At 46.1% G+C, this 144,179-nt stretch overlaps 1 protein-coding gene across 1 annotated transcript; it reads right to left on the minus strand.

The window, feature by feature from the left end:
- Positions 1-19,192: 19,192 nt before the first annotated feature.
- Positions 19,193-93,019, minus strand: UBA5 (ubiquitin like modifier activating enzyme 5). Its single transcript, XM_085630688.1, has 12 exons — positions 92,717-93,019; positions 83,747-83,792; positions 83,562-83,651; positions 67,474-67,583; positions 54,381-54,467; positions 53,374-53,458; positions 52,109-52,213; positions 34,255-34,382; positions 29,295-29,430; positions 27,861-27,936; positions 26,487-26,593; positions 19,193-19,704 (listed from the first exon to the last, which is right to left on the minus strand). Exons 1-12 carry the CDS (start codon positions 92,896-92,898, stop codon positions 19,621-19,623), a joined length of 1,236 nt encoding a protein of 411 aa, XP_085486814.1. The 5' UTR covers positions 92,899-93,019; the 3' UTR covers positions 19,193-19,620.
- Between the last annotated feature and the right edge of the window lie 51,160 nt (positions 93,020-144,179).

Here is a 144,179-nt window from a genome sequence, read left to right on the forward strand (position 1 = left end):
TTAGGAACGGCATACCTCTTTCGATTTTAACACATGGAGAGAAACATTGCCTTTCAGCTGGAAATGGTATAGTCCAAAGCTCTGTTTTTAATATAGAATCAGGGCCTTCGGTGGTCTTATCACTGAAAATACAAGATTTGAAAAAAATATTATTGTCTATGGGTGCTCGTAGAAGACAATTTCTATGGACTGGAATCTAGAGAATGCTAAAGGGATTCTGGTATTTTACTGACCACTGCTGGTCGTTTTCTATCAAGACCGTTAAATAGAGGCAGTTGAACAGAAAGAAAAGTTCCTAAGCGGAAGGAGACAAGTCCTAGAGCTGATCTCCAGAGCCCACAAAGTACATACACATATAAGTATATACTAAAGTATGTACAAGAGGTCTCGAATGCTCAACCTAATAAAAGCCTTCTTAGGGTCATGTCAGTGAAGCAGTTCCTCGTCTTTAGAGGGGTGTGGTAGAGTATAGAAGGCTGGAAGTGTAATGGAGTGCTCTAGGGGGAAGGGTGTGACTACCTTTGGCAGAAAAGCAGGTTTTCATTCGAAGGACTAACTTGTCTGTACAGAACGCAGTAGAAGTTCATTGGACACATAGTGTTTAGAGTTCACTCACTCACCTTGCAGATCTGATTGGAACAAGGAATACCATCTTGATGATTAACAGGCGTAAGGAACGATTGCATAAGCTTGAATGGTGTGCACATTAGATAAGTGAGCACCAAATTAGGGCCCACTGTGGCATCACAATAGGGATTGGTGGAAACGTGTGTACCAGTCCATTAAAAAATCACATCATAGCAGGTGATTTGAAGAGGGATGGTCGATTCAGTAGATGTAAGAAGGCAAAACGTGCCAACAAGTAACCTTTAACTGTGGCTACAGCAAGGCCTTTCTGAGCCGATGAAGGGCAAAACAAAATGATGTCCGACAAACGTGCTTGCAACGGTTGAACCCGACGTAGAAGGGACCAATCAACAAGTTTCTCCCAGCGTCCAGAACATACTGACTTAGTGGAAAAGTGCCTATCTGCCTGAATGGTACCAATAACTTTGGTAGGAAGATCGAAAGCCACCAGCTGTCACTGCTTAATCATCAGGCATGGAGGTGGGGGTTGTGCAGGCTCAGGTGCAAGACCCTGCTGCACTGCAGTAATAGAAGATTCCCCAGAAATGCCAGCCAGATTGGAGGACAAATGCTCATGGCCAGAAGTTTGAGGTACCTCACTCTACTTGCCCAGTCTAGATTCACTAGGATGACTTGGGTCCAGTCTTGCCTGATCTTTTTCAGCACTCTGAGCAGAAGAGAGAGGGTCAGAAAGGCATACAGGAGTTCAGAACCCCCAGTGCAGGTGAAAGGTGTCTCCCAGGGAGGATGGCCTGGAAACTTCAAAGCACAAACATTTGGACACTGTGCCTTCTTAGGTTGAGCCAGGGATCTCCCCATTGCTGGAAGATGCCCTGTGCCATCTCAGGGTGTAAATGCCTTTTGTGATCCTCTAGGTACCGGTGACTGACTTTGTTCTGGCTATTAAAGATCGTGCCAGGCACTATTGAGAATCCCTGAGTGTCAGGCACTTCCAGAGGCACAGAGCCTCCTGGCACAGGACCCACAACCCCATTCCATCCTTTTTGTTGCAATACCACATGGCAGTTGTATTGTCTATGAGAAACTGCACCGGTTTCTCCTTGATGGTGGGAAGGAACACATGTAATGCCATTTGGTGATAAGATGTAATAAAATAGGAAGTGGCGTAAATCCCTATACTTCCTTCTTTGTTTGGTTATTTAATTAAATTACATGGCCATGGCACATCCAAAGCATGAAATTCAGGGAAAACTAGCTTTATTTTAGCACTTGGGATTGGGTTAAATGCTCCATAGGAGAAAAAATCCTCGAGTGACAGACCGCCCAACGCAGACAGCAGTGCAATAGTGATCGGCTTGTGCTATTGCACATTCATTCATTTTTAGACACACCTGCACCTATCAAAGAATTAAAACAATATTTAATTGCAGGAAAGAAGTCTTATACTTAATGTCAGTACTTAGTGTGTACCCATCATGTGTGTCAAATTGTCGCTAGGAGAAAAATTGCTTCTCAATTAGGAAGACACACAGGTGTTAACCGATTTAGGACAAGGTGAACATTATTACACACCAGGTAATAGCTGCTCTGTCACAGAAAAACAATTTTGTGAAAGACAATAAAATACACATATCAGCTGGTAGTCCAATATAATCATACGAATGATGATGTTAGACATATCTACATTCGCCGAGCACACAATAAAATTGCTAGTTGCAAGAGAACATAATCATGTTTACAACAGAGGGGGCACGGAAAGTACCTGGTCTGCTGCATGTACAAAGTGTACATTTACCCGATCAGGTAGAGTAAAAGGAACTCAACTAATTGTTCGATAAATCGAAAGACTTGGTGCTCACCAGTTGGTAGTACAATAAAATCCTACCATTCCACACAGAAAAATTGTCCGAATAATAAATTCTCTCGAACTCCGTGTGTGATAGCTGTTCCACCTAACGGGTTATTACATTCGGCTGGTTTTTGGAAGTGTTGTGTACAGTTTGTCATCAACTACCTCCATTGTTGGGTCCAAAAATTATATTTCTCAAGAATCAAGTATTTTTATTGGTAATTTAGCTTTTTCATTTTGCGGTGGGATTCTTTTGTGGATTCACATGCTGTGCACAGATTATAAAACGGTATAATCCCCACCCCCCTCAATAGGGAGGTTGGATTGAAGCATGTGTGAATTTGCAAAAAGATGAACATTCTATCCCACATGTTCTCGGCTGGCCTATATGTCCAATGCAGTAGTGTCTTGTGAAAGTGTGGATTTATGACCAGATAGCTGCCATGCAGATGTCATATATGGATATGTCGGCTGTGAATGCTAATGTGCTCCCTCCTGGATTAGGCACAACAAATCTCTATCAATATTACATTGCAACACGGCTTCTGATAATCAACTAATGGTTCACAGGGGGTGGTTGGACTCAGCATATCAGCTAGTGCTTGACGAGTTGGGGTTCCCACGTGTTCAGGCGATGCTTTATGGATCACCCGTCCCTAACGCCATCCCAACGATTACCAGAACGGTTCTCCTGGCCTGGCGGGCAGCACTCCAATACATCTTCAGGAAGCCAAGCTTACACTCCAGACCCCATTGTGGCAAGATACTTGGGTTGGGGATGTGGCAGCCCTAGAGGGGTTTTAAAAATGGGACCTCATTGGCATCCCCCAACTGGGAGATGTGTGGAGATGGGGGCAAGTTCGTACCTTCCAAGATCTACAAGATATATACTCCCTCAATAGTACACAATTTTACAAGTACCTGCAACTTCGCCATGCTCTCAACCACAGTCATCCCAGTAAGCACTACACTACCAGAGCTTAGCCCTCTTGAAGCTAAACTCCTTATGGGATCCCTGGGGAGAGGAGTCTCCCAGATACACAGATCCTTATTAAAAAAAACCTCAACCAATACTCTGGACCCCTGTACTCCCGATGGGAGGGAGGGATGGGCCCCCTGATGGATGAGGATTGGCGGGAGGACCTTATGGTCCCCAGAGTAATCACTGTCTCAGCGAGATTGCACTTAATCCAGTTTTACTATCTTCAATGTGCATACCTTACTCCTAGTAGACTTCATCAAACAGCCTGTTGGGCTAAGGATGCACAAGAGGGGCCTAGATGTGGAAGATGGTCTGCGATGTAATATAATGTAATAGATTTAGTGAAAGATGACCTATAGGGAAAGGATGTCATAGATTCATGTGATGACGGAGTGTACATTTTGTTGAAACCCAATAAAATTGAGTAACCAAAAAAAATGTGCTCACTTCTTCACAGTTGAGTGTGATCTTGGTTTTGTCTCCGGTGACTCCCCCGCCTGGTTTTAAAACCTTTGGATTGTTTGCACTCTCCATTTTGCAATAGTGCCTTTTGGGACTGGTAAACACTTATTAGCAGGTGTGCATGGCAGAAGAAACGGTTTCCCTTTCCTGCACTGGTTCATTTCCTGCAAGCAATACACCACATCCCTCCTAGTGTGTGAAGTGCTCTCAGTTGTTGGACGAAAGCGGTCTGCTGTATCACTTGGTTAACATGGAAAAGACTTTGGGTAAGAAATGGGACTAACTACCACTCAATTAGGCATTTCTCTGTCCCCTTCCACAGGATGATGGCGGCTCCTTTGTGATGTTGGTCATCGTCCCTTATGGAGTACAGTACCACCTCTCCTGTGGTGGTTTTCATCCTGTTCACCTACTTTCACTGACCCCAGGAACTGTAGGTTGTAGCGCCTCATCTCAGATGTTACTTGAGCCAGCTTTCCGTACATTCCAGAATCAGATTCTGCTTTTGCACTTGGCACTCAGAACTTCTGTCATCCTGTCAGTAGTTTCCTTGCAGCTTTAACTATTGTCAATCATGCAGGTATCATGCAGAGACTCAGGAAGTCCTTTGTGCCCAGAAGATTTGCTGCAGTTTCGAAACAAATGCTTTTTTTATGGGTGCAAGGTTGTTAGCCTTATGCCCAACCAGGAAGACCAATGGATCGCGCTGCATCTTGTCTCTACACTTTTGACCTTTAAAGATTGGGCAACTCGGGCTAGAAAGAAAGCTCCTGCCAGCATAGCCCTCCAGTTCACATACATTCACTAAGCTCCTGCCAGAGTAACTCTCCAGGACACAGATCAGAATGATGAGTCAGTCAGTCTAAAAGACAAACACATCAACACCACCATTACCCAGTGCTATGCTCCAAAAAATGAAATGGGGGAAAAAGTTAAGGATTTTTTTTTATCAACTGATGCAAGCTAAGCTTGATGATGTGCCAAACCACCGCCTGAAGATTGTGATGGGAGACCTGAATGCTAAAGTGGGACACTACTACATAAATCAAGACAGAGCCATGGGAAAGGAAGGCTGTGTAACAATGAACAACAATGAAGAGACTGTTGAGATTTTCTGCCACGATGGTCTGGTCATAGGAGGGACTCTCTTACCCCACCTTGATATTCACAAACTAACTTGGAACTCACTCAATGGCAGAGACAGAAACCAGATTGACCACCAATGAGAAGGAGCACCTAAAGACGCTAAATGCAAGATGTCAGATTGAGGAGGGGAGCAGATGTCGGCAACAATCAACATCTAACGACTGCTCTTGTGAAACTGGAACTCAGAAAAACAAAGCAAAACATCAGAATAACAGCAGTTTGATGTGCCAAAATTACAGGAGCCCAAGACAAAGACATTTGTCTTACAAATCAAAAACAGGTTCCATATACTGGCAGCCACAGAAGATGGACCCGAGCCTGCTGCAGACGAAGTCATCATGAAATGGGAACACGTCTCTTCAATATACATGAAGAGCAGTTAAACATGCCTTGGGATAAAGACAATGAATGGGAAAGAATGGATAAGACAAGACACATGACAAGCTATTGAAGAAAAAAAAACAGAAGAAACTAATGAAGGCAAAATCTGAGAGGCTGCAGAAGAAGTAAAAGCAACAGTACATACAAACAAACAGAGCAGTCAAAAGAAAGACAAGAACAGACAAGCAAGGTACATGCATAACCTAGCCTGCCAAGCAGAGGATGCAGTCAATAGAGGAGAATGGGGAAGGTCTTGAAGATCAAGAAGATAGTCAGTAGTAAGTCTTGTGCAACTTACAAGACCCCTATCATGGTCAAGCAAGCTAGACTACTCACAACAGAGACCGAGCCGGAAGCGCATTGGGTAGAGCCCTTCAAAGTAGTCTTGAACAGACCAGTACCAACAATATGACTTGGATATGAACACCGTCCCACCACAGAAAGATGAAGTCATCACTGCCATCTGACCTCTCAAGCACTGAAAAGCTCCTGACCAAGTCAACCTGAATGCAGAAATGTTCAAGGCAGACCCTGAAACATCAGACAAGACCCTCCAGCCACTGGGTACAACATTTGGGTGAAAATAAAGTACTAGATGATTGCAGCAAAGGCATCATAGTGAAGATTCCAAAGAAGGTTGCATTAAAAACTGCACCAACTGGTATTTAATCACCCTTTTTCAATCCCAAGTGGTGAAAATCAGTAAGCATTTAACATGCCATAGACAAGCAGTTAAGAAAAGAACATGCTAGGTTCCGCAAGAGCAGAGGGTATGCTGACAAGATCCTTGCTCTACGCAACATCATACAGCAGCGCACGGAGTGGCAGAAACAACTATACATTAACTACATTGATTTTGAGAAAGCCTTTAACAGCATCCACAGTGACAGCTTCTGGCATATATTGAATGCCTATGGGATCCCAATCTGTAGGCTGCGGCACCCCGGTGCGCCGTCAGGGCTAACAAGGGGCGCTGTACACCAAGCATGGAGTTTGGGAGCCACTGTTGCTCTGATATAGAAATACACAGCAGTTTGTTGAGTGCATTTTTAAACAGAACCACTAGATGGCAATGTTACTTAAAGAACCGAGTTTCTTTCTGTTTGCGTGTATGTTCATCGCCCTTTTCAAAGCGTGCATAGGAGAAACACTTTTTAACCCCAAGTCGAAACACTCTTTTTTTTTTTTTTGGGAAAACCTTTATTCTTGAAAACATGGACACAGCTATTCAGCCGACATCCCGGAGGTTCGGCAGCTTTGAGAAAGCAGAACAAAGAAACGTCCACAGTGCATAGAGGAGAAGCAAAAAAGGTTCTATTTTAAATAAACACAAACTCACACAAAACCCCAGCAAGGCGAAGGACACTGAATACCACTGGTGATTGCCCCTCAAGGGAGAGCAGACCCCCCTCGTCTAACAGTCACAACACTGTGTTAAGAGGAAAAAGGGGGGAAAAGCAGAGGCCCAAAAAGTCAATTAACAATCAGATACATATACAAAAGCTGGAAAGAATGTTAAGGAGAGAGCTGTTTATCGGGGGGATCCAAATCAGGGGCAAGACATATGCCCCCCCTATACTGGTTCCACCTCCCCCAAATGGCGTGCCACTTCCGGGGGCGCCCTCTAGCACAATATACTGTCTTTTCCCTTAACATACTCCAGTCCATGTTTTCTTTCCACGCAGTCAATGTGGGGGGACCCGCTGAGCCCCACAGGCGCGCGATGTCTCGCTTAGCCACCATATTACCCAGGGTCACCCACTGGGTCTGTCCCTCATCGTGATCGGTAGGCCCCCAAACATTCAGGAGACAGCACCGCGCCTCCGGCTGCATAACAATGCCCGTCACCTCCCCCATCACCGTATGGACTCTCCTCCAGAATTCCATGATAACGCCACATTCCCAAATAATATGCATAAAGGTACCCACCATACCGCATCCCCTCCTACATAAACCCTCCTCAGAGAATCCCATATGAACCAGCCTAGGCCCCGTAACATAGGTTCTGTGGAGTATTTTGAGCTGCACCAGCCTCAGACGTGATGGGATCGCGACCTCCTTAGGAGAGGAGACCGCAGACTGCCAATCCTCGTCATCCAGTTCGAGCCCGTCCCTAGTCCACTGGTCCCTCAGCCCCAACAGCAGGTCCGCCCGAACATTTATCAATTTCTTATATATGAGAGAAATCGTACTCTCCGGCATATGGCCGTCGAGCATCCGATCCTCCAATGGAGAGGACTCAGGCACCTTCTCACCGTCTACGAGAACTGATCGCAGGGCATGACGCACTTGAACATAGCGGAAGAACTCGGATTTCCCCAACTCATACTCCTGCTGCAGCTCTTCAAAGGACTTCACCCTCCCCTTAATCAGCAAATCTCCAACCCTGGAGATTCCAATCAAGTCCCATTTATCAAAACCTTTCGTATGCCAGAGCCTCCCCAATTTTTCAGATTCAAACAACGGGGTAGCTAGGGTGAGCCTATCCTTCCAGCCCAACGAGTCAGTCGCCAACCTCCACACGCGCACCGCCACCCCAGTGGTCCCCGTGAGGGACGAGTCCAGCGCCCGAGAGTACAACGCTCTATGATAATTACCGCCGCGCAGCAACCATCGGTCCATGGCATAGCCGGGGCTTAGAGCCGGACCATAGAAACCATGATTAATCGCGCTCAACTGGGTGGCCCAATAATAGCGTCGAATGTCCGGAAGCGCAATACCCCCGTCGTACCACGGAAGCGTCAACTTAGCAATCGCTATGCGCAGCCTTCCATCCCACAACAACGATCGTTGGAGGCTTTCAACCTCCCGAAAGTAACTGGCCGGTACCCAATCAAGGGTATTCTGCAAGGCATAGAGGAACCGGGGGAGTGACATCATTTTAAACAAGGCGGCGCGCCCAACGAGGGAGAGCGGCAGCTTCCGCCAGCCCGCAACATCCCGCCGCAAGCGCGCCAGTGGGGGGAGCAGGTTTCTCTCATACCGCAGGGTGGAGTCAGTGGAGATAAAAATCCCCAGGTACACAAAGCCCTGCTGGGCGATCTGGATCGAACACGTTCGCGGGACAGGCGGAACCTCGCCGCTCAGAACATACAAATACGATTTACTCCAATTGATGACGAGACCCGAGTTCCTGCCAAAGGACGTCAGAACGTCACAAACCACTATAAGCGAGTTCTTAGGCGAGGCGAGATATAACAGGATGTCATCGGCATAGAGCGATATACGGTCCTCGTGCTCGGGCGACCACCTAAGTCCACGTATATCCGGATGCCAGCGTATCCACGCCGCCAGCGGCTCGAGGGCAAGGGCGAACAACAAAGGCGACAAGGGGCACCCCTGCCGAGTTCCCCTCCCAAGCTGGAACGGAGTCGACGCCCGCCCGTTTACCACAACACTCGCAAGGGGACCCTCATACAGCAACCTCACCCAGCTCAAAAAACCAGGGCCAAAGCCGAACTTGGCAAGCACTGCCCACAGATATGCCCATTCCACCGTATCAAAAGCCATCGTGGCATCGAGAGATGCCACAATAGCTGGTTCTCGGATCGTGCCCGCCCTGGCAATCACTCCATGAAGGCGCCGAAGGTTCAACGCAGTGTTACGGTGCGGGATAAAGCCGGATTGATCCGGATGGATCAAGTCTCCGAGCACCCTGACCAAGCGGCCTGCCAGAATTTTAGCCAGAATTTTCGGCTCAGCATTAAGGAGTGATATTGGCCGATAGGAGGAACACTTATCTCGGGGTTTACCCTCCTTGTGTATTACAACAATCGTCGCCAGTCTCTGGTCCAACGGAAGGGACCCACCCCCCCGCGCCTCCACAAACATGGCGCGCAGGTGAGGGGCAACCCTATCCGGGAACAGCTTATACAAGTCAATCGGCAAACCATTAGGGCCTGAGGCCTTACCCGAGTTCAGCGCACGGATGGCACCCGCCACCTCATCGACCGTTATGTCTCCATCGAGGTCGTCCCTATCTACGTCAGACAGGCAGGGCAGATCGATGTCCCGCAGGAGGTCAAGCGAGTCCTCGGTCGGCCTATCCGAAACGGAGGCATAAACCATACGGAAATAATCCGAAAAACACTGTACTATCCCCTCAGGGTCAACAACTACCTCTCCCCCCTCTCTCGTCAGTTCCGGCACCACTCTATTAACCCGTTCTTTTTTGTCCAGCCAAGCTAGGAGCTTCCCAGCCTTATCCCCAACATCATACAAGCGGCCCTGCTGTTCCCTACTGAGGGTCTTGGCGGCATTCGTCACCAGGTCCTTATATTCGGCTTGCTTCAGGCTCAGCTCATGCAGTGAGGCCTCTGTAACCTCCTCCTCCAGGGCCACCTCTAAAGCCGCGATCTCCTCCTCAACCTGCATAACCTCGCCATCTCTCCGCCGCTTGGCTGCCACTACCAAGGTGAGGGCCTCTCCCCTCAGCACGGTCTTAAATGCTTCCCACAACGACACGGCCGAGTCAACGGACCCCTGGTTGTCCTTAAAAAAGTGATCAACTGTCTTCAACAGCGCACTGCGCATCTTGGGGTCACGAAAGTACCAGGGGTTAATAGGAGCAACCCTGCCCCCTCCCTCGCGCCCGACATCCAGCCGGACCCACACTGGCGAATGATCCGATATGCCCCGCGCCATATGCCTGGCCTCAGATACCAATGAGGCATGCGCAGCCAGAGTGAGCAGGTAATCAATCCTAGAGAGGCTACCATGCGCCCCGGAGTGGAAGGTGTATTGGCTCTGTGTGGGGTGCCGGAGCCTCCAGCAGTCTACCAGGCCGAGTGTGTCTAGAAAGTCTGGAAGCCACTTCTGAGCCCCCCCGGTGTCCCTGGGCGGGTACCTATCCAGCAGCCCAGAGCCGACAGCATTGAAATCACCCCCCACCACTAGCATACCCTCCGGGAGGTCCAACAAGGCCCTACCCAGATCTGTAAACGTGGAGGCCTGCAGGGCTGGAGGGACATAGACCGAAACCAAAACCAAAGTTCTTCCTTCCCACCTCCCCGCCACCGCCACAAACCTCCCCCTATCATCAACAATGGTGGAGTTCACCTCAAACGGTAGTGAAGCTCTAACTAGGATGCCCACACCCCTGGATCCAGAGGAGAATCCCGAGTGAGCTATGAATTTGTAACCTTTCCTATTAAGAGCATGGCAAGTATTACCTATAAGGTGTGTCTCCTGCAGTAGGACGACATCCGGCAAAGACCGTTTCAAGAACTGCAGGACTATCCCCCGCTTAATGCGATCCCCCAAACCATTAACATTCCAGCTAAGAACATTTAAACCCCTACCCCCCATCCCCACACCACAAGAGACCCACCCCACACCCGAAGAGCCACCATGGAAAAATCCTGACAATGATTAGTGCGCCTTGCAAAAACAAACCCCCCAACAACAAACCCAAAATCCCAACTATCCCCCCCACCCTGCACCCCTGCTGCAGCTTACAAAGCCCCCCCAACTTGCAGTGTGCCTGTCGCCCTACCAAAACCCAAATCTACAAAAAGTACCCTGAGGGAGGAAAGAGCTCCCATCGTCCTCCCGCAACCCTCCGTATTGTACTGCAATCAGTTCAAGTCATCATCCGGAACCAAATCAAGTCAGTCCGGCTCCAAAGGCATCAACCCTGCCCATCCCGGCCACTGTCCCCGTCTGCGGCGGCATCCTCACCAGTCCGTCGTCGGGGCAAAGTGTCCAGCCATTCACCGGCCATAGCAGGCAACTCAAAGAAGAAAGTTCGGTCTTCATACACCACCCGTAATCTGGCAGGGAAAAGCATGGCATACTTCAGGTCCCTCTCCCGAAGCCGTCTCTTCACCCCCAGGAAGCTCTGCCTTTGCTTTTGCACCAGCTGGGTGAAGTCAGGATAGAAACTCACCGACGCGTTCTGAAAAGGGACCGGGCCCGTCACCCGAGATGCTTGCAGGATAGCATCCCGATCTCGAAGTGAAAGAGCCTGGCGACAATCGGTCTCGGTGGAGCTCCCACCTTGGGCCTCCCACCCGGCACTCTGTGAGCTCGCTCAACTGCGAAGAACTTCCCAAGGCCCTTAGGCTTCAGATGGTTAAGCACCAAGTCCTCCACGAGAAGGTCTACAGAAACCTCGTCCGAGGACTCCGGGACCCCGATAATGCGCACGTTGTTGCGCCTGGCCCGGCTCTCAAAGTCCTCGAGCCTACGGGCGGAGAGGTCACTCTCGGCCCGCAGCTTACGAACCTCAGTCTGAAGTTCCGAGACATCGTCAGCGAGGCCCGTGGTCTTGAGATCAAGGGTTTTTACCCGTTCATTAGTTTTGCCCAAGTCCGCGCGGATCAGGTTAACGTCCACCAAGATGGTATCCACTTTGTGCGCCAGGGCATCAAACTGTCTCCCAATCGAGGCCTGCATCCCTTCGAGCGCGCCCATGACGTCCTGCAACGAGAGCTCCGAGGCCGGGGGTGAGGCAGTCTTCTGTCCATCCAGCGACTGGCTCGATCCACCAGGCGACCCCTTCTGCTGGGCATACCGATCCATATTATTGGCTTGAGTATAGGCTCCCCGCCTGGTAGCCTTGGGTTTCAGCCGATCCACCTCTGCTTTACCCGACATGTCTGGCTCCAAGCAGTCCGGTGCAAAAAGACGGCCCTCTCTCAGGTAGAGGGAGCAGGAGAAGTCAGATCTGCAATAGCCAGACAGGGTAGGGCGCAGAGCGTCCAGAGGATAATAAAGCAGCCGAAAGCACTCCCGGGCCAAGACAGACAAAGGGCGAGAAAGTGAAAGGACGGGATCCTCCGTCCGACAGTTCACACCTCGCCTGGCCGCTGTTGTTCAATTAGAGGTCGGGCATCCTGCCAACGCCAGCCCCTGGCATCCCTCGGAGACAGGCCTCAATCTTCCGCCGTGCACAACTCCGGTTCCCGGTGGGCGATCCGAACTCGGGCGGCATCAATCGCCTCCATAACGAGTCATCTGCAAGATGCCGTGCATATAAAACAGGATTGAAGAAAGGATAGTCGACGGAGGGCGCGTGGGTCTCGGGAGCTCAAAGCTCACGCGGCCATCTTGGTCAGGCGCTAGGCTCCTCCCTCCGAAACACTCTTTAACCCCTAGGAGAAACACTCTTTAACCCCGAGGAGAAACACTCTTTCACCCCGAGGAGAAACACTCTTTAGCCCTAACTGTTGCACTAAGTTTTGGAGGCAATGAAAATATATCATCTTAAGATCCACTTTCAAGGCCTAAAATGTCTCTTCTTTAGTGAATTTAAATCGGTTTACTATCTGGCCCCGTAATAAATGGATGTCGAGGTGCCGATTGCATAGAGAGATGGTGGTGCTTACAAGTGAGGAGAGAGAGAGGGTGGGTGGTTGTGTGGTAGAGGGGGGCATGCAGGTGGTGCATACGGGACACAATGGGGGACCGATGGTGAAGAGGAAGGCGATGGCATCTGGGAGGTGGTTGAGGGTTTTGGATGCAGAGAGAGGCAGAGTGTGGGTGGCTGGCGGTGAGAGACTACAGATGAGAGCAGTGTGGAGGGAGAAGAGGAGGGATGGGGTTGGGAGACTCTGTTGCCCGTTCACAGATCCCAGTGATGTTTGGTTCACAATCGCATCTTTTTCTTCCTAGAGGAAGTTTGTTTGTTCACAGCATAATTGCTGTTACTCATTTAGCTGGTACGGTTGACAGGGATTGGCAGTGCCAATGGGTCTGACTTGTTTTGAGCGTGTTCATTTTTTGAGGGTGTCACTCATTTGGCAGTGGAGTGTCACTCACACACACAGGAATCTGGATGACTCTCTCTCTCGTTCTTTTTTCCTCCACGTAAAGAGCTTTCTTTGAGGGGTGGTTCCGGGGGCAGCAGTGATAAAGGACGCCACAGGGAATGGGAAACACTGGGAAAATTCCAGATACTTGTTTCAGGGGAGAAGGTGAGCATTTAAGGACGTCGGGTCGGGCAGGGTTAAGACAGGGACGGAGACGGCAAGTTTTGCCAGGGTGAGCCTTGGTAGGGCAACGGTGTTCAGTGATGCTTCACAGGTGGAAGGGGGTAGGGGGACATGGCTGCCTCGCTGATGCTGCACTGCATATTGATTGTAGTACCTTCATCCTGGCTGTCTCAGGAAGAAGGAAGGAGGCACTCCTGGGGCCTGCCTTCCATCCCCCACCCACCTAGGAAGATGTGGGACGGTGGGGAGCCGCGGCCAACAGCGAGTAGGTCGGGGGAGCCGCGGATCGGAAAAGTTGGGGAACCACTGTCTTAGCAGTTAGTTTTCAAGAAATTAATTGATAATTTTACTTGCAAGGTGGGAGATGGTGAGAACAGCTTTGAAGTCAAGACCAGTGTGAGACAGGGATGCATGATGTCAGAGTGGCTCTTCAATCTAGTCATCAACTGGGTGATTGGACGCACAAAAGAAGATCAAGCCAGAGGCATCAGATGGGCCTTATCCTCTACACTGGAGGACACTGACTATGCAGATGATCTCACCTTGCTCTCTCTCACACACATGCAGGAAAAGACGTCTCGCCTCAACATCTATGCACAGAAAGAGAGCCTAAGCATAACACAAAGAAATCAAGTCATCCCACTCAGCATCCCAAACCCGTCACCAATCAAGGTGGATTTAGAGGACTTAGCCATGAAGGAAGAGTTCACCTACCTAGGCAGTACTATCAGACATGATGGAGGGGAAGGCAGAGACATCAAGAGCAGACGAAACAAGGCCAGGGATGCCTTCAGGATGAGGATTCTGAACAATGTGTGGAGATCATTTCATTACAGCTCCAACACCGAGCTGACCCTTTACCTGAGCTGCATTCTTTTCATATTCTTGTATGGATCAGAATGTTGGCGGATGACAAAACAGCAACTTCACCAGACTGTCCGCCTTCGACACCAGAGAAGAATCTTATGCATGTTTTGCCTACAAACCAACTCAAACCAGGAATTGCTCACTAGATGCAAGCGAGAGAGCAGAAACACCTCCATTTTGAGAAAACAGATGGCAACACCACCAGAAGAGATTAATACTCCCATCACAAGAACAACTGGACCCCAGAAGGCAAACGGAGGAGACACACGCCAAAAACATACCTGGAGGCGAACTGTGGAAACAGATATGAAGACCCTGAAACTGGGAAGCTGAGACACTGAACAGAAACGTGCCCAAGATAGACCGAAGTGGAGGTCCTTTGTTGCTGCCGTACATGCCAGTCTGCACAACGAGCAGTAAGAACGTTTTGGAAGTTTGTCCTCATGACCACCATGTCCTTATATATTTCCAAGTATGGTTCCATAACTGTGAGAGCTTGTTATTCACATAATCTTTGCAGCAATGTAATAGTAACCTGATAGGCTGTCTTCATTTTCAGAAATTTGAGTCGGGCCTTATGCAGGGGCTCGAACGCTGTCTTTATAAATTGTGTTAGCACCAGGTTGAGGTTCCACATTGGAGTAGGTGCTGACTTTTGAGGTGCGATTCCCTTAACCCCTTCTAGGAACCTTTCAATGACTAGGGTTGTAAAGAAACATTTCTCTATAGTACCCCTGGTGTACACTGCTATAGCTGCTAGATGTACTTACATGTTCTTTCTGTGTAGAAGATGCGTTAGATATTAAAACTATGGTAGTGTCCCTTGTTCAATGTGCATTTTTTCTCTTTTATACAAATCAGGGATCTGATTCATTTCGCTGTGTAACATTTTTGTGCTGTTGCTCTCCTAGCCTCCTTAAGAATTTCCAGGTAACTCTGAGGTAGAACCAGGCTTCCAAAATCTAGGTATTCAGGAGCCATGCTACTAGACTGATGCTGGCTGGTTTGGGTGGCATATGTGCCCTACCTGCATAGTGAGTAGACCCTGATGTGCAAGTATTTGTATTACTCGGTCCTGCACCATCTCTTCCAAATCTGAGAACAATGTTTGTCTTGCCCACTGCAGGGCAATCAGCATCATTGTCATGGTCGTCTGTACTATCACTAGAGGTATCAATGGAATTGATTGAAAGGTATATTCAAATGTCCCTGACCAATTTAGCAACAAGGAATCTCCTCCAGACAGATGGCATGGGTACCTGGACATGAAGCCTTGGTATATTGAGTGTTTGTGTGTTGCAAATACATCTGTGTGCTCCACTCTAGGAAGATTGTAGAGTTTAGCTCCATTTAGGAGGAGACTCCTTGTTGTTCATTTGGTCTTTGTGCCTCTACAGTTTGTATGCCTAGTAGATGTATTGCTATCAGCGTTATCCTACTTTGTACAGAACATCTCCAGATCTCTTGAGCTAGTTTAGATAGTGTAAATGATCTTGATCCTCCTCGCTTGTTTAGGTAATACATTGTTGTAGTGTTGTCTGTTTTATTTGTATTGTATTTTATACCCAAAATATGTTTGTTTCTCTGGGAGTTGAAAACCTTTCTATTTAAATGCCGCGGACCCCTTAGGTGCAGATTGTCCATGTGTGTGCCCCATCCCATGTGGGCTGTATCTGTTGTGATGGTTGAAGAATGGCTGTTGGAGATGACGATTTCTCCATATTCAATAAGAACCCATGTCTGTGTAAGTTTTATATTGTTGCTTGTATACAGTCTTTGTATTCCTTTAGTGAGCTTGCTTTGACCAGCCAGTCGTCTAGGTAGCAGGTACATATGTATCCCCGGCCTTCTCAGATGAGATGAAACAATTGCAAGTAATTTTGTGAAAACTATCAGTGCTGATGTTATACCGAACAGCAGCACACTGAACTAATAATGTAAATTGTTTACAACAAACCGGAGGTATGTTTTGTGCCTGTTGTTCATCAGGATGTAAAGTAGGCACCCTTGAGGTCTAGGATATCCAGGTATTCCTCTTTCTTCTTACGTTAACTTCAAGTAAATTTGGTCATGTTGAATTTATGTTTTTACTGCTTTGGTCAGAAATCTGAGGTGTATGTTGGATCCTGTTTTGGGATGAAGAAGTACATAAAGTACAAACCTTGGTTTTGGAATATCCTTCTTGCAATTGTTCTTTTATCTCCTGATGTAAGAGTGTTAGTTATTGTTCGTTGTAAGCCCTTCTCCTTGGCTTTGAGATTTGGTGGGTTGTCATATAGTACTTTGCAGTATCCAGTATTGATTAGTTTAGCAACTATGTGTTGGGGGTTATTTTCCTGCACTTTTAGAGGTACACTCCTAGTCTGCCCGTACAGGTGTCCACTGTCAGCAGCATCTTTGTGCAGAGCCACTTTGTTGAAGAGGCTGCCCCTCTTGTGGTTTGGCCTTTCCCTCAAGCTCTGCCCCAAACAGGCTGTCTTGGGTACTGTTGTTGTTGTGCCGATGTATACTAGTGGTCTGGTTGATGCTGGTTTATCGACTGTGGGTTTGTTGGGGGACTGCCTGAAACCCCTCTCTGCCATAGGTTTTTTGCATACCCATCCTGAATGTGCCCCTTAATTGTAGAGTCCCCATTTATTTGGCTGTTTTGTTGTCCTCTTTCATTTGCTGCACTGACTTATCCACACAATTTCCAAATAGACTGTCCCCTGTAAATAGCATATTAATGATTGACACCTGGACTTCCTGATTTAAGCCGGAGACTCTCAGCTATGTGTGTCTTCTGAGCATGGAGCTGGTGCACATTTGCCTTGCCTGCTGGCCATTTCTACAGCTTCAATGGCTTATTTTAATCAGATGTTCAACATTGTATTCTCCTCTTGTATTAAGTATGGTCTTCCCCTCTTGTATTAAGGCTTTTGTCTTCCGCTTGTATTGGTCACGTCTTCCATTATTGGTGTCCAAACCTGTTCAGGAGGGCACCTGAATGGACTGTACAGGATTGTGTTGAGGCAGATCTTTCGATCTTCCTTTCAACAATCTCAATTCTCTTTCTCTCCTTCTCTGCTGGTGGGCCTGTGGGAGTAGGGGCATCGGTTATCTTCCTAGCCAAGAACACTACAGAGGAGAGAACCGGGCCATTCGTCTTGACATATGTTGAAACCGGAGTGGAGTGCTTTAATTTTTTCTATCCACTCTGGCTGACTTCTTTTATTGAGGCTGGATCTTTATCTTTGAAGGCTCCTCTTTCATGGGATGTGTTTACAGGGAGCAAAGGTAGGTAGAGGTTTCACCTCTGTGAAGGCCATCAAGATATCGAGTAGGACGAATGGCTGCCTGATTCTCCTGAAAAATGCACCCTGGCCTGGAGGTATCTGTTGCTCTTTTGATAACTGCATTGTACAATGGGATGTCATCTAAAGGTGATGCTTTTGATGGGTACAAGTCTATATACCCTCATTTGGCAAGTTCACTTCCAGGTCTTACCAACCCTCTTCTACATCACTTTCCAATTTCACTAATTGTTCATTGTTCCTCTACTCACATAACTGATCTTGTTTTTCCTGAGATTCAGTAGTTGTGGGTGAGTCTAGATCCACCAGTTTATCTTTCACTGCTTTCCTGTGGTCTGACAGGGATAAGGGAGTCATTTAACTCTTTCTGAAGTAATGCTGCCATTTCGGCTTCGTGTCACCACTTCTTTTCGAGCACATTTTGTTTGGCTTTGAGCATCAAAGGAGCCATTCTCTTTGGGGTCAAACTTCTCTTTCTATCAACTCTTTATCCTTCTCTAGTTCCCCTTTCAGAGGGAAGTTGGGTCTTCAAGGTTTGCCCATAGGGGTGTCTTTATAATTCAACCCTAGGAGTTCTTCTGACTTGCATCTCCCTTCAGCAGCTGGTTGTTTGGGCATCGTTAGTGTGTTTGCAAACTTTGAATCTGAATGTTTCAGCTTTGTACCTTAACATCCATGGGCCATTACAAATGTCCTTTTGGTGTGATGTGCCCTTTGACAAATGTTTTAAAATGTTTTCTTGCTTTCAAGATCGACATAGGTTTCCTCAATGTCAGCCCCTTATGTTAGTGTCACCTTGGTCTCCTCCTCGCGCAATAGTTACAGCTTCTTAAAGGACACTGACTTAGTCTGTAAGAGCACAGTGATGTAGATGTGCCCACCTCTGCTTCTCCCTCACCATAAAGGTTCTTTGTTGGAATTCTTCGCAAGCCTTATTTATGGTCCTTGGGTACAGAGGTTACAAGTCTTTCTGTTGTCCTCTTGGGCAAGTGTGGGGGGGCACTTAGGGAAAAACCTAAAGGGGGTCTTTCCTATGTCTCAGAGTACCAACCACTCTTGACTGTACATTTATGCCCAATGTAGCAGAAGCCTCAATGCCAATCTTGTGTTTCAATGGTGTTTTTCAATGTCGCTAGCCATCCGTTGTCAAATTCAAATTGGCACTCCTCTCATGCTCTTTCAACGACTTCGACATTCTCTCCGAAGTGCCGTGTCCCACTTCCGAAGCAAACAATGGAAAAAAAGAACCTGGAGATGAAGACCATGCACAGAGCTTTCATGGGCATGCATCTGGCGTTTTGAGGGATGGACACACCCATCAAATGATCAATAATGTCAAGATAAAAGAACAAAGAGAAAAAGAGTTCCAGACATAACCTTAAGATGGCAGAATAATCACAGCATGTGAACTCAGAAAAAAATCCACACAGCAAAAATGGAAAACAGTTTGGAAAAAAAGCAGTAAGAAAAAGAATAAAATAGAATAAAGATGGGCATAATACTTATAATGCAGTGTAGATAGGAAGGGCAAATGTGGGTCTCACCCAATTATAAGGCAAAGTGCTGGTGGAGAGGAGGGTCAGAAAGGGATGTGTGGGGTAATTAAGTAGTGAGGGAAGGTGGATAGAGTGTAACAGTGGTCCTCCAGTTCAAAAAGTAAAAAAAATATAAAAGGTAGGCTTGAAACAAATACTTTTAAATACATTCATTAATATTACATACACAGATTTTTAAACTGTTTGACATAAACAAGATGTAATTGACACTAATTGGTTCAAATTAATCACACAGGCGCCACAAGTGTATTATGAGGCGCTGGTCCAGTAATTTCTATATACAATTGTGTTCTTGTACTTTTCAGAGCAATCTATGAGTGTAAATTTCCACACAAAAAAAAAAATATATAAACTAGTACACCAAATGAAATGTGAAAGGTATTCCAGGGAGCAGGAGGCTGCTGTAGCAACCCACTCTCTCAGTACTAAAATGTCAAGTTGTGTAGCAGAGTTATTCATACTTGTATTTTTATCTTTCATCATTGAGTTTGATTGGCATCTCGTGTCGAGACTGTGCTGTAAACCCTATGAAGCCAATGAATGCATTATTGGATATTGATATCTAAATGTTCCTCATTTTGGCCATCAGTTCTTCAAGACTTTGCTCCGAATCGTCCACTGTTTCACCAGGAGCTGCGTCGCCTACCTATAGGAAAATAAAAAACACTTGCTTGATATCTTATACACGCATTGCAGTGGACTCTGCTGTTTACCATCAGGGAAGGGGACATTGTTAAGCAGTGTATGTCATGGGTGAGAGCTGTTAACATTTATTTCCACATGCATCTAGCACCTACAAATAGGAGTTTGAGGAGTACACAATTCTACCCAAGAAGGCTTCCAAACGGCTACGTTCAGCTGATGACTAGAGTCTAATGTTCATCTCATCCATGGTGCTGCGAAGGATGCTTGTACCGCTACAGGGAAAACAACTTCTGCATCACAGTATAGTATCACAGCAGTGTCAGACTCTAAGGGGCAACACTCATTTGAAAGATCCTTGCCATGCAGATGTTGATTTTCTGTAATTAAGAATGTGAAGAAATTATCCTAAACAATTTAACATCAAACATTCATTTAAAGCTGGCCCTACTAGCTGAACATATGGGTGGGTACATTTTTAAAATTGGGTTGAAATTCAGAGTGAATTTCACAAGAATATTGCTAAAACAGGTATAATTCTTTAGCAAAAAAATTGCTAGGGTAACTCAATGTCTTACAGTTTCTGGTTTTATTTTTGTAGATTATTGCAGATTATGCGAAGGCAGAGATGCAAAATCTGGGAACAGTCTAGGAGACAGTGCATCAAATCACTCCAGGCTACTAGCCCAACTTTAGTTCCCCAAGAAGATGTTTTTCTGCCTTGCTAAGGACACATTATTTACAAAAACCACTGCAAAACAAAACACTGCGAGGAGTATTTCCATGGAGTCAATATCTTGATATGAACTTTATGATCCAGTTTCTCTTTGATGTACGTAGCAACCGGCAATCACATTTCTTTTAGCACCCCACATGGCTTAGATGCACAAGTACAGAACAAACAAAACATGTGAAGTAGGAACTGGCTGAGCTGGCAGTAAATTAATAATTTAACATAGTATTTAAAATGTGAAATTGGTATATTGACCTCAAGGGAAGAGTGGCCACATAGTTGGCACACTGCTGGAAAAAAATATGAAAGATCCCCTAGTTTGGTATGTGGTTCCAGGGCACACCTAGGAGGACTTTTATAGGTAGTTAATTTTTTCTTCTTAAACAGACCCTAGTTTTCTAGACCGTAGACTTGTTAGAACCAAAATGGTGCCTCAGTCTGTAGCCTTTTGAATAAGGCAGCAAAGTCTGTGAACACACACATAGTCTGCGGTCTGGTTCCCAAGACACAGACTGTAGGTGCCATTTTATGTGTTTTGAGTACACAGCCTGGAAAATTAGTTTTAGGAATACCGGCCAGAGATTTAGATTTTATAAAACGTATTTTGGGTGGGCTCAAAGAGGGTTAAATCACACCCTGCCCAAAGTCCTGGGTGTTATGGTGAGCCGACTCTACTACCATATGTGGCCATTAACATTTTTGGGGGGTTTGCAGGGACTGTGCCCCAAGTCCTGTGATGGCAGACACAAAAGTAATTTTACTCTTGTGACTAGCCAGTCAGTGTTGTCAGATCCATAACCTATATTTTGAGCGCAGACCACAAATGGTCGATGGGAGCAAAACACTCCATCAATTAACAGGCAGGCCTATATTTTTTTTTTATGTTAGTTTAGATAGCACAAAAGGACCAATAGCCCGAAATATCCTGCCCTGCAGCTTTCACAAATGGTTATATCTCCAAAACTATTGAACAGATTTACATGAAACTGATGAAAGCACACTTTCTCAGTAAAGTTCTTTCTTGAAAGTTTGGCATTCCTCTCTTCAGTGATATTTGATGTATACACAAGCAAAATTTTCTAACATGAGCTAAAATCCGAAAAGACATCTTTTTTGACCTCACCCATTAACTTTTTTTATTCTCCAGTTTGGAACTACACAAAATTGTCATGCTGGACCTTAGCGGACTACACCAAGTAACTGCTAAACACAGTGCAGATCTGTCCATGGGGTCAAACGTTACAGCCTAATCAAAAAAAGGCCTTTTCAATAGAAAGGTAAACTGAACCATAACTACACAGTACAAAGAGGAGGCGAAACATGCTGATTGTGCCCTACATTTCATGTAGATCCATCAAATGGTGCCAAAGTTAGTGAATCCAAAATGTTTTTACCCCGCCTCTTCTTTATATTCCCTCCCCTATTGGATCAGCACAGACCTGAAATAACTGCAGTGAGAAGAGCATGCTTACTGCCTGCCATATGTATGCAGATAAATCAAGCAGCACTGAATTAAGCAATTGACAATGTTATTGTTCTCCCTTTTAACTTTGCAACGCTCCCCTTTTGTTGGATTGGCTTGCAATATGACATACCAAAAGAAAACCAATCCTTGTAAGTTTCTGCAAACTTTTGAGCCAATTTGCTACACCGTGTCAATGCTATTAGCAAGTGAATACTTTTTTGCTCCCTAATGTAAGTGCCTCATGAAGTATGTGTGTGAACTTAAAAATACTAAGTTTTACTACGAAAACGCTGAACATGCTCAGGCTCTGTCAGATTCAATGCAGGTACATCAACTGGTGGCAAAGTTATTTATTAGTAAATCAAAAATGTATTGTGTTCTCCCCTCCCCCCCACCATTTAACATTGCCCCACTATATTTTCAAGAAATCAGCACTGAATTGTGTGGATATTTGATGGGAGGTGCATTGAGATATTAAAGTACGTAGGCTGGCATATGATGTTGTCTGTGTGGATTTATGAGGGAGGAAGTTTTGGCATATGATTGAGAGGCATTGCCATTTGCTGTGGGTTGTGTCGGTATACGATGCTGGTTGAGGCATAAATGAAGGTATACATGTAGCATGTTGTTGGATGTGTATACGTATGATGGTGGCTGTGTTGATGTGTGATGTTGCCTGTGTTTTAGCATGTAGGTGGTGTCGAGATATGAGAATCTGTGTGCTGGTGCAGATCGGTTTCCATATGGTAGTAGGTTGTGTTGGCGTTATGATGTTAGTTTTATCAACCTACGATGGTGGGTGTGTTTGGATATGATACTAGCTATGTTGTTGTATGCGAATGGTAATGGTGGTGTCATGGCAGTGGGAACGGTTGAAGTGGTGGCATGGCAATGGTTGAAGTGGAGCAAAGGAGTTAGCTGTAGTGATATTGGTGGTAGTGATGGCATTAGTGCTAATGGGGATAATGGTGGTGGTAGTAATGGCAGTGGTTTTAATCGTGACACTAATGGTAATGGTTGTAATGTTAGTGTCATGGTCACATTAACAATTGTAGTGCCCTGGTAATGGTGGTGGAAATAGTGGTGTTGGTGGATGGTAACAGTGGTAGTAGCGGTATTTTTTGTGGTGGCAATCTGTTGGTAATGATGGTATTTCTAATTATGGTGGTGTTTATAGTTGTGCTGAAAAAGATGGTGGTGGTAATCGTGGTGGTTGTGATAAAGGTGGTGGAGAGATTAGTGTTAATGGTGATGGTAATGCCGAGATTGATGATAATGGTGAAGGTTGTGGTACTGGTGGTCATTGCAGTTGTAATGGTACTTGAGCTCCAGGTTTTATGCAAGTTTAGTGTAATTGAGGAATATTCCTGAAGATTTGCTCACCTATGTAATGCCCCAAACATTCTGTCAAAGTTCTAGAACATTTTCTCAAATTGAGTAAATGTTCTGGAACATTCAAATTAATATACATACTTTGAAATGCAAGAGCATTTTGGCTTATGTAAGACATTTGATTATTATTTGGGGTAGGTGACTACCTACCTCAAGGAACAATCACAATCCATGTCAGGGTGAACCTTCAAAGAAACTAAATTATCCTGAATTCCACCCCTGGTAGTTATGGCTCAAAGCAGACAGGCTTAATTAGGGCAATGTATAAAGTATTTATACAGTACCAAAACAATAATAAAACAAAATCTTATACGGACTTTGAAAAAATGAAGTAAAATTAAATAAACAAAATTACACCAAAATGACAAAAATACAAGAAATGGACCAGGGAAGCCAGAGATACGAACTTTTGAAGTATTAAATAGAAATAACGTTAAAAAACAGTAAAGCACCAATGATAGTCATTACTGATCTCCAGGCACACAGAAGTAAATTGAGGTCGTGGTTTCAAAAGAGTCTTTATTCCTTGATTATGTTGATAAGAGCCCCTTTTCCAACACGTGTTTTGTCTCAAGCTGTTGATGTCACAGCAGACTTCCTCAGGGCATGATTTTGGTCTCTCCAAACAAGTTCAGTCTTGTTGCCGATACTCACGGCGGACCGGATAAAGAAACGTCAATACATAACGACCGAAAATACTTCCACTACTTACTCTTTGCGAACTCAAGCACGACAATTACAGATAAAGTCTGAGGTGACGACCATTGAAAGTACTCGATAAGACCACAAGATTGAATTTGTTTGGAGAGAACTAAATCATGCCCCTTTTTGTATAATGTTTGGTATGCCCATGTGACAATAAATATATTGGGAGTACTGTTAACCCTGCCAAGAAATGGGTATTGGAACAAAGCCCGGCAATATCGAGCAATGATCACACATATCCAGTGACAAGACACTTTGCTGAAGTAAATCAAAGCAGAAATTATCTATTGTGATTCTTCTGTATTGATCAAATATCGATTATGGAACGAGGGAGTGATAGGATAAGATCCCTCAGACAACTGTAATCACTATACATAGTTGAGCTAAGGACCCGCACACCATGGGGTCTCAACAGTGAAGAGGAGTTATGGTCTCATATCGGCTAAAAGGAAAACAGGAAGGAACTCCAGAAGACACAAAGAAAGTTATGATAATGTAAAACAGAGGCTAAAATAGCTACACCAATTAAACCATTGGGGTCCACAGGGATGAATAAAATTCCGCAGTCCGATAAAGGCCATAGGGGAGAGGTAATTCGAATTAACGATTTTTTCATTTTCCTTTTCCTTTCACTTTCTTCTCCTCCTTTGATAATGAATTGAATTTTGTGAAAACAAAAAAAGTTTCTTATTTCCTTATTGATAACATTAATAGTGATTCTTTGCCTCCCTTTGTATCTGTATTATAGGTCGTCGTATAGCCGGAAGTAAGTCCATTCAGGGCATAATTAAATGTACAGGCTGTGATACAATGAATTGTGTCAATGAATTGAAAATTATGTTTAACTTCAAGATGTAATTAATACACAGGTTATCATCATATGTTGCGATCTGGAACAGATATAGTGATATTAATTGAGATGTATTGATGATTGTCAATCAATCAAAGAATGCTTTATTCGACAGTTTGTGTATCATAAAGGCGTTACAAATAAAAAATTCTAACAGGTCTAAAAAGTTTTAAAAACTTGAATAAAAACAACTTGTGCAAAAAAGCAAAATAGGCATCAGAATATCCCGACTAAATGCCAATAAATTGGTTCATGATAAAACAAACCTATAAATATAAGTTTCAGATGATCTCAATTAATCTCAGAGAAGCGTGCAAAGGCTTATTGGAACCCACACATAACTTTAGTCCGAATACTCGATCGGAAATGGAAGTGAGAAACAGTTTCATTTTTCAGCCGTAATGTATTGCAAACGGATACACCACATCAACCTTAAAAATGTTGCCATAGAAATAGCGTACCTGGGTGATAGGTCTGTATAGAGAATTCGGAGAGCAGTGCTGCATGATCTTTCTTTCTCTCGTTCATTTACCTATGGTAACTTTTACGTTCATAAATGTAATTTTATGCAATATGTTTATATAGGGGTCTCTGTTTTATGCAAATCTACTGAACGTCCTGAAGATGGCCTGACGGACTAACGCCACGACAGACTGAAACGTCGACTCCCTCATCTATTTCCAAAATATTTATTGTGTATTAGTAACTGTACTGTGTATCTTTAGACATGTTACTCTAACTATCTTGGAATAGATATTTACATTCATGAATTGTAGGCTGATTGGGACATTCCTCTACATAAAACATTTTGCATTTTTTGAAAAAAGATATTCCCATGTTTTTTTATATTATTTTCTCAATTGAGTGTTAACATTTTCTAATTTGACACATACTCTGATTGTTCACAGGTTCAGGATCAATTTGGATTGAACCACTAAGCAGTTGTGTGTATAGTACACTAAAGTAAGACATTTGAAACAAAATCCCTTGTAGGCACCCCTTACTTATCATTAACTTGACTGCCCAAGCCTCCAAGGGTATATTGGGTTTCCCCACGTCTTTATCCTGATTTTACAACTAGGCATCTTACAGCCAATATTCACGGCTTAATTCTTTCATAAAGGAGGAGTGGTCAACAGTAATTTGCTGTCTGGCCCTCCAAAATAAATACAATTTGAATAAATGACCATGTGGGTTAAGTGGGTAATGGAGGAGAGGGTGGGTGGTGAAGCAACATGGAGTGGGCAGGGAGGCTAGGAAAAAACAAAAAGCTGTGTTGGGGGATGAGGGAACAGGGAGGGAGAGAGAGAGTGAGGGAGAGAGAGATGGAGAGAGAGATAAAAAAAAAACACAGCAGAGCGTGGGTGGTTTAGCAGTGAAGTATTATCATTTGGATTAACAGGAAACCAAGATGGAGCTATGCTTATTCTGCAATTAGTGGGAACAAGTACACAGAGTTTAAAAAAACGTACTGAAAACGTACTGAATGCAATACATTTTGTTTTGTGGACATGGGGAGGATGCTAGGGAGGGCAGCCAATCTGAATATTTTTGTCATGTCAATGGAGCTTCGACATAAACTATACTTAAATGAATCATTGTCACTCAAAAAAGGCAAAATATGAGTCAAATATACAACACCTTATTTGGTACAGTGTATGCTACTGTTATTCCCTCTGGTAGATCAGGTACTGGCCCAGAAGCAGCTTTCAACTCCTCCTCCGAAACTTCAGACACCAACTCAATACCTATATAAAAAAAAAAAACATACAATACTTGTAAGCAGCAATTGCCACATAGTCTTACTGAAGATTTAAAATATCAACGAGTCAGTATCAGCAAACAAAATACAAAAGATAGAGCAAAATATATTCACAATTGCTGAAACTGCCAAGTCAGAATGGCCTTTACTAGAGACAGTGTGAAAACAAAATCAAAAATCTAACATGGCTACCCACTTGGCAAAGAAAACACCATTTCCTGTCCCCACTAACTATAAACTATATACAGAAAAAAACCTTCAAAACACCAACATCCCACAGAGAAAACAAAATCTTAAGCACTACATTATACTAACCCATTACCAATAACTGCTAGGGTGCAGGATTTAACCGAGCCAACTGTAGGTTTTAATTTAAGGGAATGATCTGCTTGTCTACCAAATAATTTAAGCCTCGAAGAATCCTACGCAACTTCACGTAAAATAAGACCCATAGGCCACAAAACAAGCATATTTGTGACTAACAAAACCTTCAGCCTAACATCAACAACACGTGATTTCCAAACATTTGATTTCTCCAAATTTGTTATAGATTATTTGGATAGACGTGCACATCTTGCGCCATACAGGGAGACACGGCTGGTCTGTATATTGAAGGTAACAAATCGCACGATCCCGACTCCAACGAGGCACGCAAATACCGCGTTCTCAATTTATCCCTTTCGACGACTTGAAGGAAGGTAGTCCTAACCGTGAGTAGCTAGTTAGGTTTTAAAAGTGACCAAGGGCAGGGTACACCTTAGCGAGTGTACACCCCCCGGATCACGTTCACTGGTCCTGACGAAAACCCGGTAATAGCAACTGATGGTTGAAACATGTAGACCTTTTTTCACTTTCGACTCACCTCAAGATACCATAGGTCAATTTAACCTATCATGGTATCTATATTTTTTTAGCATTGTCCAAATTGCCCTAGAATAAATTATTTGGATTGGGTTAAATTTGGCCAATTTTTAACCTAAATTCACTATTCACTTCACACAAAAACCAGCTCCACTGTAGTCAGGTGTCGCAGCACACCTGGATGGCACTCGGCTGTCCAGGTGGGACCCCGATGATGAAGCATGTCACCAACCAGGTTGGTGAGTGAGGGCTCTTCTTAAGAAAGACAATTTCTTTCCTGTGCTCTACGTTCCAATACCCCATAGACAGTTTTCTGTCGATTGGGAGTACTCCCTTGCTTTGTTTGATATCATCTTGTACCATACACAGTTATGTTGAGAGATGTTCCTTACCCCATTCATTGTCTTCATGTATGACATCATCTTCCTGCACTATCACCTCTTTTTTCGGCTGGGCCGCTTCTTTTGCCTGCAAATATAATGAGAACATAATGAAAAATACAAAAAATTACCTTTACAGAGATCATGATACTCCTAGTCCATCCTTCCCTTCTTCACAGCTAGTTGGTCGCAGCAAAAGAAATACGCTTTCTAAAGAGCCTGTTAATTAACTGTTTGTGTGTTGAAAGGCGCATATGGATTACTCTGTGTATCCTGCCATGAATCCCACCATGCATTGGTTCATTACCACCCATAATATTTTGATCCTCAAAGTACAAATCTGTATAACATCATATTTCCAAGGAAATGGTTTGGGGAGAGTTAAGAATGAAGGAAATCAAGGACAGACACTATCAGAATCATGATGAAGGTACCTTACTATTATCAGAAATCTACTTTAAAAATGTTGAGTGGAAAACGAGAAGATGCATGCCCCAGTTTTAAGCATATATGTTGCACATAACATCTGAGGAAAGAGATGTAAATTTCCTAGAAGATGCCTGAAGAGAATAGTGCTCACATAAAGCATTATATGTGGCATACATTTCGGACTCCAAATCTGTGCAAGTGGTAGGGGTCTACAAAAGACCACACTGAAAGCTAACTTTATACATGTAGTCTCTGGAAAGCCCTAAAGTGCCCTAATTTTATATGGATTTAGAATGAGGGGCATTATTTACCTGGCAATTGTGGGTTTTAGCACTTTCTTGACTAATAAAATCTAGGAACTGTTATGGAGAAAACATTATTTAATCTGTTTGCAGCTTGTACTTCTGTAGATTCATATGCATCCCCTTAAACCTCCCTCCCCCTTAAAATGTTTGGTCCACTTCAAATCTGAAGCAGTCGACTGGTGCAATGTCTTCCTATGTTGCATGTAAGTCAATGTGAACATTTCTCTTCTGTTGAGCTATAGCTCAAGAACTCAAAAAGTTTGAACGCAATGCAGAAAAAAAGCAATCTAAGGAGGGGTCTACATTTAGATTCATTGAGGGTTTTGGAGGAGGTATTACGAGTCACCTTGAAACCAAAAGCTCTACTTAAAAGAAAAACAACTCGCATTGTTCTCATCCAACACTAAATAGCAAGTTGATAGTATGTGATCTACAGTAGCACATAGTGCCAATACGAGAAAACTACTATCAGGAACAAATACCTATTAAGAATAGGATACCACTCGAGGGACACAAATTATCTACAAATATCAGTAGGCAAACAGATACAACCGTGTAAGAGAACAACACACAAACAGCTTTCCACACTTCATGCTTCCTTTTTAAAATGTATACCTTGACAAATTGGCAGAGAAGCGATTGCACACAATACTGTATCTTTCCCTATGGTTTATATGTGCTGTACTGAAGTAGATAAGGCATTTCTCTTAACCTTGTATTTTTCCTGCTGTTTTCTACAGTTTCTGTCGTCACAGCTTGGATTTGGCTTCATGATCATCGTAGGAAAGAAATCCTGCATTGCATTGTAGCCCAGGTAATAGCTTACAGTGCCAAACTTCAACAAATACCTATGAAAGAAAAGATGAAACATCCTTTACATTAAAGAGTACAGATGTTTATGCAAAACTTTTAGTATAAACTCAGAAGATACACTTCTCACACATATCTGAGTAAGAGGTGTATATAGTCCTGCATGTGACTATTTATAGGAACAATACCTATAAAATTCATATATACCACAGGTGACAACAAGGAACAATGTATGAAAAAAAACTCACAACAGAAACTGGGCATACCCATGCAATTAACTTATGTTCAGCAGAAGGCTGTGATAGAACAGTAAATTTCAATTTAATTTTAAAAATATACGCTCCCAATGAAGCGCTAAAAAACAAAAAAGAACAAAAAAAAGTCCCATCTATCACGACAGCAATGGAGGGATACAGCCCACCCAGTCTGAACATTATAGGACTAAAATGCTTTGGGCGGGTCAAGCACAAGGATTGGGAAGAAAGCCATTAAAGGCAAAGCAGGCACCCAAGATAGACTAAAAAATCCATCGAATCATGAGCAAGAGACTAACCCAAATCCCACTCCAAGTAGAAGTAAATGTGCTGGAAACTATCGGTCTCACCAATTACAACTCTTAGTAACTGAAACCTAAAAAGAAGTCAATCACACTGTAGAAAGGAGGGGCAGAAATAAAATGGAGTAAAAAAATATAGCAGCACTGTAAGAACATTAAAATGAGCTGCAAGCTCTCACATAAATGTTGCACCCAGAACTTTCAATACTACACAGGGGTACACCTAAAATGGAACTTCCTCCTGTTCCAGTCAGCGACTTGTTAATTGCTGTTCGAGCAACACACAGGAGAACATTAGACTAGTGCGTATGCTATTCTACCGCAATTTAAATGTCTTAATTAAGTCCTTTAGAACTAAAATGGTCTGCACACACATCAATTCACGGAAGTCCAAGTGATGCAGCCTCAGCTAATTGACTCCTTGGGGTCCACCACCTCATTACATAACTGCACTGTAGCTGAAGGATGCTGCGCAACTGGCACATCTTATCTATCCTGAACACGACAATCCTGGCATTAGAAACATATTAGTCAAAAATCAACTCCTTAGGAGCAAGGACTGAAATTCTGTACACAATGTATTTTGATGTGCATCACAAATAAGTTGTGTAGCAGCCAAACCATATTTTTATAAATGTGATATCATTAGTCTATTCACTTTGTTTTTTCCACATGCTTGTACGCCAGTGTATTGCACCACTGTAGATGTTTTTTGATACAATCTAACCTATTTATATACAACAGATTTCTTTAAAAGCATTACTATCCAATTCCATCAAGTTATATTGCCTGGGAATTCACTCCATTCTTCTCAAAAAGTAGCAACTACTTAAAAAAAACTCCACGTAAAAACATTAGCTTCCATAATGAATTAAAATTGTCTAAAAGAGTGTTAACTTAGTTTTTTCAATGCATTGGATTAATGGAAAAAAAAATCAAACTCAATCTAACATGGAAATTGTAGGCCTCATAATCCAATTTGTTTGCGACATGTGCTGGTAATGTTCTGTTTCATTTGGACACACGTGTATTCTCACTTCTCAACAATAATGTCTGGAATGTGTTTTCAGAGGCAAGTCAACACCCTTTCTAGAATATTAAAATGTTGTTTCAGGAGAATTGTACGTTTATTTATTTACTGAGTTTATATAGCGCTGGCTAGACCCGGATGTATCAGAGTGCTTTACATGGGTCAGAAACATTGTTTCAGAACATGGTTACAAAGTTACATCGGTTAACAGGAGCTTAGTTACAGGAATTACATGAGTACCAAAGCATAGCATAAACATGAGGAAAAAATAGGCAAGGGGAGAGAAGAATAGGGGAGAGAGGGAAGGAATAGGGGAGGTAGAGCAGAATAACGGAGGGGAGAGGAGGGCGAGAGTATAGGAGGCACAGCGGGGAGACGAGGAAAAACAAGGAAAAACAGTGTCCGGCGTTCGGCTGGGTAGTGACGGCCGAGGGGTGAACCAGAGCCAAACTCCTCTATAGTTGCGAGGGACAGCTCCACCGGTCAAAGGTTGCTCAGGCACCGCAGTACATACAGAAAAGTTATAGTTTCCGCCTAGGGGGGCATAATCCAGAAAGTTCCAATGAGCGCGCCGGTCACGGTGTACGGTGCTGTGCTCCCAGCGGTAATGGGGTAATAACCCAGACCTCCGTTGTGTGAGACTCCCTTGTCACTGTGGACTCTCTCAGAGTGGTCTCAGACGCCAGGGCATAAATGCTGGATCCCTTCCCAACAAGGGGAGAAGGAGTGCTTTGGAAAGAGGCCCACTCATGGTAGCCATTATTAGAAAATTGGTGTGTCAGATGTCCCCAGAGGCAACCATTTCGACCTAATTTCACTTACAATAGATCGGACTGGCTGGTTCGGCCATTTTGATTCTTAGTGAGGACCTCTTTGTTTCTGATCTAGGGGTATTGGTAGAAAGTCCTTTATTTGTTTCTGCTTCAGGGGTGTAGACATCTTTCTATTTTGCTTCAATAGACCGGACTAGCTGGTTCGGCCATTTTGATTCCTAGTAGAAAGCAGGAGCAAAATGAGACGCTGCTAAAGAATATTGGGTACAGAAATAGTTGTTAGGAGCATTCTTGCGCGCAGCCCTGCAGTGGAAGGTGAAAGCGCTCCTAGTGCTACTTGAGTGGAGTGTTCAAGGTTTCACCTAGCTTTCTTAGCATAATCAAATAATATATTGCAACATTTTTTTAGTAAAGTTGGCGTCTGTGAGAAGCTTCAGGCTGTAGAATAGAGACTTTTGAATTGTATTTTCTTGCAACGGTTTTGCAATAATTAATTCTGATTGCATTATTCTGTGGGAACCATAAACTACTGTATTGAATGAACGAAAGCCTTTGTTCAAAACCATATAAAAGTTCACTCTTTCTGGATGTGTTAAAGACCACTTTCTTACTGACATTAAGAGGCAAAATCATGCCAGATTGGTTTCCTATAATATACACTTCAGTTTGCCGATCTGAACTGTACGGAGTACTTTAATTGGTTCTGTATTCTAACGGGGCTTTGCACTTTGATCTATTGATTGACTATATTACTTGATTTCTGTATGACTTATAATCGGAAAATAAACCTTTAAGGTTTAAACCTTCACTCTCTATCATCCTTATAAACCCAAAGGGGTTGTATGTGTCCAATTTAAAATGGCCGTGTAGAGGGCTTTACAGAGAAAGTGCTCCAGCAGGAGCACCGATATCCGATAATGGATTAACAACGCTACCGGTCCATCACTCACGCAAGAGAACGAGGTGGAACAGGATGTCAAGAGTCAACAATTGTTTCCCCTCAATATGCATCCGGTCACTTCCAAGGGAAGAGGGAAATTAAACCAACTTTAAACTTCTCTATTTCACCGAGATTTCCCTCACATCAAAGTAAGTGCATCCTCAAAGTCGTATCTTCCCAACAATTTGTGAACCAAAGAAAATATCTTGCAAGCTAACAAGTCAGTGAAGGCCAGCAACAATATTAGAGGATCATTTTGCCAAATTACTTCCATTAGAAATTATACCCTAATGATGCCCTAAATATGACATCTTTGAAGCATTACAAGCCTGATTTTGTTACCTGTTTTCCAACACTGAGCCCAAGACTGATAAAAATGTGAAATCTGCAATTCTAAAAATGTAAGCCCCACACAAGTAGATGGTCCTTCTTCACCATTATCTTTCTTAGTATCCTTACCAGGAGGTGATCCTGAAGTGGATATTAGATTAATAGATCTCTTTCGCTTTAGGATAGGCCTTCCAGACAACCGGGTTCTGGATAACATTTTTATTTTGTTAATTAGTTTAATGAACTAATAATTTGCTGCTGGCCCTATAACAAAAGTACTTCAATTATCTTGAACACCTCGCCCAAATGGGACAATCCAGCTCTTAAGATTGGTTAAGTGTTGTTTTCCTAAACGCTGTTGAAAAATATTCTTAATCTGAGTTATGGTTATAGTTCGCTGCTTCTATTTGTATAATTGAGTAACAACTAGACTAATCACAGGGTGATTCCACCCTATACTCTTTCACGTCACTGAAATTCATCATACATTTGTTCTCCCTTCTCAATCTGGATCTACCAGGATGTCAGAAAGCGGTTCATTTGGTACTGGAGCATATCTTCTGCTAAACCTCGAGGGAGTGTATGATTTGCTCCTGAAAACAGAGGCATCTTTGGTTGTGAAACCTGAACAAATTGAATCGTGATCATACAACTTGATTATGAACAAAACACAGATGGTGACAATGATTATAGCAAAATTTTGTTTTTAATTTAATACAATTATTCCATCTACAACCTACAGAGGAAAATGTAATGCCCTGCTGCTACAACTGAACATCTGAAAGAAAACAATTTTGATATGTCACAGATACATAGCTTGTTATCGAGGTTCATGCGATGACATGGCAAAGTCTCGCTAAGAACATTTCCCTATTTAACAACCACAAGGGTTGGCTTGGTACCTTTTTATGGATATACTGTGTTGTATACAGGCCTATAGGGTTAACAGCTTGATGTAAAAGCCATGTCAATTGGTTTTTGATTCCCAATAACATGAAGGCAGCACAACTTGTTTAAGAGAAAACACCAGCATCTCTTAAATCACAAACATCCCCCACAAGTAGTAGCACAATTTGCTGGTTGCCACATAGTTGCTAGAGATAGCAAAACCTTTGTTTCAAGTACCTCTCAGAGTTGTAAAAATGTGCGCACCCTTGCAAGAAAAGGTATAATACACTAATAAACCCATTATAGGGCTCATCAACAATGTCTGTACACACAATGACTACTTACTTCAGAACGTTCTGAACAAGAATGCCTGCAACAACTCCCATGGTGGTTGGTAGACTGGCTGCACAAACTCCCTCCCGTTTTAATGTTTTCTCATCAATATTTGCAGCAACAACAAGAGGAGGCGCGCACTGGAACAAAAGAAAAGCACGTCACTAAAGGGTTACTTTTATGCGATTCAAAGAGTGAAATTACAGAATTTAATATAAAAATCTGAAACAATCTGCTTCACATACTACTGCTCAGATTGTTTTAGATACCAGAAGAAAATTTGATTATTCATAATAGAAAAATCAGAAAACAAAGGATAAATGCATTAATGAGAAGAAATATCAAAGGACTGTAATAGTATGGAGAGGTGTGGCTCACTGGTTAGAGGCGGCAGACCCGTAAGCAGAGAATCGGCCAGGGACCAGGGTTCAATTCCCGACGCGGCAGGGTCGTGGACCAGGGTCAAAATGGACTCGATAATTCTCGCCTCGGTACCTACTCTAACCAGGAACACACTCGTCAACTCTGGGCATTAAGCTTGCCTCATCTCCACAACGGCCCCCCACAGACGCCAGGGATGCCTGGTTTCACCTTGGAGATACCCAGAAAGGGACCATCTCACAGGGATAGCCAGGACGGGTTCCCCAGCTGTCTATAGTGCTGGGACACTTCCGAGTAGCTGTGCGCTGAATAAATTAAAAAATAACATAGTAGGAGAACCCAAAGCAGCTTCTGTAATGGCACAATCCATCTATTTTTCAAGTAGAAATGTCTTAAAAGCTCTGCTCGATTCACCATATTTGTGAAGGATCAGAAGCTGGAAATTTTGCAAAGTCCTAAAATTCCACAGCACTCGACACCAACCATTCCAACATATGGGGAGGTGATGGAAAAAGTTATTTACCTGCAACGGCTTGACACTACTCCAGATTCACATGCTGTGAATTATTCAGCCATCTAGCAGATGAAATTCTTTTTCCCTGCTGTGGTGACTAGTGACTCATAGTGTTTGTCTTTATTTATTCTGAGGCTTTACTTTTTTGTTTCTGGCCCTACTCCCCTTTACTGAGAATGTAACAGGTGGGGGTGTGCCAGGGGAGCGGCATCTGAATCCAGAATAGCTTCAAGCTGCAAAACGTTTGTTACATATAAATACCTTTGCTTTTGCATTATGTATCTTTTCTGGATTCACATGCTGTGCACCAATTACGTAGCAGTATTAGCTTTTTGCAGGATAGTATGATTAAGTGAACGAGTGGTGGCAAAGAGGTGTTTCAGAATCTTCTGGTCCACCTCTCTCTCCTGGTTTGCATGAATATGCACAAAATAATGCTTTGTTACGGTATGGACTGAAGACCATCTGACGGCCGTGCATTTGTCACTGATATAGACATTCTCCAGAAATGCTAGTTTAATTTATTTTTTCCTTGTGGAATGCACCTTTGGTTGGTTAGCTAGGGTTGTTGTTGCCAGGTTGTAACATGCTTGGATGGTCACCGCTATCCATCTGCAACACTCCCTTCAATTACTATGCTCAAGGAGGTTATTACAATTTAAAGACTGTCTGAAGAGTGAGATACATGAGCCTTCTTTTGTGCACCAGTTCAAAAAGATGTTTCATAAGATGTGCCAGTACCAGGCTGAGGTTCCACAAAGGCGCGAGGGTGATTTTCGTGGGGAAATTCTCTTTGCTCCTTCTACAAATGTTTAATTACTGGAGTACCAAAAAGGTTCCTCCCAATGGAGCCCCAGGAATGTGAGACTAAAGCAGAGAAGTGCACGTGGATAGAAGAATATGAGAGTTTTGTATTGAGTGTAGTGAGAAAAGTATTTAATAATTGTTGTGTCCACCATCAGGTTATCTACCAGGTTTACTTTTGTACAGCAGCTGTGTGTGGTAGGGCACATTGCTTCCCTTAACACTTCCACTTCTATGCCCTTAACTAGTAGGCTAAGAGGCACTGGAAACCGCTTATACGCTAAGGCTTACCGGCTCCTGATGACCCATTTTCTCCTCTTATAGGATTGAGAGGTTTTGAAAGGCTGGTATTTCTTTCACACTGATGGTTGCATTCCTATTAGGTCTGGGTATAAATGTATGTGTGCCCACTGTGGGGCTATTGCAATGTCATGCTTGATCACCACTGGTACCAGGTGGAACAATAGTCAAATATTTCTCAACAGTTATCAACAGTTAATACCCCTGGGATGGGTATTCAGGGTATCTGGATGCTAACCTTGGCGTTTTTTTGTGTTTGCCTGTGCTGTGAATACATCATACTGGTTGTGTGGTCTGTTTGGAATGAAATAATTTTTGCTTTTAGTGCAAGGAAAACTCTCTTATGTTCCAACACATTTATGTGTTTTACTCCGTCTTGCTGTGTGCACCTTCTACTCAGTTTTAAATTCTCTATTTGAGGACCCCTCCCTGTGTGGGATGCATCTGTGGCGATTGTCACTGTGGAGACTGGCTGCTTGGACAGCCTGCCTTTTGTTAAATTTTATAATACTCACCTCTGTATCTCTGTGACCACTAACTATGCAGCCACTCTTGTATGGCTCTTATAAGTAACCTAGTGAAAAGAATTGGGTAACTTCACAAAGCCATCATCACAAACATTTTCATCACTGTTCTCACCGTCAGGTTTGTGGCATCTGGAAAAATGAACTTGCTCAATCAGTGCTACGGCTCTTTTGGACTGAGAAGGCTTTGACCTTGTTCAAGTGTAGCTCTGTTCCTTAGAAGGTCTTTCTCTTCACCGAGTTGCAGAGAATTCCTCCACTCTAATGTGTACAATTTTTCCATTACCTGGTCAATGTTGCAATAAGCTTTCCTTTACCAGCCAGTCATCTAGATGTGGGTACTTCTATATTCCCTGGCTACACAAGTGTGGAAAATATGTATTGTCTCACTGGCTACACAAGTGTGCAAAATATGTATTGTGTCACAAGAACAACTCTCTCCACCCACAGGGACCAGGGTCTTGATACGTTATATGAACAGAGTCCACCGTGGAGCTCTTAGTAAGAAAATTGAAACCTTTTTGTATAAATCAGAGGAAACCCAAACTTAATGTATTATTCAAGCAGCCTAAGGGGAGGTTCTCATTTAGGTTGCAAAAAACAGACAGTGAGACTGGAAAGGCTTCTGTTTGTGGTGTGTATTTTCTGCCAATATAAATGCAAATAACAGTGAGACTCATAAAAAGTGCAGGCGACGCAGTGCTCAAGTGTGTGCATAAACATTAAAAGACATCATAAATCATCCTTGGTTCTTTTGTCAAGTTATATCAAACATGAATGTGCATACATGTAGGAAAGTGACACTTTTTGACATGCTCCCTCCCCCCCACCTTTTGCTTGGTCTCGGATGCAATTTTGACAGATGTGCACCGGGTTCCTGGTATCCAGGTCCCCAGTGCCAGGCCGCTTCCCCTAAACTTGTTCCTCAAATTGGCAATACCTTTAGCAGCTCCTGTAAGTCCTTAGTAAGTGGGACCCCAGGTACCTAGGGCAAGGAGGCTAAAGACGGTCCCCAAAGGCTGCAGCATCCATTGTGCCACCCTAAGGGATTCCTCAGCACCAACATGCAAACTGCCGTTGCAGGATGCACGTCTTGGTGCAGATAAAAGTGAAAACACAACATGGCACACGTCCCAGTGTGCCATGCCTGCCGACACTGCATGCAGTCTAGGTAAGCCACCATTACAGCAGGTCTTACAGTCCTAAGCCAGGGTGCACTATACTACATGTGTGGACATATCAGCATGAGCAGATATGCCACTGTGATGTCTAATTCAATTGCTAGATGTCACAAGTGAACAGGGAAGCCATTTTAAGTACATGTGCAGGACACTGATAAAACGAGTTCCCCAGCATATGTTGGCTTCACTGAAATTTATGTTTCAAGTGGTGGATTTATTAATACATGCACCCAGAGAGCACCTTAGAGCAGCCCTCTGAAAACCTACGAGCTTCTAGTGTGTTGGCTGATAGGTGTCGACCAGCCTGGCACCACATATGTTATGTTATTTACATTTGTTGAGTGCACATATCCGCCACATGGGACTCATGGCGCTGTTGCATGTTCAATTTAGGTGAATCATTCACGGCACACACGAGAGGAAACAATGTCTTCTGACCCAACCCTCTTGCAGGTGAAAGCCTACGCTCTGTGAGGGTAGAAACAAGGCCTGCTCTGGCTGGATGTGTTGTCACCTCCTTCAAGCAGAATGGCTAAGTAATCAGCATATTAGGACAGCAGGCTTCAAAGACCTCTGCTGCCTTTCATATGTGACCGCAGCCTCCCCAGATAGGGGAAATGCCAACCTCCTGCCTGGGCCCATTTGTCACCAAGTCAGATGGAAAGTTAGATATGCAGGGAGGCGTGGTGCACTACCAGGCCAGTCACACCCCTAAGGTGAGCTGCCCATTGTGCCCCACTTTAGGAAAATTCTGCCATCTTGGTGATGGCAAAATTAGGAACTCTGGGACACAGTTTTGCCCACTTCTGACAATCGTTGAAAGGTCTGTCAATAGAATGACCATAACGTCTGTGGAAGAATGAATCTCCTTTCTAGGACGCACTAATTATAAGTGCCATGTAAATCCATTAAATCCAATCTGGACTATCGGTATCTGAAACAATACATACATTCACCAATGTAAATCTGTATAGCAATACCACTTTGTATATAAAAATATCCAATAGGGAATGGTCTACAGTCCATGTGAGTAAAAGAGGACTGTGGTTATGCTTCATGCGATTAGGAAATATGGGTGCTGAACATTTTATATCTAATAACGGCCCAGTCAGTATCGTTGGAACAGGGCATGTTGCCATGTGTGTATGACTCCGCCTCTGTCTATTGTGAGTCAATGTGCAATTCCTCGTGTGTGTTTCAATGTGCGAGCAACGTGGTCGGGCAAGACGGATTTATATTGGTGAATATATATATTGTTGCAGATACTGATATAGTCCAGATTGGATTTAATGGACTTACATGGCACTTATAATTAGTGCAGCCTAGAAAGGAGATACATTCTACAACAGATGTTACGGTCATTCTATTGACAGATCTTCCAGCGGTTGTGCAGTGGATATACATTGATATTGTTTCACACATTCCCTTCTCTGGTGCACATTAGTGAGCCATTTAGTAACACACACAACAGATAATACAGAGACAGTAGTGTTTTCTGATGCAGACTGATGGTTGGTCTGATTTCTGTCTCTCAAAACATGCAGATATTGAGCCAGACGACTTGTTCTGAGGAGACCCTCCCATTTACAAAGGGTTGAAACGTCGACATAGATCGTCTTTAGTTCTTTGTTTATTTTTGATCCACATTATGCTAGGATGTATGCACATGCGTGTTTATATAACTTGACTTAGGAGTCACACTGTTGTTTGCATTTGTATTGAAGGAGAATACTCAACACAAACAGAAACCTTTCCAGTTTCATTATCTAGTTTTTGCGACCCAAATGAGAACTTTCCATTAGGCTGCCTAAATAATACATTTAGTGTGGGTTTCCCCCCCAATTTATACAAATAAGATTCCATTTTGTTACAAACAGACCCACAGTGGACTCTGTTCATGTAACGTACACAAGTGTGCAGCCACCACCATAAGATATTTTGTGAACTCTCTCAATGCAGACTTTATTCCGGACTCTAACAATTTTAACTGGTAATGAGCACTCCTTACCATATAATGAGCCATATAATGAGATACCGGTTGTTGCTCCTGATCATCGGGATATGGAAGTAGAAGTCATTCAGATCAATAGTCGTCATATAGTTTCCCTTCTGTAACAATGGCATCACTCCCTGAAGGTGGCCATTTTTTATTTCTTGGTCCTGACATTTTGCTTGGGAATCTCTATTGTTGGTCTTAAAGTCAGGTCTTGTTCTGGGATCAGTCTGCCCCCTACTGATGTTAAATGTTGGGGGCATCCTACATGAGATGCAAGATCATTATGAACTGGCTCTTGCCTAGTGCTCTGGCACAAAAGCGGTGTCTGTTCTGTGCAGTACGCTGTCACTATGGACTTCCTCCCTGATTGTCTGCCCAGACTGGTATGGCTTTATTGTTTCTGCAAACCAGGCTTCACCATTGGTCTTAAAAACAATTGTTAGAGCAGATGTTGCAGGAGATCTTGATCTCCTCTCATTGCTGGTGACCACATTTTCGGAGCAATGCATCTGAATTGCCAATATGCCACTGGGTAGCAGCTGCCCACTCCGTTTTTCAGCCTACTCCCTGCAGCCTTTTGCTCTGTCTGGTAGTGGATTCCGATACATTAGCCTTCTTTTTAGACATTATTAGCAAGTCCACTTGTGCGCTGGTCTGTGTACATTGGATCCTGACTTGAAGGCCTACATTTAATCACTCTTAGTGTGACTGCCTTCGAAGAAGCTGGTTCTTTAAAGACTTCTTTGTCCTGCTCTACATTCCTAGTGAGAATGGACAGGAACTGTCTCATCTTCTAAAAAAAAAAAAAAAAAACTCTTCCGAGATGATTAAAGCATCTTGTAGGAAACAAACCTCCAGCTGTTCTACCTACTTCTGCTCTTTTAACCACTTCGTTATACAATAAGAAGACATCTAGTGTGGAAATTTAGCTTGCAAACTGAACATTATCTGCGCCATCTTGTCTCTCCCCAGCGCGACACACAGGAAAGCGCACGGCAGCCATTTTAGGCACCCTGGTCTCTCCCTGCTCATTGCCGATCGCCAGCGCGTCCCCCTGGCGCTGCAAGCATCCCCCGCGCGCAGGCCACCCCCGCTCTCTCATACACGGGCCATAAACCCTCTCCTTCTGCGCGACCCTGCCATGGAACCACATCCCACGCCTGACCGACATCCCATACATGGTCATGCATCTCTTTGATAACCCCCTTCCTCTGCGCCCCATTGTCCGAACCGATCCCAGGCCATCACCTAGCCCTGCGGATGCAGTTTATTGCCCCTACTGTAAGGGAAACACCCCACATCAAAGGGATTACAGTAGATCAAAGCCCCTACCCCCTGAGACCCGGCCAGTCGCACACACCCCCGGGAATTGGCGGAATGTCCAGCTGTGTGATAGCCATCTCCTACTGTGGATGGGGTGGGGACTTCCACTGTAGATATGTGTGGGAACGAGCTCGAAGTGGGGATTCCGAGGATGTTCTTTCATGTTCCAAGACAATCTCAAGAATGTGCCATGTATGATAACTCTGCAATAAAGTCATAAACCTGTGTATAAGAGGCCAGGCCTCAGAGATGCAGTTAGAGCACCTCGTGACGATACCTTGCTGTCTGATCTGAGGTGTTCTGCTCCGACGGAATAAAACTTTGTTTCCTGCCTTCCAGTCTCCGGCGCCTGCCTCTTTATTGGTTTAACATCGAATGGTATAAGAGGCGATTACCGCCGGGCAATACTTGAAAGGTTATCGACTGAAACTGCCGCTACCGTTTAACAATTGGCGTCCCAAGCGTGGGGCCCATCAGCGACACGTGGATCCAGTGGGAGAGGTCCCGACGACAGAGTGAACAACTGCAACGATCGGGAGAGCTCCTGCCCGATAGACCCTCGTCTGGCAGCCGATCATCCGAACTTCACTGGTTCCGAGCAGACCTCTCTCGAGTGATCTACGGTCCTGACTGGGAACCATCAGGAGTGCCGCGGCAAATACGGAGAGTAGAGGACGATCGGGCGCTGGAGGCGGAAGACGAGAAACTGTCCACGCGGTCCAGGTAAGGTCGTGAAACACGACAAATTGCGAAATAATTGATTGATTGTTTGAAATACTAGTATTGCTTATTGATTGTTCTCTTTGAGATATTCGCTGTCTACAAACGGGGAGGAGTAGAAATACTCTCTCTCTCTCCCTTTGCAGATAGTGAAGGGTAGGTAACGCAGACTTTTGTCCCCGTTGTAACCCGTCGTGCCTATCTTTATCTCCCCACTGATTGATTGTCCGAACATTGATTGTTTTGAAGAATAGTGCTCTTTGAGATATTCTCTGTTTGCAAATAACGTAGAATAGAAATATTCGGTCTAGTCTTTGCAAATAGTGAAGGGTAGGTAACGCAGACTTTTGTCCCCGTTGTAACCCGTCGTGCCTATCTTTATCTCCCCATTGATTGATTGATTGTCCGAACACTAGTTGTTCGATATTGGTTCTTTGGAGGTATTCTCTGCTTACAAATAACGAGGAATAGAGATATTCTGTCTAGTCTTTGCAAGCAGTGAAAAGATAGGTAGTGCTGACTTTTGTCCCCGTTGAAACCCGTCATGCCTATCTTCTCCCCACTGATTGGTAGTTGGTTCTGCCCGGACCGCTTATTAGAGGTGGACCATCCGGCTCCACTGGAAGGCACCCCTAATAAGGACATGTTCACTAAATATGGACTAGTCGCCGTAGCACCCTCCCAATCGGTAGTGCAACACCCACAACCCCCAAACACAAGGGAAAGCAGTACAGGGGCCTCGGTCCTCACAGCCTCCGCGCCGGCCGAGCCTCTTGTACTGAACACAACGTCGGCAATAACGTTGGATGACCCTGAGATGAGAAAGAAAGATTCCACCAGAATGAATCGACTAACAAGGGATGAACGAGCAGAAATCGACAAGATAGTAGGGACACTGGTGGAGCGAAAGGAAAGTGAGGAGTATATAACAGACGTGTATAACTCATATGCCGACAGCCGCAGACGACACTTTGTCGTACGACTTTGTTATCACGCCCTGAATACATATGAGGATAGGTACCACGATAAAGGTCCCGAAGGCTTAGCGGCCCTATATAGGAAGGTAGACATTGGGGAAGAAGGAGAGGGCGATGTGACGAACCTCTTCACTCGTACACTCGAGGTCTATCGACACCTTAAAGAACACAGACAGGCCACCAAAGCAGAAACCCCCATAGCGACTAAGCCCCAGGAAGGAAGACTGATACCATGATGCCCATCAAAGAGGCCGCCCCCTACTGGGTCCCCCCACGAGGTCAGGGAACACATGACGACATCAACCACCAAGATGCGAAGGGAAGGGTTGTATATAATTGGGTCTACCAGCCATGGGACCGACAAGACATTTTGACCTTTAGAAAAACCCTACCCGACTTAAGAAAGAACCCGACTGCCTTCTACACCGAACTAGGTACAGCCTTAGGCTCAACAATAATGACTTTAGCAGATATCGACTTGTTCTTCGGATTATGTCTGCCGGCTGATGTGTGGAAGCAAATCCGGAAAGTTGACCACGCTGAGCCGTTCGGATATACCTGGGTACAACTCGATACCATAGATAAACAGCGAGAACCGGGACAGAAACCCCCGAAAGCCATATTGGAGCTCCCAGACAAGATTGTACAGAAATTGAAGACTCTAATCCCAGAAAGAAAGGTAGACTGGTCGAAAGTGACGGCTTGTCGCCAGAAACCCCAAGAGGATGTGTCTGAATACTTCTCTCGATTCGAGACTGTGTTTTCCGATTATAGTGGCCAGGACATGACCACTGCAACCGGACATCACCTCTTTGTCCAGAATTATGTGAAGGGTCTGTCACAAGAAGTCTCCCAGAAGCTACAGACCAGCGAGAGTAGTTGGGCAGCCTCCAAACCCGCAGCAATCCTCCAGATGGCCCAATACTACGAAAACCAAAGAAATGAGAACGATAGGGCGTCAGAGAGGAAGAAAAAGGAACTGAAGGAGAGGGTAATGATAGCACAGTTGCAAGGGGTGACCATAGGAAGGGAACCCCCGAAAGGGAATTACCAACCAACCGCCCCTAGAAAGCTACCCCCTAGAGACCATACCCCTGCACCCTACAACGGACGGAGAGACTTAGATGGGAACCAATGTGCGTTCTGTAGAGGGTTCGGACACTGGAAATCCCAGTGCCCGGTCCTTCTGGAATTGAACAAAAATAGGGACCCCAGAGACACAGCATATGACCCCAGAAATAGAGGACAGGGACGAGGGTACACGAACGACGCCATCAACGACAGGCCAGGCAGACCAAACACCTTTGATCGCCCCCGACAAAACCAGTGTCAGCAGTCCGACTACGAAAGCACCCATGACTTCGCATAGGACCGCCAGGGGCAAGGGAGGGATCCAGTCGAACTCCGTGTTGACCAGCAAGGTCCTTACGTCACTGCTAAGGTCTTGGGCACCAAGTCTCCATTCCTGGTAGATACTGGGGCGACACGTAGTGCGTTATCTAAACGACTGATTCCTAGGGCACCCTTGTCTGGCTCACATGTAACCTCAATAGGCTTCGATGGAACGCCCTCCACTAACCCCTTATCAGCACCAATCTCCTTTAACTTAGAAGATAACGCCACTGACACGACCTTTCTACTCTCCTCCAACACCCCCGATGCTATTATGGGACTTGATTTGCTAAAACATTTTCGAGCTACCATCAGATGCTCCCCAGACGGAGTTCGAGTCATCCTGCACGATAACCCAGATCTGTTCAGACCTTGTCACACACGGCGTATGCTCTCTATAACCGATGCTGACCTGTCCCTACTCGACACGTTACCTTCACATCAATGGGCTAAAACCGACTCAGATGTAGGGCGCATGGTGATCGACCCAGTACACATAACCGTCCGACCGGACGCAGTGCTCCCAAAGCTTCCACAGTATCGGATATCGCCCGAAGGCGAGAAGGCATTGGTGAAAATCATCGAGTCCCTAGTCGATGCAGGAGTGGTAGAAGAAGTAGTCAGTAATGTTTGCAACAGCCCTATCCTACCCATTGTAAAAAAGCAAGGCGAGGGAGACGAGAAAGCATACCGCTTTATTGTTGACTTACGAGAAGTTAACAAAGTAGTCATACCTCAGTACCCCGTGGTCTCAGACATCACCACCATCCTCACCCTGATTCCGTCCACTGCCACCACTTTTACCGTTATTGATCTCAAGAACGCATTCTTTTCCATCCCCATCCACCCAGACAGCCGCTACCTGTTCGGCTTCACTTTAAAAGCCCGTTCGTACAGATTCTGTAGGGCACCCCAAGGCTACACTGAGTCCCAGCATTTATAGCCAAGCCCTCAAGAGACAACTAGATGCAGTCCAGCTACCCGATGGAGTGGTGTTAATACAGTACGTCGATGACATTCTTTTGGCGGCCGACACCACTCCACTTGCAGTCACAGCCACCATTCACCTCCTCCACTTCCTCGCGGAAAACGGTCACAAGGTCTCCAGGAAGAAGTTGCAATTCTGCCAACCCCAAGTGACATATCTAGGCCACCTACTATCCAAAGACGGGAGGAAACTTACCCCTGACCGAATTCAGACCATCCTAGAAACCCCTGTTCCCAAAACTCAGAAGCAAGTGCGGTCTCTAGTAGGCCTCACCTCCTTTTGTCGACAATGGTTGCCAAACTTCAGTCTTATTGTAAAACCTCTGCTTTCCCTGCTGGCTAAAGATGTCCCCTTCCCCCTCCCCTGGACACCCGAATGCCAATCCTCCTTCAAAGAATTACGAGACGCCCTCTGCTCGGCCCCAGTCCTAGGAACCACAGACTACACTAAACCTTTCTCCCTCTACACCCACGAAAGGGAGGGATGTGCGTGGTCTGTCCTAACCCAGTCCATAGGCCCTAAACAACGCCCTTGTGCCTACTTCTCTGCCACTCTTGACCCTGTAGCTAGAGCTTTGCCCGCCTGCCTTCGAGCAGTAGCCGCCGCTGCTGTCTCTATCCGGCAAAGTGAGGGGATCGTGCTCTCGAACCCCCTCACAGTATTGGTACCCCATGCGGTTGACACCCTCCTGAACCAAACCAAGACCCAACACCTGACTAGCGCACGACTGACTGGTTACGAACTAACTCTGCTTGCACCCCACATCACATTGAAACGATGCACCACTCTGAATCCAGCTACTCTACTACCTCTCCCTGACGCTGACCCCAATGCGTCCCCTATACATGACTGCGTGACCCTCACCGACGTACAGACCAAGAGTAGGGTTGACCTCCGGGATACTGCCTTCCCGGACCCTAACGGAGAACTGTGGGTGGATGGCTCATGTATCAAGCTCCCCGATGGCACCACCTCAGCTGCATATGCAGTCACCACAGCCCGAACAGTTGTTGAGACAGCCCGCATCACACAGCGATCCGCACAGGCAGCGGAACTAATTGCTCTCACACAAGCATGCATCCTGGCAGCAGGGACAACCGCAAACATTTACACAGACAGTCAGTACGCCTTCGGGGTAGTTCACCACTTTGGGCTCTTATGGAAAGAGAGGGGATTCTTGACTTCCCATGGCACACCCATCCTGCATGGAGATCTAGTCTCTGCCCTGACCGAAGCAGTCCTCCTCCCCACACGACTGGCTGTGATCAAATGCCAGGCACACAAGAAGGTGACAGACATTATAGGACAGGGAAATGCACTAGCTGACATTACTGCCCGAACCACAGCCGAGAGTAGGTCCACGACCCATATGTACGTGACCAGGTCACAAACTGAGAAATGGAAGGATGCTAGGGAAACGATTAGGGATATCCAACTAGCCAGCACACCACACGAATTAACTGAATGGGCCCGGGTGGGATTGAAGGACGATGACGGTTGCTGGCGAACTAAAGACTCGAACAAATGGTTGCTACCCGACTCATACTTGATCCCCATGCTGACCATGGCACACTCCCCCGCACACATAGGGTCTGCCCCCATGATCGAACTCATCTCCAAAGTCTGGCACAACGACAAAATCCCAGACTCAGCCAAACGTCTGGTCCAACAATGCCTGGTATGCCTCCAACACAACCCTGGGAAAGGAACTGCTGTACCCCGGGGAGGGTTTGGGGTTCCCAATCACCCCTTTGAAGTCCTACAAATGGACTATGTCCAGTTAAAAAGCTGCCAAGGTTTTAAGTACGTACTTGTCGTTGTGTGTGCCTTCAGCAAGTGGGTGGAGGCCTACCCAACCCACGACAACACCGCTATGACTACCGCAAAGGTACTACTGAAAGAATTCTTCCCCAGATACGGCCTTTGTCGAATTTTGTGGAGCGATAATGGCCCCCACTTTGTAGCCGAGGTTATCCAACTCATCTTAAAGGGGCTGGGTGTGAAACAGAAATTCCACGCGGTCTTCCATCCCCAATCTGCAGGCTTGGTTGAGCGACATAATGCCACATTGAAGCTTAAGATAGCAAAAATAGTTGCCACCACAGGACTGAAATGGCCAGACGCTCTCCCGCTAGCATTGCTATCAATGCGTTCCACCCCACTAAACACCACTTAACCCCCTACGAGGTCGTTTTCGGGCGGCCCATGAACCTTTGGACTGCACCAAAGCCAACATCCATCCACGACGTCCCGGACGTCCTCATGTTTGACTATTTGTATAACCTAACTAAAACGTTGTCTGTTATCCATCAGCAGGTGCTGCAAGCCATTCCCGATGTTTCCAGGGGCCCCGGGCACGACATCCAACCCGGCGACTTTGTCTTAGTGCGTAACTTCCAGCGCACCAAGAGTCTGGAGCCCCGGTGGACGGGCCCCCTGCAAGTCCTGATCACCACCCGAACAGCTCTTCGAGTGGAGGGGAAACGCAATTGGCTGCATGCACACCACTGCAAGAAGGTATCACCGACCCTGACGACCACGGACAACATCACCGCCCAAGAAGAACTTCTGGACAAAGACCGACCATCCCTGAACCGCCGCCCAGATACGGAGACACTTGAGCTAGTGAAATATCCCGATCCCACCGTGCCATCCAAGGAAGGGTATAACTTGCGACGAAAGGAGAGAACTTCGGCTAAGCAGACCACAAACTAAGTGGAAATCTCAGAGCGGTAGCCTAGCCACCTCAAAGGCCACCAGGAGAGAAACTAAACAAAGTCTGTGGTTCTGCCCGCTACCGAGTCTCTTGAAGGTGATGGAAGCGCCCGACATGAAGATGATGGAAGCAACCGGACGTCCGAAGATCCACTACAAAAACCCAAAGACTGACAGAATGCACAGCTCAAAGACTATTACACTTTTCATTACCCTTCTCTTTTGCCTTCTCCTCATGGTCACCTTCTGGATCATGGAGGAGAGCACACCCGCTCATAAGACATTGCTGACCACCGTTCAACCTACCACCATGAAAGAACACCATCTGATCTCACTTTCACCCCAACTCCGAGAAAGGCGTAAGAAGTTCTGGAATAACTCTTTTGTGCAGTTGCTCCACCAACACAATCTTGCCGCCAACGCCACTAATTGCTGGATCTGTGGATTGCTACCACATGCCACTGGACACTCTATCCCTTTCATCCCTTCACCTTTTTCTGTCCATGGTTCCTGCCTCGCCTGGCTAATCCTCCTGCAGGAAAGCTACAGGGACAATGCCACTTCCGGCAAAACTGTGTCGCACTTCTACCATGGGTTCTGGCTGAACAAAACTGGAAAAACTTCTGCCCCCTTCTGCCCTCTGAGATCAAACACTTCCTTTCACATGGACATCCCTGCCAAAGAACGAGTTGAAATGCAAGTGTTCAACAACCCAGCCAGACCCACCTTCTCTTACCTCCGGAAACGGACGGCCGCCACCCTAACAGTGGCCCTATCCGTCATCAACATCACTGGATTTGTGTGCCTCGAAGGCCTGGGGGCGCAGCTGGTGGGCCACAGCTCCTGCCTCATCACCCGAACATTGGACTCAGTTGATCCACCCTCCTTTGTTGCCTCCCCGAATATGTACTTCGTCTGTGGTACTAAGGCCTACACCTGGCTTCCGAAAGGTTGGGGAGGCACCTGCTACATCGCCTTTGTCCTTCCTCCGACATATGTGGCTCCAGCAAACCATCACCGACAGAAACGTGCCAAAGACATTGTGCAAGCCGACTCCACCGGAGCACAGTTCATGGACGCAGTAAAAGGTCTTGTTCCACTCTGGGGTCCAATGGCAAACAGCCGTGCCATCCGCCACTTAACCCAGGCAGTCGAAACGGCGATGAACATTACGGCTGGCATCCTCGCCAACAACACCGCCGAGCTCCAGGCCGTCCGCCTAGTGGCTCTTCAGAACCGCCTCGTTCTAGATGTGGTTCTGGCTGATCGTGGAGGAGCATGCCGCATCATTGGGTCCAGCTGTTGTACCTACGTACCGGATAACTCACCCTCAGTCTACAAAGCAATTGAACACCTCCACAGACTTTCCGCAGAGGTTCATCAGGAGCAAGAAGAATGGTCACTGGGGAGTTGGTTTTGGGACACTATTAGAAGTTGGGGATGGAGGCTGTTTTCATTTATCCTAATACCAATTGTGATACTATGTGGATGCTGCTTGGGGATTCAGTGTCTGCCACCTTTATGTTCGCTTTTTATGAACTGCATCTGCCCTAAGACTTTGAACTTTGAAGCGGAACGAATGAAAGCTCTGTATGAGATGGAAGTTCGTAGTATTATGGGGATAGATCCGAACTAGACGAGCTGGCGAGACATGTTAAAAGGGAGGACTGTGGAAATTTAGCTTGCAAACTGAACATTATCTGCGCCATCTTGTCTCTCCCCAGCGCGACACACAGGAAAGCGCACGGCAGCCATTTTAGGCACCCTGGTCTCTCCCTGCTCATTGCCGATCGCCAGCGCGTCCCCCTGGCGCTGCAAGCATCCCCCGCGCGCCGGCCACCCCCGCTCTCTCATACACGGGCCATAAACCCTCTCCTTCTGCGCGACCCTGCCATGGAACCACATCCCACGCCTGACCGACATCCCATACATGGTCATGCATCTCTTTGATATCCCCCTTCCTCTGCGCCCCATTGTCCGAACCGATCCCAGGCCATCACCTAGCCCTGCGGATGCAGTTTATTGCCCCTACTGTAAGGGAAACACCCCACATCAAAGGGATTACAGTAGATCAAAGCCCCTACCCCCTGAGACCCGGCCGGTCGCACACACCCCCGGGAATTGGCGGAATGTCCAGCTGTGTGATAGCCATCTCCTACTGTGGATGGGGTGGGGACTTCCACTGTAGATATGTGTGGGAACGAGCTCGAAGTGGGGATTCCAAGGATGTTCTTTCATGTTCCAAGACAATCTCAAGAATGGGCCATGTATGATAACTCTGCAATAAAGTCATAAACCTGTGTATAAGAGGCCAGGCCTCAGAGATGCAGTTAGAGCACCTCGTGACGATACCTTGCTGTCTGATCTGATGTGTTCTGCTCCGACGGAATAAAACTTTGTTTCCTGCCTTCCAGTCTCCGGCGCCTGCCTCTTTATTGGTTTAACATCGAATGGTATAAGAGGCGATTACCGCCGGGCAATACTTGAAAGGTTATCGACTGAAACTGCCGCTACCGTTTAACACTAGGGTTCAGAGCTGTGATGGGCAGGAGTTTAGGTTTACCCTCCGTTTTTCTCTGGAGAAGAATCAGCCTCTACCTATGGTTGTTGGTCTTCCTCCAGTAAGAGTTGACCTCACTCCTCGTAAAGGTCCTCCTACTCTCGGGTTTCCATCTATTAGCGTTTCATCCCTAGGCCACTTTTCTCCTGTTTTTGAAGGTATTCTGCATGATTTTGAAGAGTCAGATGTTTTCGTTTGTAGCAATGATGACATTTTAGCCTCAGATCACTGCTTTTTCCTCCTGACGTCCAGCGATTGTTATTCAGCGTCATCCACCAAGCCATTCAACCTTTCTACCAGCATCAGTGGATCATTTCCTTGTATTCTTATCCTTACCTAGTATCTAGAGCTTCTTCCAGAGTTGAAACCTAGTGCAAAGGTTTGTCCCAATGGTGTATTTTGGTTATGCCCCCGGGGTCTCCATGATCTTCGCTACAGAGTCCACCTTTGAATGCCTAGCTGTGGACGGCTGTTTTGGTGTCTTTGAATTCAATGTTTTTGGCTCAAACCTGGTAAGACCATGAGTTATTGTACAAGTACACTTTTCGGCGTCAACAAATGCTCCTTTAGCGCCTTTGCCAGCAAGTCTCCAGTCTCCTAATCTACCTATGGCCTATCCTTTGCATCAAATTCTTGCTCTCCATGGGCCTCTTCTGCTTCCTACAATGTCCTTGCTGTCTGACAGCCCCAAGTCTTTCAGGGACACGTTTTACTTGGGACATGGCATACTGTGCCCAAAGTTGTTTATCGCAGACCTTTACAGTTCTTTCAAGGAAGGTCATGCAGCCTTCAATCTTATGAACCCTCGGGAGACACAGATTATAGGCCTTATAGATGTCAATTTGTGATGACAATTCAGACAAAACCTAAACAGGGTATTTGGCATGAATTACTGAATTCAGACGAGACCCCAGGATTAGACCTCATCCCAATTATGCATTCTCCGACCCCACGTAGTTGAAGCCTAACAGAAAAAACGTCTTGTTTAATTTATGGAGCAATTTCTTCAACATGTGTTTGATTTGTTGTCATTGTGAACTCCAAATCTCAGCGCGTCCATCTGTTTTACCTCAAGAAGCATCAACCCAGAGTCTTCGACACTGCTTCCGAACCGTGGGAAAAAGAATCTAAATATGACGAGCTTGCCTTTCAGCATTGTTGGCTTACATTCAACATAATAGAAGGCTGGCACTGCCCTACTTCTCATGCTGATAAAAAAAAAAAAAGGATAGGGACAGTTATGGACCCAACTACTACTTAGAAGAATAATGCACAGCATTTGACTCTAGAAAGGACTCATGCCGCACAAATACACGTTTCTATAAAATCCTATCTGCAACTTCAAATCAGGTCCCCTGTCCTCTGCCCTGATATCCCCAATGAAAAGCGCTTAGTGTGAAACACACCATAAGAGAAGCAGATACCCCTTAATAGAAGATGACAGCACACAATGAACATATTAAAAATGGACAACAGAACATAAATAAGTACCGCAAAACAGGCAGATTCTCCTGGTATAAGAAGCTGTATATGTCCGGAAACTGCATTTTCACTGACACCAGACTCCATCCATATTTGGCCAAGCTCATTACATGCCTAAAAGAAAATAAGGAAATGCAAATGAAACATATATGCAAGTAGACAGCCACCAATGGAAGAAAAAACAGTTTTAATGCAGTGGTCATTATTTCATAGGATTGTGGCATGGTTATTATAATTAGTACCTCTATTTACATACCTGTCACAGAACAGGCAGACTATATTTTCTTAAAATGAAACAAGCAGCTTAAAATCAAACAAGTAGGCTACATGACCTTCATTCGGGAAAGCAAAACAGTGCAAGAACTATTCTATAGAGGTCACTATTGCAGATAGTGCCACGACTACTACTATCATAATAAATTTGCAATAGAAATAAAGTTGGGTATTCTGTAATCGAAACGGTTGGATTCAAAATAAGAGGCAAACATGACAAAAACATTTTTTGAAGCTTACAGTAACTCAAATATATATTTATGTATATATTAAAAAATCTATACATCTATATATATATATATATGTTTTTTTTTTTCAAAAGGCACGCAGCTCAAAAAAATTATGAATGGTCCTAATTCTAAATACAAACATTATTCTGGGCAGTGTTCTTTAAACAATCACTTCTGTACCACCAATCTGTGATGTCTAGATAACATGCTGGCCCATGGAGAGACGCTAAATGTTCTTAAACTTATAATCAAGAAACATGTACTAATGTGGGGACTGTTCAGAAAAGGGGCTGTTTAAGGACTCACACTCTAATACTTTTCTATCTTTTTCTCAACACTGGGAAGCAAAATTCACATATGAAAATAATAAATGATCTGCTATTGAGGTAGTGAAACAAATGACCGAAATGAGGATGTGCGAAAGTGAGCAGCTCTTTTGTAACCTTTTGCCCTCCATATTAACAGAAGCTTAATAAATGTTGAAATAGTTATTTATTGTTGGCATTCATGTGACAAAGTATCTTTAAACTATTGCTTTAAACAATGGTTTTCCAATTTCATCAGGTACCCATCTCAATTCTTCAGTAATAAAAACAAAGTTAATGTATTAAATGTAAATAGTCTTCTGTTATTTAAATGAAGTTCTCATGAATTATTGACGCCTAAACAAAAGATGCAACCATGAATAATTAAAAAAGAAAGAACCAATGCATCAAAATTATTTATACACCCAGTAACTTTGCTTCATAACAATAAAGAACACATACTTACAGTATTAATTGCCATACGAGCTTCAAAGTTGTCGACGCAGCTTAGAACAAGGTCAACTGGCTTCCCTTCTTCATGACCACCATAGCTGAACCAACAAAAACAAAAATGTATTCCAAATATTTGATCATGGACTAAGCAATTACTAATCCATCAATAATGTAAGAAAACAAGGATGATGAACATCCTTCCACATGAAAAAGTTTCTGCAAGCTAGTGAAGTGTATTTAACAATTTCAACAGAATTTGCTTTTGTTACACAGAATGTAGAATTGGTGTAAAGTCATCACAATGGCTGGTTGCATTGTATTACATGCTTGACGTCTGTTGCAAGTGTGAGGGAACAACTGCATAGATGACATGGTAATTTACTAATATCTGAAACAGTGCTTCCAGATTGGCAACAGATGCAATGTGACACCCCATCAGCCTAGGAGGTGGGTTTATTTCAGCCCTAAAACAGATTGGGATTTGGACATCACATGTAAGACTAATACTTCAGGAATTAGATAACTAAGATCATAGCTCAGTTCAGCATTTATACTTCAGGTTCTGTATTTGAGGCAAAGTTAGTGACAAATACCACAGTGCAATAAATAGCCTTCACATCTTTCAAAAGAGACCTATTAATCTAAAACCTATTGTGTCTGTGTAATTAAATGTGCTACATGTTCAAAAGTAGTTTACCTGCATTTTGGCACTGCGGAGATAGTGGTGGACCTTGGTCATGAGCAGGTCCCCACAAAGCTATTTAAAACAAGTGATATCTGTGGACTACTCACACAAGTAAAGATAGTGGCAAAATCAGAAAGTGGGTGTGACCAGTAAACAAAAGGTACCAGAAGGAGTTTGATGATGGTCGAGTTTTTCAAAAGGAGTTCATTAAGCATACTGCAACCAAAATCCCAAAAGGTCAGACCAAAAGGGGTTTATTTTCAAAGAACATGCTGAACTGATGCTTTAACATTATTGAAGTGATTCAACTTGCATCTCAAATGCCAAAGTCTTACCTGATTCTGTCCATGAAATGTTGGAAATTGTCCATAGTCGTGATGTTGTAATTGTGCACTTCAAACTGGACATCAGGATTGATATTCCTTGGAAGAAAATGGCAACAAGCACATAGGTTACTATTTTGCCCACAGTTCAAAATCAAACCAAACACCATCTCCCCAACACTGCATCAATCTTTTCAAAGAGTTGAGTGCATCTTTGAAATATCGAGACATGCATGTATGTACACATCCCCTCCCTGTGGATGGTGATTCACCAAAACACCACAGGTAGATGCTGTGACATCCTAAACCCTGAGCCACCTGATCACATCATAGGGATGTACTTCGTCCTACCCTTAGAACTTCAACAGCTTGTGATTACAGCCATATTTACTTTATATTCCTGCAAGAGTAGTCATTAATTAATGTCCTTGTTCCTACTTTTACGTTATTTCTCAGATGTATATTTTGAATTAAAGGTATTTACAACCAAAGAGGAAAAGCTCACATATCCTAATTTGAGCCTTTATATAAAAACAAGATGCACCTACCACTATCACCTCAAAAAAGTAAGTCAAATATTTTTATTTAGAAACTGGTAAACAACTGAATTCGAAAAGAGAAAGTAAAGATAAAGTTGCACATGTCTGAGGAACAGCCACAATAAACCTCGTATCAGAAAAACACCTAGTTAAAAATCAATTGAAATCACTAAGCACCTCATATAAATTCACAAATCTAATGTCGTCAAGTCTTCATGTGTAGAATTATTTCAAACATGTTCAAATCCTCCCATCTTTCACCCTCAAGATATTGAAGGATGATCCATGACATGGTACAGTTCCAAGGCATTTCGTTCAACAGGAACTACTTCAGGGAAGAAGGTTCATTTAGCAAGACAACATAGTCAAGACTCCTGAGGCCTTGTTAACTATATGATAAGATTTCCCATGTCTTCTTTACTTACAGGATTCAATTTATGAAATTGTAGGTCTGTTAAACAACACAGAGTAACAATTGAACATACAGAGCTAAACAGTGTGTATAGTCAGGTAATTAAAAAAAAACATTTCAATATTGCATGCATCACCATGTTTTATATAACAAAGATTGGTTGTTGATAATTTTGAAATATTATATATTTTATCGAAATTACTTTTTTCATTTTGCAATCACCTGTGTCTATAGTGGGGTATCATTTGGGTAGCACTGCAAGTCTGATGCTGAACCTAACTGGGGTAAATGCTTGGAAGACATATGGGAATCCATAGTGTGTCTTTTTTTATGAAATTGGTAGCATTGTTTGAGTTGTTTCTATGCAGTTGTTCAGTTTGGGATTTAAAAAAAATATTTTATGGCTATAATAAACAACTTAATGGGATGGATACATTATTCGATTATTGTGACATTAATAAATATGATTTGGGGATGATCTTGATGAATGTTATATTTTTGATAAGCAAAGGTTGTCTTGCTCAATGAAGCTTCCTGCCCCGCCCAGATTTCCTGATGGGGATAGTTGGGTCTTTTAACTTGGATATATGGATAATATTGTTTTATTGAAGAAAAATTTATTGAATGTTTGTATATATTTCGTAAGATGTTTGTAATTCTACACGCAAGTCTTGAGGACATTGGACATTACATTTGTGAATTTATACAGGGAGCCTGAATGTTTCATTTGATCTGAATGATGATTCATGGCTACTACCATTCCCTGCATCGTATTTAGGAGGGCTTATCATGTGGAACAGTTGGTGATTTGAGTAGTTTTTGAGTCTTTTCCCTGATCCAATAGTCTATTGGATCCCGATAGGTCTGAGCAGGGAGACCCAATTCTTTACAGTATCCAGTATATTCGCCAATTTTATCCAGACTTTTATAGAGAAATGTACTTGCAAGGACCATCTTTGTATCGGCCAAGCTACTCATACTTAACCGTGTTGGTCTCATCTGCATTTAGCAGGGATGAACTAGGGTAAACAGCTTTTCTTTGGGGCACTCATGATGGCTGTCAACGAATCACTTTTGCCAGCTTTAGATGCCACTAATTTAGCCTTGCTTGGCTCCATATCAACTACGTCAGCCTTAAGATGCTCTACAGCTTGAATCCTTTAGCTACTCAGATCTGGAGCCCCGGACTGGGTACTCTCACTTGATTTGCTGTTCACACTAGGAGCTGGGCTTCTCGGGCCACAGGATCTGGGATCATAGACTGGTCAGTTTCATTTACTATCCTTCCCTCCTTAGATATTGGAGTTGACAATAAATGGAAGAAGGTGATTATCGTAAGTGAACTTGGGGTTGACGAACTCTCTTAAGAAATTTTCCTTTTCATATCTACCTTGCGGGTTTAACGTGCTTTATACAAGTTTTGCACTTGGCAGTGTACAGAGTCTCCTTCGCTTAACTCCTGTCTACATGTTAGCCCGTACTCTTCCAGAGCGCATGGTTGATTTCTTGTTTTCTCGGGCAACACTCCTATAATCCTATAGGCCTGGCTGAGGCACACGAGTCTGCAGTGGGGGAGTAGGGACAACTAATGATTGTAGTAATTTTGGCATCCTTGCCATTTAATTTGGCTCAGCCACACCTTGCTCACTCCGTTGGCAGCCTTTAGCAATTATTTGCAGCTGTTTACGGCAGTTAGCTACTCCCCTTTAATTTCGACGGTCTCAGCAGGCAAAGAACTAAGGACAACTCCTCCACCCTCTGTCTGATTGCTTGCTGATACAGCGTGTACAGTGCACTTGTGCGTGGACATGTGCGGCCCAAGTCAGAGCCCAAGCCAGTAGCTAGCTGACGCTGTTACTGGCTATCACTGACGGCTCGCTAGCTAATCGCTGGCTGGCGTCTGAGGAATGCACGGGGGGCCGGGGAGCAGACGGAGGTGGGCAAGCTGCACCAGTAAACCTAGCCTGCCCGCCTCGGCTCCCCTCCTGCTGAACCCTATGGTCACAGCGCTAGCACTACAACCACACCCGTTCTTGAAGCTGCACACAACGCGGAACCTCCGTCCCTCACCTCTTCCAGACAACCCTCGATGTCCTTAGTGTTCCTCATTTTCCCACTGACAGGAGTCCCAGTAGGCTTACCAGCACTGCACTGCATGGCACAGAGAGGCATGGAGTAGGCAAACTGGCAGGGAGCGTGGGTAGTGGGCGTAAAGGCCATCAGCAGTGAGCCGCAGCAAGCGCGAAATGAATGGTGGCTCCTCCTTCCGACATGGAACAACAATAAGACAGATAGGACTTTGGAAAAGTGCAGAGTGGATGAGGGGCATGCGTGAGTTCACAAGGTTTCTGATTTTTGGCTACTCTTATAGCTTTGACCAACATCTTTAGACTGTTGATTTTGTGTGGCCTATGCACAGCAAAGAATTTCAATACTCTCAATATAAACTATTCACATGTTTATTTCAGAAAAGAGAATAGGAGCAGTCTTCTCAGCTGGGAGTACTGCACAAAATGTGTATGGGAGCCTCAAGTCCTGATGTTCTTCAGCAGCGATATTGTAACAATGGTTGCTACATGATGTTGGTTTAAGTGCCAATTTAACTGTTGATTCCTATAACTATCCCAATAGATAATGAAATATCTATGAAAATGTTAACAAATATGATGAATTACTTATTTGAAATATTGGGTCTCACTTTTGCAAGGGTAGTTACAGCACTATTGAGATAAAGAAAGGAAGAAAATGACCATGCAATGGACAAACCAGCCCACACCTATCTTGCAAGCTTCATTGACAAAGGCTCGTAAGAGGTCCAAGAAGAAACAAGAGAGCAGAGGAAACTACATCCCACCCATATTTCTAAAACATTATGATGGATCCAAATTAGAATGGTCTGTTGCATAAATTGCTATAAAAGTCAGAGCATGCATTTATTTTGGAGTCTTTCTAAATTGAAGAATGTTTTTTTTTTTTAATGAATGGGATGATTAGCAATGGTCTTGTAACTGGCAGGGCACACAATTGATTCAAAGATAGATTTCCTTAGCAGAGGAGAAGTAGCAGCAACTAAGAGAGAATACAAGATGGCTCTAGAAGACATGGAGGGCTTCAGAGTGAGCAGTAAAAGTTAAAGAGTAGATGTCAAGAGTGGAAATAAATGAAGGTGTCAGCCTCATTCATCAGTTGTGAAGGAGATTATTGTGGATGTTGCTTCTGATTTGATTTATTTTGTCTGCATGGGTTCTAAGAATTGAACAACAGATGAGTTGAGAGTAACAGATGCTGTGGGTCATGTTCCATTTCTTTTTCCTGTGTGAATGATTGTAAGAGAATATAGCAGATGTAACTGGTCATGTTTTAGTTAAAACCAATGAAATGGAAGTCTAAGGCACACCAACATTTTTAATATGCTGGCGACATACTATAAAAGCACAGAAACACACCCAGAATATTACTGTTCCTTGGTTGTACAATAATGTCGCCCTCCAATTAAATTGCTACTGGAGCTTTGCCCACCATTATGTTAGTATTATTCTTACCTCTACGTACCTTGTGATGCAAGTGGATGAGGTCTAAATGTCATGGGATAGAACATTTGAGAGATAGTGGGTATATACCTAGTTCTTTATGAGCCTAAAGTGACCCACATGTTTTCAGAGTCGTTTTACCACTTCTCTTAAACAAAACACATGCAGCAGCATTATCTGGGCTAAAGCAAAAGCTGAGTGTTAGTCACTAGGAACGACTCAGAATAGTGTCTAAGTTCCACACACTGAAAGGTACATTTAATGTATTCTGAAAGGGATCATCCTAATTCCACACCTCACGAATTGGTCACTAAAAGAAGGAATTGCAGACGATAATCTTTGCCCAAAACTTCAGATGGTTCAATATGCTGGGTGCTTACCTGAGTCTACTAGTCACAGATCTGTACCTAAGCAGGGCTGACTCTTTCATTAGCCTAGGTTTTGGAAGCACATTTTAAGTGTCTCTAAGGCTGCACTTGTTCACCTGCCAATCACAAAGATTAATGCTGTAGGACTGGCGATGCATAGACACTGGAGGTTCAGGTACTGGCTCCAGCACTCCCAAAATATCCATGCTAAAGTTCAGAAGGTGAATAAGTGCTAAAGATCATCTTGTCACATCTCCTGCGCAATCAGAGTCAGAGGTCAAATGTCAGACTATCTTCTGACAAATTGCTGCTTATTCTTCCAAAATGGAAACTGCTGTTTTCTTTCTCGGATTGCCAACTGAGAGGCTTTTGTAAAGCAAACTATGTGTCAGTCTTGTTCTTGTGAAAGGAAAGGCTGCAGGATTTCATTTATCTAACACACAACACATTTTAAATACCTTTACATAAACAGAACACATTTCAAAATATAGCAACTGTTAGGAAAGCACAAATGAAGCGTTTTATAAAAAACATTTCTCAAATGTGATGGAAACAAATGTTTCATTACAATCAAAACAAATCAAGACACCTTGGTGATGTGCAAATGACAACTATTAACTGAAATCCAATTTTCATATATTAACGTTTGTGCGCTACATAGGTTTACACATTACCACTCTCTTACTGAATTGAGGTGGCTCATTTGCTGCACTTATTCTTTGTGTGACGCTTGAATTTTTCACAATCCCTGTATAAATTCAGTGCTTTAACTTTGATGACAGCACTCCCACTATGAAAATTGTTCCAGCACCACTGTGGTGATGGATAAATCAAAATTCTCCTCTGCATTAAATGTACCGAGGAAACTATACAGGCTGGAAAATTAAACTAGTAGTGTGACCAAGTCTGTGTTGTGTGCATCATGCCATATATGGGTCATCCCTGCTGTTTCTTGAGGAGAAAGAACATATCCACTAGCATCCCACAAGAGTCTTGCATTCAGCAAACTCATTGTTGGTATGCCTAAATTCTGAAAAAAAAAAAAAAAGGTTGCGACACACCTCCTAGAAAACTAGCATTGAGGCCTGGATCATTTCAATTCTGTTTCTCATCTGAATTTCACAGTTTAACCTCTCAGTTCACTAAATTGCTCAACAAATGAGATAAATCGGGCGTGGCCAGCGACATAGCTGCTTGAGACACGCTTTCGCCGAGCTCCGGCTGAAAGCTCCTAATCCGACTACTATCCAGCGGTCTGGAAACCCAGGTATGCACCCAAACGCAAGCAGAAGTGCTACGGACTTCCCAGCGCCAAGAATTTGAAGTCTTGAGCACCTTTTTTGCTGGAACGGAGCAGATTTCCGTGACGTGAGGTCTTCCTGGGACCCGGCCAAGATGGCTTTCTGCAGGGGGTTGATGGAGCATGCCCGCCTTGGAGGACCGGCGGTGATCCGCGCAAAGAAAGCCCTTGTTCGCTGCGGCGGAAGACACCCTCTTCGTTGCCCCGCCCGATGCCATTCCTGCAGAGCCACTGAGGTGCTCGATCTCCCCGGACGGAGACGCCGGTGAGCCAGAACGGTGGGGGGAGCCGCGGTGAGGGAGCCGTCTGCCCGGTAGAGTCGGTGACATGGAGAGGGATCCCAGGCCGGACCCTTAAAGATTGGACCTCAGGGGAATCTCTAGTTGCTGTGGGCCCGGCAGGGCTACCAAAGAGCGCATACTGACCCTGCACCTGAGCACCTGGCGACACAGTTTGGGCCTGGTAGGAACTCCGTGCCTTGCCCTCGATACCCCGCTTGGCCTCAGGACTTGGATTGAAACGGTGGCCACACTCCTGAAAGACCACAAGGTACGAAGGGCGCAGGGAGTGGATACGAGTGCAACTGATGGGATAACTCATTACGGGGCTGGGAGTGAGAGAAGGGGGGGTGGTCCTCGCACCCTGACTGCACCTTATCCCCTGAGGGACACTGGCATTGCTGGACGCAGCAGGGACTACCCTGGAGGCGGGCTCGGCCTGTACTCCCCTTGTCTGCTCCCCGGGATTGTGAGACTCGGCCTGGGGACTGGCTGGTCCATCCTTGACGGGGGATACTGCAGGTACCCTCATGGCTTATGGGCCATCTATGAATACAGAGAAGTGTGCTCGCACAAGGAACAACTACCCTGTAGAGGGCCCCCTTGACAGCTATACTAGGGAGCCGGTAGACCCTGCAGTGGCTGGTGGTGATTAAGAAGGAGACGGACGTCGGGCAGGCTCCAGACCCTCTGCCCCCCGTACCGGACTCTCCACGGTCCCCTCTAGTGGGCCTCGTAGTCCTCATTCTGGAGCCCTGACCCCCCGCAGCACAACAGCAACAGGGGGGGGCAGGAGAGGGAAGGATCACCGGTGTGAGGAGACGATACGCTCTTGCCCCTCCACGATTACCGCAGCGGGCTGCAGATCGACGACTGCCACAATGGGTAAAGACAAGGACCCAAAGCCACCCCGGCAGGGGAAGATGGATCACTCCACCAAGGTGATCACCCCTCCTCCGGAGGACCAGCCACCTAGTCACTCGGACACTGACACTCTCCTCCAGGCAATTCAAGCCTCTAGGCTGGCTTTAGAGGGGAAAATAAGAGCAGTGGGCACAGAGGTGACATTACTGTGGCAGGACCTCCGCAACTTGGCCGACAGAGTCACGGAATCGGAAACCCGGCCGGGTGAGGCAGAAGACACGCTACAGGACCTTCACAAAGGGATGGCTGACCTTCAAGCATCGAACAAAGACCCCCAGTGGCGAGTCGATGATGCAGAAAACAGGGCAAGGCGTAACCTGTGGGATTTAGAAAGGGTATTGAAGGATTGAATATGCTGGACTTCCTCTACTCTTGGCTGTGACAAACCTTTCAGACGGATCAATTTTCAACCTGCTTTGTGATAGAAAGAGCACACAGAGTGCTGCTGGCAAGACCCCCTCCTGGTGCACAGCCGAGACCCATTGTAGAGTGCTTCCTGAACTTCCTCGATAGGGACGTGATCTTAAGACAGGCAAGGAAAGTGGTCGATATTAAACATGAAAATGCCCGCACAATAATCTTCACAGACTACAGCAGGGAAGTGCAACGACGCACCTATAACTCCGTACAGGCAAAGCTCAGAGAGCACAAAATCCAGTATATGCTTCTGTTTCCTGCAAAATTGAAAGTACTGTATATGGGAAAGACCCACTTCTTCCAAACGCCGGAGGAAGCCTGGCAATGTTTAGAAGAGCGTTCTGTGCTGAGGAGGACGGAAGATTCGCCACAAGCTAATCAGAAGCAAAGGGAGAAAGATTCCACAGCACCTGGTTTCCAGAGAGCGCAGAGGTCCCAGGGACATTGGAGGACATGCATGTAAGGGGCAACGCCGTATGTCACAAGAGGCAGTGGCCGCCTACAGAAGGGAGGTACACAATCGCTAGACCGACACAGGGCGGAGAACCCGCACAACATCCCTGTCCTCGTCAGCGGGAACCCTGCACGGAGACAAACACTAGAGAGAGCATGTCCGGAGAGGAAGATGACGACACACCGCAACACCCCTTGATCACTGCAATAGTAGCAATGGAACAAGACGGAGAGACAGAGAAACCTGAGACACGGGGAGAAGCTACCGACTCGAACTCCGGAACAAGGGCCTCAGAGACCTGCTGTTGAACTAGAATGATAAGGCCAAGTTCAAGAATTGCCACCCCCCAATAACACCACTCAGACCTGCACAGTGACTGTAGCGTCGCGATCAGGTGACAGGCCGGAAGAGGCCTAAGACTTTGATAGCTATCTTCCCCCTCCTTTTTCACCCAACTGTTTTTTCATCCCTTTTATTTCTTTCCCCTCTCCATTTTTTCCTTTCCACTTTCTGGACACACTTCTTTTTGTTTTTCTTTGTTCGTTTAATGTGTGGCAAGTGCCTGGATTCATAACAAACATTTTTTTGCTGGGGGGGGGGGGGGGGGGGGCGGCAGACCTCTACTGCCCTTGATCACAACCCCGGAAGTATCACTCTGGGTGTAGCTGTGAAACTAGGGGGGAGGGCGGGTTTGGGTCTCACTTTCATGAGAAGTTGTTGCTGTTGACAGTTAAGGTTCAGTTATGGTTCAGTCGTGAGGTTTGCGGGACGCACATAACTCACACTTTCAAGCCTGGGCTCTGTTGTATTCTATACAAACATGTACCACACAAATGCACCACAGACAACCATGGGGAGTTCGAAGATTGAACCCTTCCCTGACTTGACATGGAACGTTAATGGCTTTGGGGATAAAATCAAAAGGGGCTTGGTGACGTCCTTTATAAAAACGTATTCACCCAGACGTAGTGATGCTACAGGAAACGCATCTTAAAAGGCACAAAATGTGGATTCATAGTGGGGGGGACATACCGTCTTGGCCCATGCGGGGTACACCTCCAGCTCTAGAGGGGTAGCAATTTTGATTAAGAAGTCACCCCCCTTATGTGTGGCACGCACATGGTTAGACCCCAGGGCACATTTGTTGGGGTGACAGGGACATGGGGCAGAAGGACTGTTACTATCTTTCAGTTTATGCCCCGCCAAAACTGCAATCTAGGACGTTCAACAAGATGACAGAAAACAGTTCTGCGGGACAGGGCGCAAAACAGAGTAGCGTGGGAAAGGAGAAAAGATCAGGAAGAGTGAACTACTCTAGGAACCCAGATCCTCACCCTTGAGAGACGAAATATCGCACAGGCGGACCCCCAGGTCTTACGTTAACTGACAGACACACAGCATCAATACAAGGCCCTGGCTACCCAGGCGGCCAAGGCACAGGCTCAGGCAACCCTACACAAGTTCTATGATGTAGGGGACAAACCAGGAAAACTCTGAAAGGAGGCAGAGGCCCGATGGGCGGCGAACATTATAGAACCACAAGGGATACCACAGACAACAGACGACCAGATAGTGCAGACTTTCGTGTCTTACTTTGCAACCTTCCATGACATCCGGCCCCTGTGCCCGACCTCTGCCATTGCAGACTATCTGGCGGAGATACATACCCCATAGTTAGATGAAGCAGACAGGGAAGGGTTAGATGCAGACATTATGATTGAAGAACTTAAAATGGCCATAACCCAACTACGCCCCGGTAAAACCCTGGGACCAAGCGGCTTGCCGGCAGAACTCTATAAAAGATGTTCGGCTCTCTCCCCACCTCTTGTGTATCTTTCAGGATGCATGCCCAGAGGGAGTCCTCCCTTTAGATTTACGCATGGCCACAATCATCCCTATCCATGAACAAGGGAAACCCCAAAACCAGTGAGAATCATACCGCCCGATATCCCTACTTAATACGGAAGTGAAGATACTGGCGACGATCCTCGCCATGAGGCTCCGTCAGGTAATAGCGACGCTAGTCCACCAGACGAGACTGAATCTGCGCAGGACCCACAATTGGATAATGGGGGGTCAAGGATCGTGACACCCCCACCTTCTCCTGTCACTGGACATGGAAAAGGCGTTCGATGCAGTCCACTGGTCCTTCCTTGACGCCACCCTACTCAAATTTGGTATAGGCCCCAACTTCCGAAATGGGTGGGACTTCTATATAAAGACCCCAGGGCGCGGGTTAGGGTGAACGGCACAAACTCAGAAGACTTTCCCATTCGACGAGGTATCAGGCAGGGCTGTCCCCCATCACCATTACTTTTTGCCTTCAATGTAGAAACGCTGCCTTGTGCTGTCCGGCAGCACCCTGAGGTGCGCAGATTTTGCATCCATCCAGAGGATACACTGGAAAAAAAGATTTCCCTGTATGCGGACAACATACTTTTATATATCACGCACCCGACTACTACGATTCTCACCCTGTTTCACGCTATAGATAGGTATGGACATCACTCGGGGTATACAATCAATTAGCACAAATCAGTAATATATAGCCCAGGTACTTTGACCACGTGGCCCACCCTCCCCAGCGACCTCCAGATAGCTCATGGAAGGGTTACCTACCTGGGAATCTACCTTACCACTGATAGGGACCTTTCTTTTCAGAAAAACATTAAGCGCGTACTCACGAACTTCGCAGAAGATGCACAGCAGTGGAGAGCGCTCCCACCCATGGGCTGCTATGTTCAAAATGATCACCTTGCCCCTGATTCCTATATACACTATAGAACATGTACTTCCCCCTCCCACGAGCAACCTTCCGGGAAATTGATGCTGAGCTACGCTCACTCCTGTGGCTGGGGAAACAACCTAGAATTGCACTTGGTACCTTACAACAAAATCAGTACAATGGGGGGGGGGATATCGCTCCTTAACATAGAGGAACAACTGAGCGGAACAACTAGCAGCAGTGAATGCATGGCTACATGCATCGGGAGATCGCACCACCTACAGGCTGGAGAGGGACACAATGGCCGGACGCACCTGCCTAAACTACCTTTATGGTGGCAGAGGTAAAGGAAGACTTCTCCCGGCCACCCAAGCCACAATAGAGGCATGGGGGAGGGCAACAAAGGCAATGGGGTGGAACCGGAAACTCACTAAACAAACACCTCTTTGGCATTGCTCTTGGCTAACAGAAATAGGGAAGCTACGTGGCTTTGGAGTGTAGGACAATATAGGCATCTCCACCATAAGAGATATTATTGTTAAGGGCAAACTTAAAAGTTTTGATACCCTTCAACGAGACTTTGCACTACAGACCTCCCAGTTCCATAGGTATGCTCAATCAGGCATGCATGGCAAGCAGAGAACATGGGTGATTCCCCACTGCCAGAATATGCACCACTGGAGGGGAGACTGCTCCAGGAGCACATTCCTACCAAGGCAGTGTCACTTACATACCGGACCCTCAATAATAATGCTCCAGACAGATTGGGCAAGCTACGATCTACCTGGGGAACCTGGGCACACTTGAAACCATAGACTGGGAGGCAGCCTTAATACACCCTAGGGAGGTGGTGATAAAATCACCTTCACCTCATTCAATACAAAATACTCCATAGAGCTTACTATGACTGAGCCAGATCACATAAAATAGGACGAGCAAAGTGCCCCTCCCTACCTGTCAGAGATGTGGACATGGGGAGGGCGACTTTTACCACAATATTTGGGACTGCACTATAATACAGGTCTATTGGGGGAGGATATTGCAGGAATTGAATAAAGTACTGGAGGTTGATATTCCCTCGGACCCTAAATTAATACTGTTGGGAATCCCGGGTGACGTTGACCTGAGCAGACCGCAAATATTCTTTACAGCATTGGCACTGGTGGTGGCAAAGAAGGAAGTGGCAAGAATGTGGGGGGCCGTCACTGCACCACTACTCCGAGAGTGGAGACGGGATGGACATGTATATGGCAGCAGAAAGGGTCACCTATAAGGCATGGGGATGCCCGAAGAAATTACACAGGATATGGGGTAAATGGAGGAAGTACTATCGTTTTGATGGCACAGTGTGTGACAACTAGTCGGGTCCTAGACGGTTGTTCCTCTCGGGCTAAACGACCAGCAATTGGCCATTGGCGCCTAGAGGACAGGGAGACCCCATGGAACCACGATACAACAATATAGGGTTTGCATTGATGCCTTTTCATATGGCCCGTCGCGGCTATAAAAGTGTACTATATGATATATGGATTATTAATGTACGATGCTTCATGACTGTACCTGATTTTGTTATGGGATTTTTTTTTGCGTTTTTAAAACACAATTTAAAAAAAAGAAAAAATGAGCTAAATCCTCTTAAAAGAAATTAGGGCAGTACCACAAATTTGGGAAATTAATAAAAAACATCAATGACCTGCTAAGATTGACACAGCAAATCAAAAGACTTAAATTCATCGGAATAACGTTTATTGGGTGCCAGTAATATGTTAATTAACAGTGTGGGACCAGGACACAAAGCAGACTGGTACAACAAGCAGGTGTCAGCATTTCAACGGGGGGCAGGTGGCAATTGACTATTTACCCACCTGATTCCAGGGATTAACAGCTCCCAATTTCTTTTGGCCCTCGTTATAGGTCCTTCCTTTGGCTGTGGACCATAATTCTAAGGCAGAACATTTACATCTGCCATTATCATTATAGCAGCATAGGCCGTAGCGATTATCTCTGTACGGAACCCAAATAAACATCACTATATTTAGCACTAGTCTTTTATCTGGGTTTTTTCCAAACACTACCAGTGGTAACTGCTTGGAATGACAATCCTTCCAAAACTGTACTAGCAAATTACACCATTTTCAAATTTCCCAAGGAGACTCACCTTAAAGTGTGCTCTGCAGCCTCCACCTTGCTCAACCCAGCTTGATGCGGTTGGAAGAAGAGCCGGTTCATGTTGGCAAGTTCCACCTTGTCATAGTCAAAGAGTAGAAGCTGCGAGAAACAGACAGTAACTGTATAGTTCATAGGCACAAACTCAGTTATCAATAAAGAGCACAATCAACATATTGGTGAGAAATGGTAAACACTGGTGGACACTAAAGCATAGATGGAAGGGGTATAGCCCACTCATACGTTAGCCATTGTGCCAAAGCTAGCCTAAAATAAGGAGACTTAATCCCCTAGGACCATTGCTCCTACTTCAAGGAGGGTGGTGGGCTCAGTTTCTACCACATTGCATTTCTTCTGTCTGCTAATTAATAGTGATTCGCACAATCTATTTTGGAGGTGAATCAGAGGAGATTGAACCGTGTCACATTCAAACACAAATGACCTTATATTTTCACATGGGATTAGTGGGAACGAAAGGAGTTGAGGCAACTGAATTCCAGCTGTCCTAGAAATGATGAGCAAAAGATTAATACAGCAACCAGTGCCTACACTGTAAAAAAACAATTTAGACTTATTTACTCTTTCTTCTGTAACAAACTACGCATATATGGTCACAGGACAGAAACAACTCTTCAAGTGTCGTGACAGATTATTGGGGTGGGGATGGGTCATTGGGAGCATGCTTTAAACACGCTAAGGTGTGCTGTGCAAGGAGTGTGATGACGGTGGATCCCATGAAGCCAGTAGTAGGTGGCCAAAAGGGAGGTTCTCTTTTGACAAATGTGTGACTACAGGAGTCCCCCATCTTCAGGGATCCGTTTGAGCATTACTATGTAACATACAAAATTGTTACCAGCCAGTGAGCCCGTAAGTACGGTCATCACACTCCTTGCACAGCACACCTTAGCGTGTGTGCTGCAAATCACTGATTCACTCACGTGGCAAACACATTTTTAATGCCACTTCACCATTCACTTTTCACGGTCCTGAAGAAAGCCTCTTTTAATTACAGCGTGGCTGAAATATGTCGACCTTGTTTCAGACATGGATATAGAAGATACTTTTTTCTTCATAATATCGCCCCTTGTTTTTAATATGTCCAAAGGCCCTTCAAATAAAGCACCACTCGTCTGGGCGCTTTAGAGGCATTTTTAACTAACACACTTCTACGCACTCACAGCTTCACATAAAAAACCCGCCCCACTGTAATCCGGTGTTGTAGCACAGCCGGGTTGTACTCGACAACCCAGCTGGGAACCAATGATGAAGCTTGCCACCAACTAGTTTGGTGGGTGAAGGTTCTTTTAACAACCTTAATAGTTTCCTGCACTCTAGTATCCAGTAGCGATTAGGACATCCCTCACGGAATAACCTACGAGTTCGTCCAAGTTGTTATATTCATTGGGAGCATGGTCACTTGGCTCCTGGTCAAAACATGAACCTTCACAGATACTGAAGAAATTGACTGGCTAGATATAATGCAGACAATTAAACTAACATGCCATGACTAAAGAATTTGTTTTGTGTTTGTAAATTTATAGAATATGTAAGACAACCTAGAAGAAAATAAACCAGAGAAAGCAAAGTGGCATATAAAAATGCAGACAGTAAAAATAAAGGCAACAGAATGTTGAGTGTGTTGAACACAAGATAAATCTCACCAATAAGTATATAGATCAGTGAATGTCGCAACAATACTCTTTAAACATAAAAGGGGGTGCACCAACATTAGATCAATTCCTACTTTCTTTGGGACAGTGTTCTCTCATGAGATCTTGCCCACCATCTTATGTAAGTAACATTAGAAAGGGCTGGTGGCAACAACAAGACTAACAACAAAATGGCAGACTGTGGAGAACATAAAGTTTGAATCACAACCTGAAACTACGTTGTCCTCTTTAATTTCCCACACACAAAAGGTGATGGAAGAAATGCTTGCAATAAGTCTACGCGCTTGCAATAGGTCTGGGTAGCATTCCAACCCATTGTTCTTTTGCCTACCATGCCACGTCAGTCTAGATCCAGCTGTATGCAAATCAGTCTTGAACCTGGTTGAATGGGAACGGTCATGCCCTAGCTGCTAAGCCAGGTCCTACTGAGACACAAGCAAACCAAGATGGTTTCATCCTTATTGGGGCTCTTCTGCCAGATGTAGCTTAGTTCCAGTAGCAAATGAGCACGTAACCCACATCTCCCCATACTCTTGCCCATTTAGGGTGTTACATCGAACACACAAAAGGAAATAGGGGAAATGCTTGTAATAAGTTTAACCCCTGTCAATCGATCAGGGAGGCGTTCCAAACGTTTGTTCTTTTGCTCACCATGCCACCTCAGTTTGCACCCATTCATATGCAAATCAGTCTTGACACCCTGCTCGAACAGTAACAACCATACACAAACTGCCAGGTCGAGTCCTCCCTGAACCACGTTGCTCACAGTTCCTTCTGGCAGTTAGGGAAGGACTTATCCAATGAAGAGATGGGTCTATACTGATCGGCAGAAGGTGGCATAGTGAGCAAAAAAATATAAATGATGGAATAGAATGCAGCTCAAGTGATGGCCAGTGGCTGAGATTAATTCAAGCATTCCATCCATCACATTGTAGTTGTCACAATTGACGCCTTAAGTGCAACATGTATGCCCAGATGAGGCCTCACGCTCTGTGTGCCATAAGGCTGAAGCTACACTCTGCCGAAGAGAACCAAATAGGACAAACTCCATCAGAGGTTGATTGTGGTTCCTTCTGGAGAGAGCCTCACCTTGCAGTTTGGGACAGAATGTTACCATCAGGAGCACATGAGGAGCAGGGTCGGTACTGATTGGCATAAGGTGGGCCTTTGTCTACAGTGGCCTGCTGGGCAAAAAACGATGGGCTGGAAAGAGGTCTGAGAGTTTACCAGTGCCGGAGATTAATTCAAACCTTCTGTCACTTGGTTTTACTGCTCTTCAACTTCCACCTGTGGATTTCTCTCCCCTCCACTACTTAAGGTGAATCATAACTATACATATGCAACAATATGCAACTAGATTAGGAAGACAAAGTTATTGTTTTGAACAATTAGGACTAAACAGCTTTTCCTCTCTGAAGCTTAAGGAATAAGTTCTGCATGTCCAGCACTACAAGAATCAAACGAACTACGGTGCATGTCCTGGCAACAGAATCAAGTAAATTAAGGATACAGTTTAAAAAGAACCCTCTACAGTTGACTCAATTAAAATCACTGAGCTAAGGACCAGTCTTCAGTGTATCCACAATGAATAAAATAAAACGGATATACAGAAAAAGGTTTGCTTACCAAAAAGGCAAATTGTAATGCAGCAGCAAATACCCAATACACTATAAATGCAGATACAAGATGTGTAATATAAAGCATAACATGAGCCCAGCCGAGTAAAAGGATAGAAGTAGATAGTTCCAAAGGTGCATTTACAAGATCTCCTTTCCAAGTAACTGAGTTTTTGAAGGCAAACAAGATCCTTGAATTTAAACATGGTACATATCTGGTAGAATGACAAGATCAAAGCTGTACAAATAGTGAAGCAATGAAGCGAGATACTGTATAGCGTAACACTAATCATATATCTGTGAGTATATGGCGAAAATTGGTTCTCAAAAGAACTTCTGCCCATTTTCATTACAACATTGCTTTTGTATTCCATGTTTATCCAGACACTTTTCACCTTGGAAGGGGAAGCATGATTCGGATTACAATATACCTTTTGAGTTAAGCTTTATACAGGTTGCAGGATAAACATGAGAAATACAGCTACAGCGTGCAACATGGATCTTCAAAATATACAAATTCAAAAAGAGTCACCAATCCAAGGGTTCTGTAACTATTTTAGCAATGTTACTACCCAAAGAGGTGAGATCCAAAGTATACTTCATAAATGTCAAAGTGCACTTGATAGTGGGATAAGATGAAAGGATCAGGGTTTTGTGGACCAACATTTAATCAAAATTTAGACATCAACTCAATTAATTTAAAAAATATATATATCTGAGGAACAACTATTAGAGCTCTGAAATTTCTACCTCAAAGTCAAATAGTAATATCAGACTATATTGGACAATACCAGTGACAGCAAAGGCCAAAGAACTTTAACAAAGCTGTCAAAAATCATATAGTAAGAAGTAAAATGTTGTTAAGTGCTGGAAATTACCGGAAATGGAAGACTAGTTCTATCGGATAGAAAGAGTGGGCACAATAAAAGTGGTAAAAAAAATTTTTATTGGAGAATGTGAATTAAAAATGTCCTGAAAACAGGGTAACTATGGAAGCAATTTGAATGATTACTCAAAAAAGTCAAAACTCAACTTCTAGATTTTCCACACTGTGTTCATTAAAAAAAAAAACACAGCAACACCCCTTGAAAGTCTGCAGTACACAACAAAGCCAGGCTTCATTGATGTTTACGGAAGAGGGTGTTAGTCAGAACTGTCTACAGAAATCAGAGAGGTGATAGAAGATCAACCGGTGGTACTATTCAATCGCCCTCTAAACATCTTGTTAAGGGGTTACTTAATCCCCTTCCTTGACAAAAGTCTGCGACACACAAAACAAGCTCATCCTAGAAGCCCTATCCAAAAACTCCTCACACTTCAATGGCCACTGCCTCGATAATGTAGCTTAACGTGGCCCTCAATTCCACAACACAATATGGTCAACTGGTCGAGCCAAAAAGCTCACCACCACTCTCAAAACAGTTCAATCAACTAACTTGAAAGGTAAACAAAATCTTCTATGCTATTTGCCTTCAAAACCAAGCTGGCATAAAACCTCTCCAAAGTTTATTTTACTCCTGAGTAGACTGAACAAAGCCATGACATAAAAGCCTTTTCAAACACCCAGCAAAAACAGACAAGAAAGCAACCACTGGCTGGCAACATTCAGAACAAGCAAAAAGTTGCAAACCACTTCTGCTAAACACCCACCAACCAAACACTGCTTGCCCACAAATACTCACACACTGCAAGGCAATTTCTGATACTAAAGATTACTACGCAGAAGAGGCTTTAAGACATCATACTACCTCCTGAACTTTAAATCACGTAAAACAAATCCCCTCAAACAAGACACATTCTCCATAAAAGGCAGCAAGATCTGAGTTGATATAGCTTTCTCTCTCACTCCAAATCCACCCCACTCTACCACTCCACTGTGACCCATAAACACCACCATAATAAAGGCTTATACTTCCCTAGGGAAAGCCTTGTAGGAATACTCCTTTAGATACTTGCGAAATTTTCAGCATAAAATAAAAGTAAGGAATACACATTAAAATAAAAAATAATCGCCTGCAGATCTTTTTTGTCCCCTCTCCGTAACCAAAATGTACTTAAATGTATGCAAAGGAAGTTTAAAACTCACATCTTTGGAACTGTGTGGCGATAGCCACCTCTGCCTTCACATATTCAGTTATTCATAAGAACACTCAAGGAAGTTAAAAAAGGATTGTAAGGCCACCGGAGCAGACAACATTCCAGTGGAATTTTATAAAATATTCTCGTTCCAAATAAAAGATTTATTTACTAATGTAATTTCCTCCATTTTTAAATGGTTCATCCCCACCGCAGTCCTGGTCCTCTGCTAAAATAGTAATATTTCTCAAGAAAGACAAACCCGCATTGGAAATGTCCTCATATAGACCAATAACTCTCATCAATACTGACTCTAAGATTTTTTCTAAAATTCTTGCATCTAGACTGTCCTCAAAAATTGAGTCTCTGGTTTCAAACTGGCAACACGGATTTATACCGAAAAAGGGCACCACTGAACATGTTCGCCGGACTATCACCCTATTTGATGCCGCCAAGGTGACAGGAGACCCGATCGCACTAATACTCTTAGATGCTGAAAAAGCATTCGACCGGGTCTCCTGGCAATACTTGTGGGGGATTATGAGGCGGATAGGTTTCGGTCCCAGGATCCTGCAGGCACTACAGGCTCTATATCAGGGCCCCACTGCTAGAATTTCGATCAATGGACATCTGACAAGGCAGATAGGGATAACCCGCGGAACAAGACAAGGATGTCCCTGCTCACCGCTATTATTTGCTCTATATATTGATCCTCTGATCAACAAAATTGAATTTAATTCCGAAATAGTAGCGATGAGAAGGTTTGGAATCAATACAAAGATCATGGCGTATGCTGATGATCTAGCCTTAGTAACCCCAGAACCCGAAAGAGCCATTAGGGCTATAGAACAGGAGGCTCAAGAATTTGGGAAGATATCCGGTTATGCCATCAATAAAACCAAAATTCAGATTGTGCTAAATGATTATATAAGTTGGAAGGACGATAAAGTAACAGAGAAGGCTAAATATCTTGGGGTAAATATAATCGCGAATTTAGATCAAATTGTTAAGAAAAATCTGACACCGCTTGCAGCCGATATGAAAAAGTCACTCAAAAGAATTGACAACATGCATTTAACAAAAGTGGGGAGGTGCAATGTTTTAAAGATGAACTTTTTCCCCAAACTTCTATATTTTTTTAGGACCATCCCGCTAGAATTCAATAATATAGTGTTACAGACATTCGACCGATTATTTTCTCAGTTTATCTGGGCATATGCACAGCCAAGAAGAGTCTTCAAGCTTCTCTCATTACCCAGAGAGAGAGGAGGGTGGGCTCTCCCTAATTTAAAACTTTATTACTGGGCTACTGTTCTGCATTATAGTCCTGAGCTATTGCAAGACTCTCCCATAGAGAACCCCTCAGGCCTTCCGTCTCCCTATACTATACTATTAGGGGAAAGGGTAAGAGGATGCCTTTGGCGTCAGCTGGATCATGGCTATTTCAAACGGGTCAGATTTAAGACTCTTATGAATGCCTATAGGGTATTTTTTAATATACGTAAATTATTTGGACTTTCCAAATTAAATTACTATACCCCTACTCGGGATAACAGCAATTTACCACTTATTTTTCAAAATGCATATCTTCCACAGTGGTAACTAGCGGGCTTCCATAAACTGGGAGACCTGATTACCTCAGAAGGCATTTGGCCCATTAATATTCTGAAAACCCGGTACAACCTAGACACTAGCCAGCTATAGCAGTATTATGCAATTACCAGAAATTTAACTAACAAAACCGGCGGCCCAGCTGACTTCGCTAAGCTGGCCCTCATAGATTCAATTCTGGAGCCCAGTATACCATGGATCGGAAACATTTATCAAATGTTAAACGAGCATAGGCCCGATGATATTAGTAAAATTGATTAAAAGTGGCAGCAGAAACTGAATGCACGCCCGAACACCTTTTGCCATGCCCTAAGCCTTGCACAAACGCACTTACTGTCATCAAAGTTGCAAGCTCAATTCTTTAAAACTGGCTTCTTCTTATATATTACACTAAGTAGAGTGGCCAAATGGGGTACTGGCAGTGGAACAACTTGCCCGAGATGTGCCGTGTATAGTGCCGACTCTATACACGTTTGCCACATGCTCAAAATTGGCCCCGTTATTTGAAAGGGTGAAATTATTCATCAGTAGAGTGCTCCTTCAAGATATACAACTGCTGCCTGTCACTGTAATGTTAGGACTAAACAACACGCTCAAGGGGGCCTTCTTGTTTCTGGCCATAACTATTCTTCGGATTTGTATTGCCTCTTATTGGAAGGACCCAAACCCTCCCTCCTTTGCTCAATGGCAGGCTCGACTGCTCTCTACTCATACACTTGAGACAGTTATATATGCTAGACAAGGTAGGGTCGGGAAAAAAGGGGATTAGAGATCTGGGCACCTCTAACCAAGTGGCTAAGTACATTGAATACACAGGAGGCGTAGTTACGCTTGGTTATTTGTAGCAATGTCGTCGTTATTTATTTATTTATTCCCGCCTTCTGTCCTCCCACTCGTCCGCCCCCCCCCACCTCCTGCTCCTGCAGCTCCTGCCCTGCCCTTTCCCCCACCCGCCTGAATTCGCCATCCTTCTCTTTGTCTATGAGTTTTCCTGTCGTATCGCTATTTTGTATGTACTCATTTGTTGTTCATTGATCATTGGTCAACTTAGTCAGTGATTTAACTGCTTGCAAATACATATTGCCATGGTTTTCCAGACGTGGGGTGGGCGTTTTTTTTGGTCTGGTATTGAAGTTCTATTTTGTACTGTAATTCTTTGTTTCAAATTTTAATTAAAAAAAAGAAGTTAAACAAAAATATTTAGAAAACCAGGACCTTTACTGATTAGGACTTTTTTTCTTCCACACTCGCTCAATCCAGATTGAAGACCTGGGAGTCATTTCAAGTCCAGGAAAAAGAAAAATCATTCCTATCAAGTGAACTTTCTAAACGTCAGTCTGCTTTGCAAATCTCCATTTAGATGCACTAATAACTGGAGACCCTGAAAGAATTTAAACCAGCATATACGTTCTGGATTCTTGGTTGCCATTGACATAAGAAATTTCAAGGACTGGTGTTAGATTTTGACCTTGTACAGTGTTTGGAACAGGTAGGACATACAATTAAGCAATGACATAGGTATTCCTTTACTTCAGAAAAGTTACAGTCAAGCTGCCTTATTTGTCCAGTTGAGCTACCCACTTAGTAAGATGTCTCTATTTAGAGAATTAACTCCAGTGCTAAATCAAGGCCTATTAGCACAACGGCTTCAAAACTGATGGGTTCAGATGCAAGAAGCCTCTAATAATCCTCACTCCCAATGACAGATGCCATAAAAATACCAAAAGAGTAACTCTCCTCTACAAAAAAGAACACCTATAAAGCCACAGTTCTCTCTAACGTACTGATAATACTTTGTGAGGCCAAAGAATGTCAATATATAGGCCTCAGTGGTGAGATATTCTCAGTCTAGGATTACGTGCATTTTAGCTGGGGGAAGCTACTTTTATCCCTTTTGGTGTAAGAGTTGATTTCTCTGTATTGATTAGAAAGCATAGCTTTAGCAACAGAGAACAAGTAAATTGAAGTTGGAAGTGAAGAGTGGACAGACTGACTCATTAGAAGGATATCATCCAGGTACATTATTAGACGCATACCTTGAGCCCCGAGAAAGGTAACTACGGACGTCATGATCTTTGTAAATCACCATGGTGCCGAAGAAACCTGGGGGGCGGGAGGGAGGGGGTTGGTAATCTTTCCACGCCATTGGAATTGAAAATAGTTTCCATCTTGAATTGTCGATAGATTACAAATTGAGTGAACTGCCTGTGATTGATGGCCAGTCTAATTTTCTTGTTCTTATTTTGAACCAAAAAGAGAGAACTCAAGAATCCCTTCAGATGGAGAATAGTCTTTTGAATAGCCCTCTACTTGACCAGGGACTACATATCTTATGTAACTAACAGAGCCATTTTTAGAGAAAAATGCAGAGGGGCCGTGATCTGAAATTGAAAAGGAGAGGAAAAAAGTTCTATGGAATAGCCCTGAATGGTGTCCAATACCCAGGGATCTGCGGTGATGGACTGGCATTTGAGAAGGAATAATTTTAGTCGACCACCTACTAAACAGGCATTGGCATTGCCAATAGGTCTCGCCTTTGGGACTTTAGAAGTATTTAGTTATGCAGCACAATATCCTTGGTGCAACAACATCAACTGTTGCATGGGTAAACACTTATAAGGTCCCACAGGCGAGACCTATTGGCTATACCAATACTTGTTTGTATAGCGCTACTCATAGTGTAGGGCAGGGGTCTTCAAACTGTTGGGCGCGACCCCCAGGGGGGCCGTGGAGTGATGCAAAGGGGGTCGCGCCTTCCCAGTCACACTTCTGCCCGGGCCCAAGGGCTTCAGCCCCCCCCCCCCCCTTCCCCGTCCTGTGTCTCAGCCCGGGCTGCTGCAGTGAAACTTGAGCTGCTGGGGGCTCAGCTGGGCAGTGTCTGGATTCCTATCTCCGGCACCCCCGTGTTTTTTCACAGGTCTTTAAAGACCATTTAACATGCCTTTGTAAACTGCTTACAGAGGCTTAGGTTTTTTTGCTGGTTCCAGTACCCCCTGGGTCCCCACTGTGCCTATTCCTTACATTTGGATTTTACATTCACTGCCGTAGTGTGAGAATGCATTTCATGGAAAGGAATACAAAGTTGGCTTCCTGGGGGCGCCGTGTGTGAAAGTTTATTGTGCTTTTGAAGCACCTGCTGCAGCGTTTCTTTCCGCCGGCAATCACCAGGCCTCACAGAAATGTCAAGATAACTCGTGTGATTAATTATCTTCCTGGAGAGAGATCAGCATTTAGCATAGTTGAGGTTTTGACTTCGGTGAAGTTAGTGCAGAGGGTTAATATGCCTGCTGCAAAGAACGCGTACCAAGTAGTAGATTACAGAGTGCATGTGATGTAAACAGATCAGCAGGTTACTGCTTTCAAAGAGACATCCTTTTGTTACTTGCAATTTATAACTTAAAGTCTTAATATAGGATAGTGAGCTATTAACTTTCATCCTAGAACAGCATGCACACTACAAAGAATACATTATTAGACCATTGATTAATGTTGCAAAAAGGGTTAATTTGGCTAGAAATCAATTCTTCTTATTAAAGGAAACTCCCAACTTTGCTGTTTCTTTTTCGGCTCTGAGTTTGTGCTTCTCCACACCAAGCACTCTTGAACTATACTGCCAACCAGTATGGATGGCATGTGACTCCTATACTTTTAGTCCTTTGGCTTATGTAACATTTCCTATACACTGATTTACACACTTATGATTGATTGTCTCTGTGTAATGTGTGTGTGATGCAAAGTGCTCGGACACCCTACACTGGTATGAGTGGCACTATATAACTAATTCAATGCATCTGAGAGTGTGGGGTTATGGAGACTTGGTCACTGTTAAAGGGTGCTAGTGAGAGAATCCGTGGTGGGGGTGGTCATTGTGGGGGGCACCAACAAACATTGTCGCACAGGGCACCACCAGCACTAAAGCCGGCCCTGGGAAGTATGCACAGATAAGCGCTGAAAATACCGCTTTAGGTGACTGCTTTTTTTTGTACCAACTGGGCCACCAAAATAATCTGCTGGCAACCCTAACCATAGGACTGGAAGTTTGTTGCAGGATCAGCACATTATTTATTTCCTTCACCCTCGATCCCCGATTAATGCCGCAATAGTTTAACTTAGATATTAAAGTCTACGCCCCCGTCAATAACATACTGAGTTACTTCATGCGTCTGGGAATGCACCCTGCATTCAGACAACTCATTCCTCATTCTCGCCCTTCATTGTCACGCTCACCCTGCACTCACAGTGATCACAATGCACTCACACTGATCACCATGCACTTGCACCATTCACCCGCTCACCCTGCACTCACAGTGATCACAATGCACTCACACTGATCACCATGCACTTGCACCATTCACCCGCTCACCCTGCACTCACAGTGATCACAATGCACTCACACTGATCACCATGCACTTGCACCATTCACCCGCTCACCCTGCACTCACAGCGATCACAATGCACTCACACTGATCACCATGCACTTGCACCATTCACCCACTCACCTTGCACTCACACTGATCACCATGCACTTGCACCATTCACCCGCTCACCCTGCACTCACAGCGATCACAAAGCACTCACACTGATCACCATGCACTTGCACCATTCACCCGCTCACCTTGCACTCACAGTGATCACAATGCACTCACACTGATCACCATGCACTTGCACCATTCACCCGCTCACCCTGCACTCACAGCGATCACAATGCACTCACACTGATCACCATGCACTTGCACCATTCACCCGCTCACCTTGCACTCACAGTGATCACAATGCACTCACACTGATCACCATGCACTTGCACCATTCACCCGCTCACCTTGCACTCACAGTGATCACTCTGCACTCACAATGCACTTGTCCTGCTCACACTATACCTCAACCTGCAGTCACACAAGTACACTACTCATCCTGCACTCATGTGACACTTCACTCACCTGTCCCCCTCACTACTCAATATGCAACTCACTCAAACAAGCCCATCAGTAATCATACATTCATTCATCCCATTCTGAACTTGCATCCGCACCCAAAATGAGAGAGGACAGCAAGGGAGTGAGAGAATTTGATTGAAGAGGTCAGGGATGAGGAGAAATGTGAATTGCCGAAGAGAAGTGAGGACACGCAAGAAGTGAGTGTGATCCAAAGGTGAGGGCTTCTGTTAGAACAAAGGGGAGATGTGAAAGAGGAATGGGGGGACTGGAGAGGTGTAAGATACAAATAGACAAAAATTTGAATGAAGAGACGAGGTGAATGAGAAGTGCTGAGGGGCACGGGAGGTGACAGGGCCAGAGAGGCCATGCAATAAATGTGAGAGACTGTTAGAGATGAGGGCAGTGAAAGGACAGAATGGCAAGAGGTGATTAAAGGTGAAGTGAGAGTTTGAATGAGTTCAGAAGTTGTAAAAAGGGGTGAAAGAAAATGACCTGCAAAGTGAGAGAGGGGTCCGGGGTTAGGAGAGGAGAGAGGGATGGAAGGGAGGGGGTGAGAGGAAAGCTGCATGGGTAAAAGGCTTAACTCTACACAAAACCGCCAGGGTTTTAAGGGACCCCTGCTTCTTCCGGTCAGGGCCAGGTGAGCTTCTAATGTGGCAGCACGTATTGCTGCAGAGTGGAAGGCCCTTCACAAAGGTTGACTTGAAATATTTCTGATGATAATTGCTGTATTTTGGTTATAAATGGGTACTGATTGGGTGAAATCTTTCCTCAGCGTTACTGTGTGTAACAAATATCAAAATAATGAAGCAATGCTATCCCAAAATACGCGGCATCACATAACCTTATTTACATTTTCATCCCACGCAATTTAGTCAACAGGTTTAGACATTTTTGTCAAGAGGGGGTCCTTACGCCTCAAAATGTTGACAGGGGGGTCTCGGCATCCAAAAGTTTGAAGACCTCTGGTGTAGGGTGTCACAGTACTTACATGTTATGTTAGTAAAATTTATATAGCGCACGGTTACCCTAGGGTGTCCCGGCGCTTGCTACAGTCCTCCTAACTAACGGTTCCTGCCAGAAGAATTTAAAACAGCCATGTTTTGAGCACTTTCCTAAATGCGAATAAGTCCTTAGAGTTTCTCAAACTAAAAGGAAGCTCATTCCAGGCCTTAGCTGCCCCGGCGGAAAAGCTTCTGCCTCCCCATCTGGCACTCCTTGTGGTGAGTACTACAGTTAATTTTGCTCCTAACGAGCGTAACGATCTTCCGGGCACATACCACTGAAATTGTTGTTTCAGATGAAGTGGGCCTGTGTCCTGGAGAGCTCGGAAGACTAAGCAAAGGGATTTAAAGGGGATTCGCTTTTTTACAGGCAACCAGTGAAGTTTTTTTTATTGAGCTCGAGATTGATGTAAATTTCGAGGTTCCAGTAAGCAGCCTAGCTGCTGAATTCTGGAGCATCTGGAGTTTTTGTAAGTTGCGCTCCTGCATATTTAAATAAAGACTGTTACAATAGTCCAGTCTTGACATAATCAAGGCCGTTACCACTGTATGCTTACAGTCTGCCGGTAAAAGAGGCAACATTTTCCTTGTGGTCCTGAGAATATAGGAGGTAGCAGAGACCACGGCATTCACTTGATCATGCATGTCAAGATATTCATCCAGTACCACACCCAGGTTCTTGACTTTCCTGGAGGGTGCTGGAAGGGTCCCCATAGCCTTTGGCCACCAACTAGGGGTCCAAAGATTAACATTATTCCCAAACAGGATTACTTCTGTTTTACCAGCATTCCGCTTTAAGCAGTTTTGCGTCATCCAGCCTCCCACTGGTCCCATACAATCATGAAGCCTCTCACGCGATGCCTTCTCCTGCCCTGGTTGAAGGGAGATCACAATTTGAGTATCATCAGCATACGATGTTAAGCAAAAGCAGAAAGACTCAATTAAAGGAGCCAAAGAGGATACGTAAACATTAAAGAGCGTAGGGCTCAGGGAAGACCCCTGAGGAACCCCACATGGAAGCGAAAAAGGCTTGGAGACAAACTCACCCAATGAGACTGTCTGGCATTTGTCCGAGAGGAAGGATTTAAGGAGAGTCCAGGCTTTATCCCTCACTCCGCAAGCCAACAAACGGTCCATCAATACTCCATGGTGGACTGTATCGAAGGCAGCGGAGAGATCGAGCAGGATCAGCACCGCCTTTCCTCCCTGGTCCAACACTCTCCTAATCTCTTCCGTGGATTTAAGAAGGACAGTTTCGGTACTGTGCCCTTCCCTAAACCCAAATTGGGTGGAGTCCAAAACCTTGGATTCACATAAATAAGAGCTCAATTTAGTGTTCTTGTATTTGTCCACCAGTTTGGAGGGCAAAGGGAGGCGTGAGATGGGGCGGAAACTGCTTGGGTCTTTAATATCCAAACTAGGTTTTTTTAAGAGCTGCAAGGCGGATGCAGTTTTCCATAATTTAGGAAAAAGCCCTTCGGAAAACATAGCATTGAAGAGAGGCGTACATCATGCACACATTATGCAGAGACAATGAATCATACAAGTATGTAAATCAGCTTATAGGGAATGTCACATAAGCGAATGAGAAATACAAGGTGTAGCAATCACATGTCATCCATACTGATGGGCAGTATGTTTTAAGAGGGTTTGGTCTGGAGAAGCACAAACGCATGATTTAGAGCATACCCCAGTGGTTGCGGGGTTGGCTTTACTGATTAAAATGTATATCTGCCAAAACAAACTCTTAATAGCAACAGTAGAGTAACAAAAGCACTTTTTGGAGCCCTCTCAATAAGTCTCGCCAGACCAGCGCATGAGCTGGGTCAGGCGAGACCTAAAAAAGGAAATGGAGATACTTATCTTGACTGCGAGCAGCAATAAAAAGAGGACTGTTCACAGTCAGGATAGGTGTTATGGGCTGTGTTGGGCTCTAATTGGTGAACATGTTGAACTACACTTCTGTCCCTATTGGCTGTCTGGCTCTCTACCCAGGGTTACAGAAACCTGTCTAATGGTGGCAAATGGCAGGCAGCCATTCAGGAACCATACCAGAGCTGGTCGATTTTCAAGGGGGCATCTCCAAGATGCCCTCTGAGTGCTTTTTACATTAAATCCCACACTGGCATCAGTGTGGGTTTAATGCGCTAAGAAGTTTGCTACCAAACTTCCCAGTTTCGAGTAAAGCCATTATGGAGCTGTGGAGTTCGTAATGACCAACTCCCAGACCATATTCTCTTTATGGCTTTACTACACCTACAATGTCTAAGAATGGACTTAAAAACTGTAGGGGTACAGGTCTCATGCCACTGTACCCTGCCTTGAGGGCTAGTTCACCCTGCTAAAGGGGTGACTTACCCAGGCCTCAGGCAGGGGGTTGCAGGCATGGCACAGAGGGATGTGTGCCATGTCAACTCTTCACTTTTCTCTGCATCAGAACACGCAGGCTGCAATGGCAGTATGTGGGTGTCAAGGTACAGGGCATCTAAGGGTGGCACAACAGGGGCTGCAGCCTTGGTACCAATGGTACCGATTACAAGGGGCTTACCTCAGGCCAGGAATGTGCCAATTGTGCGTACATAGGTACAGTTGTGGGAGAGAACACACGCCCAAGGGAACCTGGTTGGCAAGAACCCTGGGCAAATCAAGTCAGGTTGCATCAGATGTCAGACAAAAAGTGGGGGGTTACCATGCAAAAAGGAGCACATTCCTACAATATATGACTATTGGAAGAGAGTAAGTGCATCACCGCTTTTGCAAGCACAGCTATATATCATTCAGATTCAACAATGTAGCATTAGGAAACACAAGAGAATACAGGAATAAAAATGCATTTTAATCCAATCATTTTGAAGAAAAATGTAAGACCAGAAAAGACAAATCGAATTCTTAAAATTGTGTATCTTATCCAAGCAAGTTAAACTGCACAGTACTATGGATGAATCCGAAAACAATGCCAGAAATGTATCACAGAACTACTCAGACTCCGGTCTAAGATGGAAACCGGGACACTACACAGCATGTCAGGGTCATTCGAATAGCAAACTGTGTGCTAGACAAATAGCAATAATAAAACATACATTGTTAGATAAATCGAGGAGCTCCTTGGGAGACAGGTTACTTTATTAGCCAATATGTTTCCTTGATAGCCATTAAAAATGTATATTACCTTACCAATGCCACATCTTGTCAGCATTTCTGCAGTCACGCTGCCAACTCCCCCAACACCTACCACAGCTACTGAAAAAGTACGGATTTTCTGTTTTCAAAAACAACAGACAAAAAAGATTAAATATAATCTGCACCATTTGCTGCATATATGAATGATTATTCTATCAGAAGGCAACATCATACCTCATAATCGTTAACAATTCCCATTCGTTTCAGTGCCATCAATCGACTACAATGGAGAAGAAAAACATGTGACATATCAAAAGATAAAAAAACAGCAGATTACATACAGATAAAATAAGCAGAAAAAAGCATCTTGTGTTCCAAAATAGTATGCAATAATATGGTATCTAACAAGATGGTTATGTGAGCTCATGAGTCTTCTGCCGAGGTCTGGGGTTTAGGGTCAGAACAGTTAAACGTTGAAGTGCAAAAAATAAGCTGAAATGCACACATTAAAATAGGTTATTATTATAATCCGAAAAGGGCAACGAAAATGCATAAGGAAAAGAAGCAAATATGAACAATACATAATAAACCTTAATCTAGCGCTCTCTGTTAATCCTGAAACTATGCATAATTCCAACATTAAACTAAGCAGAGAGCTGTGCCTTAGCGAAGCTCAGAGCCTTTCCCCAAGTCTAACTCCAAGAAAAATCCTTGCATCTTGCACCGCAGAATCCCATCAGCTTGGATATACAGTTTACATGTTTGAAGTTGAACGCAGCAGTTAAAAGTAAATTAAGTGGAGGCGTGGCTTAACCGCAAGCGAAAATGATTGCTCTTAGCTGACTCCGTACTTAACGGAGAATAATCCTGCCATGCATACATAATCCGATGAACTCTTGGCCATCTGAGGCTGGAAATGAAAACCATTGTCACGAGGCATATTTAAAAACCCCAGAAATTGAGGGACAACGGAGACTGGCCGGAACCCAGAGAGAGGCAAAAACACGAAGCAGAAGACCCCGAGGCTGAGACCTGGAGCTCGGACCAGAGCTCCTGCAGTCCCGGAAATAGACGGAAACCACCCACCTCGAGTCGCAAACAGGCAATGAAGGAGAATTTCTAGGCATCCATTGGAGGCGACGAAGATCTGCGAGGGAGATGGAGCCGTTTGCGCCGAGGACCAGGGGTGCACAACATCGGCCCTAGTCCTCTGGAGGGGTGCTGGACAGTTGAAACCATGTCCCATGGCAGAGACGCGGCAGGCGGGGAGGGCTGCATCGGTGACGAGCCCAAGAGCGGACAAGGGCAGACGTAGGGGCCACAGGGTCTGGCAAGGCCCTCCCACTGCGTGGGCTTTAACAGCAGAGTGCTGGAGGGGGAACGGTGCGCCTCTGCAAGATGCCGCGGCCTAGAGACCCAGGTTGAGTCACAGGTCTTGGACTTGCGGAGAGGGGGAAAGCGGACGCCATCTGAGACGGCGAAACTACTGTATATGGCCTGGTCGGCAGGGTGATCTGAGTGCACCGGCCACGGTGGTGACATCGGAGGGTCTGGGCCAGGTCTTGCCCCTCCTCCCTGCCCCAGGGAGATGTAGCAGGTCTGAGATGCCAGAGTGAAAAATGGACCGTCAGAAGAAACCAACCAACTGAGGCCTCTTCAACACCGCGAAGTTCTTGAGCGCCAGATAAGAGGTCACACACTAAGCGACCCAGGGATGGCAAGGAGGATAGAACAGGGCCCTAACAACGGCTCTAAGACACTGCAAAACCGAGGCAATCAATACAAAGGGCGAGGCGCTCCATCCCCTCTAGCAAGATGAAACTGCTGACCTGTTGCCTACCAAGAAGTTAGACGAACAAGTGAGCAAGGTGAGAGGACACAACCAGAGATTTAGTACGAGAACAGTAATAAGTCTTGAGGCTTGGTGACGACGTGTGGGTTATGGGGCTGAGGGGTCCCAGTGTGAACTAGGGGCATAGAAGAGAGTTGCCCCCCTTCCACTAATCTCATTCACAAAGACATTGCCGTAACAGTCAGTGGGATTAGTGACCATCAGAAATATTGTAGAGAAGGGCATCAACAGATTCCGAGCATCCAAGAATCAATTGTGACGTTAAAGGACAGTCTGTGACACATTCAAATAAAATGGACAACTACGCAATCCCAAAACCCCCACAAGCGGTGAGGTGGCAGAGGAACCCTCCTTGAGTGCTGTAAAGGCACTTTAGAACCGAAGAGACACGTGACGGTCGAGGTTAATTTAATCCGAACAGACCTATCGAAACTCAGAGATAAAGTCACGACTGCCGAAACGCAAATCGCTCAGCTTCAATCTGTGACAAAGCGACTAGAGGCACAGGTACAAACACTAACCCACCGAACCACGATGGCAGCCAAACTCAAAGACCAGGGAGGCACAGCCTGACGAAACAACATCAGAGTGGTGAGGGTCCCGGAGGGGACTGAAGGCCCCAGTGTAGAGCTCTTCATGGAGGACTTTAGAGTGAACAAGCTGCAACCCAAGATACTTCACTTTATAGGTGCAGATACAACGCAGTAGCTTCGAACAGGCAAAGAGAGAACTCCGTGAGAGGAGAGTTAGGTATATGATGGTCTTCCCAGCTAAACTCACATCATAACAGACAATAAGACTTAGCACTTTATTAATCCGGATGAGGTATGGGAATGGCTGGAGGGCCGATATCATGGAATCCGAACCAGAGCAAGAATATCAAGGCAAGACCGACACGACCCAGACCAAGGACAAAAGAATAGAGAACAAATGCACCTCCCTGGGGCGGCGGTGAGGGGGGAGGAAATGGATTTTAATGCTGCATGGGGTGCAGCAAGCTGAACAGTTGGGGACTCTAATCTGAGGTGCCCTGAAGTGGGCTATAGCATTAAAAGTAGCCAACATTGGAAAGACTGGAGATACACATAATTTGATAACGAGAGACTGAACATTTGAAGTTGAAACAAGGGTTATATATACAAAGCGGACTCAGAGGTACGTGCCTGCAGCGGAGACACCCCCTTCCTGTGTGTTGATATAGTTTAGTGTTTGGGTGACAGGCGCTCTGCGGGTTGACGTGTTGAGTATGTGCAACCTATTTAGCAGGGTAGCAGGGAGGGGGAGGAGGGTAATTGTTTTTGGATAGGGTTGAACAATTGCAGAGGTTATATAGTTCAGGTTAGTCCTCAGGATAGGATGCAATGAAGCTACGATGCTAGTCAGGTCAACAGTCCAACTAACATACAACCCACCCTGGGGCGGGGAGGGAGGAGGGAGAAGCAAAAAGGCTCTACTTATAGCGTCCCTTGAAATCCCACAAGGACCTATACACTATCGTCCGGGAATGTTAATGGCCTGAATGGCGGTCTAAAGCAAACAATGGTGCTGCAATTTATTAAAAGACATACAACGGATATAGTCCTGAAACAGGAGACCCACCTCCTTGGTAACCAATGTAGGGCACTGAACAGATATGGATACACTCTACTTGAACATGCAGGCTACACCTCAGGGTCCATGGGGTTGGAATATTATGTAGGACATCATTTCCATACATCCGAACGGAGCAATGATCTGACCCGCTGGGTAGATATGTGGAAATATGCGGCCAATGCTAGGGTAGGACCCTAAATCTATGCTCAGTATATGCCTCCCGGGTCTACAAACAGCTACTCTCAACTTGTTGGGTCCCTTATTGCTGGCCCTCCCAGAGGGCCGAATAATATTTGGGGAGACATGAACAATATGGTCTCTGGAGAACTAGACACCCTGAGAGGTGCGGTGGCGGAGAGGCGACAAGGCCCCTTGGACGAGTTCCTCTGAACCATGGGACTCAGTGATGTATTGAGACATCAACACCCTGGGACTAGACAATATACACATCTTGGGGTCCCATGAGAGCCTTTCCAGGCTTGGTTATATTCTTACCCAGGACCATAATCTAGGGGATTTCTGCAGGCAAAAGCATACATAGCACAAGGGGTGTTGGATCACTCCCCAGTAGAGGAGTTTCTTGAGGGCCCCAGAAAGATTACACCCTTCCTCCCCCAAAATTGACCCATGGTACCTTAAAGACCAGATCTCAAAGTGGCCCTTATAAAACAGGCAGAACACTACTTTGAAGAAAATGACTGGTGCTTGTCCACCTATGAAAGCCTGGGAGGGACCTGAGGCATTAACCGCTGCTAAAGATTTGGCTTCCTCTGGCCTAGCAGTACTATAGTATGTGTAGTTTCTATCCAGGTTGCCAGCCTTCATTGTTCTTTCACATCCTTCCTCCTTCACCTTCAGTATATATAAGACGCGCCAATCGTGCGTCTATAAAGGAAAGCACAAGGTATCCGGTGTACAAGGTGCTTTATTCTGCAGACCCCCTCCCACTGACAGATGCATTTCGCCTTGCAGCTTTGTCAACGTCAGGTTTACTGAGCAAAAATTCGACATTTCAAACCGTGACGCCTCACGAGACAACAGTAAACAACAATGATGGACTAAAATGTCTTGAATTCATCGCGGCCATCTTTGAACATGTTCAGTTGAATACAATTCATTGAGATGTCGAATAAAACCCAATAAAGTGCTAGTGCAAGTTAAAAACACATTGTTGGGAAAAAGACCAATACTCTTAATGTTGGTGCATGTTTGCCATTCAAAAAAGACATCTATATATGTAATGAGGCATATATCATATAACTAAGATACATTTCATAGTGTTGGTCTTGGCAAGTCGCACCATTATGGTCTCCCAACCTCTACTATTTGGGCCTGTATGGGCTGGCGTATCAGTTACTTCGAGAAATAGTTCACAAAATGATTATGACAATGATTCATTCATGTAAGCGGACATTCGTTCTTGAACTCTGATAGCAGTAGATGTCTATTCATTTCCTCATCACCCTACTAAAGGTGTACCCATAGTTCTTCGTCGTTATTGAGTCCTAACGGGGCCATTGTCTGGAGGTCGATTAAATATTTTGACTCTAATATTCTCAATGTTTTTACTCTATCTCCTCCTCTTTCTTTGCTGTCTACCTGATCTAGACAGTAAAATTTCAAAAGGTCCCGATTACTCTGGTGGTACTTCTTGAAGTGTCCCGCATCAGGAGATGTCTTATCCTTGTTGGCTATTGTGCGCATGTGTTCGATAAAACGTTTCTTGGTAGGGTGAATGGTACTATCGATGTATCGCTTGGAGCACGTACACTCCAAGCAGTACACCGTAAAGTCAGAGTTACAGTTTAAGAACTTAGTTATCTGCCTGATGGGTCTTGGGACTCCTGGTCTCCCTCTGAAACTAGTCATCTCACTACTATATTTACAAGCTTTGCAGCGAAGGCAAGGATAGAAACCCTTTACATTCATTTTGTTTGGGAATTTGGGCGAAGCATCAAAGTGACTATGAACAAGATGGTCACCAAGCGATTGGCAGCGCTTGTACGTGATAGGAGGACGTTCAGGAAGATGGTTATTAAGAATGCTGTCAGTTTTAAAAATATGCCATGTCTTATTAAAGGTATGCACTAATCTCCCAGATTGAGTGTTGAAATTAGTGATCATTATGGCCGGTCCTTCCTTTTTGTTTAGACCTTTAGTCTGGCAACCAAAAATTGTCTCCTGTCCACCCTATCTAATCTTTCCGCTGCTCCCTTGAGAATGGCATTAGAATAGCCTCTCTATTTTAATCTCATAATTGCCTCTTTATCCGCTGTTTTTAAATCTCCTTCATCCGAACAATTACGTTTCATGCGGAGGAGTTCACCAAAGGGAATATTTCGCACATGGCTTTTGGGATGATGGCTAGCTGCGTGTAACACGGCATTTCCCGCTGTGGATTTTCTATATAGTTGTGTCTGCAGAGTATTATTGGCAACAAAGACTTCCCAGTCCAAATAATTGACTGATGTCTCACTTATATGGCTGGTTATCCTCAAATTCAACTCATTGCTGTTCAGCGCTGCGATATACTCTTCTGCTTGAGGCGCGGTCACCAAAGAGATCATCTATGTACCTTGCCCATAGCATGATCTTATCCATCCAATGGTCATGGGGTTCCCCCCAGGCTACGTGCTTCTCCCACCAGCCAACTAAAAGGTTTGCATAGCTGGGGGCGAAGCACGTGCCCAGGGCGGTCCAGCGTAGTTGTCTATACAATTTTCCTGCAAACAGAAAGATGTTGTTATTTAGACAAAATCTGATCATACACAGAAACATCTCATTGTACTTATGACATTTTAAAGGTCTTTTGTTGAGAAACCATTTCACAGCCGATATGCCATCTTGATGATTTATGCAGGTGTATAAACTAGTAATGTCTAATGTTATTAAAAGCATATCAGATTCCCAGACTATGTTCTCCATCAACCTCAAGAAATCCTGGGAGTCTCTTACATATGATGACAAATCTTTTACTAGTGGAGCTAGAAAAGAATCAATAAAGGTCGAGGTATTTTCTAAGAGGCTGTTGATTGAAGATACAATTGGTCTTCCGGGAGGATTTGTTGAGTCCTTATGTATTTTTGGGAGGTGGTAGAAGGTTGGGAGAACCGGAGTCTCACAGTGAAGGAACAGGAATTCTTCTTGGTCTAGCATCCCTTCAACCTTCTAAAAGGATCTCATATTCTGTATGCATGTCAGGTATTCTATCCTCTTAATGACTTCATAACACTCCTTATCCATGAGTTGTCTCAAGGCTTCCTTTTGATAGTGTTCTTTGTTAAAGACAACAACATTTCCTCCCTTATCTGAAGGTTTTATTTCTATGCTAGGATCATTCTTAAGTGTTGTGATGGCCTCCCATTGCTTTCTAGAAATATTAAAGCATGTTTTCTCATATCTTTTTGGTGGTTTTACCAGATTTTGTAAATCCATGAGAACGACTTAATTGAAAACTTCGACAGCATCGTAGGGGGTCTGTGGAATAGTTTTTGATTTCCTTTTAAAATTGCTGTATCCCCGTTGTTGTGTCACTCCTGCTGTCTAGGCATGTGGATATATCAATAGTCTCTTCTGGTGATTCCAAGGATTGTAAAGCCATCAAAGTTTCCAAATCATGCCCACTCAGTTCATCATGATCTATACTTGGACGATTTTGTCCTCCAATACGGATGTCATTTCTAGGATGGAGAATAAAAATGTTCTGTAATTTCATTTTTTTTGATGTACCTGAACAAATCTATCCTTGTTTGCACGAAGTTGAATTCTGTGGTTGGGCAGAACGTTAGGCCCCTTCGTAAAACCTTAATTTCCTCTTGGGTAAGTATTCTATCCGAGAGGTTGAGGATTGTATTGCTGATATTGGTTATTACCATTGAACTCTCCTGCCACTGCTGCGTGTCACTCTCGGTGAGGGTGCTTCCGCTCCTTCCCTTTCTTGCCCCTCCTTGTTTTGGGCTTCTTTGTTGTTGCTTGAACTGTTTGGGATGATGTGTTCTTTGTGGTGGTCTTTGTCGAGTTTCTCTTATTAATTGGTATTCCTGGAAAAAAGGAGATTCATTACTTTTTTCTCCCTCCTCTGCTCCCCTCAGATGTTTCAACCTCTGATTCTGAGGTTTCTCTGTTTGCAATATTGGAAGCGCCTTGTGTCATCCTTTTTCTCGGGGCAGCAAACCTTCGAGCAAAAGTTAAAATCCGTCCAGTGAGATAGTCTTGCTAGTCTCTTTGAAATTTTGTTTGGAAATATATATATATATACATATATATATACATATACACACACACATACATACATATAGGGTTCTGCTTTTTCCACCAATTCACATTCCTGCACTTTTGGTAGACTTTTACTCATTTGAATGTATCTAAATGGATGGCTAGTTGCTGTCTGGAATTAAACGGTGGCAAGACAGAGCTGATGATCCCGAGGAACAATCCCTTTCCTAGGCCAGTGATCAGTAGGAGGACCTGAATAGGTAATCCTCCTGTTTCCTACTTCCCGATAAAGAACTTGGGAATGTGGACGGGCAGAGCGCTAATGATGGGTGTATAAGCAAAAAAACTTTGCAGGTATATGCTTTGGACTGCTCGGTATGATCCGGAAGATTTTGGGAGTCTATCCCAGATCATCTAAGAAGAATTGTGATTCAATCCTAGGGGGTTTCCTGCCTGGATTATGGTAACTCCCTCTATATGGGATCTCCAAAATGTTACAAAAAGACTGTAGGTTGTGCAGAATGCGGCAGCCAGACTACTTCTCAAAATCACAAGCCATGAATCGATGAAGGAGTCTTTGAAACTGCTTAATCGACTGCCTGTTGATGGAAAGATTACATATAAATATCTCTGCCTTGCATACAAAGCAATAAATAGCAAGGATCCACCTAAAATCAGAGGTCTTATTTCCTCTTATGTACCTGCCAGATGTTTAAGATCAACACATGAACTCCTCCTTAAAACTTCAAGAATTATAGAGAGCGAGATGGGGAGGCAGATCATTTGCACATCTGGTCCCGAAGTTCTGGAATTCTTTGCCTCTTAGGTTGAGACTACTGGAAAAGGAAACCAACTTCAGGAAAGAGCTCAGAGCATGGTTGTTCCCCCAATAGCCCCATAACTTGTCTAGTTGCCCCCTTTTATAACCACTCTTATTCAGCACCGGGCAGCCATGCACTTAACAAAACTTTAACATCTCTATATACTGTTTTTCACTGTCTGCATTACTGGGCATTCTCCTATTACTCCCCGCCCTTCCTTTTGGTGCACTAGCACACAGCATCTCAGAGACCATGTGGCGACCCAGATTATTCCTCATTGTTATTTTAATGAGCAAATCGTTCACATACCAGGCACTGTGTCCAAGATGATAACCGCTCCTTGGTGAGCATCACATACATGACACCACTTCTCACACAGAAGATAAGTTTCCCATGTCCATGCGTGATGTGCTGCTCCTGTTCAGATTCTTTTCTTTCGTTTCTGGGACTTATAGTTCTGTTTTACTATCAAATAAGACTACAAGTTCTAGTATTCAAAGAAAAACCCTGAACTGGAGCAGCGCATAATGCACGACCTGGCAGGGCTGATCTCATATACGCTCAAAACAAATACACCACCCCTCCCAACCACATATCCTACATGGTGTAGGTTGCTACCCATGTCGGAAAGAGCTTCAGAGCCCCGTACAGGGGTAGTAAGAGCTATACAAATGCCACAATACAAGTCTGCTGCTACATATGGTAGCTTCAGGGATTGAATACCTGTAAGGGTTGGAGTCCACCACCTCCGCGCTCATGGTCTCAATCCTGGCTCTCTGGTTCATGGTGGCCCCGCCGTGTGTCACGGTCTGCGCCTCCTGCTGCTGAGCTCTCACCCTGCTCAGCTCCTCCTCCAGCTCCCGAATCTTGGACTGCAGCTTCTCCACCAGGCTGGCAGATGCCATCTTGCCGGTCTCCAGATGCACACCTCTCAATGGCGATGCTGCCTCAGAGACACGTCTGTACTCAGAGGGAGGAGGACCAAGTACTGCCTAGTGCACACTACACACCTCCCAGCTGATGAGTGATTACTTCCTGTTAGAGGAATAACCCTTAGCGAGGCGACGCCCGTCACGTGATGGCATGACGTCATACCACGAACGTGTGTGTACACTAGTGCATCACCTTTACCAATATTTCGTGTTCTGTAATTTGTAGCGTTCTTTTTACTCGTCTTCTGCTGCTGGAAATAAACCATACCATCTTCACGGGCAGATACTAAGATTGCTTTCTAACCGAGCTACTGTGTTTTCGCATTTCGGCGTCTTCAATGTTTCAAATATCGTTTATGGCATATGATGAGCACTGCCTTTTAAACATTTAAAAATATCTGAGGAATGTGGTTGTTTTCGGCGGTTGTGAAAGAAAACTAGTATTGGTGTGCAGGAAAATTTTAACGGGATTGTAGTGTCCTGCAGGAAAGAAAACGTAACCATTTCGTGCATTTAAAAAAAATCGGGCGTATTTCTCTAATTCAGTACAGTTGATACGTACATGAGTAATCAGTTAGTAACAGTTTAAATAGTTCTAAAGATGGGCGGAAACAAATTCTTCCCGTGTTTGCTGTTCTCATTTTACATTTAAGGTTGCAAACACACAGTCTTTCTAAGTGTTTGTTTCATCGGCATTGGAATTAGATAACTGGTCACAACTGATCCAGCGGATTTGATCTCGCTTTACTGGGCCCAAATTTTGCTTTGTGGACGGGGTTTTCCTTCCCCTAACGCCACTACTACTGCTTCAGCACAAACTCTTACTTTCCACTCTTGTCCTCCAGTGGATGTTATTCGTACGCACTCAAGGGGGAGAGAGCCAGAGGTATGTATTTAACAGAGCAACCATTTGGCTACACAATGAGACCAAGAATCGGTAGCCAATTTTAAAGGTGTTTATTACAGATTAGTACTCAAGGTAGATCATAGTGCCAATATCGGCAACAGTTATCACAAAGCACATAAGTACATAAGTACATAAATAAAACACACAACACTGTAATGTAAGTGGAGAAATATTGCTGCAGGTTTATTAGCATAACCAATATGCAAACAAGGTGGGTTATCTTACGGGCGATCCCAGGGCAGGCCAGCCCTATGCCGCCTGCCCGTCTGATAAGCCTAGAGTCACCATGGCAACGCCAACTGGTGTATACCAAATATTGGGAGGGTCCACCCCTCCCATCCGTGGACCACCAGTCCACATGCTTCACACGCCCCCCCGTGATGGGTGGGCGGAGCATACATGGCAGCCCCCGGTTGCTCAGACCCACAACCGCCTTTCGGTTAACGGGGCGCCGTCGTTCTTCCAGGGGACCCGCTAAACATCCCTGGGTATCCTGGCTTAGCACCCCGCGGTGCTGCTGCATGCTGTACCCCTTGGAATGTGCAGACCCTGGATCGCCCTGTAACTCCTCCTGCAACACAAAGTAAAATTGTTAGAGAAACCTACCACCCCCTTTGTCCCTCCGGACGCCGGGTAAGCGGAGGGGCGGGCAAGGCGAACAAGAGGAAGAGGAGGGGGTGGAGACAGTATATGTACCCTTGTCTCCTCCCCCCCCCCTCGCCGGAAACAGCTACCTGTTGGGGTCTCCCCCGGACTAGCCCAGGGACTCGACCTCCCACCCCTGTGCCTTCCTGTGGCACTAAGGCGGCCGCCCTCCAAGGGGCGGGCCGCTACGCAGCCCCCCCCCCCCCGGGCAGCCTTACATAGTGCCAATATCAGCAACAGTTATCACAAAGCACATAAGTACATAAGTACATAAATAAAACACACGACACTGTAATGTAAGTGGAGAAATATTGCTGCAGGTTTATTAGCATAACCAATATGCAAACAAGGTGGGTTATCTTACGGGCGATCCCAGGGCAGGCCAGCCCTATGCCGCCTGCCCGTCTGATAAGCCTAGAGTCACCATGGCAACGCCAACTGGTGTATACCAAATATTGGGAGGGTCCACCCCTCCCATCCGTGGACCACCAGTCCACATGCTTCACACGCCCCCCCCGTGATGGGTGGGCGGAGCATACATGGCAGCCCCCGGTTGCTCAGACCCACAACCGCCTTTCGGTTAACGGGGCGCCGTCGTTCTTCCAGGGGACCCGCTAAACATCCCTGGGTATCCTGGCTTAGCACCCCGCGGTGCTGCTGCATGCTGTACCCCTTGGTATGTGCAGACCCTGGATCGCCCTGTAACTCCTCCACAGCCTTGGGAGTGGCCACCGTCACTACCAGGGCCCCCCACCAAGGTAGACCTGTTTACTTACAACCTGCTGCAGCCCAAGCTTCCCCTAGGTCCAGTAGGAAAAGGTCCATGCCTAAACTAGGGAGGTGCACCCCATCTCCCTCCAGGCACCCTGTGGACTCGGCGTGATAAGACCATGCCTGATGAAGCCAAGACCTCTTTGGTCTGCGCAACTGCGCATGGCTCCAGGTAGGGCTTTTTACCTACAGCATACTGATACCGGGCTTCTCCCAGGTCCAGCTAAAACAAGTCTACGCTCAACCGGACCGGCGGCCAGCATGACCATCAGGACATGTGCCCCCATCCTTCCTAAACTCCCCCGTCGATTTTTGACTGAGATGACCTTAAACCTAAAACAAGGCGTTGGTCCAATGTTGCCTTTGCATGGCTGAAGAACAATCCCTTTGACTAGACACTCCTGCCTGGCGGTGCCAATGCGGGAGGTAAGAGTAGACAAGCCCACCTTACTTCCTCTTTCACTCCGTTGGAGTACGCCCATCGTATTCCATCAGTCACCACCAAATGTAAAGCCTTGCCCTCCCAAAATTCTGCTAGTATACCAGGGAGAGACAGGACAGAGTCACCACAGAGGAGAACAACGTGTAAAAATTCTTCTCTATTTAAATACTGGGAAAGCCGATTGTTCTCCTGCTGATTTGTAGCCCAAAAAGTGTTACCCCGGTGTTTCCCTTAATCATCTGGACCATAAGCCCCCATTGGATGGCCGACTTCCACAACCTGCATAGCTGCCAGCCAGTGCTGGAGGGCGGGGAAAGTTACCCGGTACCCATACTCACATCAAAAGTACCTGTTTCGTCGAACTCAAGGGCGGGCTACTAAGTGAGCAACCAGGCTCCGCCCTAGTATCCAGAGGTCAAACCCAAGCCCCTCCAAGTTCTGCTGCTTCACCTGCCTGTTGACATGAATCCCAGGGCAGACCACCAGCCTATACCCCATGCTTGGCCATGCCTGAGCTAAAATACCTCTGAACAGCATGCCAACAGGCTAACCACCAGCATTGCGTTCTGAATGTTTCTAACACTGCCAAGAAACATGCGCATAACTAAAGCAACTGGCACCATGCCATAAAAGTATCAATTCAGCCTTCTATGAAACAAAGCGTGCCCTTGTGGCGGTCCGAGTAGTGCTCCCTCCAAGCCAGCCGCCCTACCCAGGCAACCCGCACCCTCTTGGCACTGGCACACCCCCGCCCCAGCTGCCCTAGAGTGCCTGGTCGTGTGTAGCCACAACCTATGTTTCATCACTGACGTTATATCGGGGGTATAATGACACATCTAACTCTACTGCTGAGTGCCCGTTGCACCATCGCAAGTATGCCTTTGCCTGCTCAGAGTCTGGCTGCAAAGTTGGATGATGTTGACACCCCAGCCCAGGGCGAAAATTGGCAGCTTTACAGTATCTGGTGCTCTAGACGGTCCCCGTACCCTGATGGAACAGAATGCAATTCCCTTGCTCCTGTTGAGCACGAACCCAAAACCAATTGCTCACCATGGTTCAATACCTTCCTGCTGTTAATCATTTCCTAGCCGAATGTTGACAAATCTATGTTCTGCAATGGCTCTACTTCGCAGCCTGCACCATTCTGCCAGTGCCGAAGAGACCTTTGTCATGCTACCTGGCCTAATCAATCTTGCCCTGTTCTAGAAGCGCCCGCTTCAGCCGTAGAGCAAACAATTCGCCAGTAACCCCAAACTGGCCCTGATGCGAGCCAAACCGAGCCAAGGCACAACAGTGAGTGTACTAACTAATAGCAGGTCTAACAGCGTCAAAAGGCATCTTCAGCTTACAATATGCGTGATGGAGTAAGGGTATCCAGTGAGCATCAAGATGACAGCTTCCCAACTGACCAACCGTGGTGGGAAACACTCCTGTATATTCTAGGACAATTGGTCCCAGTTCACCTGTCACTGCCTGATGTACGTGACCTAGGTACATGGTCTCCTTGCATGGCGGCATGCCATTGACACCAACCTCCTGTCCCCGATAAGTACCACTATCTGCCTACGCTACCCTCTTGCCTGGCCTTCCTTCCTGCCCAGATATACCATGCGATTATTGCTCTCCTCAGTCACTTGACCCGACCACACCTTGACGAACAAACACAGCGAGAGGAAGCGGCCTGTGACCTGCCCCAAGGCTCTATGAAATTCTCATAACGAATGGTGTGGGAGCTCGCCACCACCTCTGTCCCAGCCTACCAGCCCCAAAGTATTTGGACCCCTATTGCTCCAAGAATTGGAGGGGGGGGGGGATGAGGGGCAGTCCTGGCTGGAGATGTGTGTAATGGAGGACATGCGCCCTAGAGTACCTGTTGTTTGGTGCAAATAACAGTACCACGAGTACCTGATGTGTTTAATACTATTAAAAGTAGTGACAACTCAATCAGCACAGGGCTAGGTGCCCCCCGTCTTACAACCGTGTGGACAAACAGGGAGAAAAAAAAGGAAGGCTATCCCCAGTCAGACACAGAAAGACCCACCACGTGGCTGCCCAAAAACCACCATCTGCGACGAAGTTCGCGCCGCACATGGGCTGGAGGCCCTGCCCGTTATTCGAAACTGCTCCCCCGAGTCCGTGGTCTAAAGTCTCTGCCCCAGGTGATACATAATGACGCCTTATCTTCGCAATTACCAGCACCTCCTGCTTTTCAGCTGCCCGGTCTGCTGGGCCAATCTTCCTAACCATTTCTCCTTCTCTCTGAACAACGCACGACACAGCAGACCTGCACCGGAGAACCTGCACTCAGAACAATACCCGGTGAGGCAGGCTGAGTGACCCGCGCCCGCCGGGGCAGCGCACCAGACCCCTCGATAGAGAACCATGTGTACATTGCACCTAAGGCACTGCAATGGTTGGTGATTTGCCCAAGGCATGTCTCGCGATTGCCATAGCACCGTAGTAATACTACACGCATGAGTATGCGGAGACTCCATAAAACCATACTTCCTATGCTGATGCGTTTCTGGCATTAACTTAAAACGGTTCAAATAGTCTCAATACAATAGTTTTGTACCCGCAGTTGCATCCCAATACACCTAACGCTGAAAACGGGAATGGGGGAGAACCTCCCCTAAGTTGTCGAAATTGCTTGCACCTGCACCGAACCAGGACGGAGAATGAAATTATATATTTAAAAAAAAAAAAAACGAACATGTGCAGAGGAGAAAGTTGTGGATACCCAAGAGGAGATGCATGCTTCTCTCGGCTTTGAATACACTTTCTGGATGGGGTACTAGTAGTGTCCCCTTGGCATTTCTGCGGCCTGAAAAACGGCGCAGCTGTTCCCTAACTGAAACCATCCCCTTACGGGATAACATTAAAACAAAGCAATGACTGACTGCGCCATAACTCACACTCGCAGGAACCAGATCGTGCTGCACAGAAAGTGATGCCCCTGCAAGGCTGGGGGGGGGGGATTGCGTTAAACAGATTTGGGCCTCCAAGGCCAAAGCCCGGTCTGCCAGCCAGCCAATCCACCCGCCCACCAACCGCGAGCCAGCACAATCCAACCCCGCTGACTCTCACCACGCTGCACCCGGCCGGTGCGACATGCGGGACAGGAGTCGGCACCATCATATCTATAGCGCGAACGCGGCCCTGAAAGTATTGAAGCGCTGCGCCGGAGCACCGATAAACATGACACATTCAGGCACGGGGAGAATACGTGATGGACCCAAACCACATGAGAACGCGACCCCCAGGCACGAACCCTGGTTTCCTGCTCCACAGTCGGCAGTTAAGCCTTCCCCAGCCCGGGGCTGTTGGGTGCCCCCCACGTGGGCGCCGCGTCGACCCGAAGGTATTGGAGCGCTGTGCCGGAGTACCGACTAGCATTACACATTTGGGCAAGGGAGATTATGTGATTAGCCTAAAATCACATGATGTGGACGCAACCCCCAGGCCCGGACCCGTGGCCTGCAGTCGATACCGGACTGCGCAACTCTGCTCACTCTGCGCCCCCTCCCCCGCAACACGCATCATCAAGCCCCCGTGGGCAGGGGCCCTGAACCGGCACTCCATAGTGCATCTAAGCGGAGGGAGGAGCGTCCCGACCATGCTCCCCCCCACACCCCAAGAGTTATTTGGGAACCCTGTGACAATCGTTGCCCCCACCATCCACAACATGACCCATCTGGCCGGGGGCTTGACGGCCCCGCCGTAGAGAGAGCAGCGGAGTGGGGCACCTCGCGACGCTCACTGCCCCCGCCCCGCACTCACATCTGGCCCAGGCCCCTGAGCCAGCTCCGCAACAAGGGGAGGGGGAGGTTGGAGAACCCACGCCAGCAACTGTTTACCCGAGCCCCGCGCACAAGGCTCAGAGCACCAACATGACCAGTAATATATGCCCCCAGAAATCGGAGCGCTGCACCAGAGCCCCGCGTTTAACCTGCGCAAATCGACTCACCGGATGGGATGCGCCCCCTAGGCTCAAACACTAGGTTTCCCGCACCGAAATCGGCAGGCCAAGCTGACGTGCCACCCCAGCGTTGCCTATTTGCTGTGGGGGTGGCCGCCCAGACTGAATTCAAGGAGGAAGGCAGGGTTACCTGTGCCCCCTCGCGTCACCCGTGCGCCCCCCGTTGGGCCTCATGTGCCGGCCCAGCATATTAAAATTGACGACACAAAGCGCAACTCCAGCCGGGTGATGGGCCCTAACACTCTCTGGCTTAGCACCCGTGGCCCCTCCCTTTTCATCCGGCACTTTCGGTACAGACAGTGGCACCCGCAGCGAGCCACGCTGGCCATGGACCAGGCCCGATCCATGCACCAGCGGGAATGCCGCTGCCCGCGTCCCAAGCAGTGGGACATCAGCAGGGCAGCCCTCTAGTGGCCGCCCGTCGGAGCCTTCCCCCCCTTCCTGCCTCGCGCGCGAGGCTACGCCCACGAAGGTTATGACCTCCCAATAGTGGGTAGCTGGAGGCGGGCCGTTGGGGGCGGGGGGCGAGGCTTGCCCCTACTTAGGAGGCCCTCTCGCCCAGTTCCTCCTCTGTTCCCTGCGCGCCGCTCCAGCCTGGACACGAGTAATTTCGACCGTCCCACACCGCGGTACCTGATTGTGGCCCCCTCCAGCGACGTCGTTCTTCGCGAATTCTTCTACGTCCGGTGAGTCTTGTTGACCTCTCCCACCCCGGCCCTGTCCCTGGGCATGACCAGGTGTACAGGGCCCTGTGGCCCGGGAGGCCATGGGTGTGGGGGGCGCAAGCCGTGGCCCGCGCCCCTGCGGGGCAAGGCGGGTGTTGTATTGGACGAGGGGGTCACGGGTTGTGGGGCTATTTCGGGTGGGGTAAGGCACGGAAGGTACATACTCGAGTGCCGGCCCGGCGCGCTTCCGTCCCGCGTGCAAGCGTGCATCTATGCCCGGCCTTTGTTCTGAACAGATGGTAGGGGCTAGGGGCCATGATTACCTCGTAAGCGCAAGTCGTGATGCGGCGCGTGCTTGGTCGATCGCTTGTGTTTAGGCCCCATCGGACCTCGACGACCATTTGGGGTGTTTGGGATCGGCGTGGCCGTCGCGCCCTTGGAGATATTTGGCGCGCAGGGAGCAGAGGCCCGCAGCGTTGGAGCCCGGTTCGATGGTATCATGGGCGATGGGAGCATTCCTCTCTGGGAAGGGGTAGTCTCATCGCCGCGGGGACTGAGCAGTTAGGCCTCACTCACCTCGGGGGTCGCAACAGCGGGGCCACCAGCCACGGTCGGGAAGTACACGTTCTCCGCCGAGACCCAGGGGGGCAGAAGCAGACAAAAGAGGGAGAACCTGCTGAGCCAGAGGATCCTCCGGGCCGAGTTCAGACAGGCTCGCGCCTCCCCGGTACGGCCTCCCAGCCTACCCCCCCCCCCTTTTTTGGTCCCGCGGCGACGCGGGTCTGGCGGCTTTGTAAATATGTAATCGGGGGGGGGGGTAGACACACGCATGCTCACAGTGTGCACACCCTCCCATCCACAGTTAGATCGCATATAGGTCATTGGGGGGGGGCTTGCATGGCCGTCCGTTGACCTTCACGCTGTCGGACGGCGGTACTCGGCTGTATACCGGCCTGTTGGCACACAAACAGGAGCTACCTCGACAACCGGACACATACCTCATGGGATAGTCCCTGAAGTACTTGCTCTTCATGTAGTTAATACCCTGGCGGGCCAGCACTCCGGTCATGGTGGCGGCAGCAATTAGGTGCTCACAGCGGCAACAACCAAAGCAAGCGCGATCATCCGGTGTCGGCAGAGGATCTCGATGAGACTCTGCGCCCGGCCCACCAGCGCACTAAGTCACGCCCACCCCACGCGTCATCGCTTATGGCACCCTTCGCACTGGGCCCCCCCTAGAACTACGTCACTGATACTTGCAGTAAGATACACAAAAAACAAAACGAGGACACAGCAAAGAGGTGAACGCGCCTTCAGTATATTCGGACGCCACGCTTTCAGTACCAAGCTTTCTTTCAGAATAGCACCTGAGCTGTATACGGGGAATCAATCGAGCGTTATTTCCGAGACGTTAGCAATACATTTGCATATATTAATTGGCGAAAAGCGTTTCAGAATACAACGTTTTCTAAAAAGTTTTTGCGTTCACAATGTTTTTCGTCACATTACTTTGCCCTGCGTGAAATTAAGTAGCAATTTAACATGGCTGCCAGTTATTTGGTTATTGGCTCTCGAGTATCCGCCTTTCTCTTGGTTACGCCCGCGAAAAGCAATCAGCTTCAAACACTCCAACCAGCCCCCTCCTCTGTTCTTTCATCTGATTGGTTCCGAAGAGTTTGGCGTATGTAGGTCGGAGGTGGGCTGGGGAACTCTGTCTGGTTACGGAACACTGCAGAGCCTGTTACGGTTGCTATACTACTTCGCCCCGCTTCGACCCCTTTTACCGCCTCAAGGGCAGCAGGAACAACTTTCCCATGATCTGGCTTGTTTATCTGGAAAGTCTCGCTGCTGGGCTCTCTCAATCGTCTCCTGGTTCCGCTAACAGGGCCATACTAGCTTGAATGACATTGTTACGGCGCGTTTCACGAATGCACTGTTTTTTAATTTTGTTGCATATTTCTGTAGCGCGAGCTTGACCCGAAGGTTTTGGAGCGCTTTGCTACACCGTGTTCACGTTACACGTTCAGGAACTGGGGGATTAGGTGATTTGCCAAGAATCACAGGATGTGGACGAGAAATAATAGAGTACCACAGTTCTATGTATGAGTACCCTGCTCTTTCCAGATTTGTTTTCTCATTGTGGTATTTGTAATCAATTAATTACATTCAGTACATTCCTAGAAGGCAAGATAACACGTTTTGGCGCTGTATTTGCACATACAAGTGACCCTATTGGCAATGCAAGTAGATGCAATGACTGTCTCCACCCTGAGGGTGGCCGCCAGACCTGATGCGGTGCGCTGGTTATGCATGGGTGCGTTTAGCCAGGTACCCTGAGTGGGTAATTTTGCGATGCGCATGGCCATAAGGCAAGCCGTGCGTATCGGGTACTAGCGGTGGGGTTAGGGGATAAACTAGTGCATCACTTCCCAAGGTCGCAGGTTCAATCACTGTACCTGCCAAGCTTCTGTGTGTAAGAAAGATGCTTTTCCATTGTACTAACTCCGCTCCTTTCCCCAATTTCAGATCCGGTGAGGGACCGCCCGCGAGTATAGGGCTAGGACCGGAGGCGAAGGCGCTAAGGGACACGCATAGCTGTACTTTCGGAGTAGCCCACCCGCCATGGAGAATATCGGGACACCGGGTCCACTGTTCTCCCAAGAAACGTCGGTCGAGGAGACGCAGTCGAGCACACCACAGGAAGGGGTCTGGGCGGACTTTATGGCGTTCGCCCGTGAGAAGGGCACGGCGTGGGCCCAAGGTTTCCTGGAGGGCCGCAGGGTGGAGGATTCGGGCGTGGTCGTAACCCCCCCCCCTCCGAGGGCGCCGCGGGCCTATCAGGGTCAGAGCCCTGGAGGTCCACCAGGGTGCGTAAGCCCACGTCAAAAGACATGCCAGAGGCCCAGCCGGCCAGGAAACGGCAGGCGAACGCAACACGTTCCGGCCTCCCAGCAGTCGCAACAACACCGGTACTCGATTCGGCCACGGGACTCACTGACTTGGCCCAGATGGGCAAAGCCATGGACCAGATGCTTGGCCTCATGTCTGTTTTCCAGAGCCGCCTCGACGCGCTGGCCGCACCGCCACAATTGCCTTCGGTGTCGGCCCACGCACCCGCCCAGGCTCCCGTGCTCCAAGTCTGGGCTGGGCAGAGTACAACCGTTGAACAGCGCAATGGTGAGCTGGGGGGAGCCTTGGGGTTGTCAACGCCAGGGGCTGCTGGCCCCCTCACAAGTATTGCAGCGAGCACCCCCCCGGCTGGCGCACTGGCGTCCCCGCCACCCGCACAGGCGATTGCCACACCCCCCATCCCGGCCGCTGCTGAGTCTGCGCCCGCCATAGCAACGGGTGTTGCGGCGTCCGGAGGGGAGGGTGTAACTCAGGTCCCGAAGCCCCTTGTCACCCAAGCACCGCTGGCATCGGGACGCTGCTCCCTGGCATGGCTGGTGCCGCAGGCCGCGAAAGAGGGGATTTGGAAGAGAGAATATATAGACATCCTGACATTACTTATGCACGGGTCTGCAGGGGTGGACACGAGAAAGATGGGGCGCAAGGAAGAGGAGAGGGTCAGGTACCAGCGTTGGCCTGACAAGACGATCGAAAATTGGACATCTGCATTCAATATATTGGCAGCTGTCATAGTGCAGAAATTTCCGGAACAGAGTGAGGCTTTAATGCAGTATGCCAGCACGATACAGGAGGAGGTTAGGCTCTCTGGGGGGTTAGGGTGGTTCTACTATGATCAGGATTTCAGGAAAAGAATGGCCATATGCCCGGACCTGGGGTGGGACCAGAAGGAAATTCAGCTTTGGGTGGAACACATGTGCCGCCCCACCAGGGAGAAGAAGGATCAGGCATATAAAGGGCAGGGGGAGGCATTTGAGAAAAAGAAGGACCAGTTTCCCAAGCGCCCATTCAAGCAGCCTTTTCGGGGTGGCAGGGGGCGGGGGCAGCGTCAGGGCAAGCGATTCAATTCTGGGACTTGCCGCCTTTACAATGGGGGAAACTGCACCTGGGGGAGGTCATGTAAGTTCGCACATAGCTGCAGCAAGTGCGGCGCGCAGCACCCTGCCACTTCTTGCTCCTCCAACCAGAGCGCACCGCAGCCCGCAGCATCCACCAGGACTGATGCCCGACTCTGAGACCACACATGGGCCCCCTCCTTCGTCAGCCCCCCCCCCCTCCCACACCAGTCGCACCCCCCGCATTTCTGGGTACACCACAGAGCGCCACGGCCCCTGTCAAGGGTCCTTCACCCATCATCCTGGGAAATATCCTCCCACTCATTAGACGGTATCCACTGCTCTGGGACAGACCGCTCCTGGCGGGGGGGTTCATCGATGGCTTTAGGATTCCCTACAATGGGCCGCTGGAGTCCAGAGATGCGAGGAACCTGAAATCCGCTAGGGATATGCCCGGGGTGGTGGACCAAAAGGTGAGGAAAGAGTTGTCAGCAGGCAGGGTAGCGGGACCTTTTAGCAGCCCGCCCTTGGACCATTTTTTGGTGTCACCACTGGGAGTTGTGCCGAAAAAACAACAGGGCACCTACCGCCTAATCCACCACCTGTCATACCCTGAAGGAAATTCGGTGAACCACTGGCTGGACGAGGGTATTTGTTCTGTGGTATACTGCTCCCTGGACATGGCCATTGACATGGTCAGGAGAGTAGGGTAGGGGGCGTGGCTGGCGAAGGCGGACATTGAATCCGCGTTCCGCCTGCTGACGGTTCATCCAGCTAGTCAACATCTGCTAGGCTTCAAGTGGGCAGGGCAGTTCTTTTATGATCGTTGCATGCCGATGGGCTGTGCTGTCTCCTGCGCCTACTTCGAAGCCTTCAGTTCGTTCCTTCAGTGGGCCTTGGGGGAACTTCACGGGATCACACAGGTGACCCACTATCTAGATGACTTCCTATTTTTTGGTGCGAGTGGGTCGGACGAGTGTGCAGTAGGCTTAAGTCGGTTTGAGGAGCTGGCAGATTTTCTGGGTGTTCCCCTTGCCCCAGGTAAGACCGAGGGGCCTGCGCAGGTACTGACCTTTCTTGGCGTGGAGTTAGACACGGTAAAGGGCGAGTCGAGGCTCCCCGCCGAGAAGGTACTGGGCTTGTTACAGGATATCCAGGCGCTGCTGGGCAAGGACAAAGCGACCCTCGGGGCTGTCCAGAGCTTGATTGGCAAATTGGATTTTGCAGCAAGAGTGATTCCAGCAGGCAGAGTGTTTTCAAGGAGACTGGCGGGGGCCACGGCAAAGGTGACTCAGAAGCACCATTTTGTAAGACTGACCGCCGGCTTGAAGGATGACCTTGCCATGTGGGCGGATTTCCTCACGGGCTTTAATGGGACGGTGATTTGGAGGGCCCCATGGATAGCCAGTCAGGAGCTCTGCTTGTTTTCTGATGCGTCTGGAAGGGAAGGTTTTGGTGTGATTCTGGGGGAAGAGTGGTGCGCGATGCGATGGCCCAATGCATGGCGTAAGAAGAAGGTGACGCAGAACGTGGCAGTGTTGGAACTCTTCCCAATTGTAGTAGCTCTGCATCTCTGGCGGGCCTCACTGAGCAACAGGAAGGTTGTCTTCTGGTCAGACAACATGGCGGTGGTGCACGCCATTAATGGCCTGACTGCCTCGTGCCCGCTAGTCCTGAGCCTGCTGAGGGAGTTAGTCAGGGAGGGTCTGCGCAGCAACGTCGAGTGTAGGGCGCGGCACATCGCGGGTGTACGGAATGTGGCAGCTGACGCTCTTTCTCGCTTTCAGTGGCTCCGGTTCCGGGAGGCCTGGCCGCGGGCAAGGGCGGAGATAACACCATTCCCGGACCACCTCTGGCGCTTGCTTCAGTGGGGGAGAGACTGAGGAAGATGGGGGAGAGGTCCCTGGCGCCAGCGACGCGGAGGAAGTACGACTCGCAGCTAGCGACGTTCAGAGCGGTAGGGGAGGCGCTGGGTGCCACAGCCTTGGGGGCGGAAGAACAGGTGGAGGCCTTTGTTGTGTGGGCCAAGGAGAATGGCAGATCGCACTCCTGGATTAGTGGTCACCTGGCAGCAGTGCGCCACGACGCCAGGCTAGATGGTAGTGGCGACCCCACGGGATCATCCAAGATTAGGGCGGCCCTGAAGGGCTGGGCCAGGGAGGAGGTTAGACAACCTGACACCAGGGCACCCATAGAATTCAGAGACCTCCAGCTCCTCCTAGACGCGGTACCCCTGGTGACTTTCTCCCCGTTCGAAGCCAGGCTGTTTTCACCGGCCTTCTGCCTGGCATTCTTTGGCGCTTTCAGGGTCAGCGAGCTAGTGGCAAAGTCTAAAGTTGACCTGTCTGATTCCGCGCTGGGGATTGCGGATGTGGCCCTCAATGCAGCACTGGAGCTACGAATTCGCAGATCAAAGACAGACCAGGCAGGGAGGGGAAAAACAGTGGTGTTACAGACCCTAGGGGACAACAGGTACTGCCCGGTCCACATGGTCAGGGAATACCTGGCTTTGCGTCCAGTATCCCCGGGTCCCTTCCTGGTTCATGCGGACGGATCCCCCCTCACCAAATTTCAGTTCGACCGTCTACTAGGAGCCTCACTGGCTAAAGCTGGTCTAGCGGGGTGTGGGCGCAGGTTCTCCTCGCACTCCTTTAGAATTGGTGCCGCTACTTCAGCGGCAAAAGCCGGCCTGGGCCCGGAAGGAGTAAAGGGGGTGGGGCGATGGGAATCGGACTGTTTTAAGAGGTATGTCCGGCCTTAATGCTGTGGTGCAGCCCCGATTTTTGTTCCCGCTCTGGGGTTTTGTCCATTATTATGAACGTATCGAATTTTTTGTGTGTAATAAAGATACGTCTACCTAAAAGCAGTTTCATCGTTTTATTGACAGGTCCCCAGGTCTGGTTGGTGGGCCATTCCTACATCACGAGGCTGGAACGCTGGGCAGCACACAGGAACTGGTCGCAGAACTTTGCTAATACACAGCTTGTGTGGTTGGGTTCCCCGGGCATGAAATGGAGTGAAGCCCGCGGCACAATTGAGCAGCGCCTGGCAGTCGTAGGGGTTCTGCCCGCGGTTATCATCTTGCACTTAGGGGGTAATGACCTGGTGGCCAGGGGGAGGAGGGCTCTGCTCCTGTCGATGCAAACTGACTTGCAGGCCATTAGCCAGGCCGGGGGGTCATGCGAGGTTTGGTGGTCTGAAATCGTCCCCCGTAGGATTTGGAGAGGGGCCAGGTCCCCGGCGGCAGTAGAACGGTCCCGTAGAAGGCTCAATAGGTCCATGCAGAAATTCATGGAGCGCAGGGGCATGGGCTTCATCAGACATGCTTTGATCCAGGAGAGGGTTGAGGGGTATTATGAGGCAGATGGGGTGCACCTGTCCAGGGTAGGGATGGACATGTTCCTGCTTGACGTACAGGAGGCACTGGCTAGCAAGGGACATCATTAACACCTATTAGGAGAGGGGGGCTCTGGCAGCGACGGTAGCCTCCCCAGAGCTGTGGCGGAGTTACAGGGCGATCTGGAGGCAGACGGGTACAGTAAGGGTACCTCTGCGACAGGCGGTACAGTAAGGGTACCCCTGTCCGGCACAGTAAGGGTGCCCGAGCCAAGGTCCAGGAGCCGAAGGGGGTTCTGGGAAGACCGCGACGGCGCCCCGTTAGTCCTTCGGGCGGTTGGGGGGCCTGACCAACCGGGGGTGTGCCACAACACGCTCCGCCCCTGTCGGAAGGGGCGGGAGTAGGAGACAGATCACGTGACCCAGTGGATGATCTGTAAATAATTATGTGCCACACTGCCGGGCATCGACCCACCGTGTGTGCTGGCTCACCAGGCGGGCGGAGCAGCAAGGGGCTGCTTGCCCTGGATCGCCCGTAAGATAACCCAATTTTATTATCATACTATGTTGTATGAAATAAACCTGCAGCAGTTCTTCACCCACAAAGAAAGTGTCAGTGTAATCATTGGGTGACGTCTGTGTATGCGTGTTGACTGAAGCGGATGACGGTGTGGTCACTATGCCGCTGCCCGCGTCCCAAGCAGTGGGACATCAGCAGGGCAGCCCTCTAGTGGCCGCCCGTCGGAGCCTTCCCCCCTTCCTGCCTCGCGCGCGAGGCTACGCCCACGAAGGTTATGACCTCCCAATAGTGGGTAGCTGGAGGCGGGCCGTTGGGGGCGGGGGGCGAGGCTTGCCCCTACTTAGGAGGCCCTCTCGCCCAGTTCCTCCTCTGTTCCCTGCGCGCCGCTCCAGCCTGGACACGCGTAATCCCACCCTTTCCTCTTACCCCACGTGTCAGACACAGCGCGTTATTGGAATGTTTTAATGTTTTCTTTTTGCGATGCAGGCGGAGTTACAGGGCGATCTGGAGGCAGACGGGTACAGTAAGGGTACCTCTGCGACAGGCGGTACAGTAAGGGTACCCCTGTCCGGCACAGTAAGGGTGCCCGAGCGAAGGTCCAGGAGCCGAAGGGGGTTCTGGGAAGACCGCGACGGCGCCCCGTTAGTCCTTCGGGCGGTTGGGGGGCCTGACCAACCGGGGGTGTGCCACAACACGCTCCGCCCCTGTCGGAAGGGGCGGGAGTAGGAGACAGATCACGTGACCCAGTGGATGATCTGTAAATAATTATGTGCCACACTGCCGGGCATCGACCCACCGTGTGTGCTGGCTCACCAGGCGGGCGGAGCAGCAAGGGGCTGCTTGCCCTGGATCGCCCTGGTTTCCTGCTCCACAGTCGGCAGTTAAGCCTTCCCCAGCCCGGGGCTGTTGGGTGCCCCCCACGTGGGCGCCGCGTCGACCCGAAGGTATTGGAGCGCTGTGCCGGAGTACCGACTAGCATTACACATTTGGGCAAGGGAGATTATGTGATTAGCCTAAAATCACATGATGTGGACGCAACCCCCAGGTCCGGACCCGTGGCCTGCAGTCGATACCGGACTGCGCAACTCTGCTCACTCTGCGCCCCCTCCCCCGCAACACGCATCATCAAGCCCCCGCGGGCAGGGGCCCTGAACCGGCACTCCATAGTGCATCTAAGCGGAGGGAGGAGCGTCCGGACCATGCTCCCCCCCACACCCCAAGAGTTATTTGGGAACCCCGTGACAATCGTTGCCCCCACCATCCACAACATGACCCATCTGGCCGGGGGCTTGACGGCCCCGCCGTAGAGAGAGCAGCGGAGTGGGGCACCTCGCGACGCTCACTGCCCCCGCCCCGCACTCACATCTGGCCCAGGCCCCTGAGCCAGCTCCGCAACAAGGGGAGGGGGAGGTTGGAGAACCCACGCCAGCAACTGTTTACCCGAGCCCCGCGCACAAGGCTCAGAGCACCAACATGACCAGTAATATATGCCCCCAGAAATCGGAGCGCTGCACCAGAGCCCCGCGTTTAACCTGCGCAAATCGACTCACCGGATGGGATGCGCCCCCTAGGCTCAAACACTAGGTTTCCCGCACCGAAATCGGCAGGCCAAGCTGACGTGCCACCCCAGCGTTGCCTATTTGCTGTGGGGGTGGCCGCCCAGACTGAATTCAAGGAGGAAGGCAGGGTTACCTGTGCCCCCTCGCGTCACCCGTGCGCCCCCCGTTGGGCCTCATGTGCCGGCCCAGCATATTAAAATTGACGACACAAAGCGCAACTCCAGCCGGGTGATGGGCCCTAACACTCTCTGGCTTAGCACCCGTGGCCCCTCCCTTTTCATCCGGCACTTTCGGTACAGACAGTGGCACCCGCAGCGAGCCACGCTGGCCATGGACCAGGCCCGATCCATGCACCAGCGGGAAAGGGGTCAGCGTGGCTAGGCCGTGAACCGGCAGACCGTTGCCCAATTGTAGCAAGTACCTCGGTAACCTCGGGTCCGATCCCGAAGCCTGAGGGGGGGGTTAAGTGCAGGCGCTGCACAGTGGGAGAAGAAACCAGAGCTGACTGATCCCGTGGGGTGGGGGCTGCTGGCAGGCCCCCTAGGCGATGCCTGGGGATGCCGTATGAGCCGGGGGGTGAAGAGGCCGCAGCGCGCATGAGAGCAGGCGACCTAGGGCCATTTACCACGCCTCCGGACTCGAATCACCCCCCCCCCTCCCCCTGGAAGATGCACCCTCCCCTCAACCGAATAAAACCAACTGGAGATGCCGGGGGTAAAGCCTGGGGCCGGCCTTAGTTGGTGGTACCCTGTGCAACAATGTTTGTTGGCACCCCCCAAATGCCACCCCCATCACGGATACTCTCACTAGCCTCCCTATACAGTGACCAAGTCTCCATAACCACACTCACAGATGCATTGAATCAGTTATATAGCGCCACTCCTACCAGTGTTGAGTGTCCGAGCACTTTGCATCTCACACAACTTACGCAGACAATCAATCATGCGCGTGTGACTCCGTGTATAGGAAATGTTACCTAAGCCCAAAGGACGCAAAGAGTAGGAGTCTCATGTCGTCCCTACTGGTAGGCAGTGTGGTTTAAGGTTGCTTGGTGCGGGAGAACTACAAGCTCAGAGTCGGTTTCTAGCCGAATTAAACCCTTTTTTTTTTTTTTTTGCAACATTTATCATTGTTCTAACAATGTATGCTTTGCAGTGTGAATGCCGTTCTAGAGTTCTAGGATGAACGTTTATAACTCCTTGTTGAATATTCGGACGTTAGGTTATAAATTGCAAGTAACAAAAGGATGCCTCTTTTGAAACGGTAACCTGCAGACCTGTTTACATCCTACGCACTCAGAAATCCACTTGGCACACGTTCTTTGCAGCAGGCGCATTGACCCTCTGCACTAACTTCACCGGAGTCAATACCTCAACTGTACCACATGCTGATCTCTCTCCCAGGAAGAAAAATAATCACACGAGATATCTTGAAATTAAGTGAGGCCTGGTAATTGCCGCGGAGCGAAACGCAGCATAAGGTGCTTCAAAAGCATAATAAACTACACTACATCACACCATCAGGTACAGGGAGACAGAGCGATATGCCAAAGGATCCCAGAATGTGGACGCGACCTCGAGGCTCGAACCTTGGTTGCTTTCACCAAGGTCAGCAGCGCGGGCCCCCTCTCCTCCCCAGGTGGCGAGTTCGACACCTGCTACTTAGCCACCGAGCCACGACCCAAAGCTGCCGCCCAGTGCTGGGAGGTGATGGCGGGGGGGGGGGCGCGCCCAGGGGTCCCGGAGCAGGAGATAGCAGACGGGCTCGGCAGGGACAGCAACTCGACCCGAAGGTAATGGGCGCTTACCATAGCACCGCGTTTACATTACAATTCCTACACGGGGAGGTAAACGTTACATTACCAATACTTTCGCAAATTGGGGACATACAGTAAGAGAGCTCCGTGCCCGGCAGAGACATTGCGCTGCAGCCGCAGCGACGTTTGTATCACATTACGATTCCTACACGGGGAGAAATCTGTATCAGGGCGCTCATGCGCACCATTACCAATGAAAACATTCATTTTTGTTGGGCACAGGGAGATTAAGCGATCTCCCGAACTCGCAGGATGCTAAGCGCCGTTGCCCAGGCTCGAACCTGGTTCCCCAGGTTGGAAGTCCACCGCTCTAGCCGCAACGCTAAATCCTTACACGATGGCTTGCCGATGCCCGACCGATACTAACACACGCGCGCCCCAACCCCGCAGCACCCGCAGCCTCTCTAGCCGGCGCTTGGGCCTGGCTTTGTGCCCGCAACCCCCCCGCCCGTGGTATTCCGACCACAGGGCCCCGTCACCTGGTGCTGCCCAGGGACAGGGCCGGGGCGGGGAGGGGAGACAGGCAAACTCACCGCGAGTGAGGGGCTCCGAGGCTGCTGGGCACGCGAGGACCGAGCTGCAAGGCGAACGAGCGGACAAGAGGAAGAGGAGGGGGTGGAGACAGTATATGTACCCTTGTCTCCTCCCCCCCCCCTCGCCGGAAACAGCTACCTGTTGGGGTCTCCCCCGGACTAGCCCAGGGACTCGACCTCCCACCCCTGTGCCTTCCTGTGGCACTAAGGCGGCCGCCCTCCAAGGGGCGGGCCGCTACGCAGCCCCCCCCCCCGGGCAGCCTTACACTCTCCAAACCATACTATAAAGACACAAGATAGACATAGGGATGCCAAGCCTCCTGAAGAAGTTTCAGTGAACACAAATTACACAGAGTAACAATTCTGTGGCAGTGATACAAAACAATACCAATATTTGATGCTCTGAAAATAATCTCATACAATCTCACTATATATTAGTAATCTTTAAATCTTCCAAGCACAGACTAAGGCACAAGAATACTCAGCGTTCAGAAATCAAGCAACTCTAATGATAGGGATCAGGCACAAGAGTATAAATAACACCCACAGAAGCATTTTTGGAAGCTCAATCAAGAGTCTTCAGTGGGTTGGAAATAAAAAGTGAGTCTAAAGCGCTCCTCGACGGGAGTAACGGGACATAAGGGAAATTGTCCATTCAAGGGGAAATAGGATCTAAGAAATGGTTTGGGTTGGAGTCCAAGGAAGGTTCTGCATACAATCTGCAGAAAGGGGTTTTGCACAAGAAGTTCAGCATGGAGTCTGCAAGAAAGTCTGAAGTCATCTTCTCTCCTCCACCAGGGCAATGATAAGTTATAATCAATAGAGTTCGTTGGCACCTCTGATTTGGTTGCATCATCAATAGAAGTCCATTGTATTTGTTTCAATCTCCATGTGGATTCACGTGGTACACACTGTTATGTTATGTTAAAAAATGTGTAGAGCGCATGGCTGCCCCAGCAACGGAACTTCCCGGTGCTATCTGTGTGGTAGAGTGGGAAGGAGAGGCAACTTAGTGATCGGAGAATAGCCAAGTCTTCACAGCCCTTCTTAAAGCCCAATGGTCAGAGATGCTGCGGGTAGGAAAAGGTAGGGAGTTCCAAAGGGCAAGCGACAACTCCTTGAATGAGCGACCACCCGCTCTGGCACTGGGTACCCGAGGCTCTGAAGATCCAGAACCTTATGGGCCTGGCGGCGCAGGGTACGCCTTAATCTCCGGGGTTCTCCTGCTTAGCTACACAGAGACACGGGACACTCTGTCAGGCGTAAAAGATCGGATTTATTAGCTGCAGCTAGTACAGTTGTCCTAGAAGTACACACGGTATGTTCTCAGGAGACTGCCACTTCACTCCGTGGCGCACAATCTTATATAGTACATAGGTGACATGTACATTAACCAAGAACACACCTAAACCATACAAGAAGAGCCAATGCGAGAAGTTGGAAAACAGAACAGAACCAATAGAAAAGGTTTAAAAACAAAGACATCGGGTAACTCGAAGAAACCTCTCCTCCAACTGTGTTTGTCACCCCTCCCCACAAGTTAATTAATCAACGGGTTTGTAACTGACTTGCAGGTGGCGAGACATGTTTGTATATTTTAGAGGACAGTTGTGAAACGAGAGAATACGAGCAGAGGACAGTGAAGGCCAGACGATAAGATAAAGTCAGAAGAGAATAGTGTGAACCAACAGATAGTTGAGACAGAGATTAGGAAAACCAGACAGGGATTAGTGTATTCGGCCAGACCTAACACCAGCTTTGTAAATAGAAGCAGAAGGCTTATTTCGACACAGTGCTGCAGGAAAAGCAGAAAAGACTTTGTTCGTCGTGCTGCCTGAGTGAGGGCAACACAAAATGGCGGGTCGATACGATCGTGATCGCAAATCGAAGTTCTTCAGACCCTCCTTTTGCCAGAACTCAGGCAAGATACATAGACTCACAATAATCTGAGTCAATGTCGATGGCCATGAGGTCATCGAGCTGTTGCTGTACCATCATTCTAATATTCTCTGTTCTTTGTGTCTTAGGGTTCGGGATGCACATAGTAGCACAAAGGTCGCAGATGACGGGACCACAGTGTATACAAAGGCAACAAGAGAAAATGATGGCCAAAACTACTCCAAGGAATGTCAATACCTTCCAACCCCATTTGGACAGTAGTCCCCAAAACCACTCCAATAATGACCAATCTCCTTTGTCCTGATGAATCGACTCAGAGATTAGATGTAATTTAGAGATAGCTTGGTATAATGTTGGAGCGTCATTAGGTATGAAAATACAGCAACTTGACCCGATCAATTTGCACACTCCACCATGGTCCGCAAGAACAAAGTCTAAGGCAACACGGTTCTGCAAAGTCATAAGACGATCCGCCTGTAGTTCCGCTGTGATATTACTTAATGCTCCTACAGTGATGTCTATAGTGGTTTCTACGACACGGACCAGTTGCCTTATATTTCTGCCATTGGACCCCAAAAAGGAAGAAATCCTTTAAGGAAATCTCCTCCCTCTTGTCCTGCTGTGTCCTTGGAATCAATAATCCCTCTGCCATATCTGTTTCGATGATGGTTTGCAGAAGCGGTGTATGTAGGGGGAAGAAGAAAAGCAATATAACAGATACCAGAGAAATCAGTTGGCAACCACGTGTAAGCCCTATCGTGGCAGATAAAATACGTGCCTTGAGATGGTACTAGAGGCGGCGAGTTTTGAGAGGAGTAGACGTATGTGTGGGAACAGTTGTTTCTTTGTACGGTGTCAGTAGACTGACCATTTATTTGCAGACAGAAATTTCCCTGATGAGGAATAGTCCAAATCGGTGGAGATTTTCCTCGTTTAACCTTATCACTAAGGCTAGTGACATAATGGGTGACGTTCCAGTTAGTGTACGCTTTTCTTTCGTCAATGGAAATTTTACTATTTTCCATGATTTTAGCCATAGCTACCATTCCCTTTATCAATGAACTATGGCTGAAATCTGGACCACCAATATATGAACTAACGGGTCGTCTGAATTTGCTTTGATAAGCGTTGGAGAAGATAACAAAATAAGCCCAAGCGGAACCTTCATAAGAGAATGGAAGAACTAAATATGGCATTCCTTTTTCTGTGGTATGTGGCATAAGTCCACATACCCAACAGTCGGTTGTATTTATCACTAATTGATGTTGATGTAATAACTGGACAAATGAATTATTATAATATTCAGTTCGTCTAATAAGTTCATGTTGGGGAAGTGTATGAAATAGATGTGGAGAGACAGTAGAGGAAGAAGAGATAGAAGGAGGGACAACTTTTTGCTGCATAGCATAAACAATCCAACTTATAGATGCCAATAAAATACACAATAATATGATAATATACAAAGTTATATTAAAACGACTGTACATTGATCTACAGGATTCTTTTCTCATCTTGTTCTTTCTCTTTCTTTCGCCTAATGTAGTTTCCATCTTTCTAAATGGATGCTCACGGCAATCTTCCTCAATCACTTGGTCACGATTGTCTGCTGTCCTATGACACTGCAAATCCTGCAGGCCTATTGCCACTACTCAGGTCGCAACGAAGACTCCTACCGTGACCCTGCAACCGGGATAGAATACTACATAAGAGAGAAAATCCTAAGTGTTCTTTACTCTAGGTCTTAAGTTATAATGTTCTTTGTCAGGTGCAGTTTGGTCTCGGAACAATGTTCGTGGATTTGTCGTATTCAAGCGAAGACGTGATGGTACAGCTTGCTGAAGAATGTCATTACCCTCTTTCTCCGACAATGTTCCATTCAGGCGTGCATCACTAAATGGTACAAATTGTGGAACCTTTTCGCTCTCAGAGTCACTAATACCCTTACGCACCCATTGATCGAAGAGTAGAGGCAAAGGCACTTTCTTACAATGCACGCCGTGAATCCAATTTTTCTTTCCTTCGACTTTCTTTAGATCAATAACAGAAAACCAAGTCGCTGTGGAAGGTATCATTGTCAACAGAGCAGTGATATCTGGTACCACCGGAAATTGTGGTACAACAATTTTGTTTACCTCCCGAAGATCAATTACAAAACAATATACAGGAGGCTGAGAAGGATCAGTGCGTTTAAGAACAGGAAGAATAGGACTATTGCATATGTTTCCTCTTGTTTCTTCAACCACACCCTTCTGAATCAAATCATAAATGATTTCCAAAAGCGCTTTTTCACCTTCAGTGGAAATTCTATATTGTGGAATGCGTGGCAATTAAACATTAGGCTTGAGAGTGACAACATAAGGTGGGATCTCAAGACAACCCACATCATTCGGACCTGTAGCCCAAAGCGTTGCAGGAAGAGAAAGCAATTCAGGTGGAAATTGGTCTTTAGACAAATACATTGGTGAAATCAGTTTCTGTCCTAAAGTAAGATACACACCAGAAGGAGAACAAGATATCGTTGCATGCATTCTCTTCAATAAGTCCAAGCCCAACAAATTCTCACCACAACCATTCGTCAAGAGAAGCGGAGCTTCCAGATCGTAAGGGCCAATTGAAATAGGCAAAGGGCAAGAAACCGGATTACAAACAGGGGCGCCAGAAAAACCTACAGATACATTCGTTAAGCCAAACAAAGGTGCCCCAGGGAGTTTAGAATGAATGATAGAACTTCTCATTGCACCAGTATCTAAAAGAAATGGCTCTGAAACACCCATTGTAGTGACATTAACATACGGTCCATTCTGATCTACTGGAATCGACACAACTCCCCTACTTTGTCCATGGCTGTCCTAGTTAACATGAAGACTTTCATTCTCGCCTTCAATATAATGGTCTTCATTGTAGTACTGTGTAGACCGAACGTTTTGCTGATCAAAATAATTAATTGAATTAGGAGGAGGAAGGGAACGCTGTTCTTGGGTCAACATACCTCGACCTCTACCTCTGTTTGCTGACTGGAGGCCAGCATGACCTCGTGGAGCAGATAGTGTTCCATTTCGCTGCAATAAAACCGGACAACTATTCTTAAAATGACCTTCTTCTCTACAATAGGCACATTGATTAAGACCCAACAAAGGTCGCGGAATATATGGCTCAGGTTTTTGATACAACCTCTGAAACTGCGGGGGCTGTTGAAACTGAGGCTGAGCATAACGAGGAGGATAAGCTTGTTGCAAGAGAACCTTCGTTTTTAATTCTTTCGTCTTTTTCTCTTGCTTTTCTTTTTCTTCTTTATCTCTGTTTTCATAATATTGAGCAGTAGCCAATATCTGAGTTTCAGAGGATCATCCGGGGATCCTTCCAGGGCTTTGGGGGAATAGGAGAAAAGGAGGAAATGGAGTAGGTCTCAAGGCCAGAGGGAGGACTCCTCAGGGGGTCAGGAGCTGTATTCCGAGGACAAAAACTGCTATAAATATGCTCAACCTTATTGATGAAGAATTTAGCCAATACCTCACACTGCAAGTTGGAAGATATGGTGCTGTCAGGGGCAGAGGTGGATTTCACCATATCTTTCAGGAGGGTAAAAATAGTTTTAGTAGGGTTGCTACTTGCATTGATCATATTGGCATGGTTTTCTGGACAAGTTTATGATATGCTTTAATCGCGTTTCTATATCGTGATTTGGCTATGTGGTCGTAGGAACGTCTCCACGCCCGTTCTAGAACCTTACAGTCCTTCCTCGTTAATGTTAGTGACTCGTTAAAACAGGCATTGGCCCGCACACATTTAGGGTAGAGTAGTTTGACCGGGATACACTTATCCATCGCTTGAGTGACCCACCCCAGGAAGGATTTGTTGGCTGCTTCAATATTAGTGGGCCGTTCCGGTCCCTGAGTGCTTAGGGCAACTTGGAGAGTGGCAGGGTCCAGTTTATGCCAAGGACGTTTATTCAAAGGGTTGCAACAGGGCTGTAGTTTGGAGCCTGCTAGATGTATCCATAAGAAAATTAGAGAATGATTGGTCCAAGTCATAGGAAGGGGGGCCTGCACCATTCGATAAAACAGGGTCGAAGAGGTGCCCAGCTAGGTGTGTCGCTTCAGGACCAGGTGCAACAATTGACAAGCTGCCATATCACCAAGGACGTTAATGATGTCAGGGGCATCTTGTGACTCCAAATGCAAGTTGAGGTTGCCAAAATGTTAAAATTGGCTGTCTGAAGTACCAATGTAATGACAACATTGGCTAGGGCTTCTCTAAAGACTTTCAATGGGCCGGGCGGGCGGTAAATGAGTAGCCCTGAAAATTTGAAATTGTCCGTTAGTGCAATTTTAAAAAGTGCGCTTTCACAGTTGGGGATACCTTCTGGAATGAGACTACAGGTGTATGTAGCTTTGTATATAATTGCAATGCCCCCCTCTCCCGGCCGCTCTGTTTAAGTTGTTTATAGTGTAGCCGACGGGAAGGGCCAGGGCCGGTATAGCAAAGGAATCCTCGGAGAGCCACGTCTCCGTAAAGAATAAAATATCAGGGGACCCTTCAAGTAGGAGGTCAAACACCTTCGCGTAGTGCCGATCAGAGAGCTGCAATTTAGGCTATACATTTTATATTCCTTCACATTGGGGATGGAAGCTACAGAGTGCATGCGAGGGCTAACCTTAGAGTAGCACCAATTACAATAAGAGGGACAAGCAGCAGGGGACCACTGCAACAGTAAAGAAAAGTCCCACACTGGACATGGGAACATCTTCTCAGTCACATGCTCAGACTTAAGTACAACAGTCCATTGTTCGTCTACAGGTTTCCCATGTGCTTGTACAAAAATTCCTTTCTCAGACATGTATCTATTGTTGTTACAATAAATGTATCTATTCTAAACTAGAAATGTGTGAGAACACTTGCGAGGAAAGCAAGTCAGCAGAAATAACACTTTTAACAGCTCCATGAAATGCAATCATGAAAATGCAGGCCTAAAGAGTAATGCTAAGCTAAGTCATTAAAATCAATTGTGCATATTTAATATGTTTGCATTTTAAACATATATGAGTATAATATTCTTTTAGTACTCTTAGTTCACATTTCATTAGTATACAATGAATATTAACATTGCACATTAGTAGGTATGACCTAAAACTACATTTGAAATGTATATATGTGTAACATTAATGTATACAATTGAAATTCTCAATCGTTTGACTTATTTTATAATGCTAGACAAGGAATGTAATCTCAGACTGTTTGGCACGGGACAAGGGCCTTTCAATCCCCTGGCTGGCATATGTCAAAAAATCTTTGGACGGAACTGGCTTAATTGACAAATTCTTAGATAGATGGGCAGAAGTTGATAGGAAACAAGTACAAGCCTTACTATTAGAACAAGCCAAAGTAGAGAGGTTGAGGGTGGAAGGTCAGAAATTAAGTGTCATGAATTACTTGCATCTTAATCCTGGTGACACTCCTACAAATTATTTGTTTAACACTAGTAGGAGCTGGGAACAATTTTTATTGTTCAGATTTAGGGCTGGTATAAATAAATACTCCCTATGCTTCCCATTTGGGTACCAGCATAAGATTGATTCCAGGGTATGTCCATGTAATAATCTGTTTAAACAAACCATAACTCGTTTTCATTTCCTCTATGACTATTATAAACTGTTTTCCTTAAAATTACTTGTGCCCCTATGAGGCTCAGAAATTTATGGTTTTGTTCAAGGCCAATTGTTTTTTACAAGCGTTGCCAGATGATGAAACTTGTTGTTGCGTAATTTTGTTTCTTCAAGCTGCAAAACGCTTCAGAAAGTCAATGCTTCCAGAATAATGATATTGCTGATTTTCTTGTTTACTCACTAAAGTAGCTTAATGATGCAGCATATGGATCTTAGTACAATTCTGAACGTTGTCTTTTTATTCCATTTTTATAAATAGATGATTTTATGTATTTTTGTTAATTTGTTTGAACTTTTATGGTGAGTCGTGTAGTTTGATGTCACTTTTTTGTACATATTTTGAATGCTTTTATGGCTGTTCTCAGCTGAATAGATTCTGATTCTGACTTATTTTAGAATGCTAGACACATAAGGATTGTTGGTAACTAATAACAATATTTCTACTAGTTACACAAACAAAGTAGCGCACAGTTAGGATGCATGAACCTAGTTTCAATAATAAAGTGGAGAGGATAGTTCTTAGAATAAACTATACATTACATTTGATCATTCTTGAAATGTAACACGTTATTCAAAGCCTCTGTGAGAGGGACGGGCGGAAGAAGAAACGAGGAGGCCGAAGTCGGGGCTCAATGATGAAGGGATTTTATTGTAAACAACAAAACAGAGTCAGCATGTGAAGTATAAGTCCTCTTCTCCTCCGCGGGGCTAGGGTTGATGTCATCTACTTCCCAGGTTTGCTTTCCTTCAGTGGACGTCCCAGGAGGCTCACGAAAGAAAGAGCGAAAACAGAAAGAGGCAGTAAGTTTTTCTGGTCTATTAGGCGTTTGTCAGGATAGAACCCTTCACCATTCCTTATGGGGAGATACTGGTGCACACTAACAGAAGACAAAAGAGAACATAAAATACAAGGTCCTTGGACCTTCGTCTGGTTGTCCAAAGTCCCAAAGCTGGGTTTCAGAGAGCGGACTGATGCCGGCTCTTTTACTGGCGAAAGTGCTTTTAGGGCCAGAGGTAGGGATAAGGAGTGAGGGGTTGGTTGCAGGGCAGTGAGGAAGTGAAGATACAGAGTATATACAGTGAGGAATAAGTGAAATAACACTTCTCCCCTCTCCCGATTCCCTCCCTTTACTTCCTCCCCCCTCCCGAGTCACGTACCGCATCAGCCGCAACTCTCCTCAGTTGCGTTGGCTCACCAGCGTCCTCCGGGGGTGTCCACCTATCCTCTGTCCAGATCTCTGCACCTCCGTCCTCGTCTGGGTCTCTAGGGTCGGGGCTTCCCGTGGTCTTCTCCTCGCCAGTTGACGTGCTCCTCTCCAAGTCAGATCCACGTAGCGCGGCGTCTTCTTCCTCCTTCTCTTCAGAGTTCAGTGCGCCTTCCGGATTCCCAGGTTCCTTCTTTTGGGGCCGAGGCCCCGCCTCTCCTGCTCCCCAATGGCTGAGGCCTCCCAGCTGGTCAACTCGTCCCTGTGAGTGAGAGTTAGCAGGCAGAGTTAACACTTGCTTTCCTGGTCTTGCCGAACTAGTGGCGGTTTGTTCAGTGTTCTGAGGACAAGAAAGTAGGAGCTGTATGCCGCAGTCCCAATCGGCCCCCTCACATCCACCTTCCCTAACTTTCTTGCCTGCAACAAACGAGTCAAGGGAGTGCCGGGATAAATAGTCTGCATTGGTTTGGTCTTTCCCTTTCCGGTGTAAGGTAGAAAAACAGAAGGGCTGAAGGGCCAAGAACCACCTCATGACCCTGTCATTGTTCCTTTGTTGCAGGAAAGCCATTCCAAGGGTGCATGGTCAGTATATAACGTGAATTCCCTCCCCTCTAAGTAATACCGTAGGGTTTCGATTGCCCATTTGAAGGGCCAAGGCCTCCTTTCCGACACCGCATACCTTTTTTTCTCGGGGAAAATGCTTATGACTGATGTATAAAATGGGATGTTCTTGCCCTTGAATATCGGTTTGGGACAGTACAGTGCCTAGTCCTTGTTCTGAGGCGTCTGTTTGGAGGATAAAGGGCATCCTATAGTCGGGACTCAGAAGCCTGGGTTTGGTTGTAAGGGCGGTTTTCAGATCTTTGAAGGCACGCTGGAGTCCAGCCGAGGGCTGTCGTAACTCCCTTTCGGTGTTTACGTGTTTTTGCAGAAGGTCTGTTAAGGGGGCTTCCTTTTGAGAAAAGTCAGGGATGAATCACCTGTAATACCCCAGGAGGCCCAGGAAGTCTCTCAGTTCTTTTTTGGGGTGGGGGAAGGGAATGTCTGATATGGCTGCGCCTTTCTCATTCTGGGGTTTAATGAGCCCTTCCCCAAGTAAATACCCAAGATATTTCACAGATCTGGCTGCCACCCGGCTTTTGGCGGTGTTGATCGTTAGGCCCCCCCTCTCCCAGGGATCGGATGACTGTGGGAAGGTGGTCTATATGTTGCTCCCTGATGGCGCTATGAATCACAATATCATCAATAAATGCTGCTGCATATTCGGCACAGGTCTTGAGGAGGGTATTCATCAACCTCTGGAAGGTGGCAGGAGCCCCGTGTAACCCACAGGGCAGAACAGTAAAGTGGTACAACCCTCCTGGGGTTGAGAAAGCAGTATTTTCCCTGTCTGATTCCTTTAAGGGCACCTGCCAGTATCCCTTACACAGGTCGAGTGCGCTAATGTATCGGGCTTTACCCAGTCTCTCAATCATTTTCTCTACCCGTGGTAACGGATAGGAATTGAATTGCGAGATTTTGTTGACCTCCCGAAAGTCGATACAAAACCTAATGGACCCATCGGGTTTTGGAACCAACACAATGGGTGAGTTCCACTCGCTTCTTGATGGTACTATCACCCCCATTTGAAGCATTTGACGTACCTCTTTGTCTACAGCCTGTCTATGAGACTCGGGGAAATGGTATGGCCGTAGCTTCACCTTTTTTCTGGGGTGGGTTGTGATAGAATGTTCTATTAGGGTGGTTCTGACGGGAGAGGTGGAGAACACCGCCTGAAGGGGCCACAAGCTAGAGTCCAGGGCATTTCGCTGCTCAGTAGTCAGCTCAGGATCCATGCTTTGATGGTATAACAGTTAAGGACACTGGTGTAGGAATCTCCCCCTTCCATCTTTTTATCAGGTTTATGGGAAAAATCTGAGTAGTGTCTTTCTTTGCAGGATCCATTTCGACACGGTAGGTGACGAGTGTGACTAACTCTATGACCCTAAAGGGACCCTGCCACTGTCCTAGGAGTTTGTGATCGGAGGTAGGCATCATGAGTAGAACATAGTCACCCACCCTCAAATCTCGGTTTTTGGTCTTTTTATCATATTGCTGCCTTTGGGCTTCTTGGGCGCTTTCCATGTGTGTTCTACATATGCTGCGTATCTCCTGGAGATGTGTTTTAAGGTTCAAGACGTATTCAGGGACGGGTTTGGTCCCTTCTGGTTTCTCCTCCCACTCCTCCCTGGCCATATCCAGTAGGGTGCGGGGTTGATGACCATATAGCAATTCAAACGGTGAGTACCCGGTGCTTCTTTGGGGTTTACATCGTTTAGCAAAAAGGGCGAAAGGTAACATGTCCTCCCAGCGGCAGGTCTCTAGGTCTAACAATTTTTTCAAGGTGGTTTTGAGGGTGGCGTTATATCTCTCTACCACCCCCTCAGTCTGGGGAAGGAAGGCCGCCGTGCATATCTGTTTTATACACAGATGTAGGCATACCTGCTTCATAAGTCTGGAGACATAAGGCGTTCCCTGGTCTGTTATTATCTCCCTGGGAAACCCTAATCTGGAGACTATATTGACCATGGCCTTAGCTATCTGCTGTGCGTTGGGATGGCGGAGGGCCACTGCCTCAGGGTAATGAGTGGCGTAGCCTACCAATACCAACACGTACATTCAACCACTTCGGGAGGGAAGCAAGGGGCCGATAATATCCATCCCCACCCGTGTGAATGGCTCATCGATAATGGGCAGAGGTCGTAAGGGAACTTTAGGGGGCAAAGATTGGCTGTTTTTTTGGCATATCAGGCACTCTTTACAGTACCGGCGTATTTGCTGATAAATGCCGGGCCAAAAGAATCATACTAGAATGTTTTTTCGTTTGTTTCCTTCCGAAATGTCCCCCTAGAAGATGGCTATGCGCAAGAAACAATACTTTCTCACTGTAGGATTGAGGTACTAGTAGATGAAGAGGCTGGTCCTTTACCCCACTTCTATATACCAACCCTCCCTTAGTAAAGAACCGGGGACTTACTTGGTCAGGGTTTTCAGCATTGGTGGCTCAATTCCAGGCTTCTCTCAAGGTGGGGTCTTCCCTCTGGCCTGCAAAGAACCCTTTATCATATTGCTAAAGGGGCTCTTCTCTTGTCTGGATTAAGGCGATTCTCGTCCAGTTTCTCCTTTCTCTTTTTTTTTGTTTCTCGCTCTTCGGGGCTTTTACGGGGGGGGGGCAGGAGAGGTATGGTTCTTGGGAAAAGGGAGCAGTCTGGCACCAATCGTCCTGATCAATACCCGTTTCTGGTACCACCGTGGACAGGTGTGGATAATCTGACCGCAGAATTATTGACTCTGGTAGGCGGGGCACCAACCCCACCCTTAGGGAAACAGGTTCAAAGGAGAGCCTATGCTGCACCTGTACATCGGTGGTGGGGTATGGTTTATTGTCGCCATGGACGCACTGGATGTTTACAACTCACGTGGTTTGGGTGACCCCCCTGGATTAGCTGAAGGTTGCATCACACTGGAGGCAGCCTGTATCCATCAATGCTCGTCTGTTCTCCCCGTTCACCCTTATAGTCCGGTGATAAGGAGGCTTCTTGCCCATGGGGTTACAATAGTATGAGCGGGTGAGCCCAACCTCCATAGGCTCCTCTTTTGGGGGCATACCCTTGCAATATGTCCAAACGCACCACAGGCAAAGCACTGGGGACCTGGATGTGGCGGGGGTCGGAGGGGAGCAGGCACAGGGTGAGGCACTAAAGCATCGTATCTGGTCGGCGAGGCAGAGGGGGTTTATTTGCTTTTGGAGGGCCCCCACCTCACTGTTTCCAGTGTGGATCTTCCTTGCTCCGTTGGAGCGCCTGGGCCTGGTTAAAGGCGCTAGCGATTTCCACTGCCCGTTCAAATGTCTGTTGGGTGTGTTGCCTCACCCATTTTTGTACCGGTGAATACAAGGAGGACAGGAACTGTTCCAGATAGATTTGTTCCATGATTTCCTCCTTGGAGGATGTTAAGGGTTTTAACCACCGGTTACGCCAAATCACAAACCCAATCAGAGAGGGCTTGAGGCGTTTCTTGGGGAGCCTCTTTCACTTGTCGCAGGCGGATCCTGTATGTTTCTTCATCTATACCCAGCCTTTCCAGGATGCTCTTCTTTACGTCCTCATAGGGGGTGAGGCTGAGGGGGTTTACTGCTTGATAAGCTGCTTGCATGTCACTGGATAACAAAGGACCCAGGTATTGTCCCCACTTGTCATTGGACCATCCTGCTGCCCTTGCCATTCTCTCAAAATTAGAGAAAAAAAAGTTGGGGTCTTCGCTGCTAACATATTTCTGTAGAACAACAGATGGCAAGGTGGTATAGCCCCGCTGTTGGCCCAGAGTGTCGGCTAATCGTCCAATCACTGTTTCCTATGTCTGGCTTTGTTCCGACAGGGTTTTGTGTAGCTTCTCCCTGTCCTCTTCGGCGACCACCAGGAACTTTTCCATGACACGTCCCAATCATTCTTGTCCCTCTGCCATCTTCTGCATTGCGGCCTCCATCTTCCCGGATCCCACTTCTGACATCAGGTGTGAGAGGGACGGGCAGAAGAAGAAACTAGGAGGCCGAAGTCTGGGCTCAATGTTGAAGGGATTTTATTGTAAACAAAACAGAGTCAGCATGTGAAGTATAAGTCCTCTTCTCCTCCGCGGGGCTGGCGTTGATGTCATCTACTTCCCGGGTATGCTTTTATTCAGTGGACGTCCCAGGAGGCTCACAAAAGAAAGAGCAAAAACAGAAAGAGGCGGTAAGTTTTTCTGGTCTAGTATGCGTTTGTCACGATAGAACCCTTCACCATTCCTTATGGGGAGATACTGCTGCACACTAACAGAAGACAAAAGAGAACATAAAATACAAGGTCCTTGGACCTTCGTGTGGTTGTCCAAAGTCCCCAAGCTGGGTTTCAGGGAGCGGACTAATGCCGGCTCTTTAACTGGCGAAAGTGCTTTTAGTGCCGGAGGTAGGGATAAGGGGTGAGGGGTTGGTGGCGGGGCAGTGAGGCGGTGAAGATACGGAGTGTATACAGTGAGGAATAAGTGAAATAACCCTTCGCCCTCTCCCGATTCCTGCTGTTCACTCCATCCCCCCTCCCGAGTCAAGTACTGTGTCAGCCGCAACTCTCCTGAGTTGCGGCGGCTCACCAGCATCCTCCGGGGGTGTCCACCACTCCTATTTCCAGATCTCTGCACCTACCTCCTCGTCTGGGTCTCTAGGGTCGGGCTTCCCGTGGTCTTCTCCTCGCCAGTCGACGTGCTCCTCTCCAAGTCAGATCCCCGTACCGCGGCGCCTTCTTCCTCCTTCTCCTCTGAGTTCAGCGTGCCTTCCGGATTCCCAGGTTCCTCCTTTTGGGGCCGAGGCCCCGCCTCTCCTGTTCCCCATTGGCCGAGGCCTCCCAGCTGGTCAACGCATCCCTGTGTGTGAGAGGTCGCAAGCAGAGTTAACTCTTGCTTTCCTGGTTTTGCCGGGACTAGTGGCGGTTTATACAGTGCTCTGAAGACAAGAAGGTAGGGGTTGTATGCCGCAGTCCCCGTTGGCCCCCTCACAGCCTCTTAGTTGAAATAAAGTGTATACCTTTGTTATTACACATTGGTCACTTTATTAATCTGCATCAATTCTATTATTTCTAAATCATTTGTTTATTCAATACTCTTCGGTTCAGTGCAAACAGTTCCTAAGTTAAACGTTTAAAGGAAATCCTTTCTTTACGTTAATAAACATTTTATGCAAGAGACAAAATTCTACAGTAAAGACTTTCCACAATGGTGTTGTCAAGCACAACATGTTCACACATCAAGGTGTCACGTAAGAATCAAGTGCAAGATGAACATGCATTTTAATGTGTTATGTCATTATTGTCATGTTTTCTGTGACGTCTAAAGAGTGGGCAACTTTTGCATTGTACCAATCCCCCATTTGATGGTGAATCAAGCCATCACATCAATCTCTTATAAGATGCTCAGATTACAGTTTTGTTGTCTTCATCCTTTTTTGTCTGGAACCCTCCAGAATCTTCATGTCATCATGAAGTTGACTTAGTCTCTCTTCTAGTTTTATCTCTGTACTCTTTCGTTTTACTCCCTGTTTCACTTGTGCACGTCTGTATACTTTAATAATCACGAATAACAGTAATCCACAAAGAGCGATATCATTAACACAAATTCTTCTCCCTAAGTTTCCAAACCATCTGTCGATAGCAGAAAATCCTTTCCCTATTACTTCCCCAAAACCTGCTGCTGTCAACTCTTCCAAATCTTTCATCAGGTCAGTAATGTCGCTAATGTATTTCTTCAGGCCCTTACTCTTCTCCGGAATATAAGTATAACAATGTTGAATCTTTAACATCCGGCAGACTGGGCCCTTCTTCACAAGAAGGACGTCTTAAGCAGTTGATTTTGCAGAACCATCAATCTGATGGCAACCATTTCCGTGTATATAACTTAAAATTCTCCAGCTGCGCTAATAGCTAACTTATCAACTACCGTAGAAAGCTTTCTAATCTTATGTGATTTGAGAATCAGTCCTGCAGTTGGAATAAAGGAACCAAAACTATCACTTATTATTTCACTACCACCAGCTCTTCCCTTAGTCCTCATGTTTTTTCCTTGTTGAGTCATCAATCTGATCCACATGGTAAATGTTTGGAAAAACTACTCCCAAATAACATGTACCATACCATCTCTTGGGTAACCTGTAAAACGCACTCTTCCTACAAATGTAGTAAACTCCAGTCACCACAGAATCTCTGCCATCTAGATATAAACCCCAATTTCATCTAACTGCAAAAGTGTAGTCAAATTCACTCGTTGCTTCAAAATGTGTGTCTGTTGTGGATTTTCTAATAGCGATGCATAATCTCCATGTATGTTGCCAATCTAAACCTAATGCAGCCATGTTTCCCGCTATTCTGTGTTCAGTTTCTTTCTTTGCCCACGGGGGTTCTTTTGAATGATTGGTGGCTTTAGCTAAAAGAGCTCTTCTTCAATCTTCTACGGAATCAATGAATTTCTTCTCTACATTTGTCAAAGACCAGGTTAAGTTATGTTGGTGTGAATAGGCAGTGTGCAGCGTCATAATGGGTCTAAAGAAATGTCCCATTATTTAAGCATTTTTTGCATTCTGCTGTCTATTTAAGTGCTTCAGCACAGGAACTTCTGAAAGAACTAGATCTTGATTTGAGTAATAATATTGCAAATGTCCTTTTCCATAGAATAGGTTCAGTAATACAATAAGGAAATCCCATATGTCAAAGGAATATGGTGGTAGGTAATTCCCTTGGCAACTGATGCAGGTAATTGCATGCATACGTAGCAATCTTAGCATCCATAGTGTTGACATACTCATATAACAGGTTTGTGTACACATTCAATTAATCTCCTGTAGAAGCGTGTACATGTAAGTCCTTCTCATCTAGTGCAGGTAAACTATTACTAGTAGTATTGGGCTTTTGGGGTGTGTGAGTGGGCTTAAGCTCATCATCATGTAGGTGGTGTGTCAGGCTTAGAATTATATGCAAGATAACTAATATTATTGTGGCAACAGCAAATACTCCTGCACATAAGCGCTTGCGTCTAAGGGATCTTGCATCAAGCTCCATGAGTTCTCTAAGGGCAGACCGTTAGCTTTAGAAGATTGCAGCAAAGTTACTTCTCTCATAGTTGGGTTTCTCTGGCACAGGTAGCAGATCACAGCTCTAATATCTCTTGCAAAGCTTTTAAAGTGCAACTTAGTAAATGCGCAGTTCAAATTCACTTATGATCTCTTCCAGTATAAGTAGAGTCAGTCTGTCTAGTGGCAATGCAATTTCAATTCTCAGTTCAGTCACAAAGTTCACTTCAAGGAGGTTCAGGTGGATGCAAATTGTTATAGCAAAAGGTGTGAAACGCTCTCTCCCAATCATTGGCGGCCAAGTAAGTCCATTCAGGTGAGGAGTACCTCTGAGAGGATTTTATCGCTCTTTTTGATTTCCTCACTATTGGCCCTTCTTCACTGTCACCTTGGCCAGATTCATCAGCACCTTCTAGGATGGTACGTGGCACATGCACTTCAGTCAGACAGCGCCTTCCTCACTCTTGTCTTCTGACCCATCAGACTCATGTAACTTTTGCACTAAGCCCTTCACCGGGGTCTGGATCTCTCATAGTCAACCCTACTTTGATCCTTCTGTACCGCCAACAGTTGACTCTCTTGGACTCCCTCAGGCCAAACGAGTGCTGTCCCAGCAGTTTTCTGATCCCCAACCGCTTGACTTACCTGCTCCCTCTGTCTCCCTGTAGCCTCTGGCACATCAGGAACAGTTGCTGTCATATTATCAAAGGGACACAGGACTCTGAGAGTATTGGTGGCATGAACCCAATTCTGGAGACCTCCACACTGCACTGCAGTAGTGGTTACCAGAATCACTTGAAGGCCCACACCAACGGGGCGTCAAGCACGACTTGCGCATGTGCTTCTTCACCATTACGGAGTCGCCGGGACTGAGGCAATGGCACTTCTCCTGATAAAGCAGGGAAATAGCCTCGCCAACCTGGCGAGACACAGATTGCACCACATCAGCCATTTCTTTACAGTTATTAAGAATCATGTCATCTGTAATGTTCACAAGCACATTTGTAGGTACTATTGGCTGTCTCACGATCCTTTCCATGATGATCCCATGGGGCGACAATCATGTTCTCCTGTCTAAAGTACTTCAGAGACTCCTCAACACAAGAGGAAATGCCTCAGGCCACTTCAGAGATGTGCAAGCACACACTTTTGACAATCTGGATTTTAACATTCCATTGACTTGCTCCACAATTGCAGAAGCCTTTGGACGGTAACTGCAATGTAGTCTCTGCTCAACTTGCAATGCTGCACCTTTAGGACCTCAGTGTTAAAATGAGTTCCTCGGTCTGACTCCAGAAAAGTCGGGAAGCCAAAACGCCGTATTATCTCCCTCAACAAGAGCTTGGCCACTGTGAGACTGTCATTTCTCCTAGTCAGGTAGGCTTCCACCCACTGTGAGAAGATGCACACAATCACTAGGGCATATCTCAATCCATTACAAACAGGTAACTCAATAAAGTCCATTTGCATTCTGCTGAAGGGACCTCCTGATCTCTCTACGTGACTCATTGTTACTGGGGTTTTATTTCCTGCATTCTGTTGCTGGCACACCATGCATCTATGACACCAGCTTTCGGCCATCAGTCTGAATTTGGGGTTTAACCAAGTTTGACTGAAAAGACGCACCATGGCATCCCGTCCTACATGTGCGGGACCATGATAATGTCTTGCCGTAGGTGGTAGCAAACCGTCTGGTAGCACTGGCCTTCCATCTGTTGAAACCCAAACTTCATCTCTTTTGACACAACCTGCTCAGATCCACCCTTGGTGTTCTGCTTCTGGCACTTCTTCCTGTAACCTTTTTTCACTTCTTCCCAAGTATCAACTGCTGAAAACAACAAATTTCAATCTGTGACATCTGAACTTTCATTGATGTTCTCCCTATTAAAGGTGCAGGAATTCAGTGCGCAGTACCGAGCAGTTTCGGCTGCATAGTTGTTGCTGAGTGTCACATAATCTGTACCTGATCCGTGGGCAGCAAACTTCACTATGGCAATCTGGTCAGCAGTGGTGGCTTCTGAAACTTGAAAGTGGTGGGGCGTAAAAGTCTTTGGATGAGTGCTACTTTGCGATAAATGTTTGAACAAAAAAGAATGGGCAAATGGAGCATTTTAAGGCAAAATTGAGAGAGCATTAACATTTATAAAGCAATTGTGAATCTGTAAACTTGAAATAGTTAAACACATAACAAATTACCCCATATCCTTTTGCATTAAATATGTTCAACAGTTACTATGGTGTGCAAATCCATTTTATTAGCTCTAGTCAACAAGTGAGTCCTGTAAAGTAAGGCTCAGGCATGGACTTGACGGTATGATGCGGTGGGTAAAAGAATGAATATGCACGTCCATGCCACATCTGCACTAAGCTGGTTTCACATCTGTCCGTGCATTGACTTGGGTGGCTTTTAAGTACTACAGTAATGCTCCAGTCCAGTGGTAGGATTCTGATACACTGCTCTAACCTAGATATTAATACCATCTAAATAGGTGATTGCATCCTTGTGTTATCTAACTGGTGTCCAGGTAAAATGCTCCAGTACTTTCGGGTCGAGTATACGCTATATAAAACTGCAAAAATAATATATATATATATATATATATATATATATATATATATATATATATATATATATATATATATTTACATAGTTCAACCTACTGTGTTTGCCCCATGCATGCTTGGTTGACACATGGTTCACAATTGCATTGGCACAGCGACTGCAATAGAAAGAGGAGTCCAAGGGCTGCTACGATTGGGTCTATACTACAAAAGCTCCAATTTCGAAATGCAGACAGTGCATTGTGAGGAAAATACATGCACTACCACACACAACTATGACATCTTAGTCTTTCGAAAGCTCACTAAATCAGCTTTTAAACAGTAATTGAGCATGAGATTGCTGCCAAAGGCTTTCTCTCCACATTATGTAAGCACCACAGCACTACCAACTTTTGAATGTGGGCCTTGGCTCATCCTAATTTTGGGCAAATCGCTTTTCCTATTCGCTTAAAAAGGAAAAAAATGTAATGTAGCCTTCTTTGCGCTGTGATGACACAGTAGAAGGTTTTAAGAGCCATATTTTTACTTTGCTAGATGGGCTGACAACCATTATAGTTTACAATGCACGCCATTCATCCAGAGTCCTACAAAACACCTAGGAGCTCACAGGCAGGGCTCTCCTGATTTCTCGACAGTACCTGCCGGTTTTCACACCAAGCAGACAATTTAAGCACAATATAAGCACCGGGACTGGTGGCAGAATTAATGAAGGTGGGACAATGAGCCTGTAGTTTTAATTAGGGTGTCCCACTTGACCAAATTGAGTGATCCTGTGCACTCCTCTTCTCATGAAGCTGTCAAAATTGGCGATGCGTTTAAACTAATTTAACTAGTTTCAATGTCTTAAAATCTAAAAAGACGTAATCACCCCACCACCTTTTATGATATTACTTTGAAATAGAACACATTCTAGATGAATTATTCATGTTATACATAAATCAACATAGGCCAAGGCATGCTCTTTCTTGATGAGGATAGCACAGGTGCGCGTAGCTGTATAATAAAACAAAAGTGTTTTCACCCCAACCTGGCAACAATCCACAATGCTATGCTGTGACTGCAGTACATACTTTGCGCCAGTGCCGGTGTCCCTCCTGAATAATAAACAGCCAACGTCAATACTTAGAATACAGCACACCTGCTGTGTGCTGATTATCGTTGAAATGAAATCAGAGCTGCCTGGACAGCCCACTACCCCAGCTTCCATTATTCAATCAGGAGGCATAAACAGTAGTGCAAACATGAAGGGAGTGCTTCAGTTGTTGCCACCCACTTCACTTTGTCGGGGTAGACCAGCCCTGACCCTTACCATTCATTTAAATGGCGCTCTGCTTAAAACGCCTTGGCCACAGCATAAGCGCACCATTTAAAAGTTAACCATTGCCCCTTCCTCCGGCCACTTCCATCATGCTGACATCACTGTCCTCGCGTGTGCCCCAAGGGCGAGCAATAGACCTCGCCCGACCAGCACATGCGCAGGAGGACTCGTCTTCGACCTCACACCTTCCTCAAAAAAACAAAAAAGTCTGTATTGGAATTAGCACAAAGCAGTGAGCACTTCATTTGTAGATGGTGTTCATTTTCACTTTCCTCCCCGATGCTAGTAGGGCAACGCCCCTTTCACCCGTTAAAACCAGCGCCACTGCTGGGCAGGCAATTGTAGGGATTGTAGCAGATTTCTCACACACTCCCCATTGTGGATCGGTGAAACTGAAGAGGTCATGTATCCACGTTGGGATCATAACTGGCCTAAGTCATGAACAACACCAAAGCCGTACTGACCATCAGGGAAAATCGTCACTCTCAGCTGGTCTGAAACACAGCATGATCTAGTAAGAGCAACCAATTCGGCCACTTGTGCTGAAATGACTCCTTGTAGCCAGGAGACTTCATCCATGCCTGAATCTGAAAAAACAGCATAGGCAGCTTTCACATTTCCATCATGGTCTCTCAGACAAGAGTCATCAACAAACAGCACATGATCTGATTCAGATAGTGGCACATCTAGTATGTCAGGCTCTCGGTTTTGTGCATAGTTCAGTTACATATAGGCAGTTATGTTCAGCTTCATCACCCACAGTCTCATTTCCTGGAAGGGGCAATAAAGCCACAGGGTTCAATATCATACACCTCTTAAGGGTGACATTGTCTGCTTCCAGGATGATTTGCTTATACCTGGTAAGCCTACTGTTAGACAGGTGCTGTGTTTGAGTACGAGTCAACAGCACTTCAACTGAATGGGGAACAAACATGGTCAATGGGTGACCCATAACAATGCTCTCACAGTGTTCCAGACTCACACTGGTGGATGCAACCACGTTCAGCAAACCAGACAGGGCAGAGGCTACAGGGTCTATTGTCTCAGAAACATATGCCATGGGTCAGTTGCCGTGAATTTGGGTAAGCACTGAAGAGCGCAACCCCCTCTCTCACTGCAAAACAAAGTATTAGATTTGTCGTTATAAGGCATCCCCAGGGCGGGGGCATGGCAGAGACATTTGAGCAGCTCTGGGAAGGCACTCATGTAACACCATGGTACAGGATCTGACAAAGTTTTGTGTGTCAACCTCTGGGGAGGTTTGGACATCAGGGAAAAGTTGCCAATCCACTGTCGACAGTAGCCCACAATTCCCAGGAAGATTTGTACTTCTTTCTGAGTAGTTTCCGGATTCATTTCAGAATCACAGACTTTCTCTCTTGGGACTCCTTACTTGCTCCTTTCTCAGTGTGGTGTCCTAGATTCCAGACTTCCTTCTTGCAGAACTGCAATTTGGTCGGAGAAACTTTATGTCCATTCTCAGCTAAGTGTTTCAGCAAAGCAATAGCGTCACATTTGCAAGCCTCTTGTGAATTCAATGCCACCAACAGGTCGTTGATGTACAGAACTAGAACTGAGGGATGAGTATCTGGTTAAAGATAAATGGACTCTCCGCATACCCTTCTGGGACTCCATACCATGCCAAGACACAGCTGCCGAAACGGAACGCGAAGAGGAACTGGCTATCCTTGTGCAATGGTATGGAAAAAGGTTTGACACAAATCAGTGAAAGAGAACTGGGCCGCAAATGGAATCTGGAGTAAAATCACAGCTGGACTTGGTACCACAGGACAACAAGGAACTACAATAGAATATTAGAATATACCCATTGCAAATCCTGTTATGCAGTACTTGCCGTTGGGTTTCTGCAAACCCATAATGGCTGAGTTAAATGGACTCACCATAATCTCCTTCAGTATACCTTGCATAATCCTTGAGTCAATCACTGGAGTAATCCCAGCAATGGTTTCGGGTGTTAGATTATATTGTGGGATTTTTGGAAACTCAGCATTTGGCTTCACAGTAAAAATAACTGGTTCAACACCTTTAATTAGTCCAAGACTCCAAAGAGTCAATTCATGCTTATTATGAAAAATTCTTGCAGGCATTTAAGCAGTTCAGTGAGACAGAGAACGTCTCAGAGGAGATGGGACATTGTCTACAGATTCGTGCTTGGGTTGAAACATGAGGTTAGCTCAATGACTCAATAGCATTTGTTTTGTTGGCAGAGTAAACCAGGTGATGAGATCCTGAGATATGCAAAATATTGCAGCGAGGAATTGGAAATGAAAAATAGAAAGCTGAAAGAGAAGTTGATGACTGGCCAAATGAAGGCTGCTCAAAAAGATCAGAATCAGCCATTTATTGATAATCCAGGTCCCATACAGGGAGGATATCAGCAGTCATCCATTTCTCGGGCAGATAGATCTAATTGTTCTGCAGGAGTGTTTAGAATTATCTCTCCACAGTAAGCCCCATTTCTCAGGAATTCAAAAGGATCATATCAGAAGTTGGCATTTCCATGGCCACTTCAGTCCTAGGGGTATTATAATTCATCATCTGTAGGGCAGTTGAGTTGGCCGTGAACAAGGAGGACAGTCTCTGAGGAAACCTTCTGAGCCAATCAATCCATGTCTGGTTCATAATAAAAGTTGCATCTGGAACACCTCATGTGTTCGTTTGAGTCGGGATCATAGGTGTCTGAGGAACCTGTTTCATCATTGAGTTTGTTTAACTATCAGCTGTGACGTTAATCCCAGTAGGAATAGCCAAAGTATGTTTGGAATTCCTTACAGATCCAGGCTTATACAGCGGGTACACAGGACCAATAATGACCAATATTGTCAATGCATCTGGAGCATTTAAGGCATGTGAAGTGAATAGAACCGTCATTCAAAATGTTTCTCTAACTGGGTTTGGATTCATGTCGAGGGGTGATTAAGGCACATAAAAGGTTCCACCATCAGGGAAACTACTAGGTCAGTCAATCTGTGTTTCATTGTGTTTTACATTCACAGGTACAGACACATTTCCACTTACTATGTGTTGTATAGCTTTCAAGAACTTCATTTTTAATTCAGTACAACCTTTACAAATGACTTTCAGTTGAAACCAGGAAATGAATGTCACCCACAATTCTCTTGTTTGGCAGTCACAACCAATGCCAGCACAACTTTTTATGATGTATTCAACCAACCCCAGCGCAGCTTTACACCAACCAACCTATACCAGCACGGACCACTTTGACGTCAATATCGCTACTTGCAGCAGTTCACCCTCCTTTACAATTTTGTTTTCAAAAACGTTCTCTAAGCAACTCACGCAAAACAAAGCAAGCAATTTCAACAACTAAGGCTATTTGCTCCACTAAAGAGGTAATTAAATTTCATACACACAAAAGGCACCTTGGAAAAACACCTTCTGATCTGCTCTATCATTCACTTAAAGTGAAATCTCGACCAGGGGGATCTCACTCGGATTGATACAATTATTCCTTGTGCACTGAAATTAGCTATACCAACCACATCTCTCTATCACACAAAGATTAAGTCCCTATATCAAAGATGCTGTCGATGACGGCTCACGATAAGCACCACGAAACAGCAGACAACTACACCCAGTGTCTTCTACACTGAGACATACCACGTAGGTAGATATCCAAGAATATTAGGCCATGACGGGCCCATTAACCACTTCAGATTCTCTGTATTAGGCACCACATTCACACATCAACTTATATCAACTCTGTATAACACCATATAGCCATTTAAAAAAACGCAATCTAAGCATAAACAATTGTAATGCTCAACCTTATTAATACTTACACTCCTCCACTGCTACAAGTTGTCTCCACACCCGGCGATACTCCATCCATCCTCCGACTGAACCATGGGGTTGGGAGTTTGGACTGGGCTTGAGCAATTTCTAAAGGAGACATCCTAACTCTCTCACGTCAGTGAAAAGAATGATCCTCTGCTACCAGATTTGATCCAGCAGATTTGATCTCACGTTACTGGGCCCACATTTTGCTCTGGGTTAGAAGATTTTCCTTCCCCTACCGCCACTACTACTGCTGGATCATACACTCTTACTTACTTTCCATCTTGGTCCTCCGATGCCTTTTGTTTGTACACACTGAGGGGCGAGAGAGTTAGTGGTGTATATTTATTTAATAATGCAACCATTTGGTTACGCAATGACGACCAGGAATCAGCAGCCAAATTCAAGGGTGTTTATTATAGATAAGTAATCAAATTAAGGTAGATCACTCTCAAGACAATGCAAGATAGCCACAAGGTACAAGATAGCCAAAGGATTACACAGACTAACAATTCTGTGGCAGCAATACTAAACAATAGCATTAATATTTGATGCTCAGAAAATAATCTCATACAATCTTTACTATACATTAGTAATCTAAGTCTTCCAAGCACAGAATAAGGCACAAGACTACTCACAGTTCAGAAATCAAGCAACTCTATAGAAAACGATAGCCTCAAGAGACTGAGTAACACCCACAGAAGTATTTTTGGAAGCTCAGTCAAGAGTCTTCAATGGGTCAGAAATAAAAGTCAGTCTAAAGCACGCCTCAGGGAAAGTAAGGGGACATAAGGGAAATAGTCTCTAAGAGTCCATTTAAGGGGTAATAGGATCTACGAAATGGTTCGGGTCCGAGTCCAACGATGGTTCTGCATAGAATCTGCACAATGGGGTTTAGCAAAAGAAGTTCAGCATGCAGGCCTCAAGAAAGTCCGAAGTCATCTTTTCTCTTCAGCCAGGGCAACGATAAGTTATAATCAATAGAATTTGTTGGCAACTTCCCTTTGGTTGCATCATCAATAGAAGTCCATTGTATTTGTTTCAATCTCCGTGTGGTTTTACATTGTACACACTGCAACAGTAAAGAATAGTCCCACACTGGACACAGGAACATCATCGCAGTCACACGCTCAGGCTTAAGTACAACATTCCATTGTTCGTCCACAGGTTTCCCATGTGCTCGTGCATAAATTCCTTTCTCAGACATGTATCTCTTGCGGTTACAAGAAATGTATCTATTCAAAACTAGAAATGTGTGAGAACACCTGCGAGAAAAGCAAGTCAGCAGAAATAACACTTCAACAGCTCCATGAAATGCAATAATGAAAATGCGGGCCATAAGAGTAATGCTAACCTAAGGCATTAAAGTCAATTGTGCACATTTAATATACATGTGCATTTTAAACATATATGAGTATAATATTCTTTTAGTACTTTTAGTTCATGTTTCATTAGAATACAATGAATATTCAAATTGCACATTAGTAGGTACAAACTACATTTGAAAAGTATATATGTGTAACATTAATGCATACATTTGAAATTCTCTATAATTTGACTTATTTTAGAATGCTAGACAGATAATGATTGTTGGCAACTAATAACGATATTTCTACTAGTTACACAAACAAAGTAGCACACAGTTGGGATGCATCAACCTAGTTTCAATTATAACATGGATAGGATAGTTATTAGAATAAACTACACATTACAATTGATTATTCCTAAAATTTAACGCATTATTCAAATTCTCTTAGTTGAAATGAAGCATATACCTTTGTTATTACACATTGGTCACTTTATTAATTAGCATCAATTCTATTATTTCTAAATGATTAGTTTATTCAATACTCTTCGGTTCAGTGCAAACAGTTCCTAGATTAAACGTTTAAAGGAAATCCTTTCTTGACATTAATAAACATTCTATGTGTGAGACTAAATTCTACAGTAAGGACTCTCCACTTGCAAAACCCAAGTGTCAGGTGCTTTTCCACTATTGATTTGACCTCAGCTTACCATCAGGTGACATTACATCTGGAGAGTAGGGACCTTACTGCCTTTGTGACACCGTTTGGCTGTTTGCGGTTTGTAAGGATTCCGTTTGGGTTAGCCTCTGCTGCTTCCATATTTCAGAGGATAATGCACCAAATATTCAAGGGGTCACTGGAGTTGTGTTTTTTCAGGATGACATACTTGTTATGGGGGAAGAATAAAGAAGGTGATAAACTGAGGAAAGTCTGAAGCATTTTTAGGGATGGAGGCCTGACTGCTGAATTAAGGAAGTGCAAATTTGCAGTGGATTTGGTTACTTACCATCACCATGAGGTCGGTGGGTCAAGGATACAGCCAAAAAAGGGCATCTTTCCCCACATGTCAGGGTTAAGTGAGATCCTTCCTTGAGTTACTGGAATTGTATCCAAGTTTGTGAGGAGGTTTGCTAGTAAGACATATGAATTAAGACCGTTGCTTAAGCACCATCGTAAATTCGGTTGGAATGAGAAGTTACAGGACGAGTTTGAGTACATCAAACATTAAATTTGTAATGCTATTCCTTTACAGAGATTTGATCCTTCAGTTCACTCACTGATTACTACTGATTCTAGTGGAAAGGGAGTGGGAGCTATACTCTTGTAAATTACGAAAGATGGAGAGTGTATTTTGTTTTTTGCGTCACGTTCTCTGTCTCCCTCAGAAGAAAAGTTTTCAGTGATTTAACCTGAAATGCTTGATTGTTTGTGGGGAATGAAAAAAAAATCAGAGAGCATGTGTGGGTGGGGATCTTAATTCATACTCTGCATAGGCCATAAGCCCTTAACTAAGGTTCTCACTATGTCTGGAATGTTAAGAGCACTGCCACGTCTGGTCAGGATCTCTTTAATACTGCTTGATTATAGCTATACAGAGGACTATGTGCCAGGAATGCAAAACAAGGTAGCAGATTTCCTCAGTAGATTTCCTGTTCCTATGGATGAGCATGTGCAGAATGAGTGGGAGGAGTACTGTGTAGCTTCAGTTGAAAATGCAAATTTGTGTGTCATCTCAGAAAAAGACTCAAACAACGAGTATGTTAATGACAGTGTATTAAACAAAATTAAGGAATATACGCAAGTTGGGAGGTCAAATAAAAGTGTACTGGATGAAGTTTATAAAAAGGTTTGGGAAGAAAAGAGTGAACATTCCATTAATGAATGTGGGTTTCTGTTAAGAGGTAATAGGATAGTTTCACCAAGCACATTGAGGGCTAAAATTCTGAATGTAATGCATGAATTCCATCTTGGAATCATTAAGTCTAAACTAAGAGTGAAAGCTTCTTATTGGGGGCCTGGACTTGATCTCAAAGTTGAAAGATTTGTTTGTGTGTGGTGTGCCAATGCTGACAAGAGCCAAAAAACCTTGAGACCACCACTGTGTACGTTTGAGTGTTGTAGGGACCATGGAAATGTCTGGCTATTGATATACTGGGACCTATTTTAGATCTCAATGGCACAGCTGAAATAGTGGTAGTTTTGATTGACTTATTCTCGAAGTGTCCAGCAGTGGAAGTTTTAACTAAAGTGGATTCTAAAGCTGTTGTTGTCATTCTGGAGAAGGTATTCCTTAGAGAATGCATTCCTAAAGTGTTATTGAGTGATAATGGTCCTCAATTTGTGTATCGTGTTGTACAAAATACTTTTTAGTCAGGAATGGTTTAAAAGTAAATATACCTCATTATATCATCCTGCATGCAATGGGGCAGTGGAACTCTTCAACAGGATTATCATGGGAAGTGTTCAAAGTGCTGGAGTGCCTTGGGAGGTGGCGCTTAGCAAACTGATGTGGGCATACACAAATACTCCTGTGCTTACAGGTTACAGTCCCTTCGAAGTACTTATGTAAAGGAAACCATTTACCAAGTATATTGCTTGGCTGTTGGGAGACAGGAGAAAAGAGTAGTCATGCGAAGTGCTTAGGGAAAATATTTAAAAAGTACAAGGTGTTTACAAGGAACATTATGACCATAAACATGGTGTGAGGAGTGTTGCCCTAGAAATGGGAGATTGGGTTTATGTTAAGAATTGTGTTGGGATTAGGAAGGGTATGAGCAAGTACAGTGAACCTCTTTGTGTGGTCGACATGTTCTCAAATGCAGCTGAGTTGAGAGATAAGAAGGTATAGCACTTTAGCAAGTTAGCGAAGTGCAGCAAGGCTCTTTTATGGAAGGAGGAGACTGGTGTTGTTTCAGTTAATTCTGGATGATGGGATGATGCGGAGTGTTGGGATAAAACAGCTGTGGACAATGAGGAAGATGATTGTTAGGAAGTAAATGCGTCAGGAGTATCTGACCTGGGTGCTGAGGCTAATCAGCCTGAATTGGATGGAGTTGCAGGAGATTGTGAAGGTTGCCATGGTAACAATATTTCATCTTCTAGGGTTACAAAAGGAGGTGGTGCAACCAGTGAAATTTAAGGATTTTGTTGAGGTAATGTGTTTAGGTGTATGAGTGGATGTTTATTTATACAGTTATAATTATATCTGTAGATTTATTATTAGGTGTGCTGTTTTATTGTTTTATAAATTAAAATCAATTCCAGAATTGTGCTATGGGTCAATTTGTAGTCGTGTATGTTGATTGTTATTTATATAGTATGATCATAAACTTTATTTACTTTTTGTAAAGATATTTTTTAATAGCTATTGGATAATACACAATTCCAGTCAATGTGCAAATGATATTACCAACCAATTTACCATCTAAGGGCTTAAAGCCCGCAATAAAAAAAAAATCCATAGTGTGTCCCTAGTTGGGGTCCTGCCCCATTAGTATGCAGTATAACTGCCAGTGTATCAAACTAATTAGGGTAAGAGGAAACAAAATGAGCAAATAAACTGTTTCATCCCTCCACCCACATCTCGTGCTCTGCCCGTTACTTAAATCATCATGAGGAAAACTCCGATTGTTGCGAAGGAGCCTCACTACTTCCTCCCTCAGCCCTCAGGAACCTCATGGACTCAGTTTCCACCTCCACGACTTTCCTCACACTCCTCATCGTGACCTGTGGTGCGTACCTATAGGGACCCTCCCCAGGTACCATCAGCCAGCTTGTCATCACGCCTCACTTGTTTCATATGTACCTCTTCCGCCCATGTCCATTCGAGCATGTCCCTTAGCCAGTCTGTCTCCAAGGGAGGTCTCAGGCTCAGTCATCTTATGGCTATGTGCCACTTAGCCAAGCAGTGCAAACTTCCTACTAATTTTCCTGTTTTTCTTTTAGGCACCAGGCCTAAGAGACACTGTTTTATATCCCTGGGGATCATCCAGCATGTGGCTCTGTGGAGTCAATCTAGGACCTCTTCCCAATAGTGTGCAACTTGAGGGCAGCTCCATGTCACATGAAAGAAGTAAGAAGTCTGCCGCTGTGCCTCTACATCGCTCACAACCCGAATCTCTAGAGGGGTAGATGCATTCAATTGCTTGGGAGAAAGGTAGGCGATGTTGACAATATTATATTGTATGAGTTTAAACCTTGTGTTAACAGACACCTTCCAAACTCCCCTGTGTATCCTGGTCCACTCTCCAGTTGTGATGGGGTCCTCACTAAGCTGTTGCCAGGGCCCCTCGATCTTGAAGGGAATCAATGGTCTATCTGCCCGTGCTGTATCTGAGACGCAAGATAGTACATTTCAAGGTCCAGCACGTCCATCTCCGTTTGCTTAAGTGTGGCAAGTACCACTCTACATCTCCCCCACAGCAATTCCACTAGGAGACGGTCTAGCTCATGGAAGGCCCTCCTCCGAAGACCCTCTTGTACATAGTGCCTTGTGATATTTAACGACAGCAGGGCAGCACAACCATTTTGATCAGCGCTATTTTACCCATCAAGGGGAGCTTCATGGTGTTCCAAAATATAATAGAGGGACGGCGGTTTGCAATCACACGACCCTAGTTTAGCACATTGCATTGTTATTCCCCATGTGTTATATGCATGCCAAGGTATCGAACACTTTCCATTTTCCAGAGCCGACCCCTCTCTGGAATCCAACCCTTTTAGTTGTCCACTTGGAAAAGTGTGGACTTTGACTTGTTCACATGTAATCCCGAGAGCACTCCAAAACTCCCTCAATATTTTCAGGAGTAGCACACCCGAAGTGGCTGGCTGACGTAGGTAAATCATTAAGTCGTTTGCATATAGTGACACTACGTGGGTCATCCAGCCCAGCTGCACCCCCAGCTGTGCAACACCTGATGTAGTGTCAAAGCCCACTTGCCGGGAAAACCTGGAACCCTGCCAAAGCACGCTCGAGTGCGCGGGACGGGGAAGAACTACTAATCCCATGAGCCTTGGAACACTCCCTGACGGCGATGACGTCAGGACGCTCGCGTACGGCGAGCTCAAAGAGGTTCCGGGGCACCGAGAGAGCGCCGCTTACTCCTTGCAGAGAGCTGCGCTGGACGTCGCGAAGGCTGGTAAGGGTGCATAGTGCACCAAGCTACGTTCGCTGCTGTTGTTGCTCAGCTTGATTTCTGGTGGCCATTCCTGACGGGGACTCGGACTAGAGTCTCTTTGTAACGGGTCCGTAGATTCGTCTTTGGTTCCTCCCACAGTGAACACCCGTAGAACAGCGCTAAGCTGGCATCGGGAATCCTTCGATTAACTTTCTCCTGGAGTGCTTTCTTCCCTCGTTGGTGAACCCGTGGTTCGGAGTTCGTGCGGGGAAGAAAGGCACTATTCATGACTTTGTTTAGCGGGGCTCTGTGATCAACCACACGGGGTGCTGCTTGCTTTCTTCCCTCGTTGGTGAACTCGTGGTACGAAGTTCGTGCGGGGAAGAAAGGCTCTATCCATGACTTTGTTTAGCGGGGCTCTGTGATCAACCACACGGGGTGCTGCTTGCTTTCTTCCCTCGTTGGTGAACTCGGGGTACGAAGTTCGTGCGGGGAAGAAAGGCTCTATCCATGACTTTGTGTAGCAGGGCTCTGTGATCAACTACACGGGGTGCTGCTGGACTACAAACCTTTCGTTACTACAGGGTCTTGGGGGTTCAGACTCTGCCGTTTCTGACAAGGCAGAAGGCACTGGGATAGATCCTACTTGGAACCTAACGGATGTGCATGAAGTAATGCAGATGTGTGTCCAACTAACCAAGGCCTGTCATTAGATGGTGGAAGTCTCCACACCTGCGGAATTATTTTGAGAGTGTTTTCTTTTCTTTACAGGTACTTTTCGCATTCTTAGAGAGGGGGTGGAGTCGGGTAGGGAGGAAGGGAGTTAGACAGGGAGTTACTGATCGCTGTCTGTTTCTGTCTTCACAGGTCTCCCTCCCTGCCGTCCCCATCCTTCCCTTCCCCCGCTGGACCACTCCATGGAGTCTGTAATGCTAAATCAGACCGTGGTGGTGTCGAGAGAGGGACCCCTTTAGAGCAACGTACGATCCTGAGGATTCCGGCCACAACAGAGTAAGCGGCCCCCGGTTTATATCCTCCTGGTCGTACGTTGTCCCTCGGGCAGCCATGACTTCCTTAGAAGACGTCCTGGCTGCGTTACAGATGGTCCACACCGAACTAGCCGCTTCTAGGGCAGAAACGGAGGCTTTACAGGCTACGGTTGAAGGGATGCAGAGAAACCCCTTCAGCGTAGGGACCCCCGCCGCAGCACGTTCAACTCCCTTGGTAGTGGAGATCCCCACCCCTGTTCCCTTGGCCACCCCAGAAAGATTTCACGGGGAAAGTAGTAAGGTGCAGGTGTTCCTCACCCAGATAATGTTACACTTTTCATGCAAGCCAAAGGCATTTGCTACTAACCATGCTAGAGTAGCCTTTTTTATATCCTATCTGGCTGGGGATGCAGCCCAATGGGCAGTGCCGTTAGTAAAGCGAGATGATCCCTTACTCTATGATTGGGACTCGTTTATACAAGACTTTGAAAAAACTTTCAATCGTAGAGCAGCAACGCTTACGGCCGACAAGGATCTTATGGAGCTTAAGCAGGGGAATCGAGATCTGATAACTTATCTCAATGATTTTCGGCGCCTTGTGACAGAAACTGAA

This window comes from Triturus cristatus, chromosome 10, assembly GCF_964204655.1.
Source record: "Triturus cristatus chromosome 10, aTriCri1.1, whole genome shotgun sequence".
Taxonomy (NCBI): Eukaryota; Metazoa; Chordata; class Amphibia; order Caudata; family Salamandridae; genus Triturus; species Triturus cristatus.

What these genes read in the sequence shown, in the direction of transcription:
- UBA5 (XM_085630688.1), bottom strand. Translation starts at nt 92,898, where the DNA reads ATGGCATCTGCCAGCCTGGTGGAGAAGCTGCAGTCCAAGATTCGGGAG. An exon ending in AACAGCAGGAAAAATACAAG is followed by an intron (nt 27,937 to 29,294) that starts GTTAAGAGAAAT and finishes TTATATTTGCAG; the next exon opens with GCAAAAGAAGCGGCCCAGCC. An exon ending in CATACACTGTACCAAATAAG is followed by an intron (nt 19,705 to 26,486) that starts GTGTTGTATATT and finishes ATTTTCCTATAG; the next exon opens with GTAGGCGACGCAGCTCCTGG.